General features: G+C 35.8%; 7 protein-coding genes and 1 pseudogene across 12 annotated transcripts; 4 read left to right on the forward strand and 4 right to left on the reverse strand.

Moving 5' to 3' along the window:
• The first annotated feature begins 3650 nt into the window (after positions 1 to 3650).
• LOC306886779 (glucokinase regulatory protein-like) lies at positions 3651 to 12315 on the forward strand (annotated as a pseudogene). Its single transcript has 18 exons — positions 3651 to 3665; positions 3830 to 3985; positions 4086 to 4154; positions 4508 to 4576; positions 4737 to 4810; positions 4893 to 4959; positions 5647 to 5700; positions 7108 to 7202; positions 7321 to 7427; positions 7645 to 7763; positions 8692 to 8790; positions 9146 to 9243; positions 9407 to 9483; positions 9689 to 9785; positions 9867 to 9964; positions 10161 to 10241; positions 10377 to 10526; positions 12175 to 12315. The product of its transcript is annotated as a glucokinase regulatory protein-like (transcript).
• Positions 12316 to 12587: 272 nt separating this feature from the next.
• On the forward strand, positions 12588 to 19180 carry LOC306886425 (tyrosine-protein kinase Src42A-like). Its single transcript, XM_079443516.1, has 9 exons — positions 12588 to 12939; positions 13863 to 13984; positions 14160 to 14326; positions 14419 to 14578; positions 14755 to 14910; positions 15006 to 15061; positions 17749 to 17899; positions 17979 to 18110; positions 18204 to 19180. The coding sequence occupies exons 1-9, from the start codon at positions 12644 to 12646 to the stop codon at positions 18395 to 18397; spliced, it is 1434 nt and encodes a 477-aa protein (XP_079299642.1). The 5' UTR covers positions 12588 to 12643; the 3' UTR covers positions 18398 to 19180.
• A 3979-nt stretch (positions 19181 to 23159) lies between these two features.
• Positions 23160 to 37330, reverse strand: LOC306886207 (uncharacterized protein). Its single transcript, XM_079443147.1, has 4 exons — positions 37095 to 37330; positions 32194 to 32857; positions 30999 to 31176; positions 23160 to 30719 (listed from the first exon to the last, which is right to left on the reverse strand). The coding sequence occupies exons 2-4, from the start codon at positions 32833 to 32835 to the stop codon at positions 23881 to 23883; spliced, it is 7659 nt and encodes a 2552-aa protein (XP_079299273.1). The 5' UTR covers positions 32836 to 32857; positions 37095 to 37330; the 3' UTR covers positions 23160 to 23880.
• A 12535-nt stretch (positions 37331 to 49865) lies between these two features.
• LOC306886421 (XK-related protein 6-like) lies at positions 49866 to 72113 on the forward strand (the record flags this gene model as incomplete). The annotated part of the gene is made up of 3 exons (XM_079443512.1): positions 49866 to 50479; positions 67563 to 67759; positions 71146 to 72113. The coding sequence occupies 3 exons, from the start codon at positions 49866 to 49868 to the stop codon at positions 72111 to 72113; spliced, it is 1779 nt and encodes a 592-aa protein (XP_079299638.1).
• Positions 72114 to 81296: 9183 nt separating this feature from the next.
• Positions 81297 to 84065, reverse strand: LOC306885908 (ras-related protein Rab-39B-like). The gene is made up of 2 exons (XM_079442714.1): positions 83787 to 84065; positions 81297 to 82958 (listed from the first exon to the last, which is right to left on the reverse strand). The coding sequence occupies exons 1-2, from the start codon at positions 83999 to 84001 to the stop codon at positions 82535 to 82537; spliced, it is 639 nt and encodes a 212-aa protein (XP_079298840.1). The 5' UTR covers positions 84002 to 84065; the 3' UTR covers positions 81297 to 82534.
• A 782-nt stretch (positions 84066 to 84847) lies between these two features.
• Positions 84848 to 95953, reverse strand: LOC306886603 (protein FAM167A-like). Of its 4 annotated transcripts, none has more exons than XM_079443861.1 (3): positions 95875 to 95953; positions 92541 to 93111; positions 84848 to 85838 (listed from the first exon to the last, which is right to left on the reverse strand). In XM_079443861.1, the coding sequence occupies exons 2-3, from the start codon at positions 92853 to 92855 to the stop codon at positions 85578 to 85580; spliced, it is 576 nt and encodes a 191-aa protein (XP_079299987.1). In that variant the 5' UTR covers positions 92856 to 93111; positions 95875 to 95953; the 3' UTR covers positions 84848 to 85577. The 4 variants fall into 4 exon arrangements, with proteins under 4 accessions (XP_079299987.1, XP_079299985.1, XP_079299986.1 ...); XM_079443859.1 differs by having other exon boundaries at positions 92541 to 92946; positions 95875 to 95946; XM_079443860.1 differs by lacking the exon at positions 95875 to 95953 and adding an exon at positions 93250 to 93383.
• Positions 95954 to 96388: 435 nt separating this feature from the next.
• LOC306886582 (chloride intracellular channel protein 5-like) lies at positions 96389 to 113664 on the forward strand. 2 transcript variants are annotated; one of them, XM_079443799.1, is made up of 9 exons: positions 96389 to 96518; positions 98067 to 98916; positions 99621 to 99791; positions 99938 to 100161; positions 110187 to 110296; positions 110567 to 110692; positions 110773 to 110879; positions 111103 to 111284; positions 112767 to 113664. In XM_079443799.1, exons 2-9 carry the CDS (start codon positions 98094 to 98096, stop codon positions 112929 to 112931), a joined length of 1908 nt encoding a protein of 635 aa, XP_079299925.1. In that variant the 5' UTR covers positions 96389 to 96518; positions 98067 to 98093; the 3' UTR covers positions 112932 to 113664. The 2 variants fall into 2 exon arrangements, with proteins under 2 accessions (XP_079299925.1, XP_079299924.1); XM_079443798.1 differs by lacking the exons at positions 96389 to 96518; positions 98067 to 98916; positions 99621 to 99791; positions 99938 to 100161 and adding an exon at positions 106305 to 106553.
• Positions 113665 to 125328: 11664 nt separating this feature from the next.
• On the reverse strand, positions 125329 to 142707 carry LOC306886780 (runt-related transcription factor 2-like; the record flags this gene model as incomplete). The annotated part of the gene is made up of 4 exons (XM_079444086.1): positions 125329 to 129211; positions 135865 to 136026; positions 137759 to 137935; positions 142641 to 142707. The coding sequence occupies 4 exons, from the start codon at positions 142705 to 142707 to the stop codon at positions 128715 to 128717; spliced, it is 903 nt and encodes a 300-aa protein (XP_079300212.1). The 3' UTR covers positions 125329 to 128714.
• Positions 142708 to 144179: the final 1472 nt, after the last annotated feature.

The raw sequence follows: 144179 nt of genomic DNA on the forward strand, positions 1-144179 counted from the left end.
GATTATGCAGCATTTAAGATGATTTCTTGGATTGTTTGAATACTCGAAAGAGAATATAGAAAAATATAATAATTTAATTTGTGTTTTCTGCTAGCTAAACTTCACATAAATATCTGGCTCTAAACCTCAGCTTTCTTTATTCAGAGTTGATCTAGACAAGTATATGGAAACTATTAGTTAAATCATGGCAACCACAAATTAACCATGGTATTTGTAATAATAATAATAATAGGTTGTACAAATGGTAATCTACAGTTTTACTATAATAAAAACGTGGTTAATTTTCTTAAGTGTTTTGTATCTGTGTATACTTTCTTTCTTTTTCATTGTTTTCTTTTATAACACTGCCATAATGGTTTGATGTTTTGTACTGTTTAATAAAAAAAGAAATCAGAGAAAAGATTTGCAATATGCACTCCAAAGATCCGATCTCAATCAAATGATCAAATCAAACTTAAATAGAATAGTAGGATATTGAATAGAAATCGAATAATAACATTAATAGAATAATTAGATAAAAACTATGGAAGTCCGTTCCCGCCACCTTAAGAAAAAATATATTTCTGTAAGACATAATAATGAGATACTTTCTCATAATTATGACTTATTTTCTCACAATAATGACTTTTCTCGTAATAATAACTTACTCCTAAAAAAAATATAAAAATAAATAAAATAATGACTTACTCCTAAAAAAAAAAATAAAAAATAAAATAATGACTTACTCCTAAAAAAAAAAAAAAAATCATGACTTACTCCGCGCATGCGCAATGCACGCTATGCACACTAGCGACATCTGCTGGTCAAAACCATGCAGGAACACCGCAAACATTTGTTCTGTAATCTAAAACTTCATTAAATAACGATTTCAGATAAATTATCTGCATGTAGTCTTGTTAATTTGTAGCACGTACCAGCAAGTTACTCTGCCAGATAGTTACGGCTTCAAACATTCCAGACTAATATTTCAGTTAAGAAATACAGGCATTTTATGAAGAAATGAAAGCCATTACGCATATAAACTTAATTTATAGATGTCTATTTCATTGATCTATTAGTATTATTAGCTGTCCCTTTCATGCTTCATACAGTAAGCCTTCTCATTTCAAAAGCACAAAGCATCATTGTTCGTTACCAAGGCAACCGCTTGGTCTTCAGCATCCCACACCGCTTCTTGCAGGACAAACGCTTAGCGTGAAAAATGCTTAACGTGGCTTGAAGTATAAAGACAGATTGAACCAAATTCAGTACATAACTTAATGATCATGCATACTGTATATACAGGCATTCAGGTGGACCCAAAATATGAATGTAACGCAAAACAGCAACTCTTATGCAGCATTCTCTAACGGGTTTCTATAGCAAAACGCTTAACATGCAACTTTGGGTGTTGTGTTCAAATTCTGGGTTCTATGCTTGCCTGCATGCATGATCAATAATACTGTATCCTGAATTAGTCATTGTACTTTAAGCCACATTAAGCATTTTTCACGTTCACATGTCCTGCAAGAAGCGGTGTGGGATGCTGAAGACCAAGCGGTTGCCGTGGTAACGAACAATGATGCTTTGTGCTAGCGAGAGGAGATTGGGCTATTGTATAAACATTGTGGTTTATGCATGTGATACATGAAAGTGACAGCTAATAAAAAACTAACAAATCATCGAAATGAACATCTATTCGTTAAGTTTATATGTGTAATGGCTTTCATTTCTTCATAAAATACGTGTGATTTTTGTTGGAATATATTCTTCTATATATGAAGCCATGAACTTCATTGTCTGGCAGTGTAACAAAAGACTAAAAGCAGATAATTTATCTGAAATCGTTATTTAATGATAGATTATACCGTTTTAGATTACAGAACAAATGTTTGCGGTGTTCCAGCATGGCTTTGACCAGCAGATGTCGCTAGCGTGCCGCCATTCATGCATTGCGCATGCGCGGAGTAAGTCTTTTTTTTTCTTTTTTCTTTTTTCTTTTTTTTTTTTTAGGAGTATTATGAGAAAATAAGTCATTATTATGAGAAAATAAGTCATTATTAGTCATTATTACGAGAAACAGTCATTATTACGAGAAAGTTTCTCAATATAATGAGATACTAAGTCATAATTATGAGAAAGTATCTCAATATAACGAGATACTAAGTCATAATTATGAGAAAGTATCTCATTATTATGACTTACAGAATTATATTTTTTCTTAAGGTGGTGGGAACGGGCTTCCATAAAAAACAGATGGCTATGAGAAAATAAATAAACAGTAAATAACGCTAATAGACAGTACTGAATATATCATATTTGTCATAAATCATAATAGAAATATAATCGCATTACTTCCATCTTGAGGTCTCTGCGCTGGCTACCGGTTACATTTAGAATAGTGTTTAAAATGTTAGTCTTTGTTTATAAATCTTTACATGGCTTAGCTCCAGGTTACCTTTCTCTCTTGGTACTCCCTCATAACCCAGTTAGGTCACTTAGGTCTGTGGATCTTGGATTACTCTCTGTGTGCAGGACTAAAAACATAGAGGGGACAGTACCTTTGCAAGGGTTGGCCCCAAACTATGGAACAGCTTACCAGTGTCAGTTCCAACGGTATCATCTCTTTCTATGTTTAAATCTTATTTTTTTATCCATGGTGTTTCACAACAAATTAATTTTACTGTGTGTATTTTACTTTGCTGACTGTAATTCTCTATTTTATGTATTGTTTTCTAATGTTCTGTACAGCACTTTGGTCAACCTTTAGGTTGTTTTTAAATGTGCTTTATAACGAAATAGAACAGAATTCTGCTTTGACTACACTGATCATACCAGAATAGAATTCTGATATACCATAATAGGATCAACAGAACAGAACAGAATAGAATAGAACACTGCTTGACTACTGTTCATACCATAATAGAATTAAAATAGAATAGAGTAGAATAGTATAGTGATTTGACTGCTGAGCATACATACTGCAGTAGAATACTGACATGACAGAATAGAATATAATTGAATAGAATACTGCTTTTACTACTGATTATACCATAACAGAATACTGATCTAACAGAAAAGAATAGAGTAGAATAGAACAAAATACTTATTTGACAACAGATCATATTAGCAATAGAATGCTGATATGCCAGAATAGAATAGAATAGAATAGAATACTGCTTTGACTACTGATCATAATACAATACGGATATGCCATGATAAAATAGAATATATGGCTTTCACAAATGATCATAACAGAATACTGATATACCATAATAGAATAGAAAACTGCTTTACAGTATATCACAACAGAACATAATAGAGTAGAATGGAATGGAATCATGAAATAGAACAGAACAGAATAGAATACAGGTTTACAGATTATAGAATAGAATAGAATAGAATAGAATAGAATAGAATAGAATAGAATAGAGTAGAATACTGCTTTAACGACTGATCCATATGTCCTGGCAAATATAGTTGTAATATAAGCCAAATATTCTACCGTATATCAATATCCATCTTTTTTTTTTTTGGTGAACTTTGTTCTACTCACTTTGTGCTTAGTGAGGGCTTTTTCTCTCTCAAGCAATCTCAGTGCATTGTATATTCATGCTTACTTCCCATTGCACTAATCAGAGTATTTGCTAAAACGCTGAAGTCTGATGAACATGGATCACATGAAGGTGAGTGAAAACCCAACACTGTTAACTGGCTGTGCTTTCATCTCAAATGTCCTGTAGCGGGTAATAGACCAACAAATCTTCTTCCCTAGCAAGTTAAAATGAAATTACAGGAGGTCTTGAGTGGTGCTGTTAATCTTAAGCGCTGGGATTTCTGTCTAATGTAGCAGTCGTGTTTCGAGCTCTCTCTATCCGTCACGGAGAAATGCAACCCCATCAGCAGAGATATTGATGGAGCGAACAGCAAACAGATGGTGCAAATACTGAGAAGATGTGACGCTGAGATTTTTGAGAAGAAAATAAATCATGATCCATTTCATCAGGTTTGGCCTAGTGGTTTTAAACAGGATATGTAACTATTAATTGTCATTATGCTCCCAACAAGAGTCTTCTATGCTAATGACCTGTGCATTTTGTTTATAGAGACTATATAGTTCACCAGTCATCCACACGATGGTGGATGCTGCAAAGAGGGTGGAAATGATGCTGAGGGTCAGTAATATCAACTAGAAGTCCTTTATTTTAATAACTCAGAAATAACAGTTTAAGTTTATACATATATAAAATTGTATATTTATTTTAATTTAAAGTTAATTTAATTATTTTAACTTAAATACAGCATTTAACATATCTAACTAATATATAAAACATTTAAATTATATATTTTAATTTAATATTATTTTTTAAATTACTTAACCTTTTTTTATTTTAATAATATTAATTTAAAATCTAATTTAAAATACATTTCATTCAAAGAAATTAAAGAAATTTAAAAAAGTCAAAAACAGAATACTCTGAAAATTCTAAAATGTCAAAAATTCATGATGATTGTTTTGTCTCTGCAGGACCCTGAGGAGAGTTTGATTTTATTAAGTGGCTGTGGAACATCAGGCCGTATTGCATTTCTTTTGGTGGTATAGAGTTTAAGAAAGATTTATCAATTCAAAAAATAAATAAATGGAAAATTAAATTAGAAACAACTGTATATTTACCTATCTGACATTTTTCCCACTGTGTTCTGTATGACTGTTTAATTTCTTTCTTATATTTGTCATATTATATTTTGTACCTCAGACATCCTTTAATGAGATGTTGAATGCCCAAAAACAGAAGCAGATCTGTTCGTACATCATAGCTGGAGGTGACAGGTGAATAAACAGTCTGTCTGTTTGATGCATAAGACGAGACTCCAGTGTGACACTGCAGTATTTCAGGACTCTCTTTTTAAAGGGCCCTGCTGACATCACAGGAGGCTCTAGAGGACGACCCGGTGCTGGGAGCTCGCACGCTGGACAAGGTGAACACAAGAACAAAGAGTGAAACAAGTTATGCGGCTTTACCTTAGTAATAAATCAGTTTCACCAACCTAAGCAGAGACAACAGGCTATTCTTTGACATTTTCAGAAGAACATGTGAGCAGCACCTGTGCTCAACACTTCAGTGCCAGAGAGCTCTGGGCGGTTGCCAGGTTGTTGCTATGTGATTACTAAAGTGTTTGAAATGATTTTTTAACACATGGCTATGCACTTACCTCATGCATCTCTAGATATGGCTCAGGTCCTTCCTTAATTATAAGTCTGTGGGATTTTTACCCATTTTATAATTTGAAAATCAAGTCTAATCAATTTGAAAATTAACTGAGGTGAAGAACTTGTAGAAATTTAGATATTTCATATTTAGATATTTGAGTAATGATACACTCTAAAAAATGCTGGGTTAAATACAGCTGGGTTGTTTTGACCCAGCGGTTGGGTTAAATATTTAACCCAGTCTTCTGGGTAGTAACCCAGCCACTGAGTCAAAACAACCCAGTTGCTGGGTTTGTCCATATTTTACCCAGCGCTGGGTTGTATTTAACCCAGCATTTTTTTTAGAGTGTATTAATAATTATGCTTTCTTTAACCAAAACTCTATTTAAAGAACATTCAGCTTGACAGATTTAAACAGACTTTCTCCATTTCCTGTTTTCTCTTTCCACTAACAGGTTTGTGCAGGAAAGACGCACGTCCTGTTCATTGGAATATCCCGTGGCATGTCGGTATGAATTGTCTTTTTCTCAAATCACATTATTTAATCAAGGACAAAAGTCATGACAATAGAAATTGAAATAAGCCATCTCCTCATTTGTAGAGTAATTTAATTAATTATAACTAAAAATTTAATAGTTTTGGGTTAAGTCTCTATTTTAGGGTATTTTAGACGTCCCACTTTTCCAAGAACATTCCTGGTTTTTCAATTTCACATTTCACAAAAGAATTAGGAACAACAAAGCCTTCAAAAGCAAAAAACAAAATGACATATGTAACCCTGGACCACAAAACCAGTCATAAGGGTCAATTTTTCGAAATTGAGCAGAATAAATAAGCTTTCCATTGATGTATGGTTTGTTAGGATCGGACAACATTTGGCCGAGATACAACCGTTTGAAAATCTGGAATCTGAGGGTGCAAAAATAAATCAAATATTGAGAAAATCACCTTTAAAGTTGTCCAATGAAGTTCTTAGCAATGCACGTTACTAATAAAAAATGAAGTTTTGATATATTTACAGTAGTAAATTTACAAAATATCTTCATGGAACATGATCTTTACTTAATGTAATGATTTTTGGCATAAAATAAAAATCAATAATTGTGACCTATACAATGTATTTTTGGCTATTGCTACAAATATACCCCAGTGACTTAAGACTGCTTTTGTGGTCCAGGGTCACATATATAAAAAAAAAACAAATATGAAAACAATGTAATTACTGTATGCAGCATAGTCACAGTTTGTGAAAATGAAATATTTAATACAATTAGAAAAAAAAAGATCAATTTAAAATAGATGTAAAAAAATAAATAATTAGTTTTTACAGTTTTATTTATATTAAGTTCTCACATTTATTTTGGGAATTGTTTTATAATATTATACTATTTAGATCTCTTTTCTATATGCATTGGCTACCTTTTACTATTTTTCACAGTGTGATTTTCGATTAATTGTATTAAAAACAGTTTAAACCTGCAAAGATCATAATAATTATTAATTAAATAATAATAATATATGAAACCCACAACATATAAAAACAAAAGCATTCAAAAATGTATCGTCCCCATTTTGTACTTCACAGATAATAACAAATATGATTTTAATGATATTGTTTTTGACCACTGAAAAAGGCACAAAAGCTGTCACTGATGGTACCTTTTCAACATTTTTGGTACAAATATGTACATTTAAGGTACTAAAAGGCACCTTTTTGGGGTAAATAAGGCACAAAAGGTGTACCTTTCGAAAGGTATTGCCACACTGACAGCTTTTGCACCTTTTTTGAGTGTACTGTAGGAAATGTCTGCAGGTTTTATTTTATTTCTTTCAGACGTAAGTAGGTAACAAGCTCTTATCAAAGCCGTCTGCAGGTCAGCTGTGAATGTGCTTCATGATGTTGTTCTGTGTCAAAGGCACCATTTGTTGCTGGGCAACTGGATTTTTGTCTGAAGCACTTAGACGTCTTTACTCCAGTGCTTCTGGGATTCAATCCTGTACATATGACGAGGTAGATCTACCGAGTGCAAACAATGCCTTTCTGCATATTACAAAGTCTCATATTTTGATTTTAAGAGCACAATAACAAGAGGAGATTGCATATACTAACATTCTTGCCATGCTGACAGGAGTGAACCAATGCAGGACTGTTCATTTCACTTTAAAAACGTTGCAGAGAGGATGACTGCAGAGCAGAGAAATAAGAAAGCGTTCATCCCAAAATCCTGTATTGGGGGTATGAGACACTGCATTGACATAAACATATCTGTGCACGTGCAAAACACCACCAACTGCTTTGAACACCTTAGCAACCACCCTAGTAACCACTGGCAGGCACCCAGGACACTCTAATAATGGCTGCCTGTAGAGGCATTCTATAGAAAATGTCAAAATTCTTACTGATGTTTATGGAGTGTCCACCCATCATAAGAAGCTCTGGTCTCTCCTCATAGGCTGAGGCCATCAGCGGATCGTCACGGATGAAAGGAGGCAGTGCAACTAAAATCATTCTGGAAACTATTCTTCTGGCTGGACATGAAGCTGCATTTAGAGGAAAGATAACAACACCTGAGTAAGTTTTAATTCCACTTGGTATGTTTTCTAAACTAATTTGAGGTATAGTAGTATACAGTATATGATAATATATGTACTGTTGTACTCTACCAACTAAAGATGAACTGCAATACACACACACATTTCTGTAGTATTTTGTGAATGAATGAACTGAATACTAAACCTAACTGAAAAACTGAAAGCACTCTTTATTTAATTTCTATCATTGTCCTGTTAATATCCTAATTATAAAAATAACATTGCAAATTTTCCACAAATTATGAAAAAAAAACCAACAACAACATTGCAAATTTTCAAAAAATGTATGGAAATTACCACCATAAAATCAGTTGTTTTGATCACCAATAACTAAATAAAATCAAATTTGACTGCTGATCATACCATAATAGAATACTGATTTACCATTATATAATAGAATAAAATAGAATAGAATACAACTTTGACAACAGATTATACCATAATAGAATCCTGATATACCATAAAAGAACAGAATACAGCTTTGATTACTGATCATAACAGAATACTCATATACCATAATAGAATAGAATAGAATAGAATACTGCTTTGACTGCTGATTATATAATAACAGATTGCTGATATACCATAGAAGAATAGAAGAGTAGAACAGAATACTGCATGCTTTGACTACAGATTATAGCAAAATAGAATACTAATATACCATAAAAGAAATGATGGAAATAAAATAAAAATAAAAACATTGCAAATTTTCCACAAAATTATTGAAATTACCACAACAAAATCAGTCACTTTGATCACAAAAATAAATAAATAAAATAAAAATGTATGAATTCCTGGTGGGACTGATATGTATTTATTTTATACTCTCTCTCTCTCGCATATATACAATAATATATGTAGTATAATTTCACAGTTCTCTTAAGACTATGATTAAATGTGTCATTCAGATGTATTTCTGCCCGGATCACCGTGAGTGAGATGGTTTATGAAGCTACTTACTCAAAGAGTGATGAGCTTGCAGCACTTATTCATAAAGCAGGAGAGAGGTACAACATCTCCTAATACATAAACCTGAGCTTTTCCACATGAACAAGCTGTACATGACGGTGGTGGTGGTGATGGCGCAGTGGATAAGACACATGCCTTTGGTGTGAGAGACCCGGGTTCGAATCCACTGTGAGACACCAATGTGTCCCTGAGCAAGACACTTAACCCCTAGTTGCTCCAGAGGCGTGCGACCTCTGACATATATAGCAATTGTAAGTTGCTTTGGATAAAAGCGTCAGCTAAATGAATAAATGTAAATGTACTTCTGGTGCATGTGTTCAAAACAAGCAGAAATTGCCTTGCTAATGAAGGTTTTGACACAATTATGATTTTGTTTTGTAAATCTTTCAACAGCCTTCAGAAGAAAGCACATGTGTACTATATTGGATGGCAAACTCTTGGCATTATAGGACTGACTGATGCAAGTGAATGCATCCCAACATATGGAGCAGGTGCTGTGTGCGGTGCCAAATATTATTTTATCATTTGATATGTTCCTTAAATGTGTTAATTTGACCGTTTGTTTATATGAAAAAAATGAATAACAGTGCAAGAATACATTTATAGGAAATGTTTCAACCCAAAACTACTTTTTAATTGTAATTATTTGATCAGATTTTGATGACATCAGAGGTTTCATCAACAACGGTTTCAGCAAAATGAAAAACAAAGAGGGGGATCTATCATCTTTGGTGAGCTCAAAGTTATTAATTTAACAACAGAGTGACAATTCATAATAAAATAGTACGATTTTATCATCATTTACCCTTTATCATATTATACCAAACCTCTATGTATTAAATGTTTTTGCATCTGCAGAACTATCCCTTATCCAATACCTTATATGTTTATTTGAATTTTTCTTATAACAGCTATTAATATAACAACTATTTCTAGGGGCCAGAATTTCTAATTGGCCACAAGGATTTTGTGGACACCATCTTACCTAGCCTGAGTCAAAATGACATGGTCTTGTTTCTGTTTACAGTTAATGGCGAGCAAACAAGAACCAGTTGCACAAAACGTGGTCAGTTCCTTAAATATATTTGAAATATATTTTAATGTCTCTTCTAAGATGAGCTGCATGAGGTGACAGCACTAGCTGATCAAGTGAGGCGAAGGACATCTAATTTGCATACAATTACTCATGACCTTGAGAAATTCACCGTCCCTGTGAGTAAAATGAGTAACCAGGATTTTCGCCGCTAGCAAAAACTCTCACTTCTTGATAAAATTCCCTTCCAGAACACATCTTCTAAGTGCATAATGCTGCTTATGTAATCAGATCTTTTTTGTTGTTGTTGCATGGACTTTGCAGTTTAAAAGAGAGCAAATAACTTACATTTTTTTTTACTATATATTGCTTCAGGAAAGAGTATGCATCATGTTTGAAACCATTCTGCACCTCACATGGTCTTTTTCTTCAGAGGACGTGAACTCATGTGTAATGGTAAGCCATCTGTCACATGAACTACTCCCACAATTACCAATTTAGTTAAAGTATTTATACTGTAATATCTTTATATATATACACATGCTGTAAGAATAATAAAGTAAAGGCTTCAAACAGTCTTTTATTCAACAGAGACAGCACTGGGAGCTTTCAACTAAATGGTGTCTTAATGCAATCAGCACAGGAGCTCATGTAATGAAGGGAAAAGTCTACATGAACTACATGATCGACCTCAGAGTAACTAACAGCAAGCTGTACAGGAGAGCCATCAACATTTTACAGGTATCATTATTATTATTCATATCATTATTAATTCATACTATTGGAACCAATTAAACCCCAAGTTAGATTAGAACCCAAAAATGCCAAACAATAACCTTCATGTACTGTTTTCAAACTCTTATAGGAACTATATAACAAATATGATGCCCTAGCAACTACATAGCAACCCTGCACTCTTAAAAATGAAGGTTCCATTTTTGGTTCCCCAGAGAACTTTTCGGAACTTTAAAAGGTCTTAAAAGAACCATTGTTTAAATGTTTAAATGATCTGCAATGGAAAGGCTCTATGGATGTAAAATAAAAGAACCATAGATGCCAATTAAGAATCTTTATTTTTAGGAGATTAGCATTATGGAAAGAGTTTTGCTCACATTTTATCTGGAAAATGTAAAAATGTAGTTTGAATTTGAAATGAATATTATGTCTGGCTATTTTTAACTGTCTGTTTTAAAATCTAATTGAGCTGGAACTGTAATACGAGCCCTGTGTGTGGTTTCCGTATGGTGGGTTTAATTATATACCATCACTGTCAGCGGTTCTGAAAGCGAGTGTGCAAGAGCTCTACTGAGAGCCATCTACAGTACAGATGACCTGAGTGAAGACATGACATCAGCAGATGTGTGGAAACACACAGATACGGCAAACAGACGGGATCGAGTAAGAACTCGCTTATTTATCTCGACCATCTGTGAAGCAGACGGAAGTCTTAAAGATTAAATTCAGTCAGGTTACAAAGGAATTTTTACACTAAGAAAGATAACACATTAGTTAACATTATTTAATGCATTAACTAATATTAAAGAATAGCTCACCCAAAAACAAAAATTTGCTGAAAATTTACTCACCCTTACGCCATCCAAGATGTAGATGAGTTTGTTTCTTCATCAGATTTGGAGAAATGTAGCATTGCATCACTTGCTCACCAATGGATGCTCTGCAGTGAATGGGTGCCGTCAGAATGAGAGTCCAAACAGCTGATAAAAACATAACAATAATCCACAACACTCCAGTCCATCAGTTAATATCTTTTGAAGTGAAAAGCTGCATGTTTGTAAGAAATAAATCTGTCATTAAGATGCTTTTTAATTTCAAATCATTGCTTCCTGCTAAAATGAGAGTCCATATTATTGCTTTCTCAAGTGAAATAGTCGCCTGGTCTGAATCAGGAGAGAAATACACAGATCAAGGACTGTTTAGAAGTGAAAACAGTCCAAAACAACTCTAAACAAATATGTTGGAGGATTTCAATGTGAGAGAGAGCAGCGGATGGACTTTTTCACTGGAGGAAGCGTCATTATGGACTTTTTGGCCAGAAGCAACATTTTAAAGCTGAAACATAATGATGTTCTTGCAAGTGTGCAGCTTTTCACAAGGCATTCATTGATGCACCGGAGTGGTGTGGATTATTTGTAGATTACGCTGATGTTTTAATCAGCTGTTTGGATTCTCATTCTTATGGCACTGCAGAGGATTTATTGGTGAGCAAGTGATGCAATTTCTCCAAATCTGATGAAGAAACAAACTCATCTAAATCTTGGACAGCCTAAGGGTGAGTTAATTTTCAGCCGAACTGTTATAAACTTTAACAAAAGCATTGCATTATTATAAGCACCTGATATGTTTTACCTCATATGTCCTGCACTGTCAGGTGGTCCCGACTGCACTGGTGATGATACGGTGCGGCTGCACTCTCGCTGAAGCACGGCATCATTTGGATTGTCATCCTTTGGTCCGAGATGCAGTGAGCGCCTGCTTCAATTCTTCCGAGAACAAAAGCATTGTGAACTAAACATACAACAAATAATGCATTCCCACAATGAAGGGGCATTTTTAAGAGTGTTTCAGGCTGTGTTGCTTGGCTACTAATGAGTGACTACAAATTCTCGTTATACTCTGTATGCATGCTGTGGCCTTTTGTTTTTGTTGAATTAAACCCAACTGGATGACATCAGGGGAATTCTGATCATATTTTTCACAAAAGACTTCCTTGACCTACTAACAGTAACAAGTGGGAACCTGTCTGGCTGCAGTGAGCTGGTTGTTAAGTGCGCTAGTCATGCCATTGTATCAGCATTCCGCTGGAGTGCACACGGCATGAGCAGATATGACTGGTAAACATGGGAAATTCTATGTGCACCTGTAAACGTTGCTGCCCGTGTTGCCCACCGAAGAGCGAAGAGCGGTCCCTCAGCCGTAAAAGAGTCTTCAAGTCGATCTTCGACTATCCTCAACGCACAATATGGGATCTAAATCTGAGTAAAGGAGATATTCTGGAGGTGATAGGAGAGAATGAGCACTGGTTGTATGTGAGGAGACGCACAGCTAAGGGTAATGGATCTACAGGCTTTGTGGAGGAAAAGGGATATGTGCCTAAAGACTTCATCAAACCGCTGGACAGCATAGAGGCCGAGTCGTAAGTCCTTGAGTTACTTTTGATCGATTTGAGCTCGTGCGAATGCATAATATATAGAGCAACCTCATGCTAAGTGTTTCTCTGCCCTGAATGATACTGGAATCCTGTGTTTCCAGTTTCACAAGTTCTGGTGAAGTTCCTACAGTGCTGTGTTTTTCTGTAGAAAAGACTATTGAGAATGATTAAAGAGATAGAGTTTGGATGTTATTGGGCACTAAGATATCAGGGTGAATCTGTCAAACGACAAGTATAAAGAGATCCAAAAAGGTAAATAAATAAATAGAGATACATTTTAGAAATCATTAAGTTTTTCCTAAGCTTGTTAATTAAAATTAAATTAAATACATTACTTATATAATAATTAAACCTTTTTCCTCCATATTTTGAATAGTCTAATGTAATTTTTAAAAAATAATTTAATAATTAAAATGTAATAATTTAATAATAAATAATTTAATAATTAAATTGAAACACTTCATACATACACAGATTTAATAATAAAATTAATAAATAGTATGTGTGTGTGTGTGTCTGTGCATGCAAATGAATGCACTTTTTATTTATTTATTTTGTGAAATATGACCCAAACCTTTTTTTTCCTGAGATTAACCCATTAAATAGTTTACTTTATTGTTTATAACAAAATCAGCATAAATATTACATTGAAGTACATTTATGATTATACTTTACAAATGTACACATTTTATAATAAAAAAATAATCCAAAAATAATATATGTATTATTAAATTATGTTTAATATTATGACATAAATATACTATGAGAATATATATTTTTTTCCTATGAGATTCACCGATTAAAATAGTTTACTTTATTGCCCATTTAATCTGTCAAACAACATCACCACATACACTGGACACAAATACAATTACACTTAATAAAAACTAGTGTCAACTGATTTTCAGATGGTATTTTGAGAATGTTAAAACACGTATAGAGGCCAAGAGATGTCTGCTGAGACCAGAAAACAAAGAGGGTGCGTTTCTCATCTGGAAGTGTGATGAGAATAATCAATATTACTTATCAGGTATGACAAGTGTGACTCACACACACATTATATCTCAAGCCTCTAACGCTTTCATTTAACTGCTTTATTTTGCACTTTAACCCAGTAGAAAAGAGATCAAGTAACAATAAATCAACCTTGATCTTAACTTGAAGAGTAGCTAAATAACATTTTCTACAAATTATTTTTTTTAAAGTGAGGAATGGCCTTCATACACGGCATTACAAGGTCAAGCAGGGAGAAAACGACAAGCCCTTCTTCCTTGTTCATCACACACCCTTCCAGACCTTGCGTGAGCTGATAGAGTTTTACTCTAAAAACGAGGGCGGACTCTGTGCGAAGCTTCACGAGCCCTGTGTGAAGGTCAGTGAAAACCTACAGATTAACAAAAGTACTGCAGCATACTATTGAAAAAGTTGTCCAGCACAATTCCAATCTGTCCGTTACTCTTCTAGCTGGACCAACCAGCTCCTCTGACTCTGTCATTTGAAACCAAATGGGAAGTAGACAGAAGCTCACTTACCAAAATAAAGAAGCTGGGCAGCGGGGAGTTTGCGGAGGTCTGGCAGGGGCTCTGGAACAACACCACAGAGGTGGCCATCAAAGAGTTCAGAGGTAAAACAGGTTAAATCCGTGGTTCTCAACTGGTTTTACTTCATGCCCCATGTTTTACATTTAATGCTGAGTGCAAAATAAATGTCTTACAAAATTGAGAAGTGACTTTAATTAATATTGGCATAAACATATTTTGCTATCATAAGTTGCATTTTATTTTTTTGCTTTACTTGCAGATGTCAACTATTCAAATATCAAGACGGAGATTGATATCATGAAAAATCTGCATCACGAGCGTTTGCTGAAGCTCTACGCTGTGTGTACCAATTGTGAACCCATGTGTTTAGTCACAGAGCTCATGAAAAATGGCAGTTTAAAGAAATTTCTCATCAGTAAGTGAAGTAATATTAACTCAACCTAAATATTAACTGACGCATTGCTTTGATAGAAAAAATGCCTTTTAAGAAATAAGTTTGTTTTTCTTCAGGCCACAAAGAGAAACAAGACCTGGAGTTTTCACTCATGATGGATTTTGCTGTGCAGGTAACTTGATTTCTTTGTGAGTAATTCAGTTTTCTGGAATGTGATCAAAATCATACGGCCAGTTTTCCTTAAAAACAATTAACATGAAACTCCCAATATGATGTTTTTCAACAAAATCAATGGAGGGAAACTGTAGGGCAGAATTTTTTACCATAATGATGTCTCTATATGAGCCCTTTAATTAAAAAATAAGAGTGACTGGAAAGGTATTTTCTGAAAATTTCAGAACAGGGCAATTTTTAACAGAATTTTATATTATAGTACGTTACAAATATAAATATTTTTTATTTAGAATAACATGCACTGATGAATCATTATAACCATTATATGTGAATGCATTCTCTCTAAGTAAGCAATTCATACATTGATTTCTCTGAAAAGGCTCGTTTTATTGCTCTGTTTGTGTAAGAAGCCTGACACAGCAACATTAATGTTAGGGAGACAGGTGGCGTGTTCATTATTTTTGCAATTCCATTCGGTGCTGCTGTCATGCAAGATCAGCTGCTTCTCAATATTCAAATTGATGCTTCCTCATTTCCTCGCTCCGCCGCCCTCCAGCCCGTGACCCGGAAATCGATCATCATGAAGGACATATCAATTCTCCAAATGCACTTGAGGCAGCGAGGAAAGAGGAAAGAGGAAACCCTCTTACGGGTGCATAAAACTCATTCATATCTAGCACAACAGTTACGTTTATATGCTATTTAAATAAAGCATTTTATAAACTTAAACAGTGTATCTTACATTGTTAACACTGATTTAGGGGGGAATAAAATTTCAGTTGATACTAAATCAATCTCAGAATAAATCAATTCAATCTCAGAATAACTTGATTAAGATGATCAAACTTATTTTTAATTATCGTCTATGGGCTGGATATATTTCTTTATTTAAACAACTTCAATTTGATGCAATTATAGAGGATTGCATCAAAGTCCTATTTAAGTCACGAAATACGCATCGGGATATCATGACAACATACTGCTTTGTTTCAAATACTCAATTAACTGTTGTAAACTGAGATTGGTGTCTTTAGAAGACGTATATGCTGAATTCTACATAAATAATCCACAACAATGCCGTGTTATGGGCCCAGCCGTTGATAGAGGCTGCAGCGGAAGTTCTTTTGAGCTACTATTTGAATCTTTTGCTTTTCGAACGCGGAAGTGTGATAAAGGCCTATAAAACCCCATAGAAAAATCTTGAAGGAGCCCACAGTGAATTACACTTCCTGGTTCTGACGTCATAGTTTCCCCATACTATTACGTGAAACATGTAAATGGGATGTTTTCATTTCAAAATGGCAAAATTTGACACCAAAGTCGAGTAGTTTGTATCACTTTATATTACCGTTGGTCGTTTAACATTGTTATCGTAAAACATTTGTCAAATGTTTACCATTTAGTTACTTACATCTTACCTCGCACTCTTTGACCGTTAAAAACTGAAGGGCGCTGGAATTCCAGCTTGGAACAGTAAAGCCCCGCCTCTTTGATTCGATTGGCCATCTCATTAGCTATGCTTCCAACCACCTATTTGTATGTGCATTTTGGAATATTGCATAAAAAAAACGGCGGATTAAACACCAAGGTGCCCATAAATTCTAAAATGTGCATAAAAAACTTATGCACACAATTGATAGTTTTCACGTGACGTCACATCCTGACGAACACCCACCTGGCGGGAAAAACGAAGCTTTGCTTCACTGACCGCCAGCTATTTTTACGCAGATTGCATCAAGTAATAATGCAGTAAAACGCAGATATTAAAAGGCGAGATTCAGTGGACACTTTATTGATGATATATATTTTGTACAGGCAAGGGTATAAACACAATGTGCAAAGTTTCACATTAAATGGCTTCCCGTAGAAAACCTTTAGAAGGACTGTTAAGCATTAGAAATACTGTTCTGAAGGACTGTTCAGAAATACCTTTGTTTTATTCTTTTGAGAGGCGATCTAAATATTTGCGGCTGTGAAACAGATGAAAAATTGACACGCTTGTGCAGCAGTTCTATGGACGTTTTGCCCTCTTCGAGCTGGTCACGTGACTGAAAACTATCAATTGAGTAGGATAACCTTTTTATCTGGCAAGAAAAATGCACTTGAACTACAATGTAAACACATTTATCGAATAAATTCCACCATGTGCATCAAAAACAGTCATGTGACTTTGCATGATGGGATTTGACTAACTTGACTAACCAGCGGACCGATTGCACAGCATCTGAAATGTTGTTTCGGTCTTTCTGAAATGCCTGAGCAAAGTCTGTCATCAAAGTAAGCTATTTCTGAATAATTAAAAGTTCCCAAACAGCCTCCAAACGCAATGATCGCATTTATTGTGTTTCGTCTGCTCACTCTGAGGCACAAGTCATTTATAATGTATGAAAAATGTTATATTCAGTGGCTTCTCCTACTTTTCTCAGTGATATTTAGTGCCAGTTTATCAGGAAGTGATCATTTTGTTCTCTTTGACTCGTTGGATGGAAATGGTGCTTGATTTGCAAATGTTTTTTTGCGATATTCCAGTTTTGCACACAAGTTAAATTTGCATCTTTGGATGGAAACATAGCTATTGACGAGCTCTGTTAGACCGCTGAGGCAGAAATGCCTAAAAATACATTTTCCACTCTAGTAGTTATTTGCTAAACTAAGTCTCGTACTGGATCTCTTTTTTTTTTTTAGATTACAGAAGGAATGATGTACATTGAAAATAAAATAGTTCACCGCGATTTGAGAGCCGAGAACATTCTGCTTACCGACATGCAATGCTGCAAAATAGCTGATTTTGGACTCGCTGAAATTAATCTGGCTGGAAGCCACAGAATTTCATCAGGTGAGATAGGCTCTTTGAAATGTTCATGCAAACATATAAGACACACAAAGTGTATTTGACAGTTCTCATCTATCTGCAGAAATAAAGGTCCCAGTGAAATGGATGGCCCCTGAGATATTTGACAACAAGGCTTACACAAGCAAGAGCGACGTCTGGTCTTTTGGCATCCTTTTAACTGAAATCGTGACGTATGGCGATGACCCATACCCTGGTAAATACATTTCACCACTCTAAACATGACACATGTGGGTGCAGGATTGCATCTCACCCAACTCTGGTGCATTTCTTTCTTCCACAATCTCAGGTATGGACAAAATGACATGTGCTCGGTCCATTCAGAAAGGAGAGTGGATGCAGAGACCGGCTGGCTGTCCCAAAGCGCTCTACGACATTATGTTGCTGTGCTGGAGGTCAAACCCTGAGGAGAGACCAACATTTACGGAGCTACGGGAGAAGCTGATGGCTCTCATAAATGAGCCTGATTCTGAACTGGAGTAGATACTGTAGAAATGAGAGAACTGGGACACTTTTGAGCTTAGATTATACGTATCCAACACTATATCACTTATAGTTTACAGAGGTAACAGGACATATCTACTGAAATTAAAGCAACATGGGTGATTCTCATGAAAATGCAAAAAAGAAAAAAAAAATATTGCAGTACTATGCCTTTTTAAAATTCAAAACGGCATACATTTTCTAAAATTATATAATGCAATAATAAGAATTTGAAGCTAAAATGCTTAATTATCATGGGGGGGAAAGTAAAATGGCCTTAAAAAGAGGCTTCATTTTCTTTAGGCAAAATTTTTAAATCAAAAATACATTTTTGGCATTACATGCGACTCAGACGTGTTCTTGACAGGTTTCATGAGATTCATCCATGTGTAAACTGTGACATAAATCTCTCAAACATATGATTATGAAGGACTATTACTAGTATTGTTAATCAGTATTACCAAAGGTGATTATGAAATGTCTTAGTTTCCAAGCAAGTAACTAAGAAAAGCTGAATCCAAAAACCTGTTTAATATTCCCCGGTAAACAGGAAATATTCCATTGTTGACTGACATTTTTGTGATCAAAGCTGCTGAACTTAAAAATGCTGGATGCCTGGACGCCAATGTAGAAACACCATGTCATGTGAACTTTCAACATTTGGTGATAGCAGAGTCTTTGCAAATGAATGTTCAATTTTTAACCTTTTATGTGAACTGTTGTAGGAGCATGTATCTTTTGTGACCTGATAAAGAACATAGTTATGTAATTATGTAAATCTGGATTGCTGCTACTACCGTAAGTGCGCTTTTTAAGACTGGTTTCCTTCTTCCTTCTGAAAACATTTCAGAGAACTTTTACATTACTAAAATAACAGCCCTAAATACTTGTCTTGGAAAAAACAAACTCAAATTTTTTACATTATCTTTACAGTAATTGTAAATTTTTTACTGTATTTTTTATTTTTTAAGTTTTTGAATAATTAGAATTCTTTAATATTTTTTAAAGAACTCTCTTATGCTCACCATGGCTTCATTTAGTAGATTAAAAATACAGTAAAAACAGTAAATATTTTCAAAATATTGATCAAAAAATGAAAACTTTTTTTTTAATTTTTTTTTTTTTTTTAACTATTTAAAATATTCTCTATTTTAATATATTTTCAAATGTAATTTATTCCTGTGATTCTGGGGTGGTGATGGCGCAGTGGATAAGACACATGCCTTTGGTGTGAGAGACCCGGGTTCGAATCCACTGTGAGACACCAATGTGTCCCTGAGCAAGACACTTAACCCCTAGTTGCTCCAGAGGCGTGCGACCTCTGACATATATAGCAATTGTAAGTCGCTTTGGATAAAAGCGTCAGCTAAATGAATAAATGTAAATGTAAAAATGTGATGCAAAGCTGAAGTTTCAGCATCAGTGTCATATGATCCTCCAGAAATCATCCTAATATGCTGAAAATTCAGCTTCCCCATGCATCACAGGAATAAATTACATTTTAAAATTTATTAAAATAGAGAATATTTTAAATAGTAAAAAAAAAAAAAAAAAGTTTTCATTTTTGATCAAATAAATACAGCCTCGGTGAGCATAAGAAACTAATTATAAAAAAATTTAAGAAATCTGAATTATTTCAAACTTTTGTTAGATAGTAAACTGTAAGAATGACACTTTAATGGATGTCAACCCTTCTCTGGCTCGTGGTTTCAAAAGCACAGCACAAGCGGGGAGCTATATTGGAAGTAAAAGGGATAAACACATCATTTTATTCAAACTAGCATAGGCTATGTGAGATTAATGGTTTTCAGTACATATGCTGTAAAGTCCAGGCTTGTGTGACCATCTATACACCCTGCTGAACTACATGTACACACCATTGACTAATAGCTGTACTAGATTAATAACTGATGCAAGTCAACCTCAATCCTCTCACCCTGCTAAAGATACTGCCAATGCAAAGGCAATGAGATTAGAATGACGCAAGAACTATTCAAACTGCTGGACTCAAACTCTGCTGCAATTATTCATGCTTAAGTGTGTTCTTGACTATATCACTGAATACATGAAGGACAAATAACAAAAAATATGTTTAACAAAGAGCACTATAATATGTAAGAAAGAAAAAAGTTAGTGGTGTTTACCTGTGCAAAGTGCACTTGTAAATTATCTGAAAGTCTGATTTGTGGAAACATACTGCACACAAATACATAGATGCAAACAATTTTAGCCACACAAAGCACTGCATTCAAAAACATGCCACAACTCTTTCAGGTTTAAAATGCCAAGGCAGAGCAGCGATAAAGAGAAACTTCCTGAACAAGTCACTGTTATTGTTGACATGTATATAGTCAGATAACAGGGGCCTGATGAACAAATTCAGAGTTACAGAGTTAGTTTCGAGTTGACAAAACCAAACCATTCCAATCCGGCTTTGTTGGTACCATGATGCTGATCATCAACTTTCTTTTGTCAACTCAGGCTTTGATCCTGAGTTTGTGGAGCACGTGCACATGAATGTGTGACATCACTGGCGAACAGCCAATCACGAGCCTTGGTTAAAGGTTAAGAGATTAAAGAATATGATGAATTTGAATGCATTTACACTGAAAAAAGTACTTGTTCATGAAAGAGGACAAATAAAAGAAATTATCTTGCTTTTCAGTGCAGTCACAAGTGAAACTTAAGTTAGTTCATATAGTTGGAAATACACAGACTCAAACATGTAAGGTCACATAGTCATTTTTAAAGTGTTAGCTATTGATTCTACATCTTATTCAGATTATAAATTATCTGTATATATTAACATTAATTTAAAATAAATGATTTCAAATAACTGTTTAACTAAAATTGCTTGTGTGTAATGGATTAATAATAATATAAATCATATAATTATATACAGGTGCATCTCAAAAAATTAGAAAATCGTGAAAAATTTTTGGTAATTTATTTCAAAAAGTGAAACTTTCATATATATTTTACATTCATAAGACATTTCAAAAGTTTTTTTGTTTTAATTTTGATGATTAGAGCTTACAGCTCATGAAAGTCAAAATACAGTATCTCAAAATATTAGAATATTTACATTTGAGTTTCAATTAATGACCATCCCTACAGTATAAATTCAGTGTATCTCTTGTTCTTTGAAACCACAATAATGGAGAAGACTGCTGACTTGGCAATGATCCAGAAGACAGACATTGACGCCCTCCACAAAGAGGGTAAGTCACAGAGGGTCATTACTGAAAGCTGTGGCTGTTTACAGAGTGCTGTATCAAAGCATATTAAATGCAAAGTTGACTGGAAGGAAGAAATTGGGTAGGAAAAGGTGCACAAGCAACAGGGATGACCACAAGCTTGAGAATACTGCTAAGCAAAGCTGATTCAAACACTTGGGAGAGCTTCACAAAGAGTGGACTGAAGCTGGAGTCAGTGCATCAAGAGTCTCCACGCTCAGACGTCTCCAGGAAAAGGGCTACCAAGCCACTTCTGAACCAGAGACAACGTCAGAAGCGTCTTACCTGGGCTGTGGAGAAAAACAACTGGACTGTTACTCAGTGGTCCAAAGTCCTCTTTTCAGATAAATTTTAATTTTGCATTTAATTTGGAAATCAATGTCTGGAGTCTGGATGAAGAGTGGAGAGGCACAGAATCAAAGCTGCTTGAAGTCCAGTTTGAAGTTTCCACAGTCAGTGATGATTTGGGGTGTCGTGACATCTGCTGGTGTTGGTCCACTGTGTTTTATCAAGTTCAAAGTCAATGCAGCCGTCTACCAGGTGATTTTGGAGCACTTTATGCTTCCATCTGCTGACAAGCTTTATGGAGATGCTGATTTGCTTTTCCAGCAGAACTAGCACCTGCCCACTGTGCCAAACCCATTTCCAAGTGATTTGCTGACCATGATATTACTGTGCTTGATTGGCCAGCCAACATCCCTGACCTGAACCCCATATGGAATCTATGGTATATTTTCAAGAGAAAGATGAGAAACAGTGGCTCTAACAATACAGACGAGCTGAAGGCTCAATAGTGCCTCAGCAGAGCCACAGGCTGATCGCTTCCATGCCATTCCTCACTGATGCTGGAGTTTGTGCTAAAGGAGCCCCGACCAAGTATTGAGTGCAGAAATTAACATACTTTAAAGAACTTGAACTTTTCTTCTTTGCAAATCCTTTTTTGATTGATCTTAGGAAATATTCTAATATTTTGAGATACTGGATTTTGACTTTCATGAGCTGTAAGCTCTAATCATCAAAATTAAAACAAAAAAACTTTTGAAATGTCTTAATTTACATGCAATGAATCTAACATATATATGAAAGTTTCACTTTTTGAAACAAGTTTAAACAAAAAAGTTTTCACGATATTCTGATTTTTTTTAGATGCACCTGTAAATCATATAAAATATTTGTTTTTATTAGTTGTAGTGACCTTTAATTTGGAGCAAGAGAAACTGGGGGAGTGACTTTTTTGTGTCAGACACTTTGCTCACATCTGATTGGTCCAATTTCAGTTTGAGATCTCTAACTCAGAACATAACCTGCCCCAGAGCAGGTTAGCTGTGGAGTGTACGTTACTAAGGCAATGAACGCAGCTGAAAGCCAAGCCACTTTCATGGTACCTAAAACCCAGGATTGGTGCAAACTAAACTGAAACCTGGCTAGCCAGCTAATCCGGCTTCATGGTACAGGCCCCTGAAACAACAATCTTCTAATGCTAAATATGTGCTAACCTGTTATGAAAACAACAAGTGACACTGTCAGAGTTGAGCATTTATTACTGTAAATGTTACAGTACAATAGCAACATGCAACAAACCCGAATCAGGGATGGTTTAAATACCACACATGGGGAGATTTTTTATGATGTAAAATGTGGGATCAAGCACCACTTAGCAGCATCAGAAAATCTTGCAACTTCAGAAATAAAAACATAGTTAAGGGAGTCATTCTTAAATACTGTATACAGTCATGGCAAAAAGTTTCTGCTAAACTGAGCATTTGAGCAATACCTCTTTCTTACATCATATCTGCAATTATATATTTAGAAATATAATTGTACCATTTAGCATATAAACTAGAAGTAATGCAATGCTAATCTTGGTTTGGTTTAGTTTTGGGCAAACAGTATATTATAATACTTGTAACATTCAGAACCCTGAGAATTCAGTGTTTATCGCTAAAATGTACACAAGTGCGTGACTGAGTATATACAGTATTTCACCAAGTATAGGAATTCATGAGTAAAATATTTGTTGATTAAAGTTTTAACAGACTCAAAATAATACCTTGACTACATGGAAATATACAGAATTGTACAATATATAGGTTTTGAAATCTTAAAATGTTTCTATTTAGCTCTTTAGATGTCGTTGAAGTGAGATTAATGATCTCACATTATCAATATCCAAGTCCCATCTAAAGTAACATTCGTAATAAAGTGCTTTATATGAGAGAATATCAAATTATTCAATTCACCATAACATCATTGTCCTTTCTTTTGTTTACTGGCCCTGCTGTTTATTTTAGGAGACACTTGCCATTCAGTCAAGCCATTGCACATGTCTTTTTGGTTTCCATGTAGATCTTTGTACAGTGGTTGTTTAGTAATCACAACCATGCCATCTCCTTGACTTTCAACACTCTCCATGAAACTCTGAAGATCCTTCAGTTTAGCTGTCTGATTCATGCAGTTCTCCACAGATCCTGGTTGACACTCCACTGACGTTCTCGTTACCTGTTTCGCTAGTGTGCTCTCATAGTCATCAACAACAGTTTCATCAGATTTTTCTTTCTCAAAATCTTCCTCAACAGAGCTACATTTGTTCATTTCATTTTCTTTGTCTCCTTTGACCTCCGCCTCGATATTTGCCTTAGAGTTTTCTTCAGGCCAGTCCTCATCCTGTCCTTTGTCTGATGTCCCATCTTCATTGGCATCATCCTCTGCAGATCCATCTTGGTTTCCATCAGTATTCTTCTCACTGGTGGACTCGTCATTTGGAGTTTCATCTGACTTTTCACCTTCAGTAGGTGTATCGTCTTTGTTTGACATAGATTCACCATCTTCCACAGACTTGTCTTCAGTACTTTCTTTCCCAGTCTCAGTTTCTGTTTCCCTGTCATCCGATTTGATTTTCTCACCAGTTTCTGTCATCTCATCCTCTTTCTCCTCCTCCACAGCTGTATTGCTATTTTCTGCACTTGCTGCAACTCCCTTGGGACAGTCTTTCTTCTCACAGGCCTCTTCTGTATCTTTTTCAGTCTCATCCTCAACAATCTCTACTTCCTCTTCCTCCTCAGCATCCGTCTTACCATTTACCACCATTTCTTCTTTTGCATCCTCACCTTCTTCATTCTCCACTTGTTCTTCACCAGAACCTCTTTTGTCATTTGCTTCCTGTTCATTTAGATCTCCTGTCTCAGGGTCTACAGACACATCTTTGATGTTTTCTGCATTTTCGCCTTCATCTACTGTATTGACAACACTGTCTGGCTCTTGATCTGCCATCTTATATTTATGGTCTCTAGTATTGTCATTTGCTTCCTCTACCTCTTCACGAACCACTTCTAAGTTGTTCTCTTCTTTCTCAAACGCACAAGTCAAGTTGGTTGAATGTTGTTCTTCCGCCTTTGGTTCTGTAGGTTGGGCTGGATCCTTTTTCATTTGCAAAATTTTCCGCAGATCAAATTCCATCATTACTGGAGCCAAACTCAAAGCCTGAGCTCGCTGGACTGCTCTGGATGCCGCCATCTTTTTCATGCATGCATCACATGGGCAGTACTCATCGTCACTGCGCTGGTCGTTGTATTCCATTCCTGACGCAGTGTAATTTTCGTCACTCCTTGACAAGATGGACCGATTGCGCATGACTTGAAGACGCTTGCGTCGCTGCTCAGTCTGGACCGTAGACTCTCTCGATAGAGTATTTCCTGGAGGTCTCGGACCCCTGCCAGCCCGGCTTTGGATTTTTTGCAGTTCTTGGTTAATAATTGATTTAATCCGTTTGTGTACTTCCTCTTTCAGCTCACTTATCATCTTATCGAGCATCTCATTGTCATCCAAATCCCACCTCACTTTGAACTCCGCCATGGCATCTGCATAATGTAACATAAACTGCTTTTCTAGCTTTGTTAATAAGCTCAGCACCCAAACGGGATCTGGGTCTTGGGAAACTCTTTTAGTAAGCGGAGCTCTCTGAACAGACGGTGGAGTTCCCGAGCTTGTATTTTCTTGAGATTTTATTGTATTACTCTCATTTCCAGAGCTCTTATAAGAGGTTGTTTGTGGCGTTTGATCTGATTCATTCTTATTCTCAATGCTTTCAACGTCATCTTCTTGCAATCCACCATTTTCTTGGTCATCATCCAGTTGCGTATTTACTGGACTCCCCTGGACTCGGTCTGCAATGTCTGGAGTTATTAGATCTGAGGGGATTTTGGATGGATCTAAAGATTCGCATGCTTGAGCTGTAGACATTACCTGATCTTCTTCATCTTTATCTTGCAGTGAGCCCTCTCGTTCGGCAATTGGTGGTATTGTGCCTTGTACGGCCCCTATTTTTTCTAATACGCCATTCATGCTACCTTTAACAGAGCCGGTGAAGCCGTTGCTAACATCAACCCCAAATGAAGACTGTGGGTTAAATTCATCTTCAGCAGAGGGGTGTTCCTTTATGTTCTGGCTTTTCTGCTCATCCACAGAGGGCTTTTGGAGCCAGAGCGACTGTAGGATCATCATGACTTCATTATATTTATGGTGCTTTTCATTTTTAGAGTCTGAGTCAATCAATCGTAAGTTTGCAAGGCAGTCCAATAGCCCTTGAGCAGACTGGCTTAATTTTCTGCCATATACAGGGGAGACCTCAGGTAAACTACTGGATCTGTCTAGTTTTGGGCCAAGTAAAACCTTCATGATCTGAACCGAAGAATGATGGTGCTTTTGCAAACTGTCCTGTTTCATTAATGCTTTGGGGTTGGGATCTATTGTGCTTCCTTCCATTTGTGCTCTTTCGTTGCAGAACTCCGTCTCAACACAAATGTCATTGGTCTCCTGCTGAATAGGATTCTCACCTGCTTGATCATCGTGAGGTTTCTCAACCTCCATTATGTTTTCTGGTGCCTCAACTTTGTCTCTTTGAGAAGTGTCCTCACCAATTTCAGTCAAGGTCATATCTTCAGTGAGTTCAATATCCATTTCATAAACATGGCCATCAACAGGAATGTTCCTAAGCCAGTCATTAACAACTTCTGTAGGGGAAGCGTTTGGTAAGAATGACGGCATCAGCTCCTTGTTGTTGCACTCCGATGAGATGCTGACTTTGCGGTGTTTGCTCCCGCTGCTCTTTTGACTTTTATTTTCTACCTTGTCGACATTTTTGATGGAGGCAACTGACTTTGATCCTCTGCTGACTGGTCTTGCATTGCCGACAATCTCTTTTAACAGATCTGCTGCTGAAAGTGCCCGAGATAAAACACTGTCGTTTGAGGAACCAGGATGCTTGAATGATGTTTTATTCTTGTTTGGCATCTCTTGTGGTAGATTTATACAATTTTGGGACATTTCAGACATCCCTGCTGAATTTGGCCTGGATGCATCATTTTTCATAGATCTTCTGTCTGATGCGAATGACTTAATCGTGGCACCATAATTGTCTCCATTATATTTTATATTCAGGCCATTTATTTCCAAACACTGGGATGGACATCTAGATCTTTTACATTTAGATCCATCGCTCTCTTTAGTACGGTGTCCATTTTTGGACTTCACCGAATGCTCAGATGTTTTTGAAAAGTTTAAATGGTCACTTTCTGGCATAGCTTTTCCAGTGGTTCTTTCACTTTGGTCATGTTTTGAAGATGTTTCATTAACTTCTGCATGATTGGTGTTGTTGACAGCTTCACAATCTCTGTCTTTCATAGCTGTATTTTTAGCACTTCCCTGTGAAACTCTTGAGGGTGACTTACTTCGTGAAGATGACAGTGACAAAGTGGAGGGCACTCTGATTTTGTTTTCATTTAACTGGCTTCCCGACTTGCTTTTCTTGGGTTCTGCCGACATGATGCTCTCAGCTGAGACAGGTGAGAGAGCTTGAACAGTAGTCTTACAGTTCTTGTGAAGGGCCCTTTTGGATTTGTCTGAAATTGCAGAGTTCATAGACATTTCTGTCCTTGGCCTTTCCTCTGCATCCACTCCATTTACGGTCTCTAACTTGTGTCCAGCTTCCTCTGTGGTGGCTGACATGCCACTGGTTGATCGTTCATCAAAGTCATCACCCTTGTGCTCTTCTCCAAGTCCAAGAGAAACGGATGCTGTTGATGTAGGACTTAGAGGTTCATCAAACTGGTTGCCTGCAGACTTAATGTTATTTATAAGAGATTTAGTTGACAGTTTTGATTTTCCTGACAAGCTCTCAGATTCATCTTTGGCATCCTCTTTTAGCATCTCAGTCTTTGTCTCTCTCAAATTACCACTTGAGGAGTTGAGACAATGACATTTCCTGGATCTTTGGGATTGTGAGGATACATTGGAGCTTACTGACATCCCACTTGGAGCTCTGCTCTTGGTTTTCTTAATTTCAGTGTTGTGGGTTGATCTAGGAGATGGAGACCTCTTTGACCTAGGAGATGGGGACCTCTTTGACCTAGGCAATGGGAAGGTCACAGTTAAGGCATTCTGTGTCATGTCTTTGCCATTTTCCACTTCCTGAGATACAAGGCTCTTTGTCGTGGATTTGACAGATCTTTCAGAGCAGGCATTAGACTTTTCTGAGGTCTGAGACATTGCCCTGATCACTCTATTTGACTCACTTTCTGGAGTTGAACATTCATTAGGTGTTGTATCATTTGGTTCTGAGGTAACTGTGGTTTCTGGAACATTGTGATTTGATTTGCGGCACCTACAAGATCCTTTAGATGCGTTTGTTTTAACAGACATTGCACTAGGAACTCTGTCCTTAGATTTAGATTCTGCTTGTGAATTCTTTGAGGATGCATGTGACTTCATGGATATTTTGGAGCAGTTGGACAGTGGACTGCATAGTCTTTCTTCAGTGATTACCTCAGTTTCCGGCTCACACTGAACATCAGGACCGCTGGCATTTTGAGTGGCCTTTTCTTGTAAGTCGCAACAAGATTTGACAGACTTAGTTGTTTGCTCTGATGCATGTGACGGATGTTCAGAAGATCGGTTTGATTTATTAGACATGGCACTAGCTGATCTCACTTCTTGAGGAAACTCTATGTCTTGTCCACAATGATTATCTGTTGTAGTATGACTCACAGTAGCAGCACTTTCTGATATATCACCCTGAGAATTAAACACGTTTGATGGCACTTCCTCTAAATCATGTGGACTACAAGATCTAGGCGTTTTAGCATTCTCTGAATGTTGAGACTTTGATTTGTGGGATGTCCTCGATGCAGCTGATAAATTTGAACGGGCTGACATTGGGCTGACAGCTCTTTCTTGGCTTTTTTCTTCAGCTTTATCCATTTCCAAGGCTGGTGTGGGCTCTCTCTCTGAAATCTTGTAGTCTGACCCGACTGACCTTGCTGGTGTGGCACTTTTGGTTCTTTTTTCGACACTTTCTGCTTCATTATGTTCAGATGTGGATGATTTACCAACAGAACACATTTCATGTGCAGAGCAGTTGGATTTCGTTGAGATTTTTGAAGTAGAAGAGGCATTTGAATTTTTAGACAGTGCAGACTCAGAGCATTCCCGAATGGCTTCCCCTTCTGAGATATTTTTAACTGGTTCGCAGTTTTCATGAGCATTTGAAGTGGATGCAGCAGATTTGTTTGACTTTGACACTATGAAATCAGCTTTCTCTGCTTCGCTCCCCTCTGGATTCCCATTGAATCTTTTATGTTCACCACAGCATGAACATATACCAGACTTGCCAGTTCGTTTCGACACACCTGATGTGGAACTTAAAGATCTGTTTGCAGCATCTTCGTCACATATCTCCAGAGCATCGGAGGCATTGGATCCAGGGGTGTTTGCTTGGCCTCTAGATTTACAAGATGCTTTGCTATGTCTGGAATTTGTACTACATGCTCCTCCCTCAGGCCTGTGCTGCCTACCAGATGCAACTGAACTTGGGGTTATGGCTCCAGACTGACAAGGATGTGATCTGAAGAACACTTTTGAAATCGGAGATGTCGTACTCAGCCCATCTAGCTCTGCTGGTGCTGCAAAAGTGGTTTTATACTTTTTGAGCTTAAGTGAGTGAACAGCACTGCTTGATTCTTTACTTGGAGGTCTGGGGGACAAATAAGATGTTGGTGAAGACTGGTAGCCACAACAATGAACACATTTGGATTGAGCATCACTCTCAAGATGGTCACTCTGAGACCAGTGTGATGCTCGAGAGATGCTTGGAGGCAGATCTTCATAATCATCATCCTGATCTTCCTTCAAAGACTCGAGCACTTTGGACGAGTTGCTGACTGCAGACACCGGACGCTCTTCCATAACCTTAGTGACCTCACAATGTGGAGTAGTAGAGATTTTAGGTTCCATATGAGAATATTTAGTTTTAGCATGACTCTCACAGTCGTCCTCACAAGATCTCTTGCTCTTTGACATGACACCAACAGATGATACTTCACTTCGATTGCAGCAACGACTTATTGCACAGCATTCTACTCTAGCGTCTCCTTCCACCATTGTCTGCTGAAAGCACAAGGCCTTTTCCACCACATGCTCAGTGTACTCGCCACTGGATCTAGAAATTGTGTGTGTACTATCCACCGATGACTTTTTCTGTACAACTTTGTGAGACGATGCACTGGAACTAGGTGATTTACAGTGCCCCGGTTCTTTGTGCATGGGGTTTTTCCAGATGTCGTACTCATGGCAGTGATTGCAACAGTTTTGACAAAGCGTTTCCTCGATATGCTTCTGATGCAGCTTTGTTGCAAAGGCTTCATCAGTCTCTGATGCAGATATGGAGTCTGGGTCTGAAAACTCAGCTTTAGCTTGAAGATAATCTGCATCTTTCACAGAGTCGTACACTTTCACTGATGACTTCTTGATCTCGGTGGACCACTGAAGAGTCTCATCGTTAAACAGCCGAAAGCGAACCTTCATCTCCACAGAAAGGCTGCCGTCTTTGTTAACAAGCACTCTTTTCTCAATGTCATCGTTCACTGCAACTTCTTTAACATAAGGACAGTTGCTGACGCAACCGGACTGTCCTGGTGTCATGCATAATCCATTTTGATAGGACTTTTCTGAAGAAAGAGAGAATCTTGTAGATCTATTACTGGAGTCTGATCGTGGATGGATGATGCTTTTCTTTGTCTCCAGGCCAAAGTTAACTGTAAAAACAAAATCATAAAAATTAGATATATAATTACATCAAGGATAATAACACATTTTCAACATCCAAACAACAAATCTAAAAGAGGTTCACCAACCCCTAGAATAAATTAAATGCATTTGAGTTGGTGGTAAACGGTTGTTTCATCTTCAGTCTATTATTAGAGACACGTGGGTTGGGTAGATGGTTAGTTAATCACTATGATGACTCACCTAAACCAAATGAATGTAAACGGTAGTTAACTTGAAGTGTGTACACAATAAAACAAAATATTTACCATTCTTTTTGCTTTCGTGGCCTTCACTGCAGATACTGGAGTGAGACCTTGTGCCCATTCCTGGAAGCTTTTCGTCCGAGAGCGTCTTCAAGCTTTCCATAAGCAGCGGCCTGAAGGGCTCTCGACCCACACAGACCAGCACACTAGGACACTGCATCAGACTCTGAATATTGTCAATCTATGGAGAGCAGTGAATAAACATAAGACAAAAGTCAAATAACATGTCAAAACCACTCAAAGATAAATACTTACTATCACTGGGTACACAGACAGCTAACTTTGAACAAAAACATCCTGACTAAAATGTAACTTCATAATTGACTGTTTTAATATGGTTAACGCAGTTGCAATCATTTTAGCATTGAGAAGCCAAAAATAATCAAAATGAAAAAATAATGGTTTGCTGCAATAACATAAGCAGGATTTATGCAGGGCAAATTCAGGTAAATTGGGCCACCTTTTACCATTGAGATAACAGAATATAAATACCCCAATGATCCTGAATTAACCTTAAATGTGTAAATCAACAAATTAAGCACTAAATACAGAATTTACATAGTATTTTAAGAAATAGTTAACTCCGCATCTTGATATTTTCTTCAAATGACTTACATGGAAAGCAATGCATGCCGTCAAATTCCAAAATGAACAAAAATTACATAATATTTGTTATAAAAATGTGTTATTGTTATAAAAATGTGTTATTTGGGTCACTTATTCACCCAAAATCTTGCCCAATAGTGATCAAATAGTGCATGCACAGATTCAAACATTTGGTTATGAGATACGCAAGAATCATTGGAAATTGGTGTTGTTGTTCACAAAACCTGAAAATTGACATGCAAGAAGGAGATTTTAGAGCAATGGGGCAAGGCAAGTATATAAATAAGTTTACTCGGTTCCTCAGAACACTAACATACAAATCATATGGATTATTTTTATTGTGCTTTTTGGTCCATATTTTATTTTCTCCTTTTGTGTTTTACAGAAGGAAAATCATATGTGTTGGGAATAATATGAGGGTGAATTAAGGTTTTATTGTGGGGGTGAACCATCCCTTTAAGATACATATTAGATTAGTAGCTACTGTAGCACAACTATTTTCCCAGGGCCTTCAGCTCTGTCCTGAACTGACACCTGAAATACTTGACCCAGCTAATTAAAGAATGGTTGAAGAAATGAAATCCTCCCTGACCTTACGTCCCTCCAGAGTGTAGAGTTTCTTGACATGACACTGCATGAGTTCTGAAATCTCATCCATGAAGACGCGAAGACTCCGAGCGGTTCGTCTGCTCAGAATGATGGACTGCCAAACAGTAGGGTCATTGTTTTTTAGCAGAACAATCCTTTTGGGGTGCCGATGGTGGTGCTGATGTGCCGAGGCGGGCTCCTCGGGTCGGGAGGGCTTGCGGCGAGGGTTATGCGGGTGACTGTGATGGTGCCAGACCGCTGGCCTCTTCTCTGCAGCTTCCATGTTGATTGGCTTAACGTAGCGGCGGTCAGAGCACAGGTAACAGCCTCCATCCTCTAACTGCTCTAAATGTTTAATGCTGTGGGTCCCCCTGGGGGTCATGATGGTACGCACACCAAAAGGTAGAGGAACCTTTTGGGAAAGGTCATCCAATAAGGCATCAAAGCATCTGAAGCTGCGCTTATGGATGGCCATCTTGACGCCTTTGAACTGAGTGTCGCCACTCTTGTAGAAGATAATTCTCTTGGTTGGGTTGGCCGCAGTCACGCTGGAGCCAAAGGACGATGTTGGAGGAAGAGGAAACTGATAAGGTTCATTCTGAAAATGGGTACTGGCATCGAAGGAGCCTTGGGTCGTCCTCTGCATCTCTCCTCCACATCAATTCAAGCTGCGGAGGGAAATTTGGAAATATGAATGACACTGAAACTCACAATCAACACAGATTTCAAATTCAAACCCATCTTCATAAAATATGAATTTATAAAGACATTACACTAAATGGAGACTAATGAGTGCTGTAGTTTAGTTGCCCTCAGATCTGCCAAACCACAGTCTGTATTGTAATCAGAATACTATAATCAAAACTCATCAGACTCTCCTAAGATCAAATCATCTGCCATCCATATTCATTTCACAGTTGTCATTTTGTCTGGCCAGAGGAGAATGACACCATTTCGACAAACTATTTCCCCGTCTAAATACTGTAAAGCTGATATAAAGCCACCCAGCTTTCTATCAAGCCGATGTAAAGCTGCTTTGATAATAATTTGCATTGTTAAAAGCGCTATACAAATAATATTGACTTGATTCTATATTTATTTCTGCTAATTCTGACAAAGTGAATGAATGAAACATAATTGAGATCTCCAAGCCTCTTGTGTTATGAACGAGCAATCCTGAAAAATATTCTCAAGCTCCAAGTCAGGTCCTAAATCTTCAAACTCTCAATCAAGATATAGTTGCTAAAATATCACTATTTGATAATTTAATTAGATTTAACCAGAGGTGGAAAAACATAGATACAACATTTACTGTATGTTATGAATGTCTCTGAAGTTCATCCTTACTGATGGGAGTACCATGGTACTGTATGATTGGCATATTCATACAGTTACTCCAAAGTATTTCAAAGAACACCATGGTATTACAGAAAACACAGATATTGTGATCATACCAACTTTTCAGTGTACTTGTATTATACTACATAACATGCCATTTAAAAGCGTAAGCAACTACGAAACTACTGTACATTTCATGACATGAATAAAATGACAGTGTATCTTGTTCTAATTCTATTTGTATAAAATGTAAATAAACAATCCATATTTGACCTCAAAAGCTATGATATACTGTATCAAGCATGTCTTCACTGAACAATTCGCTTTATGAATAATAAAACAATTTTGGCTTTACAATTACAATAGCATTATTTCAGCAGTATCTCAGCTCAATATAAAAACAACAGTATGTCAAATATATATAATATAAACAACATACTTACATTTACAGAACACATTATCATATCTGATGCTAAAAAAACAAAAATCTGACTATACAGAGCAATGTTCCAGGCAGCATCCAAGCACACAAATGCTACGCAAGTTCACAAGCCTTCCCACAAACGATCTGGCCACTAATCAGGGCCTTTGGCGGCTAAGGATAGAACGAAAAGCTTCTTTAATCATCTTGAGATTTTACTGAACTCTATGGGAGCGTTAGACACATGACAGCAACACCAGGATTGCATAAATAGAGCTGCGCAGAGCTACGAGACGTCTGCTTTCTGACCCCTGATGACAGGCTGGTTTGTGTATATTCTACAAACATGTCATTGAAACAATGATGCACCAAACACACAGATTGAAAATACACTTGCTGTCAAACTCACTCCAGTTCTCTAATGCTTATATCTGCTATGATATGACACAAAATGCTGCGGGTCCTCATATAGTATATGTAGTATATCCATTATTTTTTTTGCATACATAGAGTTTACTCATGCAAAGCAATGTATAAATAAATACTATACAGCAAAGTCACTTAGCTCTTTATATAAAGTTAGATATATCATATGTCTTTATCTTTATATAACTTTTTCCACATACATACACTATAGTCATGTAAAGCAATATATAAACACTGTATAGCAAATCTCAACCGCTTGACTGTTTATATCTTTGCAAAATGTAACACCCAGCTCAGCTAAATGTGACTAAGATATTTGAAACATTATCATAATGCTTTGGAATTATGTATTGTGAAAAGCACTACACAAATAAATTTGACATGACCTTAGATGGATGAATATCATGAAAACATGTCCAGGTCACAAAATATTATTATTATATATATTGAAGAAAAAAAAAATGTGATGTAATTTAATAATTATAAAACAATTACATAACCATATTATAACAAATATTATATTTTCCATTATTTTGGGGGGTGAAATATAATTCTGATATGTTTTCATGCCATGCTCTTTGAAATTCAACTCAGATATGACATACATGTCATAACTTAAATATAGTATTATTATTAGAAGACTTGGACTATTCATAGAAAATTTGATTTAATAGTGAATATTTTCTGTGAACCTTCCCTTTGTGAATATCTGCCTGGTACTTCATTCGTATTGATTTATATGCAGTTTCTAAGGGCACCTTGAGATGAAAGTGAACACGAATAGAGCCTTCAGCGAATGGCTGCTAATTCTCTCTGAATCCTGCAGTGCCATACTGTTACCTTAGAGTACTTTTCAATCGAAACAAGTATTTCATGCATTTTTTGATTTGTACACTGAAAACAATTTCTTTTAGTAATAGCTAGCAAATTTTACAAATAATTATGATAACACTGACTGTTGCTCGCTCTAGCACTGCCAAAGCACAGGCTTACTGTAATCTCAGGAAAAGACGGCACATCCTCTGTACTCTTAACTGACCCACTATTAACTACTAGCTGAAGGAACATTAATACGGATGCTTGTAGGTTCTATGTTTAATTCCGAGTCTTTTAATGGCACACCAAGCACAAACCACATTTAATTAGAGCTAATTAGTTACTAAACACCTCTGAGAGGTGTACATATATTTGACACTAATTATGAATCTCTAAAGGCTGAATTAACAGTTGAAAGTGCTACACATGATTTCCACAATTAGTAACTGAGAACTTGGCAGCCCACTGGGAGAACCCTGCAACACAACACTGTCAGATCACTGAGACCGAGGGAAGATCGTTTGAGACTCATGGGATACGTGTGAGAAGAGGTAGGAGACTCGCAACAGCTTTACCAGCTCTGAAATACAAATATACATCTGTTCAGTATGGAAGCCTGTGTCAGCCACAGAATACAAAAAATAAAAATAATAGGTAATTGCGACTTTTTCGCTAATAATTTTTCAACTTTATATCTCAGAACTATGAGATATAACTCAAAAATGGGGGATAAAGTCGCAATAAACTCAGAATTGTGAAATATAAAGTTGCAATTCTAAGAAAGAAGTAAATAATGAAATAAACTCATAATTGCATGAATTGTGAGATATAAAATTGGAGTTGCGAAATATAAACTCAGAATTGTGAGGAATATACTCGCAATTCTAAGAAAATAGTCTCAATTGTGACAAACTCAGAATTTTGAGATATAAAGTTGCTATTTTAAGAAAAAACTGAATTGTGAGATATAAACTCAAATTCGAAGAAAAAGTCTGAAATGCGAGATATATTGAGAATTGTGAGACAAAGTTGCCATTTCAAGAAAAAAAGTCTGATTTGAGATATAAAATTAGAATGGCTCGTGATTCTGAGAAAAAAGAATTGTGATAAACTCAGAATTGTGACAAACTCAAAGTAAGAATTGCGAGATAAAGTCGAAATTCTAAGAAAAAAGTCTGAATTGAGAAAAGAACTGCAAAATATAAACTCGGAATTGTGAGATAAACTTGAAGAAAAAAAGTCTGATTTGAAAGATAAAAAAATATTGCAATTACCTTTATTATTATTATTATTATTATGATCATCCCAGGTAGAAACAAGCCTCCATAGTTCAACACAGTTTAAAAAAAATAATAAAAAATTAGCAAAGCACTTAACAGTGTAAAATGATTTCCATAATGCTGCCAATAATAACCAATATCATTAATGCTTACTCACTTAACTCCACTCATATTAGTCAGAGCAGCTATTACTCACTTTCAAACAGAAAAAAACAAGTCCTTGAAAATGTTCTGCCTGTTTTTCAAGTGAGGCGTGAAAGTCTGAAATGGGAACTAAAATATGAAAACATAATAAAATGCTAGAGACAAATACAACACTCACATGATTTGTAACCACTGCTAAGTTTGACATTCAAAGCAATTTATTAGTTCATCTGCCAATACTCAACATCATTATAGAAACCAATAACCATTTCATAAAGAAAACAGTTGCATTGACAGCTCTCACACAAATAAGTACTTTAGTCTGTAATCTATATTCACTTTCGTTCATTTTAGCTTTGATCTCTTACTTCACCAATGCACAGACTGCATATTCCACTAGAAACAACATTGAGAAACAGGGCTTTTTATTCGCCAAACAGAACCATCTTGATGCTCTGTCCTAATTCCACACCGGCTTACCCTGCAGGCACAGATTCATTCTCCTCGGCTGCCAAATCCTCCAAACTTTGACAATATTTCTGATGTAATCCAGTTAGAGAATCCAACAGGTTTTCTCACAATAAGCAGCGCTGCTTCCTCCGGACGAAACAGGCACAGCGTTTGAAATCATGGCGGTGCCTCCTGTGAGGAATGTCACTTTCCACCTACGACGATGAGCCACAGCTGCATATTGTCCATCCGCACTCATTCATTCCATTAGGCTAATTATCACAGACAGACCTTCATCCAGAGAGGAGGAGGAGGAGGAGAAGTGGGACTGCTCTAAAAGAGGATTATACTGCGTGACCATCTGTGCCAGACCGAATTAACTCTTAGAGCTCCAAAAAACAACCTGTTGTACTTGATTTAGGCATAAAAAACACAAAAAGAAAACTATTTGTCAGTTCTCACCAACAAAAAGTTATACTGCGTATGTCAGTCATTTTTCTTAATATTATGAAACCAGATCTAATATTATCAAACAATTATTATGGGGGAAAATATAGCATGCAATTTACGCAAATCTTCATATTATAATCAAACCAAATATTGTTCTTAGCATAATATCAAATAATATTATGATTAATTACAATTCAATTCAACAATAATTAGTATTCATAATTATGATTATATATAATACAAATGAATAAAATAGTGTTGGAAATATAATAAATATTTATCAAAATATTTTTTTTATTTTACTAAATTTTATTTAACATTTTATTTATTAAAATCAAATAACATTATTATTATTTTTATCATTAATTTAAATGATAGAGACACTTTTATACTATATTTATACAGATAAAGTAATATTAAGCACAATAACATCCTTAATATTATGCAATTTTCAGATATAACATATTTTGTTAAAATATATAAATATACAGGGATATAAAATGTCAGTTTAATTTCAGTGAAATATATTCATATGTTAAATTATATATATATTATACCCAACAACAGCATAATGTATGTATACAATATTATGTATTTATATTATTACAATATAATCATTAATAGCATAACATAATATATAAACAATAAGAACAATAATATCCTTAAATATTACGCAATTTTAAGATATAACTTTCATAATATATTTGATTAATATCAGTAAATATATATAAGGATATAAAATATAACATTTCCATTTTATTTTCTATGAAATATATTCATATATATTAAGGAAATTTTAAATTATGAATATTATATTATACCTAATAAGAGTATTAGTATAATATGTATTGTATGTACATTTTATAATACAATATTAATATCATAATATTGACAAATATTGTAGTTTTACAAAACCATAGAATTAATAATACAAAATGAACTTTAATGTCTCAGTACTGCAAAAGCAAATATTGGGTCAAAGGTGTAGTATTACGAAACCATATATTATGGAATTAATATTAATATTATAACATTGTTATGCATAAAGTTAACACCAGATATAAGTTGATGTAAAACATGCATTAGAAACACTGTGCAGTATCAAGTCCTCTGGGTTTCCCTGGCAACAAACACAGCAGCAGTCTCGTGATGGCCTCCACACACACATTACATGAGGATGAAGGTAAACCGCATTCTCACTCAAATAAACACCGATGTCTCTCACCTGCACACGCACTTGTTGATAGAAGCGTGAAGCACGCAGCAGACTCTGCGACACAGTAACGTCAGGTCCATCATTAGCTGTGAGGACGCTTTAAGGCGCATTAACACGCCGCACCTGTTGTCTAGAGGCTCTTGTGATATGTGTTGTTTCAGAGAGATGAAGGCATCGAGCGTCTGTTTCGACTGGACGGAGTTTGACGGTGATGAGAAACGCCAGTATTTACATCAGGAGTTTGTGTATGAGAATGAGGACTGTCGTGGTCAGCGGTGGGACAGGTGGCACACATCTCCTGCCCAAACTCAAAGGTGGGTCATCTCAGCGAAGTCGGCTGTAATGTGTTTCTGAGGATGACCTACTAATACTTATTTATCACGTGATCACAGAGACGCCCAGAATTTTATATTTAGTATATATAGCTATAAAAAATATTAAATATTTATATATTTTTTAGTTATTTTATCTTTTGTTGTTCATACCAAAATAAATATCACGCAAACTACTTTTATTATCACTAAAATGTCTAATTCATTATCGAATTCAGATTAGTATATATCTTTGTTGCAGTTACTGTAAATCTGTGTGCTCAGTTTGATGATGTCACACATCTGACCCTTTATATACCAATCAGAAATTTGTATCGTTATTGATACCAAATATTACAATTATTTTAAAATTTATTTATACACAAAAACATGCCACTTTTGGCAGTTTTTCTGTTTGCCAGTTTTTATACACAATAACATACTTCGGTGATCGTACTGTAATTCATAGATTTAGTTTTTAGATAGATAGATAGATAGATAGATAGATAGATAGATAGATAGATAGATAGATAGATAGATAGATAGATAGATAGATAAATGTACTCTTAAGAAGATCTGTTTAATGTCTTTTGGAGTCTAATAACTGAGATAATCTCTGCTTTTAATATTCATGTTAGGTTTGAAGACATCAGAGGTCATTTGCCTGGTCAAGGATAATTTATCACAGATAGAGCCTCGTCTCTCCACTGCCCATCATGCGGTTCTCCTGGACTATATTGTGAAAACAAACGGTGAGACGGGTGTTAAACACATCAGATGCGATCTTGAGATTGAAGGCCCCCCTCACCCGGCCCCTCAGTGAGGGAACAGACGCTGTGGAGTGGGAACATCAGCGGGATCTCAAAGAGCTGAGTTCGGCTCAGTCCAGAAAAGAAGCTGAAATCAAGGAACTCAAAGAGACGGCTGAAGCTCAGATGATGGCAACACTGCAGACCAGTTTAAACAAGACTTCCATATGAAGGCCAGATGAGCAGACAGGTACAAAATACCAGTTATTTACAGTATCCACCTTTTTTTGCAACATGGAAGCTGTTGAGCCAGAAAGATATTTTCTGTGAAAGATACTGACACCGGAAGCCTCATACACTGAAGTCGCACCCACTCTTATGTTAAAAATAAGGTGGATAAAGACTCAAATTTGCTTGGATGCTCTGGGTGATTACTAGGTGGTTTCTATGGAAGCTGATTTCCACCACAGGTTGTTTTTGTTGTGTTTTTTTTTTGCCACGGAATAAAAATAAAAAAAGTAATTAAAATAAAAAGTAATTGCAACTTTTTTCTCACAATTCTGACTTTTTCTAAAAAGAACTTTGACATTAGAATTGTGAGATATAAAGTCAGAATTGTGAGCTAAATTGCAATTATTTAAGATAAATCAGAATTATGAGATAAAAAAGTTCCAATTACCTTTTTATTTTTTATTCTGTGGCAGAAGAAACAGAATTGTGAGATGTAACTTAAAATTGTGAGATATAAACTTAGAATTATGAGATATAAACTCGGAATTGTGAGGAAAAAAGTCAAAATTGCGAGATATAAAGTAGAATTGTGAGATGTAATCTTGAAACTGTGAGAGATTTTTTTATAATTGTGAGATGTAAACCTAAAATTGCAAAATATAAACTCAGAAATTACTTGGAATTACAAGAAAAAAGTCATAATTTCAAAATATAAACTGAAAAATGTGAGAATTCCTCAGAATTGTGAGAAACATAGTTGCAATTAACTTTTTTATTCCATGTCAGAAACAGGCTATTATGGGTTTCTTATATATATATATATATATATTTATTTATATATATAAAAAAAAAGAAGAAAAAAAAAGATTGCTTTGATGCTTTGAAAAGTAAATGGTAATGGTGATGCTTGTCTTACTAAACACTGCACACTGATGATTTATACTAAGAATATACATTTGCATTGTAATTTATCAACATTTAATTGACATGTTTATTAAAAGGAAGAAATGTAAGTGGGTGGATTGTTTGGACAGCAACCTGAAATGTAGCTTCCTGCTCAGTGCTGATATAAAACAGGATTGTGATCCTAAGCTGCCCTGTAGCTGTTGGCACACTGTTACTTTTCAAAAACCATCAAAGTTAATCTGCAAGCTATTGGCGAGCGGCTCTGATGCGTAACCGCCACCAGCACTGACCTAAAAACTGTATTTTGCAGACTTTGCCATTTTGTAGCACAGTGTGAAATGTGAAGGCTGTAATAATTAGGATTATTTCTGTTGTGTATTGTTTTACGGTTATCACCCTCATACTGAAGACATTCACAGCTCGACCACTTCTTACTTAATATCTTAAGGAGATGCAGGCTGTCAACAGTTACCAGATAAGATGGATTAAAGGAACACACAGCACAACAGCCACAGACACTTTTTCAGTAGCTTTGGTTCCAGAAGTATTTGTCCTAGTTGAAATAACACTTGGACTAAGACTTGTGGTCTTTACAGAAGCATATATCATCGCTTAACAGCCTCAGAGCTCGTGGTAGGTCTGCCTCCAAAGGTTTATACGCTATCGCCGAAAATCAATTTCTCTGTGGAGAAAATAAATGGGATTTTTACTTCAGAGCCCCAGCAGTTTTCTCTCTATTCTCTCACTGGAAAACAATGCAAATATTTGTCTGATGGGAAACAAGCTAAAGCAAACAAATGGGTTTTATTGTGACTAATTATACCAATGTTTCATTAAGTTCTTTTTGGTGCTTTAAGAGACTCATTGGGAATAAAATGAACAATAGGATATTTTTTGTCTCATGTTCTCTACTGTAGGAGGTTGAGGAATTGCTGCACAGTTTTCTAAAGTCGCATGGAGTCTCTGATGAAGGAAGTCTGTCTTACAGAGGATCTGTTGAGCCAGAAGTCTCAACTAGTACAAAGACACCTTACAAATCAACCGCTTTTACCTGGAAAGAACTGTGTGGCGACCCCCACAAGATCAAAGAAGAAGAGAAATTGAATTACAGTTTTATAATATGTCTATTTTGAGATATTTGTGAAAATTAAAGATCGATGGCTGCTTTATGTATATGTATGTGTTGGAGTGATAATTCACACCCACATCCAAAAAAGTTCCTAAAAATTTGCAGAGGCCACAGAAAACCAGCAGCAGCTCTGGTTTTATTGACTGCATTTCATTAAGCATATGAACATTTTGGCAGTGATGTTTCACTACTTTTAAAATTGTTTGTGCAATTTCATCTGGCTAAAATCAAGCCAATGTTGTTTTATACAACCTAAAATGATAGTTTGTGGTACATGTTAATTTGATTAATGTTCTTCAGAATATAGACCAATATATTCTATAACTATAATTTTCAACCAATCTACAGTTTCATGTACATACAAAATTTTTGGAGAAGAATAGCGACTAAATTGTCACACCACAAGTGACTAGAACAAGTAAACATTTGTTTAATTAAATGCCAAAAATAAAAATGTAAAAAATTTAAAATGTAAAATAATAACATTAAGATTTTAAAACAGGCATATAAATATTTTATTATATATATTAAATATGAAATATTTATTTAAATACACATATATTAATATATATTTAAATCCAAAATCCAGATCAGTTTATATTTATGAACTCATACATATATTTTCAATAAATAAAGGTACATTAAGTCAACATTTACAATTAAGTGCCAGTGGCAGGGTTCGTGGAAAAAACGAACACACGGTTCGGCACGCGCTAGGACCGCGGTTCAACTTCAATCTGACAACGCATGTGTAATATGGTTTGTTATAAATAACACGTAAAACAAACAGGGTTCGGCTAATGTATGTTTCTGTTAATGGATGTATATTCTGGCTTCCCAGTACATTACAAAAAAAAAAAAAAAAGTGGACAAACCATTCACTCTTGTTCAGTCTGAGAGCCTATGCTGGAATACGAGCATTTATTCCGTCATCACCCGGGTGCTGATAGCGTGCACAGGTGAGACCTGAACAGCACACGTTGATATCTGTGTTTAAACTAAACTCATGTAAGCTTTTCCAGTTTAAACATTTAAGAGCCAGAGGACGTGAGTTCACTTTCATCAGAAGCGCGCAAATATTAAGTTCTCTCTGAAGTATACTGTGTTTGAATGGACAAATTCACACAACAAGTCTGTCAAAGTATCCTACAGCAGACACATAGCCGGCTGAATGTACAGTATCAGTGCATTCTCTTAAAGTGACAGCACTTTCTTAATATTAATCAAACAGCAACAACAAAAAAAATCACTCACTGCTCTTGATTGAATCGCTTTTGTAACTTTAATAAAGATTAATCTTTAACTTATACAGTCAAATATGCAATGCTGGTTTACATTTCATTACTTTATTCAATTTCTGTACCTAAAAATGAATGCTATAGAGTAGACCTACCTAAAAAAAAATTTTATTCTTATTTTCTTTATTGTTATTTGACAGTATAGTGTTTCCCTAAACATACCGAACCGTACCGAAACCATGACTCTGTGATAAAACCGTGATAATGTTGAACGTTCCACCCCTAATATATATATATATATATATACACATATACACACAGTATTTATATATAAATTAAAATACTGAAAGAGGTATATTGTTGTATTATTTATTTTTGTAATTTTATTTGATTATATATTTTATTTAAATATTCACATTTACAGAGACCTATATTAGTAAATATTCTAAAAATAAAATATAGATCAATATATATTATACTGTAAGTGGATATACTGACACTCACCGCTTTGGTAAACATGAGCTGGAGGTTTCCTGATATCAGACACAATAACATTATATTTTCCAAACTGCTTCCTGTATGAAAAGGGAAATATACAAGATTTTTTCTGGAATGTCATGCATAAAAATTCCTTACAGCCTGACAGATATTACTGTGACAACCAGTCAGCAAACAAAGAGTCGCTGCACTTTTTTAGCCAATCAGAAACAGCCCCTGCCTGTCTGCCTTTCACATGGTGACACCTGGTTGGTTAAAATGTCAGGGGGCGGGGCATTCAATGTGAAAGACCTAAAATAATCTGAAAGCTCTTCAGTCTCACCTGAGCAGTTTGGCGAGCCCTACTCCCAGCTGACCCAGACCTCCTGAAATAAAAACAGACAGAAAATATGATTAAATCTCATCATCAGTGATGTGTTGCCATGGAGACTAAGTTTCATGCTTCAGAATGTGGTAACCAGGGAAACATGGCATCTAAAGGTTTATATAACATCCATTTAGGCCTCAAAGCATCATAAAAAGACAATCTTTAAAAATAGGATTACACAATAAACGGTGCATCACAAAAGCAATCACTTGTCTCCTGCTCTCATACCGGTAATGAGAACTCTGGGATGATCAGTTTCAGAGAAGGACACCGAGTGAAAACTGGCATCTGATGCGACTTGGAGCGGAGAGAAACTGACACCGCGAGAGGCTGAAAGCCTGCCAGACCTCTCCCAGCTCTCAGGACATCTTCTACAACTGTCAACACAAAGAGATGAATAAAGAACATCATTATCCACCTTATTTTTAACCTAAGAGCGGCGCTGCCATTTCTAAGCTTCCGGGTTCATTCACTTCCAGTTACAATAACAGTCCATTACGCTGCTTGATACTGCAAACCGGTGGGTTTTATAATGACTTTAATTCATTATCATAATCATAAACTTTGCACTTTGTTATTCCTCTATATTAGCAGCTAATGCATCTGGAGTCTCGGACATGCAGAAAATAGCAAACTTCTGCAAAATAAGGCAGATACACAGAAAGTAGGCTAATGATCTAGGACCATTTATTATGTTTTTGTGTATTTGTTAATGAGAGATTTGTGGACACATTCTTATTTTTTGATTGAGAAGTCAAAATTATAATTTTCATTTTGAAGTGAAAATATTAAGTTAGAAGGCCTTGATTGCCGTTTTACTATTTTTAAATGTACTTATTTAAATTAATGCAGCTATAATTCAATATTTTAATGAATTAGATGTACGTCATCTTCACTTTTCATTAAAGCCACAATTTAGTGAAATCAATCAGTTTGAATTCATAGTGTTGACTTAAATTAAAACATGAACATTTAACTAAATATTCATATGCCTGTAAAATCATAGAATAAATGTACCTTTCAAGTGAATTCTGCTTTGTCTGTAATCAGTTATTCAACTAAATTGTCAAAATACTATTTAAATAGAAGAGCTGATTCCGTATTTTGCTATCATGATACTTTAATGCAACTAAATATTAATAAGAATTTAATAAAAATAATTTATACATTCTGTAAAATTTTAAGTAATGGGTAAGATGGCCTCTTTGAACAAGTTTACATTTCGTCTCATGACAAATAAATTGCTAAATGTTTCTGTTTATTTCTTCTAGTAGCGCAGTGACTGATGCATCATCATCCTACACATGCAAAACTTAGATCTTACTTCTAAAACAAGATTTAATGCGGCCTCCACATAAGACAAAGAGCTCAAATCTGTTAGTTTGACCACAAATCAAGCCCTGGGGCATTAAAGTGCCTTCTCTGAAGAAACACCCCGCTGCTGCCACCTGCTGTTCAAGGCTATAACACTTTAATACAAACCAAAAGACCAAGGTACCACCACCACACGTAGTTTAAACGTAACATTCTCAGCACTTATAAAGTCACATTACTAACTTTCTAGTCAGATCTGAATCTGAAATAGCTTGTTTTAAAGATACATTAAATTGAATTTGTTAATAATATCGTTAATAATCTGGCAATGGACTTGACCTATATATATATAAACTTTGGTACTTGAATAATGAACACAAAAAATCTTCTTTATGAATGACTGAAGATAGTATTTTAGCCTCTCCTCAGACAGAAGACTCAGAAGTGCTCAGAGCATTTATTTAGTCTAAGTGAATCAATTCCATGTCTTCCACAAGGAGCCAGTGGAAATTTCCTGTCTTGTAATTAGCTAGCAAGAGTACTACAGAATCTGGACATCTATTCTCATTAAGGGGTTTATTTATATAAAGTGTTGAACTCAGTGAACCCTTGAACATGAACTGTGTGTCACCGTGACTTGCTGGAAGACTCGTAGGGCTTGTTTCCAAGGGACTTTTCCAACACCTACATGACATTTAGCACCCAGACAGGCTTGTGGGAATTTTCATTCCTCATTCTATCCCCACTCACTTGCAAAAGAGTAATATGCTTAAAACAAAAACCATACCAAATATGATTATTGGAAAATATATTTATAATAAAATTATATTAAATAAGAGAAAATGCATATTAATGATCATTACTTCATGAATTTTCAAAGTGAAAATAATGCTATTTTAATTAAAAAAAAATAAAAAAAAAAAAAATCTAAAAAAAAAAAAAAAAAATCCGAAAAAAGTATTTGTAATAAAAATATTACATTATTAAACAATATATTTAAAATATATCTTAATATGAAATTAGAAAACATATGTGTGTGTATATATATGATCATTTCTAATTCATTTTAAAAGTGACCTTTAAATACGAATTATGTTAATAAAACAATTTGTAATAAAATAGTCAATTCTGAAATATATTTAACAAAATTATATTTTAATATATACTCATTTTAAATGCGGGGGAAAATGCAAATTACCACATATATACACTATTGTTACGACAATGTTAAGGGACCAACATAAGAAAGCCATTCTAAAACAACAAATACCACAGTGGCCAGGACAAAAAGTTGAGGTTTTATTACAGGGAAAATAACATAAAAAAAGAGAAAACAACAAGAAATGTATTTAAACATAAATAAATCATAAAGACGGACTGGTGAGCTAACTAATTTAAATTGCAACGTACTCAAGAATAAAGAAAACCTCCTATCTCCCAAGGCAGCAAACGTCTTTGGGGTCAACTCACTTACCTATGCTTTCTATGCACTCGGTAACTAAACAAGCAATCACTCACCATCCTAAACAAAAGAGAATAAGGAAAAACAAACCCAAAAACAGAGCTCCCAGGGCAAGTGCCACCAGCAGCTCTTAAATAAGCAGGTGTTTGTAATAGTCTCCATGCACCCCATCCAATTAGCAGCTGCACTCAGGAAAGAAAGAGCAGGGGCTCGTAACACTCATAATATGTACACTGTGTGAATATTTTAATTATTATTTCAAGAATCAGTGATTGCAGTCTTCCTATATGTCTTGTGCATACTGAATCAACAGCATGTCTTTCATGGCATGAGCATTTGTGTGCAGCAGTCATGCAGGAAATATACATTTATTGTCTGCTTTAATAGCAGCACATGAAAGCAGCCCAGAACTCAAGGGATCTGCAGGCAATTATCTCACTTGTAGTATTCACTGCCCCTACAGTCACAACATTAGCGTTCATAAAAATTTCATGCCCTTGTGCTTTTGCTTTTAGTAGCTGTTCTGGTTCAAACGCGCTGCAGAGAACAGTCTCTCTTCTGAACAGGGAAGCATATGTGCTTTTCAAATCAGATTTTGTGTAAATGGGGTTTGCCTTTGCAGTCAGGAAGACTGATGCTGGACACTCTCTGATCTGTCATTCCTTCTCTACCTATTTTTGGTTTTACATTTACATTTATTCTTTTATGCAAAACATTTGTAATAACAGCCGAGTTCACAGTGTCCACTACAGCAACGATGCAATGCTTTTGACTTGATCTTACATTTGCAAAGTGACGAATGAACTGGAACTAATTACAGGTGCACATTTTAATCTCTTTTTAAATACAAATTTAATTGGAATGGAATTCTTGTTAAGAAATTTTACTCTAAATATATTTAAAGCAACTGTATGTTTTTTTTACCTGGAGGTAATGCTAGGCTATACTGGTGGCTATACTAAGGGTGGTGATGGCGCAGTGGATAAGACACATGCCTTTGGTGTGAGAGACCCGGGTTCGAATCCACTGTGAGACACCAATGTGTCCCTGAGCAAGACACTTAACCCCTAGTTGCTCCAGAGGCGTGCGACCTCTGACATATATAGCAATTGTAAGTCGCTTTGGATAAAAGCGTCAGCTAAATGAATAAATGTAAATGTAATGTACTGACTTGTAATGGAGCGAAAGGTATATTTACGGCGGTGAAATCCACTCACTTAACTGCAGGGGGCTTCAAAGTCGCAAAAATACACTACATACAGTTGCTTTAACAAAATAGTTTTTATTAAATAAATAAAAACCTGCAACAAATGAAAAAAGAAGATTCTTTGTTGATTTTAAACAGGCTACTAAATAAATAAGGTAGGTTATTTTGTTTCTTCTTTTGTGGTTTAATAATGCATGCATCACAGGGTTAAACAGTCAGGCTTCAACATGGACTCTTTTGGGCATTTTTTCCCTGTTACTGAAAATGAGGTTTCCACTACTCCTCTGGTTTATCATGACAGTTTAATTAGCTCAGAGCGGTTAAGCCGCCCAGTATCTCTGTCAGATGAGGCACAGTGTCTGTTTGAAGATTTGGACTCTCTCCACTGGGACGGAACTAAAGATGGGGGCTTTTGTCATATTCCTGTGGCAGAGGGTTTTGCTTGTGCTCTGCTAATCTAGGAAATTCCCCTTGTGCTGAAAGCAACTGCAGTGGATTTTATGGAGCTCACATTGTGTTCAAGCAGCCACCCCAGTGTTTTGCATTTAACATAATAACTGGTTTACATATGAATTGAGCAATAATACAGTGCATTTTAAATAGAACGGTAATAGTAATGCACAGGAACTCTAAAATGTGCTGACACAAAATATGTATGCCTGCATCTGTCTTCAAATAAATATAGTGTTCCATGAATGTTTTGCTGTTTAAATTCTGCATAAACTCAATAACAGTGGCAGGTTTCCAATGCCATAAAAAGTCAACGTGTTAAACTGTGTTTTTTTCCTGGACAATAATGGTGGAGATATTTATAATTTATTTTTAAAAATATAAATACGCATATAATTATATATAAATAAATGTTACATTAATAAAGTCATTATTATTAAACATTTTATAATGGTGGAATTTATTTATGTATTAGTCAAAAAGTTTGCGTACAGAAATTAACTTTCATAAAGCCACCTTGAGAAATATGAATTTCTCATGAAAGTATGATTTTTCCTGCATGGACAATAATGGTGGAAACATATGTACACACATTCATACAGATATACATTCATTCATTCATTCGTTTGTTTGTTTATTTATTTATTTAAAACCTTTAAACATGTGCACAGAAAATTTACTTTAAAAAAACCTTGTGAAATATTCAATGTTTATAAAATGTGGCAAAAAAAGTGTAAGGTTTTTCCTCAATAATAATAGTGATATATTGATTTATTTGTTTGTTTGCCTGTCCATTTAACTATTTGTTTGGTTGTTCAGTTCAAAAACGTTTTGTGTGTGTGTGTACAGAAATAATAAGCATATATCAAATCAAAACTGATCAGAGTGAGAAATATTCAGAAAATTCATAAAAAATATTTTATTTATTAATTTATATTGTCTTAAATATATAAAGTATACACACACACACACACATACTTTTTATAATATACAATATACAAAATATACTTAGTATAGTACACGGTCTATTTTTTTTGTATTTTTGTCATTGCATGATATTTCCAACTATTATTGTGAAATGTAAAAAACTGTCACAATACAGGACGTGTCCAGACTTTTAACTGGTAAATTATTCATGAGCCCCACAAACAATTTTAAGTAGCATCATCGTCTCACACACACACACACACCCTCCAGTACAGGTATCGCGGAAGTGACGTCACGGAGCGCGGAAGGAGGGTTGGGGGGGTGGCGAAGCGTTCCAGAGAGCAAGATGGCAGCAAAATCCGATGGCGTGGGGGTCCTTACCGGTTTCGCCCAGCTGCACAATCTGGACGAGGCGGTCGGCGACGATGATGCGCTAGACAGCGCGGCTATACACATCTGCCACTGCTGCAACACGTCGTCGTGCTACTGGGGATGCAGGAGCGCGTGTCTGCAGTCGCTGCTGGGAGACAGGGCTGCTGCTGCTGCTGCTGCTGGAGGAGGAGGAGGAGGCAGGCGGCCGCAGCATCAGCAGCATCAGCACCAGCCGGAGGAGCGCCTGTGGCTGGACTGCCTTTGGATTGTTTTCGCGTTGTTCGTCTTCTTCTGGGACGTCGGCACGGACTTGTGGCTGGCCTTGGACTACTACTCCAAACGGGACTATCTGTGGTTTGGGCTCACGCTGTTCTTCGTGCTAGTGCCGTCGGTGCTGGTCCAGATCCTGAGCTTCAGGTGGTTCGTCCAGGATTACGCCGGCGGCGGGCTCGGGGCCGTGGAGGGGCTCAGCAGAAAAGCCACGGCGGATCTGAGCTCGCGCATCTACGGCAGGGACAGGTGCTGTGTGATCTCCATTTGGATCTGGCATGCTTGCGTGCACATCCTTCAGATGGGACAAGTGTGGAGGTAAGAGGCTGGACGTCACATGCACTGATCAGATGCACATGATGTGCTTGTTTTGACTCCAGAGATCATGCACACATAAACTGAGCGATTGCACGCACATGCATCATATGTGACCCTGGAGCACAAAATCAGTAGCAACTGGCATATTTGTAGCAATAGCCAAAAATATGGGTCAAAATTATTGATTTTTCTTTTATGCCAAAGATCATGTTCCATGAAGACATTTTGTAAATTTCCTACCTAAATTTTAATTTTGGATTAGTAATATGCATTGCTAAGAACTTAATTTGGATAACTTTAAAGGCGATTTTCGATATTTAGATTTTTTTTTTTTATTTGCACCCTCAGATTGCATATATTCAAATAGTTGTATCTCAGCCAAATATTGTCCTATCCTACCAAACCATACATCAATGGAAAGGTTATTTAATTTCAAAACATTGACTCTTATGACTGGTTTTGTGGTCCAGGGTCACATGTAGTGCCTTATATATCCAGCAAGTCATGCAGTCTAGCTCAGTTGAAACACAATGTTTTCTTTCTCTTGCTTTACGGCTCGTTCAGTGTCCTCTAACCATCTGTGTAACGATGCCAAACAGTTCATTTCAGCAGAATGACGGGCTCACTTCAGGGTGGAGAGTGTGAAATCGATAGAGCTTGTAATTAATTTACTTGGATGACCTCTGCAAGAGGAAAACAAACCTCGGTCTGGTTGGGTTGGTTTTGCTGCATCCAGCTTGGGCTTGATTTTGTAGGATGTTGCTTGCACTTTCAGTCTTGACTTCAGGATGTTGTCAATATTTTAGTCGTTCCAAGGTCATATTTCATGTTGATTGAGAAGCGTGTCTGTTCTGGTGAGGGGTTGCATTGGTCTGATGTGCTCTGTTATGCTGTGGAGTTGAATAGGACTAAATTATGAGCACATAAGCATAAAACAAAGCTTTGCATCACCAGCATTAGCATTCAGATTTTTTTAACCAAGTGCAGAATCACAAACATGTCATCAAGACACAGCATGAGGACGAACGGGTGAATACTGAATTTTTTTTTTTTTTTTGTAAATTGTAGTTGAGTAAATCTCACAAAAAAATATAGCATAAAAAAAAACTTGTTTTGCTCCCAAATTTTAATGACTATTATTCAGATTATTATTATTCACTCAATTATGTTTATTTTTTCTTACTCCAATATGATATTTTTTAATTACAGATATAAAATAAATAAATAAAATAAACCATTGTCTAAATATTTTAGTAATGTATTCTAGTTTTTTTGTATTCAAATATTGAGAATGACATTATTGTTGTGATTTTGGGGAGGTAAATTTGCTTAATTGATGTGAAATGAATGTCAGGATGTGAAAAATAGTAATAATAATAATAGTAGAAAAATTTTAAATGTTATAAATTGTTGTTTTTTTCTGCATGACATTTAATGCTAATTAAATCGTTGTGAGGATTCTCTGGGTAAAATGTGCGTAATTGTCACTAAAGTATTAATAATAATATTTTTTTCCCCATTTTTCTGGAATGCAGCATAAACATGTTGACTGATTTTGTGCAATCCATCTAATTTCCTTTTGCTTTAGTTTAGTCTGTTGGTGAAATGGTACAGAATAACTTGAACCGGTCATATAAAGTGGAACATTGCTATTAAATAGCATTTTCATAGTAATTATCAGATTAGAGAAGTATTCTAGGCTGCATGATTTTTCAGTCAATCCACTTATCAGATAACAGCATTTCCAAGTAATAAATCATAATTTTTGTGCTCTGTTCTGTTCAGTATATATAATCGCCTGTGATTAGCTCCACACACGGCGTAACCTGTTTCCTGAGAGCGTCCAGTGATATGTAAGAATAGCTTGTTGTTGATGTTTGGCTTCATCAGCGGGACGACAGGAGATGTAGTCAGTGTCTGCAGGCCTGAATAAGACAATTAGTTGACTGTCACGCCGGTTAAGATCATCTGTCGGGGCTCAGGGGTGACCAGAAGCTGGCGGGCGCAGGCAGAGAATTTGTTCCCCGTCGGCGGCGCTCTCAATCTCTGGATGCACATATGCTTCCCTTGGCAGAGATCTAACACTGATGAGGGCTGATTGCGGTGTTCAGAGTGTAAGACCCCAGCTTGACTCTGAGCTCTCACAGCGTGACAATCCATTCAGCCCTTCCAAGCATTTACTTTACACATGCAGATCATGTCCAGTTGTTGTTCTGTGACATTTGGGTTTGCAGGATTGAGAAAATGATGATCTGAATGTTACCAAGAGGACTTTTGGACCCTAATGTTAACATATGAGTAGAATTAATCAACAAAGAAATTATTGTTCTTGTTAGTTCGTCTCTGGTCTCTGTCTACCATTTAAAAAATGTTATATTCCATGTTGGTCTTAATTGTATTTGGTTTTGTGCACACGTTATTTTTTGCTGCATATCTTGGCCTGGACACGTCTGTAAAAGAGATTTCAAAAAGAACTCAAAAAGGGTTTTTTTTTTCCTTCCTGGTTTAATAATAATAATACATTTTGGTGTTTTCATAGAGGATTTAATTTGTGTTGTTTTGCACTAGAAATGTCAAAGATTTAGTTTTTTTGTTTGTTTTTTAGGTAGAAAAACTGAAATAGTATTTTCTTGCAAAATATCTGTATTTACAAATAAAAAAAAATATGTATATATTTTTTACAGTATATTTGAAGTGAATTGAACAAACACTTAACCCTAAATAATGAACTGAAATTTTTTTTTATTTAATTTGCTCTTCCTGTACAAATATCTAAACAATCTTAAATCAAGATGCATTTACTTGTATATAAGTATAAAATAATTTAAGCCATCAAGTCTTGTTTTCTAAAAAAATAATCAAAAGTGAGTGAGTTTATGCTTAAAAAGAGGAATATGGCATCAGAAAAATAAACTTAATTCAACGAAAATCAAGCATTTTATTACCTTATTGGCAGATATTTTAAGAAAGAAAAAACTTAATTTTGATAAATGTTTCAAAAAAACAAGTCATCTTGCTTCTCAAGTAAATTAAAATGTTCATACTGAAAAACTGAAAAATTTTTGCATTGTGCAATTTTGACATGAATAGTTCCTGGAATAATTTGGATAGTTCTGGAGAAGTGTTAAAATCAAAATGAATGAAATCCACTAGAAGAAGGGAAACCTTATTCAGTGGGTCCGTATTTAGAGACAAGAATATCACAAAGAGCATGAACTCTTTAGGACCACTAAGAAACCAAGGCAAGGCAAGGCAAGGCAAGTTTATTTATATAGCACATTTCATACACAGTGGTAATTCAAAGTGCTTTACATAAAAGAAAGTGAAATAGACATTAAAATCAATAAAAACATGGAAATAAGAATAATAAAAACAAGGAATTTTAAAATGATATAGAAAATGATTTAAAATAAATTTAAAGAAAATGATTATACATAAAATTCATTGCAGTCAGTTCGGACATATAGCACAGTGCTCATTCAAATGCACAGTTAAACAGATGAGTTTTGAGTCTTGATTTAAATGTGGCTAATGTTTTAGCACATCTGATCTCTTCTGGAAGCTGGTTCCAGCTGCGGGCCGCATAATAGCTAAACGCAGACTCCCCTTGTTTTGTGTGAACTCTTGGTATTTCTAACTGACTCGATCCTAATGATCTGAGTGGTCTGTTTGGTTTATATTCAGTGAGCATATCAGCAATATATTTAGGTCCTAGGCCATTGATTGACTTATAAACGAGTAAAAGTACTTTAAAATCAATCCTAAATGTAACTGGAAGCCAGTGTAAGGACCTGAGGGCTGGTGTGATATGCTCAGATTTTCTGGTTCTAGTCAGAATTCTGGCAGCAGCGTTCTGGATGAGCTGCAGTTGTCTAATGGTCTTCTTGGGAAGGCCGGTGAGGAGACCATTACAGTAATCCACCCTGCTGGTGATAAAGGCATGAACAAGTTTCTCCAAGTCTTGATTGGAGACAAAACATCTAATTCTTGCAATATTTTTGAGATGATAGTATGCTGATTTAGTTATTGCTTTGACATGACTACTGAAACTAAGGTCTGTCTCCAGAATCACCCCAAGATTTCTGACTTGATTTTTCGTTGTTTGACCCCTAGAGTCAAGATATGCATTCACCTTGAGAACTTCATCTTTGTTTCCAAATGCAATGATTTCAGTTTTCTCCTTGTTTAACTGAAGAAAGTTCTGGCACATCCAACTGTTAATTTCATCAATGCATTGGCAGAGGGAGTCAATGGGGCTGTAGTCATTTGGAGATAAGGCTAGGTAAATCTGGGTATCATCAGCATAGCTGTGATAGGCAATTTGGTTCTTCCTCATTATCTGACTTAGTGGGAGCATATACAGGTTAAACAAGAGCGGTGCAAGAATTGAGCCTTGTGGGACTCCACATGTCATGGCCGTCCACTTAGACTTATGCTCTCCTATACTCACATAATAACCTCTCCCTTCTAAGTATGACCTGAACCATTTGAGTGCCATCCCAGAAAGCCCGACCCAGTTTTCCAGTCTCTCTAAAAGTATGTTATGATCGACAGTGTCAAACGCAGCACTAAGATCTAGTAGTACCAGCACTGATATTTTGCCAGAATCAGAATTGACGCGAATATCATTTATTATCTTAATGAGTGCTGTCTCTGTGCTGTGATGTGCTCGGAAACCAGATTGAAAATTGTCCAGGTATCCATTTGACTTTAAGTAGTTGTTCAGCTGATTAAAAACTACCTTTTCAATAATCTTACCTATGAAAGGAAGATTTGATATGGGTCTATAGTTGCTCAACATGGTGTTATCAAGATTGCGCTTTTTCAGAAGGGGCTTAACAACTGCAGTTTTAAGGGAGTTTGGAAAAGTCCCAGAAAGAAGTGAGGCGTTCACCACTTCTAAGAGATCAGCTTCTAAACAGTTAAGCACATTTTTGAAAAAGGATGTGGGAAGTGTGTCAAGATAGCAGGTTGAAGATTTAAGGTGCTGTACTATTTCTTCCAAAATTTTGTTATCAATTTCTTTAAAAACACACATAGTCACTTCTTTTTGAAATTGCGGTTGAATCTGTGTGACCTCTGCATAACTTGAGGATGTGCCAATCTCCTTTCTGATATTATTGATCTTCTCAGAAAAGAAGGAAGCAAACTCATTGCATTTGCTGTCGGAGAGCATTTCACTGGGAATCTGACTTGGGGGGTTTGTCAGTCTCTCAACAGTCGCAAAAAGAGTGCGGGTGTTGTTTAAGTTACTGTTTATAAGGTTTGAAAAGAAAGTCTGTCTAGCTGTGGCTAGTTCCACATTGAAAGCATGAAGGCTGTCTTTATAGATGCTATAGTGAATTTCGAGTTTCGTCTTCCGCCACATCCGCTCAGCTTTTCTGCATTGTCTTTTCATGCTCTGAACTGCTGTTGATTTTCTCCAAATTGATTTCTGTTTCCCCGTCTTCTTGCTGACCTTTATCGGGGCAATATCATCAATAACATTCTTAATTTTTGAGTTAAATGACTCCAGGAGAAGATCAACAGAGTCTGCAGAAATGCTTGGTGTTAATGATATTGCCTCCATAAATAGCGCACTAGTGTTCTCGTTAATGCATCTCTTTCTGATAGAGACAGATCTAGATTCAGTGGTGACCGAGATCAATATATCAAAGAAAATACAGAAGTGATCAGATAGTGCTACATCCTTGATTACAATGGATGAGATGTTTAGACCTCTACTGATGAGTAGATCTAGGGTGTGTCCACGATTGTGTGTGGGTCCGTGCACATGCTGACTCAGGTCAAAAGTGTTTAAAACAGTTATAATTTCTTTTGTAGTTTTGATTTCTGCATTATCTATGTGAATATTAAAATCCCCTGCAATAGCAAAACAGTCAAACTCTGAGGAAATCATTGATAACAGTTCAGTGAAATCATCAACAAAGGCTGGAGAATATTTTGGAGGCCTGTAAATAATGATAAACAGGGTGCGTGGAGCACCTTTCAGCACAATACCTAGGTATTCAAAAGATGAATACTGACCAAATGACATTTGCTTGCACTGATAAACATCTTTAAACAGAGCAGCTACACCTCCACCTCTCCTAACAGTCCTGCAGACACTTATAAAATTAAAGTTAGGAGGGGCTGTTTCATGAAGGACTGTTGCACTGCAGCTGTCTTCTAACCATGTTTCATTTAAAAACATAAAATCCAGGTTGTTTGTGGTTATTAAATCGTTGATCAGAAATGATTTATTTTTAAGTGAGCGAATGTTTAAAAATGCTAACTTGATGGAATTACATTTTGTCTCTACAGCAATCTTAGATTGATGCATTATAGGCCGCAGGTTAGATGGGTCAGCCGTACGGCTTGAGAAGGCCTTAGACTTTCTATTGCTTAATAAAACAGAAATAGAGGAGGCTACAGGCACACTGGGTTCCCGCTTGTTCTGTAAACATTTGTGAATGTTGCTGCTAATATAGCGGGGACCCGACACATATCACTGAGAGCTGTTATCAGTTGTTTTTGGTTCACCTACACCAGATGGAGAGGGGTTTGGGCCCTGACGTTGTGGCAGCGGCCGGAGAGCTCTCGCAGGAGGAGGAGGGTGAGCTGGGCCTGCAGTCTTTGGTGGTTGTGGGGCCCGCCGTTTTTTAGTTGATATCTGGGGGCTTGAAGCGAAAGAGTGGGAGAGTTTGGTCCCAGCATACACCAGTTCCTCCATTTTCTGTGAGAAGCTTAGAAGTGGAGATTCTGGGGAGAGTGATAGTGTATCTGGTGAGCAGGGCTCTGGCTCTGGTGTTTCCGCTGGCTGTGAGATGTCGTTCTGGCTTCCCTGGCTGTTTTCCAGAAGGTCATCCTTGGGTGCTGAGTCTTGGAGCTGTTGTAGTACGTCACAGTCTGCATGTGATGAGCTCTGTGGGCAGGGCTCAGCTGGGATGTCCATGAGCAGTGCTTGTTGTGGCTGCGTGGTGTTATCAGTATCCTTGTGGGATGTGTCAACCACATGTTGACTCAAAAGCTGACATGAAGTCCTGTGGTCACTCATATTCTGTCCAGGTGTGTGTGTGCCATTCAGGCCGAGTAGATTGGCACACACCGCTGAAGGATGACGGAGGGAGAAATAGATATTGTCCTTAAGCACTCTTGCACCGAGTCTGTTTGGGTGGAGGCCATCTAGTTTAAACAGTTGTCTGTGGCCCCAGAAAAGGTTGAAGTTGTCGATGAAGTTGACTCCTTTTATACTGCAGGTTCTTTGTAGCCATGTATTCAGCCCAAGCAACCGTGAGAACATGTTAGTTCCCCTTGCTGGGAGTGGTCCACTGATGAACGACTGAACTTCAAGACTTTGAAGCGTTTCAAAGAGTTCACTGAAATCCTTCTTAAGGAGTTCTGACTGCTCCTTCCGAATGTCATTCTTCCCCACATGGATGATGACTCGATTTGCAGTCTTGTGCTTCATCAGAATGTTCCGAAGTTCTTTGTTCACATCAGAGACATTTGCTTGAGGAAGGCAGTAGGTAGTTGTAGTCCTGCTACTGATGTTTCTGATAATAGCATCACCCACTATCAGAGTCCTGGGCTCGACTGCGCTCTGAGCTGAAAGCCGCTGTCTGCTCGACCTTGAGCGCCTGTTAGTAGCGATGTTAGCTGCTGGCTGATTCGATCCGTGTTTAGTCACATTTGCAGATTTCTCACCCACATTCATTAATGCTTCAAATCTGTTCTCAAGATGTATAGGGGGTGGTAGAATGCCAGTGTTTACAAGTCTTGTCATAGCCGTATCTGGGGTAGAGGATGCTACAGCAGCAATACGAGATACTCGTGATAATCTGATGTCTCGATTGCCTTTGGGTCTCGCTCCCTGTTTGTGCCATCGATTTGTCTGTCGATCTGTTTCGGCTTTTTCCTCTACACTTTGTATAAACTTTTGAGATTCAGAGGACTCACCAGCTGTATGCTGAGGGGGTCCGTGATGACCGTCTGCTGTGTGTTCCGCCTGTTTTGGAAGTCCAGTAAGCAACTTTGTTTCAAGAACCGCAATCCTTTGTAGAAGTTTGGGGCAGTTCATGCAGCAAGTAGATTCCACGAGAGGCATTTTCTCTAGTCTGTTTAAATGTAGACAGCTGTGTTTTTCCGTCTCTGGAATGTAAACTGCTGGGAGAAAGTCTTAAGTTTCCCCCAAAAAAATGTGTTGTCTGAGCACTGTGCTGATCTGCTGAAGTTAAAGTTAAAATCTTGGAGAGATATGAGAAAAATGCAAAAATAGGGAGCAAAGCGGAGAGCAATAAGCAAGAGCGTCCGAACAGTAGCAAAGCCGGAAGTAAGCCACCTTACAAAACCACCTACTGTTATTCCTGGCAAGGAAACACAAGAATCTAATTAGCATTCTTGCATCTGTTATTAACCCTCTGGGCAGCATCCTGATGAAACGGGTGAGCTCCGGGTCCACGCCGTCCTGTTACGCAGGAGTGATCTGTAGTCCAGCAGCTGGCATTGACACACTGACCTGAATTCTGTTCTGTTCTTTATCTGTTCAGTGCACTTTCGCTCACCCCGAGCCCCAGAGCTCACACCTTTCACCGGCCCGTTACTGGCCTTTTACTGCCTCCACTTAACCGCAGCACGAGCAGCTCCTGGGACGAGACACACTTCACTGCTACACGGATGCCTCTCACAAGCTGCTGCTTTCATGTTTTCTTGTCCACCCACTCATGCAACCTTTACCTTGTTTAATGTTCAGCACTTGTACATTGTTTATGTATTTCGAACGCGCTCTGTCTCTAGAATGACATGAGAAATACAACAGAAGTTCTCCAGTACCAGTTGCTCATCCCATTCCAGTTATGCATTTTATCCAAAGCAGTTTAGAATAGAAACATAAGTGAAGTGACATGTGGCCAAGTATGGTGACCCATACTCAGAATTTGTGCTCTGCATTTAACATCCAAGTGCACACACACAGTAGTGAACACACACACATCCGGAGCAGTGGGCAGCCAATGCTGCGGCGCCCGGGGAGCAGTTGGGGGTTCGGTGCCTTGCTCAAGGGTCTCACCTCAGTCGTGGTATTGAAGGTGGAAGAGAGCGCTGGTTATTCACCCACTGACAGTCCCTGCCGGACCTGAGACTCGAACCCATGACCTTCAGGTTACAAGTCCGACTCTCTAACCATTAAAGCAACCCGTCACAGAGCCAAACAATATTTTCATAGTGCATAATGCCAGAAAGCTAGACTAAGAAACCATGAAGAATGAGGCATTTCTCATTTTATTTAGTTTTTGATAAAAAAAAAAAACTATTTAGATTTATAAAAAAAAAGAAAGAAACTATTATTTTAAATAACAAACAACAAAATAACTAAAATATTTACTAAAATTAATATGAAAAATAAACTACAGTATGACACTATAATAAATCTAGTATAATAATAATAATTATTATTATTTTTATTTATATAGCGCCTTTCCAGAACCCAAGGTCACGTTACAAGTCATGCTTAAGGAACAGAAACAAATAAACATCAATACCAGAAGACAGAACATACAAGAGCTAAGAGTAATGTACAGAGATCAATGACAAGATTAGATTAGAGATACATGGAGAGTGTAGATAAATGTCCATAACAGGGTACAATTCACAAACTATGAAGAGAAATACTCAGAGAAAAAATGTGTTTTTAAGGAGAGAAGAGAGGATGCTTGATGGATGTTTTGGGGAAGAGCAACAACACTGAAAGCCCTAGCTCCCATAGTCACCAGACGAAACTTAGGGGTGACTAGCAATCCCTCATAGAAGATCTTAAGGAGCGGACAGGTACATATGGCTGAAGTAAATCAGATAGATATGTAGGGCCAAGGTTATGGAGAGCTTTATAAGTGAAAATTAGTATCTTGTAGTTTATATGCAAAGAAACCGGGAGCCAATGAAGGTGGTAGAGGATAGGGGTAATGTGATCATTCTTTCTTGTGTGGGTTATCAAGCGAGCAGCAGAGTTTTGAACATATTGTAGTCGTTTGATATTATTAGCTGACAGGCCATAAAGAAGTGAATTACAGTAATCTAATTGAGACGTAACAAAGGCATGTGTAGCAGTTTCAACATCCTGCTGGCTGAGAGAGGATCGAATACGAGCGATATTACGTGGAGAAAAAAGCAGTCTTTACCACTTTACCAATATGATCGTTGAATGAAAGAGTGGAATCAATGAGAACACCAAGATTGCAAACTTTGGCGGAGGGCATAATCAGATCGCCATCCAGATCCATCAGTTGACCAGTATGCATGCAGAAATGAATTCACTTTGAAACGGTCAATATGCACAGGGATATTTCTGATTTAATAATGTGTTTAGCTTCTAAAACCTTTCAGATAACTGTGAGCCTTAACTTTTGTTTCTTTTTATTGGGGAATTAGATTCACTGGACTTTCAGAGAAGATTGCAGCTATAGTTTCAGCCTTTGTTCCTAAGGATTATGATTGTTTAATTCATTCTGCCGCTGGGACTAAAACTATCATACAGAACAGAATACAGAAAATTTAAACTGAGCTTTGCTAGATCGCAAATAACTTTCAGGGGTTAGAAGTCATATCATGCATTTCATTGATTTATTTTAATAATTAGATTTTTTTGTGTGCAAAGTGGTGGAAATTCAGAAAGAGAGACATTTTTATTGTGATCTAAAAACTACAGAATGTTTTCACAGTGCATCAGAATTTGCCTGACCTTTAGATGTTTTCACGATCGTGCATGCCCCTTTAATATCTGCTCTGAAACATGTCTTCGTAGCTGAAAAAGAGGTCTAAAAGTCTGTTTCCTGAGATTGTATTGCTAACTGCTCAACAGTCTGTTCAGCTGCAAAGCTTTTATGAACTAAACCCAGACTGATTCCTTATAAAAGATTCTGCTGTGAGAACATGAGTTGCACACAAACCTCAGTGTTAAAGCTGTGTTCAATTATTGATTGCAGGCACAATCTGTGAAATTTTCAGGGTAAAAGCATAAAGCCTGTGAACTGAATCTATCCTCCCTGCGGGAGTTTCAGTAACAGCTCTCCAGAAGAGAAAGAGACAGAGTTTACAGTGTCTCAGCAGGTTCTTTCTCTTAGTCATGATGCACTCGCTTGAAATAGCACCTGAATACTTCATCTAGGGGTCAAATGAAAGAGCAAACGTGAATTTTTCCTGTTTCACAAAAATCCAGACAATTTACTGCAGACATGCATATCTAAAAGGAATAGTTCACCCAAAAATGAAAATGTGCCATCCAAGCCATCCAAGATGTAGATGAGTTTGTTTCTTCATCAGATTTGGAGAAATGTAGCATTACATCACTTGATCCCCAATGGATCCTCTGCAGTGAATGGGTGCCGTCAGAATGAGAGTCCAAATAGCTGATAAAAACATCACAATAATCCACAAGTAATCCACACCACTCCTCTCAGTCAATTAACACACAATTAACACTTTAATGATGGATTTGTTTCTTAGAAACATGCAGTTTTTCATTATACAAGATGTTAACTGATGGACTGGAGTGGTGTGGATTATTGTGATGTTTTTATCAGCTGTTTGGACTCTCATTCTGACGGCACCCATTCACTGTAGAGGATCCATTGGGGATCAAGTGATGGAATGCTACATTTCTCCAAATCTGATGAAGAAACAAACTCATCTACATCTTGGATGTCCTGAGGGTGAGTATATTTTCAGCAAATATTTATTTTAAAGGAATATGCTCTAGGTTCAAAATAGGATCCAGGTGTAATGTTTTCAGTGTTAATATAATGTTTTGCATGTATCACGATTGAATGTGTCACGAGTCAAACTGTAAGCTTAGGAAAAAGGAGCATGAAGGTTGTATTATTTCCTGATATTTAGAAACACTTGTGTCTACATGTGGAAAACTCTCTGGTGCATGCCGGTTTACATAATTTAAATTTTATTCACAACTTTTCACATTTTATCCTTATTTTTACTGTGACATACAGTTTCAGAGCTAAACAAACAAAATTATCTTTAAATAATGTATAACATATCATAACAGAATAAATGCTCTCCTGGAATACATTTGAAACCATTTGCAGATCCTTGTGTTGAATTATGCAGGTCTCTGCTGAAATCTGTCACCATGCATTTGAATGTTTTTGCGGTTGTCACAGTGTTTTTTAGAGTGTTATTCAGTGCTTTTCTAGCTGATATTTTATGCAATATATGTAGGCCTAGAAAATAATACACTTGCTGGAGCATTTTTCTGTATCCAGGGCAGTTTTGTTACTTTCAGTGGCATTTTAGCTTCAACCAAGTACCCATGATTTCTGACCATCCTCACAGTGTTTGCTTTAGCTCTTTTTCATGGTCATATTATCATGTGGTATGATTTCATATTGTGTTGTTGATAAATGTGTGAGGGATAATGTACAGTCATATCTTTATATCACCCTGAAGGGGGTTGTTTTGTGATTTAATGACAGACTGTAATTTTTGTGTAACTAGAATAGAGTTCATTTTAAATTTATGGGGTATTTTTCCAACCCAGGCTCATTAGAAAAACTTGCTTGTGGCGTCATTTCATGCTTTTTGCACATTGCACAACACTTTTAAAGTGAAATGTCCAGTGAATGAATGACGCTAAAAGCGGGTTTAGTTTTATTCCGAAACATGATGAACCTGAAACGGTGTTTCATAACATTGGTTGTTGGTGAAAATATAACACGTAACACTAAACATTATTCTAAAGCTCACCGATAGTGTTAACAAAAACAAACATGTATTTACTGAAGCAACTATGCCATTTTAGTTTGCTTCTACTATTTTTAGCTCTTTTATCGTAACTGGTGTTTCATGGGACCTGTACCCAAGTGTTTTACATTGCAAGTGCAATGCTGTACCAGGTGAGCTTACAAGCAAGCTTACTTCAGAAAAGCCATACATACGGAGCTGGTTATGTGATGCAAACTTGCAAAAGTGTTTTTAGGTCATAACCTACTATTGTGCATGAAAATGAGCCTTTATTAATTGACAATCTGTACCGTAATATTTTCTGATCCTGCTCATGTTATGTATTTTTATTTTTCAATTTCGATTTTTCTCTCAGAAGTGGCAAAAAAAATTATGAGATGAAAAGTTGCAGAAAGTCTTTTTAGATTTTTATTCTTTGGCAAAAAAAACAGAATTGCAGGATGCAAAGTCAGAGCTCACTGCAAGGAAAAAGTCAGTTGCAATTCTATGTTTATATCTTGCAGTTCTGACTTATATTGCGAGATACAAACACAGATTTGCTTGATATACGTGAAAAAATGTCTGTTGCCTTTTTTTGGCATATACAGTTTTGCATACTGTAGCCATGTTATCATCTTATCAAACTTCATATTTTATTTTTGTTAATTATATGCATATGTATGCATATATTTACCTTCACATGTGCAATATGTAGAATTTCTTTAGTTATTGAAAAGGAACAGTATTCAGGTTCAGAATTCTCTTCTCTTTCTAAATAGCACGTCCATCCCTCTGCTTTACAAGATTCTAATTCATGCCTTGTTTGGAGTCATTTTACCCATTTTCATTTGATGTCTGCTCGATCCCATAATTCTGTTGCAGTTTGGTTGTTGTGTGTTCTCCCTCACCCATTCTCATTTCATGACTCCATTATGTTCTGTTTGTTTTGCTTTAGTTTCCCTGATGGACTGATGATCTAGACAGAAGCAGTTTGGTTTGGGACAGGGAGGTTTACTCGCTCACAGACAGACAGAAAGAAAGAAAGAAAGAGGCTTCTGGAACAAAGCGAGATGAGTGTAAGTCTACCTCTCTGTCTCTTTATTTTCCCCCCTTTCTTAGTATTCGTTTCTGTATTATTAATACAAAAACATCTTTCACACTTCACCACCTCTAACAACTAGTTTTACTTTTAAAATTGACTTTGCGCTCTGGAAAGTGAGACGGAAAGAGAAGAAATTTGGCGTATCACACACATGCATAATGTTCCCAATCATTTTCCCATTGTTTCTCTCCATATGTTTGTTGGATGATATGAAACAGCAGAAATCCTTCTTTTCATAGTATTCCCCTGGAAGGATTTAGCCGGAAAACCCCAGGATTTCACAGGCGTGCGAATCTTTCATCCGAGGTGTCACACTTCTAGATAGAAAGCAAAGTAATTCTGTTTGTCTCTGGAAAAGATCATTGCTTTATATGGATCTATGTGTCGACACGTTTATTTTCATTCATAGTTTTGCCGGTTTGATGGAGACTGGGGAGATGGGAGATCGATAGGCTGCATTAATACGACACATCTGTATTATCTCCTTTCTAGAGCTCTTACTGTTTTATTAGTGTTTCTTTATTATAATGACTTCATCTTACGTTCTTAATCTTATTTTTTTGGTCTTTCTGAAAGAAATTAATGCTTTTATTCTGCAAGCATGCATTAAATTGATCAAAAAGTGACCGTAAATAAATGTATAATGTTAGAAAACATTAAAATATTTCTATTAAAAAAAAAAAAAAATCGTCAAAGATCACTGTCTCCATACTTTTATTCAGCAAAGATGTATTAAATTTATAAAAAATGACAGCCGGTACAATTATAATGTTCGAAACTATTTAAATATTTCTACTTCATATAAATTCTTTTCAAAAATGTTAGTTTTCAATATTGATAATAATCAGAAATGTTTCTTGAGCAGCAAATCAGCATATTAGAATGATTTCTGAAGATCATGTGACACTGAAGACTGGAGTAATGATGCTGAAAATACAGCTTTTCATCACAGAAATAAATTATATTTAAAAATATATTCAGATAGAAAGCAGATATTTGTATTTGTAAAACATTTCACAAAATTACTGTAATTTTTATCAAATAAATGCAGCCTTGGTGTGCATAAGAGACTTCTTTTAAAAAATGTTGCTACTAAAACAGTTAACTGTATGTCACGGTACATCCTATGAATTAGTGGCTAAATTGATCAGCTTTCATACAGAGTGATTTTAGTACATGCTCTCCATGCTTTTAAGGCGGTATTGAGTAACACAGGAAACAGCTTGAATGACATAAAACCCAACATTACTGTAACCTGCCCCCATTCCCATCCCATCCGGGTCGATATCAGTGGCACAGATGCGTACGGTGACTCATTCAACTGGAAACGTAAAGCAAATAAAGGCCGTTCACTGAGTGACTTCCTGTGGTACTATTAGAGAGATTTGAGATATAACTCTTTCTGTCTGGCGTTAGACTCATGCCTGAAGCCTGCTGGGTGGCAGAGGCTTTAATATCCCAGTTCAGGCAGTGCAGTATCCACTGGCTATATATCAACACAAAGAGGTTGTCTGTTTGTTTGCATACAGTCAATATTGGCCATTAATCATTATAGTGCACAAATGTCCCACAGTGACTGTAAATAAATGCAGTGTTAATATGTAAACTGTGAAGCCACTGAGATGCATATGCGATATATACTGTGATATCTCACTCCGTATGTCTGTTTTCACAGCTTTAGACTCCAGACTAGAGTACTATGTGAGCAGTGCAGGGTTATTATATAAAATAAAACCATAAAAAACATTTCTGACTTGAAATAAAATAAATGTTAACTGAAATAAAATATAAAAACGTATACTTATTTCAGCTAATTGTCAAAGCAACATTTTTTTTCATTTAGTTTGTTGGAATAAAATTTCTATATAGACATAATAAAAAAAAAAAAATACAACAAAACAAATTCAAAAAATCAGTGGAGCGGTGATGCCTTCTTGTCACCTGTATATTGTCACAATGTGAATACTGCCCTCATTTTATTGACATCAATAATTCACACTCATGTCCAGAGTCGCTGTGCCTCAAACATCCTGTAAAAATGATGGGCACATGCGAACGATTCGTTGCACATCTCTTCTAAAGGAATGGTTATATAAATTATTTATTTATTTATTTATTTTCCAAATATTTTTGAGGACCCTCAATGCTTTGTAACTGTGTCCATCTCTGGTAAAATGCATTGCTGGGAAGTCAGATGGTGATGCCAAGTGAACACTTGGACACATAGATGCTCAATTGCAAGTTCTTGGATGCAGCACCACATATAATGTAGATTTATTGTACCTTAACCTGCATTAAATGCTAACCTGCAAATGTACATTAAGGTGACTAGATTTCTTAAAAACCAGAGATTTTCTAGTTCAGTGGTCAAAATATCATTTAAATCGCACTTGTTATTCTATATTAATTAAAAACGGGGTAAAAAGTATTTTTGCATGATTTTTTTTTTTATATTGATATTATGAATAATAATTATGATGTTTGCTGGTCTAATGGTCCCTAACTGGTTTTAATGCAATTCACCAAAAATCAGAAAACAAAAAAAAGTGGTAAATAGCCAACAGATCAAAACAGTATTATAACATAATTAACAAAATACAGTACAAATACAAGTACATAAGATAAATAAAACTGTATTTCACAAATATTTTCAATTTTCTAATTGCATGCATTATTTTCGTTTTCATATTGTGACTATTTTAATTACAACTTTTCAAATTTTACTTTGTGCTTTTGGAAATGGATCTTTACGGCCTCTAAAATTAGGCTGATTATTTTACATCTTAGGCTCATTTTGAGCACAAAAGTATGTGTTTTCTGCAAATATAATCGCAAGTGTATTATTTACGTGTTTTAAAAAAAATTATTCATACATATGAATAATTATGTGTCTGGGAATTTCTGCATTGTGACAGCAGAACATTTGGGAATGTTTAAAATTGTGAGCAAATTCTGCTATTTATAGATTTCAGATTGTTTTGTGCATTACGCTGTGTTTCTCTGGTTTCTGTGTAACACGGGATCACAAAATTAAAATAAAAAATACCACTGCATACATTTTTCGTATGCAAAAAAATGATTCTGTTTACAAGAACGTTGCTTATTTTGTCCAGAGATGTGTATGTTTATTAGATATGCGTCTCATTGATAAGGGTCATTGGAACATGATAAGATATGAAATCACTGAGCAGTTAATGGTGTTGGGTTTTTTGTAGCTTCTGGTAATTGCAGACAAAGTGTGTTCTTGTAGTAATGTTTTGATCTTCCGAACAGGTATATCCGCACGATGTACCTGGGCATCCAGAGTCGACGGCAGAAGGAACACAGGCGGCGCTTCTACTGGGCGATGATGTACGAGTATGCTGACGTCAACATGCTCCGGCTGCTGGAGACCTTTCTAGAGAGTGCCCCCCAACTGGTGCTACAACTCTGTATAATGATCCAGAAGAACCGGGCCGAGACGCTGCAGTGTGAGTGTGAACCTTACGTTAGTGGAGTTAGTTCAGTCAACTAAAGCTTAGTGCTTGCCATTGTAAACTTTCAGAATGCATGATAAATGCTAGCTTAACAGATCCCCCTACATCAGCTGGATGTCTGTAGAGTGCTGTAGGCCAGGATTGAGTCCTGAAACCCAGAAAAGAGTTGGCATTTTTGTACTTCTGCTTCCATCATCCTGTAATCAGGAATGAACAACAACATTTAACTACACACCGGAAGTTGTGAGCTGCTGAAAATGATGCATTCTAGCACCTTTTACAGTGCGTTCCATTGTAAGTACTGCAAGTCTATCCCTCACTAGGGATGTAGCGATGCACACTGAGCCAGTTGAAAATCAATACAAATATGACAATTCAAATTGTGTAGAGATGTTTAGCGAATCGCAATACAATTGGAGGTAGGAGTTTACATGTATGGATCTCTGAGGGGAATTTACTGTCTTCAGAAACGTTTAGATGCTATTTTCTTTTCATCTTGCCTCAATATAATACATATTAAAGTAGTATTTATAAGCGCAGCGCTACTTTGTTTATAGCGACAAATCTAATTTAGATTAAAAACTGCTCATGCTGCATTAGGGCTGCACGATATTGGAAAAAACTCGCATTGCGTTATTTTGTATTTCTGCGATATATATTGCAATATGAAAAAAAACAACACCAGATGACTTGAAAAGCTCTATTTGGGGGAAAAAAAAAATTATTATTGGGGTGATTTTGTAGGTGTGTAAATCAGCATAGAAAAATAAACAAATTACAAACATAGATAAATATAATAGAACAAAGATATAAAATAAATAAACAGTGCTGTATATTTTTCCGGTAAGTCTGGTTTAATAATCAAATGTAAAATAACACTGCATAGTCTTCACTGTATAAATTAAATCTAATAAATCTGTGTTAAAGCTATAAAAGCCATTTTTCTCTGTTTTATTGTTTGATTAACATTCATGACACAGAAACCTTCACCTAACCCATAAGCAACTGTCTTTACAAGGATACTTGCAGAGACATGCATTTTGACAGTTTCGCGCGTATATATCAGGCACAAATAGATGCAGAAGTGAAAGAAATTCAGTGTTCACATGCATCTGTATGGCTCTCACCTGACGCGAGCGGCGCAGTGCGACAAAATACTATAGAACCCATCATAATCAGTGATGCTGGCTACAATGGATGCGGCACGACACGCAAGTAAATCCCTCTTTCTTTTTATGTCGTACTGACACAAAGTTCATAGGATTTGCAATGGTCACTTTGTCGCATCCAGTGTAGACAGCGACGTGACAGCTTTCGCGAAAATGATCAGTAGGCCTAATCTAAAAATCGCACATCCTACGATGTGACCATTGCAGATGTGCACATCACGATATCATTGCTGAAACGATACATCATGCAGCCCTATGCTGCATCTTTTTTGGGATTGTGATTAAATTACAGTGGTTGCCTCTAATTTTGAATGGAAAGAGCACAGATAAAGCCTTTATATAAAGAGATTTCTTTTATTTGTGTTATTCATGGTCACAAACGTATATGGTTTAAAAGCAAGTGATTTTAAGTTGTTGAAACGCAATCATCAGCAAAGTATTGAACAGAGTTATTTTTGCCGCTTTATAGGTCTTGAGCGGTTAAATACGCACACTTGTATGTGTCAAAAGGCCAATTTTGCAAGTATCCTCATAAATCCACAGTAATTTAGGTCTTAGGTGAAAGCAAACAGCAAGTGACAGCCGTCTAAAATTCCTGCTGTCTATCATTCATGTTAATCAATAGGGATGTAACGATGAACCGCGAGCCGGTTGAAAATCGATTCATATATGTGATGATCCAAATCGGTTGATGCTAAACAAATCGCGATTCAATTAGGGGTAGAAGTTTATATGAATGTATGTCTGAGGGGAACTCACTGTCTTCATTTCATCTTGCCTCTGTATAAAGCATATTAAAGTTCATAAGTGCACCGCTGATTCGTTTACAGCGGAAACCAAGGAAATGCTTAAAGCTCCACCTGCTGGCAGAGAGTGAATCTGCTGGTTCTGTTTCATGCAGATATTTTTATGTATAGTTTCACAAAACTGAAGTCAGACCATTCTGTTTTTGCTTCAAATATAGAAATTATACAATCTAATTTAGATTAAAAACTGCTCATGTTGCATGTATGCAGCATTTTTGTTTGGATCATGATTAAAATGCAGTGGTTGCCTCTAATTTTAAATGGAAAGAGCACAGAATAAGCCTTAGTTTGTTTATATGAAGAGATTTCTTTTATTTGTATTACTTATTTATTTGATTTGGGGCTTGTTTTAAAATTTCAGTTAGTTTTGTTTTTACATTTATATTTACATTTTGTTATTTAGCAGACACTTTTATCAAAAACGACTTCCAAATGAGGACAATAGAAGCAATCAAAACCAACAAAAGAGCAATAATATGCAAGTGCTATATTAGTATATTATTATAGTGTTATATTTCAATTTCACAAAAAAAGTGCTGATTTTGTCCAAGCAATAATAAAAGGACGCTTTTAATTTATAATTTGTATTAATTCTCATTTTGTTATAAAAAAAATTGTGAATCGAATCGTGAGTTGAGTGAATCGTTACATCCCTATTAATCAAACTCTTGACTGAATCTTGTAACTTTAGTAAGAAGAAATATATATTTAATTTACACAGTGAAGAATATGCAGAGTTTTTATACATTTGATCATTTTATACATTGCATTTCTTATTTATTTCTTCTACTGTAGTTTTTTTTGTCCTTGCATGTTATTAGTTTCTTGTTCTTTTTTTAATTGCTGACTGATTACCGGTCTTCAGTGAGCTTGAGTTGTTTTTTTTTTTTTTTTTTTATTTTTTATTTAGGCTAGTATTTTTTTGTGATATTGATACTGGTGACAGGAATTTAGAAATTTCGAAAATTATGGTATCCTAAAAACCTTATTTAAAGCAAAAATAACTATATTGTGATTATATATCGTTACAGTGAAATAAAATTTCTCGTATCGTTATACAAGATTTTGGTCATATCGGCCACTCCTTCCTCACAGCCTCGTTTTTTTATATCCGCATTAAATTAAAGATGTTGTCTAACCTGACTAAAGTCTGTGCCTTCATTCTATTGTATTTGTGTGCCACATTCAGCGCTTCCGTGAAAGTGATGTAAAGTGTGACGAAACAAGAGGGGAGGTCTAGACGAAATTCGAACACAAATGGTAACAGGATAAACATTTAAAACCAGGTGCAAACGGTCATGTGTCTCGGCTGATCAGATCACTGAAAACATATCTTAATATCAGGTGGAAACAGGGCCTCTGATTAGTATACTGAAGACTGTCTCTCATCACGAATGCCTCACAGGTGTCTCCTCCGTTGCCTCCCTACTCTCCCTGGCCTGGGTCCTGGCTTCGTACCACAAGCTCCTGCGCGACTCCAGAGATGACAAAAAGAGCATGAGCTACAGAGGCGCGCTGATCCACATCTTCTGGAGGCTTTTCACCATCTCCTCACGGGTGCTCTCCTTCGCTCTCTTCGCTTCCATCTTCCACATCTACTTCGGCATCTTCGTGGTCGTGCACTGGTGTGCCATGGCGTTCTGGATCGTGCACGGCGGCACAGATTTTTGCATGTCCAAATGGGAAGAGGTGCTCTTCAACATGGTGGTGGGCATCGTCTACATCTTCTGCTGGTTCAATGTGAAAGAGGGCCGAACCCGGTACCGCATGGTGATCTACTACTTCGTGGTGCTTGCCGAGAATACGGTGCTTACTTGCCTGTGGTACGCCTACCGAGACCCAGTCACCACCGACTCCTATGCAGTGCTGGTGCTCTGCGGGGTTTACCTGACCTTCGCCTCAGGGGTGGTTTTCATGGGCATCTACTACGGGTTCCTTCATCCGATGGGACCTAAAATAAGGGTGCTAGCCAGCTCCTGTTGTGCCGAGCTTCTTTGGGGACTTCCGTTACCCCCGGAGGCCGAGCCCATGGCGCCCACCCCTGGACCGCGAGCGTCCCAACCCACTCCCACCCGGGCTTCCATGGGGGCCTTTGGCCAGCAGGACGATGCCTCTGCGGACACCTGCCTTCCCGTGTTTCAGGTGCGCTCGCCCGAGCCCACCGCTCCCTTGGGCCGCTACCGGCCAGAGGGTCCTCTGATCAAGATCGACATGCCCAGGAAACGCTACCCAGCCTGGGACGCGCACTTCGTGGACAGGCGCTTGCGAAGGACGATAAACATCCTGCAGTTCATAACGCCCGCCACCGCCGGGATCAGGTACAGGGACGGACCGCTGCTGTACGAGCTCCTGCAGTACGAGTCGTCCCTGTGACGTCTGCCACGTTTTGCGAAATGCATGCCATTTTGGTTTCCGTATAAATGCGTACTTGTGTGTAAAAGAGTGTAAGCATCAAGCATTGCACATTTTTCTTTGATGTGAAAAGCCTCCAGAAGATGTGTATATATTTTGTATGTATATACTGTCTCTTTTTTACAATATCCGTTTAGAAGTGTCCCCGTGAAGGGGTATGTATGCGTCATGGTGTTTACAGCCTGCGGAAACCATTACATTGGAAAAATGGAGATTGGTTGACCACATCAACACCGCCTTGTGTGTGTGTTTTTTTTTTTTTTTAACAGCTTTTATTAATCTATATGAGCTGATCTGAGATTTGCGTTGATCGATATGCTCAAGTGGTGGTTTATATACAAAAAGCACCTGCTTGAACCTAGATTTTCCACTTGTGATTTGCATTGATGATGCAATCAAAAGTCACTTATTTTTGGTAAGAGTTGTCAGTTTTTGAGAAGGACGTTCTACTAGCAAATTTCAGTAGAGGGATTTTGGCTCTAGTGAATTCATCGCTGTACGCGCCCCTTTACACTGACCTCTGCAGGTGTGAGGCAAAATCCAAGTGGCATTCATTGTCTGTTTGCCTTAAAATCTGTATTTAGTTTGTTAAAGTGATTGTTGTATTCTTTGGTTATTAAAGAAATACCTCATTGACTCTGTATAGCACAGTTCAAATCCATTAAATCCTTTGCACAATAAGTATGGTTAATATTGCACTGAGAATCAGGTTAGATCTGTTTAGTGGGAATTTATATTAAGAATTAAATAATAAAAGCACATAGCTCTTGGGCGGATTTGAAGGAACAGTTTTGTTCTGAGTATAGCACATTGAATTGATGATTTTTAAATAATTTTCCCTTAATTATTATTGGGATGTTTTTGTTTCCCGGCTTTGTTCACACCGCAAGCCAAAATCCCTCATTCTAATTTTCAGCTCCTTAAATGATATGTATTATTTATTGTTCTAACTTAATATTATTGTTTATAATTCATTTTATTTTATTGCATTTCTAGAAATGTTACATTTTATTAGAATTTACCAGGTTTAGCATCATTCCACTGACCAAGTGTGAAAGTGTGCAATTATGACGCACGTCGAGCTCGATTGGTTGAGTGGAAAACACATCAGATTCAGCTGCGGTGTGAATTTAGCGCGTGTTTTATCTCATCAGAAATAAGCATAGAAAACCCTCAACAAGGTGGCGTTGTATGACTGGTCCTCTCCATTATTTCAACCTCTTTTCAAGCATTTAGACTGCATAGTGTGTATACGGTTACTACTCTCATCTGTTTGTCTGGTCTCATCATCCAAAATTCCAAGTAATAAACTTGTGAGGTGCAGAAATGTGGCTGCGGTTCTCTGAGGAACCCTGGCCCACATATTTTTCCTATGTGCAATGATGTAATTGTCAGTTTTTTAACTTTTGTTTTATTCTAAGGTGCAACAAGATGCTAAGCTAATGGCATTTGAAGTTATCTTTGCCTGAATATACCTGAGTGTATTTACACAAGTAACCTTGGCAGAGTCTCACAAGGAGGATTTTGCGATCGTTTGAGAAGAGGATGATAATTGCCTCAACACACAGGGCTCGCTGCCGCCCGCAGCGTGAAACAAAGCCAAATCACATCCTCTACTGTAACAGTCTCTCTCTGCTATTGGTGCATCCAGCCGCCTGTCAAAGTCGTCCTCCTTGCTGATTGGTGCTTATAGTGAAGCATTTGTTTCTTGCTATCTAAGCATTCAGTTTGTTTTTTTGATGCTACTCTGATTATTTTGTCATGTGAAAACTGTGGGATTATTAAAAGTGCACCAAGTATTATTAATTTTTTATTTTTACTGTAAATAATTTTACCCCTAAAGAAATAACTGCTCTTTTGAAAAGTGTTTAAAATGGTGCACATAAAAAGTGCTTAAAAAAATGTTTTGGGAGCAATTTTCACAGAGAAATTTGCTAGTAAATTTCCCCAAAAATGGCAGTAACGCATTGAAATTTTGAAAACATGAAATTTTGAAGTAGAAATATTTAAATATTATTTTCTTGTAAAATGTACTCCAGTAATTTACAGCTTCAAAAAAAAAAAAAACCTTATTAATATCATAGCTCTCCCAAACGCTGGGTAAAATAGTCAACTTTTAGTCAGACTGAGCAATTTTAAACAATTTTTTTTATATATAAAAATAAATGTTAAGTCAACATTTGCCATCTTTAGTGCATTGCAGTACGTTATTGGTTGAGATACATATAGTTCTGCCTTTTGAATTTGGCCAAAAAGAAGTTATTAGAAAGCAGCATGATTTGTTTTTTTAAACATAGCCTTGTATCTCATGCAATATTTAGTTATTTCATATTTCAGTGCAATATTTAAATGACAACGAAACATTGAATCGGCACCAGTTTTTTTTTGCTGCATTGGTCAGTGAAACATGAACAAAAATAACTTGGTGCACCTTTAACTAGGTATTGTCTCCAGCATCATGGCCTTTGCTTTTCACATGAATTCATTGCCATTTTGAGTTTCCAAATCAGAGCGAACCTGAAGCAGCGCTGGCTTGGTGCACCACATAGAGGAGATCACATATGTCCTTGACTCCATTGTGCCTGCTTTGATCCCAACAACCAGATGCCATACAGGTGCATCCAGCAGGTGAAAAGGGGTCTTGCCAGGTTGGAAAAAGAGCTTGAGATCAATCTCCAATTGGCATGTTTCCCCTAAAATTGCTCTTTAACACTGGGTCTCTTGACTCCGCTTCCTCCCTGGTTGCTGCTAGCCCTTCCCTCACATTAACATGTGGCTCAGGTGTATTCTGGTGCAGATTATTCATGTTTTAGATTTCCCTGCAAATATAAATCTATAGTAATAGGTCATCCTGAGGACGGTCCTCCTCCAGCGTTCATTTCAAGGCTGTGTGTGTGTGTGATTTCTGTGCATGTTTCGCTTCTATTTCACTCATCCACTGCATTCTGGATCACTGTTGTTTGCTGGAGAAACCTGCATCTTTTCATGCTGTCATTTTGAGTTTTGTCAAAGTGTGTTTTTTATGTTTTTGATGGCTGCCAGATGTGCCGTACTACATCCATCGGTGCATCTTCACTTGTGCACATCTGTGCTGTAAATATTAGACACCGATTGGCCTCGTCTGGGCACTAATACACTGTGATTAGTTCTCCTTCTAACCAAGCAGTGAGCATTCAGATGCATTCAGCTTGTCGAGTCCAAGGTCTAGAAACAAGCTTCCGCTGCTGAGGACTGTATTATGAAATATAACCGCGCTGAAAACACCTCAAACATTACTGTTGTCCTGTTAGACAGTACTTGCAATGATGAAGTCAAAATATTTTTTTTGTTTACTCAGGCATTTTATTTTCCTCTGACAAACTTGAATATGTCAAACTGAAATATTCATCAGCTACTGTCAGAGAATGCAAGGGCTTCCTTGATATGGACAGTATTAGACAATATTGCAGCATTCAGTTCATAATGTTGGTGTATTTTATAATGATGCCTTTATTATTATACATTGTTTTATGAGAAATATAATATATAATAATGAAGCATTCAGTTATTTATTGGTTCCATAAAGAACCTTTAACACCCATGGAACCTTTCCAGGTTCTTTATAGTGGAATATTAAAATGTTTTCACACTTAGGAAAAAAAAAAAGGTTCTTTTGTGAACTGTTCAGTGGAAGATTTTTTGAGGAACCCAAAATGGTTCTTCTGAGCGAGGAAAGAAAAGCCTTATGGAAGCTTTATTTTTAAGACTGTACTTGATTTTCGCAGACATCTTAAAGATGCCATCGGTTTTGATGTCATCATTAGGATGTGATGTCGATAGGAATTTTCATTTGCCATTATTCCATTTTTTCACCCATTTATTTTACCCCGTGGTGCCTTATAATGTCGGTGCTTCTAACCGCCAAGGCAACCAGTTCAGCAAACAACAATGCCAGTATATTTCTATTTAGTTTTCTTTCAAACGTGCCAATGCAGTAAATGGAACTGTACATAAACACATGTAACATAGCAGCACGACAGAACGATGATGTAAACATTCCAGCGTTGGCATGGTTATGTGACTGCATTGGAATAGACGCTCCACAGATGGCGGTGAAGCAGTACTAGACATCAGCCTTATCACAAACGACAGAATAAACGTATTTCTAGCCCGTTATGAGAGGCAAACGTTAGGGCTAAAGTTGATTTCTGGATGTGATGTCCAGTACTGCTTCACCAGTGATGAGAACAATCTTCAAGGTGCTAAAACTGAACCATATTTTGTATATTCAGTTTTAAATGTATAGATTTGTTCTTGTAAAGCCTTACCTTGTACTGATCGCCGTATCAGACTGTTCATCCAAAAAAATTACAGAACAGAAATGTCTTGTATATAATGTACAGTAGAAGTATGTTTCTGTTGTTATGTACAGACGGAAAACGTTTTGATCTATATTGTTTAGTTTTTGTGATTCGGTGGGAACTGCTTGATGAATATGATATAGACATTACAGTGTTGCTTATGTATAGAATGTTTCTGGTAACCCTGTAATGCTACATTAGCAGTTAGGATAGGCTTTGATTTCTTTTAGTTTTGAGCTCTCCTTGGCACTGAAATATTAGAGGATGAGCTATTTTTTTCTGGTTAAAAACAAATGAGCTTTTCACCTCATTGTGAGAGCATTTTTATTGAAATGGTTGTATTTGACTTTTTGTTGTGAATTTGAAAGTGTTTCATGTATTGCTAAAATAGTATACAATGTGTTAATACTGTAAGTGACTTTATGTTCAAGCAGGATTGTGAAAAGAACAGGTTCAGCTCAAATACGACAGTAAATGAATACACATTCAACAATCAAACTGCAGTTCCTCAATTCCAGACTATGCAATGTCAAAAAATATTTTAAGTTGGATTTTATGTTGAGTTACTTCTCTGTTGTTCTTTTCAGTCAAGGCATGAAAAATTGCTTTGCAGGTGATTTTAAATGTGTTGTATCTTTAAGTTTGGAGTATTTCTGGTTTATGTTCTTTATTTTGTTTAAAATATGTTGGACAATTATGCCAAGTGCATTTGAATCATTTATGTTTAAGGGTTTATGAGCACGACCGGTGGAAAAGTAACAGTTTAGAAGAACGCAAAAACTCAAACACAAAAGCTAAAGTTTTATTAGATTAGTAAAGCTTTATATTTACATGCAAACTAACATATGATGTTTTCCTTATTACCCTAGTCGTATTCTTTACATTGAAACTCAGTGTAAAATGCAAGCCAAGCTGTTTCAGTTTGAACATTACTCCAGATATGAAACTCCTCCTGTAGTGTTATAAATCCCAGCTGTGGATCCTAATGGCAAACCAAAGTTGTTTCAGAAATACCCTTTCAGATTATAAATATTACCTTTGTCGTAATATTACTGCTGATCATGTCAAACACAAGAGCGTATTCTTTGGTATCCAAACAGTGCAAATAGTGAAGTTGCTTTTAGAAGGAATGTTGCTTTCATTTTTATCCCACATATGATTTATTCATATAAAAATAGAAACTTGTTATACATTATAATATAAATGCTATATATATATGTGGTACATATATATGCTCAAAAGCACAGTGCAATATATTTTACCAATACTGATGGTCTAAAGGAACGTTTCTTATTTGTATGTCCAGAATATTTCATTTATGCTAAACTTTTTTTATGTTTACTCATGTCTCAAAGGTAGCTTTGAGAGTATAATGGAAACTGAATTTTTTGTTTGTCATAAAACCGATAGAATTGAATGAGAATTATTTGACGGGACAAAAAGAACAGCACAATAAGCGATTAGATTTGGAAATACAAATATAGTTAATTCCCATAAATTCATGTTGTGATTCCTGGATTGTGTTGAAAGTCCTCTTGATGAATGAATATTTATTTATTTATTTTTTTAATGGTTGATTGCCCTCGACAAACAGGAGTGTGATATACTGTAGTGCATGAACATTGCGACTTCATGGTAGCCTTTAAATTATATTGGGATTTGCATAAAGAATAAGTTGTATCTGTAAAATCTGAATAACGTCAAGCAGAAGTTATGTTTGAATATTAAATATAAAGTGTTTTAGCTCTCTTATGGCCTCAAATGGTTATTCAGGTTCTTTGGTGAGACGTGGATTGTCATTTTTCACGTTGTCACTGAGTAAAATCTCAACATACATCATAATGTAATATAGAAGAGGTTTATGTCATGCAACATGTGTAACTCGCACAATGTATTCGTTCCAAGCAGGAGTCTGAATTGTCTGAGGTCAAAGTGTGTGCTGTGTAAAAGACATCTCTGTTGTATGTATTAATGATTTTGCTATATGCATCCTTGTGGAATGTGAAATTGAATGTTTTGTGTGTTTATGTATCAGTCTGTACTGAAAGTGAAGCACATCTGGACTCTAAACCGGCTGGTTGAACATGCAGGGAATGTTACTTGATAAAATTGTGTTTATTTTTTGTTGCATTTGACTTTTAAATGCTTTTGTGTCAATAAATTGTTTAAAGAAATATTTCACCCAATAAATAAATGTGCTGACAATTTACTCCCCCACTCAGGCCATCCAAGATGTAGATGAGTTTGTTTCTTCATCAGATTTAGAGAAATGTAGCATTATATCACTTGCTCAGCAATGGATGCTCTGCAGTGAATGGGTGCCGTCAGAATGAGAGTCCAAACAGCTGATAAAAACATCACATCACACCACTCCAGTCCATCAGTTAACATCTTGTGAAGTGAAAAGCTGTGTTTGTAAGAAACAAATCCATCATTAAGATGTTTAAATATTAAACCATTGTTTCCATAATCACCCCCTCCAGTTAAAAAGCCATTCTCCTGTTCTTTCTCACATCAAAATCCACCAACATATTTGTTTAGAGCTGTTGTGGACTGGTTTCACTTATAAACGGTTCTTAATTTGTGCATATTTCTCTTCTGATTCAGACAGGACGACTTTTTCACTGGAGAATGCAGTATTGCAGATAGAGGAATTGTTTCTTACAAACAACGTTTTTCACTTTAGGTGTTAACTGATGGACTGGTATGGATTATTGTGATGTTTTTATCAGCTGTTTGGACTCTCATTCTGACGGCACCCATTCACTGCAGAGCATCCATTGCTGAGCAAGTGATGGAAAGCTGTTCCCATGAAGAAACAAACTACATTTTGGACGACCTGGGCTAAGTAAGTTTTTAGCAAATCTTCATTTTTGGATGAACTATTCAATTAAGTTAAGTATGTTGAGAGAAATCACTCAAAACTAGTTAAACTGTATGGACAGGATGCGTGGCATGTTGTCAATAACCACAGAAAATGATTTAATCTCATCTCTCAGTTTGTAAAAACAATAGTACAGTTTAAAAGCTGTGTGCAACATGTATTTTTATTGCACCAATAAGCTGTAAAATCTTAGTCATCATAATGAATGTAGTTGATACTGGGTAAACATGGTCAGAAGATGAAATGTTAATTATAACTTTATCAGTGTGTGTAATTAGTTTATTCCAGTGCAATGCCTCATCTCAAATACTTCCACTGTAACGTTTTGAGAACATTATTAAAGACCAGATACATTTGAATGAACGTTCTATTAACATTAATGTTACATTGAGAGAACCTTTCCAGAGCATTCCGAGAACGTTCCCTGTTAGCTGGGCACTTGCTGTGAGTTCAAATCATTTTCTAATGAATTTTCTGATGCTGTCAGTAGAACTTGTTTTGATCGTGGATCATGGACATTTAATGCTTGTGATTTTTGTTCAGAATTTCCAGTTTCTCACCACTGAAATGATAAATACCTACAAAGGACAAAACCATATATCACTTTTTTGAGACCAAATTCAACTTGCAACAGACCTTTTATTCATTTATTCATTATCAAAGCTGTGCAGGGCGACCCCAAGTTAAAGTACCTACATAGAGAAGACATTTGGTTTCTCAGTAAGGGGGGGATTGTATTTACCCATAAATGTGTTTTAAGGATGTTCTCTTACTTGAAAGGTAGTTTAGCAATTAGTTGTCTGGTCAGGGTTTATATTCTAAAGTATGTGTTTGAAAAGTTTGGTAGAGGTTGTTTTTTTACTTGTCAGACTGATTATAGTTTATTTTTGACTGGATCAGTGGATTGTATTAATGTTACTGCGTTTATCCGAATGTTCAAATGGATTCAAGGTATACATTTATTTTTTTATTTTGTGTGACGTGTTGTCTAAACCTGTATGGAATCAGAAAATGTATATTATTCTTTAGATATCTGACTGTTTTGATTTGGCTGTATCTTTGATATGAAAAATCGTCTGTGTTTCAGTAGCTTTTACGATTTTATATTTAAAAAAAAAGAGAGAAGCCCAAAAAATGATATTAGATAAACAAAAATTGTGTAATATTGCATGGGTGTGCCATAGTTGATGATTTAACAGCATAAACCGTATTCTGAAAATGTGTATATTTTTTTATTTTAGTGATTTCTGTTCTTATTTTGTCTGATGTCTTTGTAATTCAGAGGATTTATTGTTTTATGATGTCAGATTTGAATGGTTTTCTGTGGTCTCGACTCCTTTTCGTCTCATAAAATGATTTCATGAGGCTGCTCTTCAATAATCACCAGCAAAAAAAATCAACCTAATTTCTTTGTTTATTTAATGTTTTCAATTTGACGCAGGTCTTATATGATTCAGAACTAGAAATTGAGTTGAAAGAAAACTGTTTTTGTTTTGTTTTGCAATATTGCAACATCTCAGTCTTAACCTCAAACTGTATTTTAATGGACTAACATCAGCCGGCCGCTACACAGCGTGTGTACGGGGCAGATCAGGGTAAATAGCAGCAGAGTTCATGTATTTTATTTTGTAACTCGCATAAAGATACAAATACAGTTGTCTCCAAAGGCAAATGTGAGACGTACAGTTATTTTATTAATTTTATGCACCGTGTTTAAGGTTTTAGGGAATGTGCCAGATTTTCAAGCATTTTTGTTTGATTTTAGATACATGCCATTATGAGTTCAAATATCTTTGTCTGTTCTGTTGTTTGAAATTTTATGCAACATCTAAAGTTTTGTTATGAAAATGATACTAAGCTTATGTATTGTACAGATTCCACAGATGAACAAGATACAAATGTACACATGGACAAATGCTTAAATTTTGTATCTTTGTCATTTTAATACAATAAAATGTGATTGAAATGAAACAGTTAATTTTCCAGCATTCTTCTTCATCTTGCTGAGCAATAAAGTTTATTACCTGAACAGTCTGAAATCTCAGCTAAAATAGACATTAGCAATGCAGTTTCAATGCAAGATTAGTGAAAGCATCATTCAATGGCCATTTAGTCATAATTACATCAGTTTCATTATCACCAAATGTAGACTTAATGCAAAAAACTGCAATATCCACCTTATTTTGATAGCAGAAGCAAGCTATTTTCTGTGGATGTGCGAGCCTTCCCATTCATTAGCCTTAAATATCTTAAAGAATAAAGTATAGAAAACTTAATAAATGAAAATAATATGGTAAGAAATAGCGGTTTGCAGTATCAAGCAGCATAACGAGTTGTTTTAGGGATGAAACCGGAAGTCTCGCACATTCAGGTTTCAAAATCAAGTTAAAAGTAAGATGGAAAAGGGTGAAAGTGCTCAATAGTGCTGATAAAATACGAAAAGCTTGTTCAAAGAAATTCATTATGTTAATGCGCTTAATATCATGCGTTTTATTGGATTTTGTGCATAAAATAAATAGTTCAAAATGAAACTTACCATTGGAAGTTGTTTATCAAGGCCTCTAGATGGAGCTGTAGCTATTATTTGAGACCAAGATTTGTAAAAGGCCATCGTTATTAAACAAAATAATCATTAACATAGGTATTTTTACAACTGTGCTGGTTTTTCTTAACATAAATGACAGCTGTAAACAGTTTTGACAGTTAGTCAGCAAAACCAAAATACTATAAAAATCTGTCAGAAGTTAGTTTTAGTTCCTCTGAGTCTGAATTGCCATTTCCTCTTTCTGTCACAAACTGAATAACAGACAGGCATACAGAGAGAACAGATATGTTACAGATATGCACAAAAGCTCATTTAAAATAGTTTAGTTTTTTTTTTTTTTTGGATATGCACAAAAATGATTTATCAATTTATTATTCCCTATTATTATATTTCATTGCGCCATCGTTTTAGTTTAGTTTTTCATTTTTCTGTCCTTCAAATTACATTTAGTCTAAGTCTTTATTGTAAACACCATTTTTGCATTCCTCTTTAACTACATACAGTGCTGTTTTAGTAGGCCTATGCATGTAAAATACTGTAGTAAACATCATTTTCAATACAATACTTTGTGCAGGAAGGTTCGGTTGAGTCTGAATCACACAGTACAGTACATTTATCCGCAGTTGCAGCAGGCAGACTTTTTGATCACAGATGACCCTTTTTTAATGGTGGCCCCAACCGTTAGCCCCTGCCAGTCATCTCGGGTGGGTATTTTACCTTGCTGGAAGAGGGTATATATGCCTCTGGTCAAGGTCTCAAACGCCTCGCTGACGTTAATGTTCTCTTTTGTAGACACCTCAAGATAAGCCAGCATGTTGAGTTTTTTAGCCAGAGCTTCTCCTTCACTTTTCCTGACCTGACGGCCCACGGCCAGATCACATTTGTGACCCACGAGCACGAAGAACATCGGGTTCGGTTTCACATAGTCCAGGACTTCCTGATGCCAGCTGGCCACGCGGTCAAACGTCTGTCGCTGAGACACGTCAAACATCAGGATGCAGCCCACAGAGTTCCTCATGTAAGACTTACATATGGACCTGCAGGACAAAAAGGTCAAAGTCACGCATGTTGCAACTCTTAACTCCACTGAATATTTTAAGGTGGGTTTATTTCAAATTAAATTAAATAACATTTATTTATTTTTATTTTTTAGTTCTTTATTGACACTGATTTATAAAGAACACCCTTTTTGTTTGAAATATGAAATATGACGTAAATGTCCCACAACATACTTTTATGACTTTGTTTTTTCTTTTATGGCTAATTTGAAACAATAAAATAAATAATAATAATAAATTAAAATAGTGATAATGTTTTTACTCTAGTGAAATATGTAAAAAATTGTAATTCCTAAAATGATAAAAATAAAATAAAAACAAATTTATATTATTATTAAAATAGTGAAATATATATTTAAAATAGTCAAATATATTATATAATATTTAAAACATTAAAAAATTTAACACAAAATCATCAGACCAATTTTGGCCAATAGAAAAGTTAAAGTGACAACGTTTAAAACGTGTGACAACTTGCCCCGACCTGCCATTTATGAGAAATACTCTTATCCAGAGAGCAGTTCAACCTTTAATTTCAAATCTGCTTTTATTATATTAAAACGAGTCTTGTCTTATCTGTGTATTTTATTGTGTGCCGTAAAATGCTGACACTGAAATTGATCAAATTCACAAAACTCATCCTAATTTAAGACAGTTTTGAATTTAAAAAATTGGTCCTGGCCCTGGCCTCCCTTACAATTATATTATAATCTGGAGTCTGTTGTGCCACTTCTATAATTTATAATGTGTAGGTCAATAAGCATAGAGTCAACTCGTGTGTATTAGGTTTCCTTGACACACACTCACCTAAATCTCTCCTGTCCTGCCGTGTCCCACAGAAGCAGTTTGATCACAACATCAGTGTCAAAGTTCATGTTATGCACCTTGAAATCGATTCCCAGTGGAGACTGATGGGATTCATCAAACGTTCCTTCAGTGAAGCGATGCAGAAGAGACGATTTCCCTACGGCCGAGTCTCCGAGAATGACGATCCCGAATCTGAAGTTCCACGGCACCTGCATCACGAGCGGCTTGTGTCAGTGTCTCAAAGCTCAGAGCAAGCCTTTGCTGTAGGCCTTACCCTCTGGTGACTGAACAAACAGGTTAAAAATGACAGAGGGAGAGGTTTGCAGAGTAATGATGCATACACACCTATTTCATAACAATAGCAGCCTGTGAAAACGTGGCATTGTGAAGAACAGAAATCTTTTACTGTTGCACAATGAGAAACAGCATATCTGTGAGAGGACCTGATATGTGCTGCATACTGTTATGAAATATGATATGCAACGCTGTTGTCAAAGCATTTACTGTATGTCTGTAACACGTTTAATTAGTTTAAATCTAAGTAGTGTTTGATCACAACACTAACATTAAATATGATCAGTAATAGTGATGCTTATCTTAGCAAACATCACTTTAATAAACACCAGTATTTTAATTAAGTATAATATTTGTGGCTGTTCCTGACCTTCTGTAAACTTTCCCCTCAGGCTCTGAGATCTCAAACAGAAGAACTTGCAGAAGAAAACACTAGTGTTCGTCTTTGGGAGAACCGGTTTGAACTGTTGGCAGGATTTTGTTAAAAATAGTTATGGTGTTTTTGCTCTGATAAAATATCAGAATGAGCTTTATTGCCAGGTATGTTTGCACATACGAGGAATTTGTTTTAGTGACAGTAGCTTCACAGAGCGACAGAATGACAGGGACAGGACACAGATAATAATAATAATTAAACAAAATAAAAATAATAATGTACAAATATACAAAATGGACAATATGCAAAATAGACAATTCAGTATGTACAGGTATGTTAGGTGCAAATTTGAAATGTAATAAGTATGTGTGTTAAATAAAAAATAACAAGTATGATAGTGTTGTGTTTATTGTTAAGAGTTCAAATATTCATGAGATGACAACAGACAAGTTAGAAAGGTTTTCATTATGCTAATACTTGATGGCAATTACAGAAGGTTTTTAAAAAAATTAATAAAAATAAAATAATATCCTATATACCCCAAAATGTGATTCGTCTTTAATAGTTCACCAAAAAAAATAAAAATTCTGGTACAATATAATGCAGCAGGCTTTTTATGTCACATAAAAAAAAAAAGTTATTTTCATGTGTTTCCACATTGAAAAGTAAATCAAATTAAATTAAAATAAATAAAAATTGAAAAAAGGAAAATTTTAATATTTGCTCAGTAATTGTTTTCAAAAATGTTTTTATTTATTGTTTGTTGTTGTTTTATTGACTCAAGTTCAGTTGTATGAAACAAATATTCAGCTCTAATGAGATAAGATACACAGATGGAAATAAAAACAGCTGATAAGAGGCCTCTTAGGTAAGGATTCAGAAAATAAAATTAAAGAAATAAATGAAAAAGCAGTTTTTTGGACATTTAAAATTGTAACCCCATGTCATATCAAACACAATTTACACTGTACAGATGATTGTTAAGATGAACTCTTAGCTTCTATGTTGACTTTAAGGCAATGAAAGCACAACATCAGAAACACTTTGAAAATACCTTTATCCTATAATATTTGATCATCTATAAAAGCACTCATTCATGTAAGATAAAACTGAGTGCTGTGTTAGCACAGGGAGAACCGGCGAGAGTTGATGTTCATCTTGGTGACCCCGATGACCTTGAGTGGCTCTGAGAGGCCTAATCCAGGAGACATGGGGACGTCACACAGGTCAGACATATCGTCCCGCTCCTCCAGCTCAAACGTGGCGTCGTTCAGCATCTCGCGGTGTTGGTTACACGTCTGTATGATTCTCAGGCTGTTGATGTCACTGCGCAGACGCATTAGCTGACGCGCGAGCTGCTGGTCCTGCACACGCATCTCTGCCTGCGACAGAAGAGTAAAAACACAGTTAAAACCTTAAAAACAGAATCTGCCTTCAAATATATAATAAAAATAATAATTTATAGAAATTGGCCATTTTTAACATTCAGATACAGTAAACAAATTGTGTCACAATGTAAAAGGCCACCGAAATAAATCTGGGGGGAAATTATGAATCATAATATAGATAGATAGATAGATAGATAGATAGATAGATAGATAGATAGATAGATAGATAGATAGATAGATAGATAGATAGATAGATAGATAGATAGATAGATAGATAGATAGATAGAACGACAGATAGATAGATAGATAGAACGACAGATAGATAGATAGAACGACAGATAGATAGATAGAACGACAGATAGATAGATAGAACGACAGATAGATAGATAGATAGATAGATAGATAGATAGATAGATAGATAGATAGATAGATAGATAGATAGATAGAACGACAGATAGATAGATAGAACGACAGATAGATAGATAGATAGATAGATAGATAGATAGATAGATAGATAGATAGATAGATAGAACGACAGATAGATAGAACGACAGATAGATAGAACGACAGATAGATAGAACGACAGATAGATAGATAGATAGACAGATAGATAGATAGATAGATAGAACGACAGATAGATAGAACGACAGATAGATAGATAGATAGATAGATAGATAGATAGATAGATAGATAGATAGATAGATAGAACGACAGATAGATAGATAGATAGATAGATAGATAGATAGATAGATAGATAGATAGATAGATAGATAGATAGATAGATAGATAGATAGATAGATAGATAGATAGATAGAACGACAGATAGATAGATAGATAGATAGAACGACAGATAGATAGATAGATAGATAGATAGATAGATAGATAGAACGACAGATAGATAGATAGAACGACAGATAGATAGATAGAACGACAGATAGATAGATAGATAGATAGATAGATAGATAGATAGATAGATAGATAGAACGACAGATAGATAGATAGAACGACAGATAGATAGATAGATAGATAGATAGATAGATAGATAGAACGACAGATAGATAGATAGATAGATAGATAGAACGACAGATAGATAGAACGACAGATAGATAGAACGACAGATAGATAGATAGATAGATAGATAGATAGATAGATAGATAGATAGATAGATAGATAGATAGATAGATAGATAGATAGATAGATAGATAGATAGATAGATAGATAGAACGACAGATAGATAGATAGATAGAACGACAGATAGATAGATAGAACGACAGATAGATAGATAGAACGACAGATAGATAGATAGAACGACAGATAGATAGATAGATAGATAGATAGATAGATAGATAGATAGATAGATAGATAGATAGATAGATAGATAGATAGATAGAACGACAGATAGATAGATAGAACGACAGATAGATAGATAGATAGATAGATAGATAGATAGATAGATAGATAGATAGATAGAACGACAGATAGATAGAACGACAGATAGATAGAACGACAGATAGATAGAACGACAGATAGATAGATAGATAGACAGATAGATAGATAGATAGATAGAACGACAGATAGATAGAACGACAGATAGATAGATAGATAGATAGATAGATAGATAGATAGATAGATAGATAGAACGACAGATAGATAGATAGATAGATAGATAGATAGATAGATAGATAGATAGATAGATAGATAGATAGATAGATAGATAGATAGATAGATAGATAGATAGAACGACAGATAGATAGATAGATAGATAGAACGACAGATAGATAGATAGATAGATAGATAGATAGATAGATAGAACGACAGATAGATAGATAGAACGACAGATAGATAGATAGAACGACAGATAGATAGATAGATAGATAGATAGATAGATAGATAGATAGATAGATAGAACGACAGATAGATAGATAGAACGACAGATAGATAGATAGATAGATAGATAGATAGATAGATAGATAGAACGACAGATAGATAGATAGATAGATAGATAGAACGACAGATAGATAGAACGACAGATAGATAGAACGACAGATAGATAGATAGATAGATAGATAGATAGATAGATAGATAGATAGATAGATAGATAGATAGATAGATAGATAGATAGATAGATAGAACGACAGATAGATAGATAGAACGACAGATAGATAGATAGAACGACAGATAGATAGATAGATAGATAGATAGATAGATAGATAGATAGATAGATAGATAGATAGATAGATAGATAGATAGATAGATAGAACGACAGATAGATAGATAGAACGACAGATAGATAGATAGATAGATAGATAGATAGATAGATAGATAGATAGATAGATAGAACGACAGATAGATAGAACGACAGATAGATAGAACGACAGATAGATAGAACGACAGATAGATAGATAGATAGATAGACAGATAGATAGATAGATAGATAGATAGATAGATAGATAGATAGATAGATAGATAGATAGATAGATAGATAGATAGAACGACAGATAGATAGAACGACAGATAGATAGATAGATAGATAGATAGACAGATAGATAGATAGATAGATAGATAGATAGAACGACAGATAGATAGATAGATAGATAGATAGATAGATAGATAGATAGATAGATAGATAGATAGATAGAACGACAGATAGATAGATAGAACGACAGATAGATAGATAGATAGATAGATAGATAGATAGATAGAACGACAGATAGATAGATAGATAGATAGATAGATAGATAGATAGATAGATAGATAGATAGATAGATAGATAGATAGATAGAACGACAGATAGATAGAACGACAGATAGATAGATAGATAGATAGATAGATAGATAGATAGATAGATAGATAGATAGATAGATAGATAGATAGAACGACAGATAGATAGATAGAACGACAGATAGATAGATAGATAGATAGATAGATAGATAGATAGAACGACAGATAGATAGAACGACAGATAGATAGATAGATAGATAGATAGATAGATAGATAGATAGATAGATAGAACGACAGATAGATAGATAGATAGATAGATAGATAGATAGATAGATAGATAGATAGATAGATAGATAGATAGATAGATAGATAGATAGATAGATAGATAGAACGACAGATAGATAGATAGAACGACAGATAGATAGATAGATAGATAGATAGATAGATAGATAGATAGATAGATAGATAGATAGATAGATAGATAGATAGATAGAACGACAGATAGATAGATAGATAGATAGATAGATAGATAGATAGATAGATAGATAGATAGATAGATAGATAGAACGACAGATAGATAGATAGAACGACAGATAGATAGATAGATAGATAGAACGACAGATAGATAGATAGATAGATAGATAGATAGAACGACAGATAGATAGATAGAACGACAGATAGATAGATAGAACGACAGATAGATAGATAGATAGATAGATAGATAGATAGATAGAACGACAGATAGATAGATAGAACGATAGATAGAACGATAGATAGATAGATAGATAGATAGATAGATAGATAGATAGATAGATAGATAGATAGATAGATAGATAGATAGATAGAACGACAGATAGATAGATAGATAGATAGATCGACAGATAGATAGAACGACAGATAGATAGAACGACAGATAGATAGATAGATAGATAGATAGATAGATAGATAGATAGATAGATAGATAGATAGATAGATAGATAGATAGATAGAACGACAGATAGATAGATAGATAGATAGATAGATAGATAGAACGACAGATAGATAGAACGACAGATAGATAGATAGATAGATAGATAGATAGATAGATAGATAGATAGAACGACAGATAGATAGATAGATAGATAGATAGATAGATAGATAGATAGATAGATAGAACGACAGATAGATAGATAGAACGACAGATAGATAGATAGATAGATAGATAGATAGATAGATAGATAGATAGATAGATAGATAGATAGATAGATAGAACGACAGATAGATAGAACGACAGATAGATAGATAGATAGATAGATAGATAGATAGAACGACAGATAGATAGATAGATAGATAGATAGATAGATAGATAGATAGATAGATAGATAGATAGATAGATAGATAGAACGACAGATAGATAGATAGATAGATAGATAGATAGATAGATAGATAGATAGATAGATAGATAGATAGATAGATAGATAGATAGATAGATAGATAGATAGAACGACAGATAGATAGATAGATAGATAGATAGATAGAACGACAGATAGATAGAACGACAGATAGATAGATAGATAGATAGATAGATAGATAGATAGATAGATAGATAGATAGAACGACAGATAGATAGAACGACAGATAGATAGATAGATAGATAGATAGATAGATAGATAGATAGATAGATAGATAGATAGATAGATAGATAGATAGATAGATAGATAGATAGATAGATAGATAGATAGATAGAACGACAGATAGATAGATAGATAGATAGATAGATAGAACGACAGATAGATAGATAGATAGATAGAACGACAGATAGATAGATAGAACGACAGATAGATAGATAGATAGATAGATAGATAGATAGATAGATAGATAGATAGATAGATAGAACGACAGATAGATAGATAGAACGACAGATAGATAGATAGATAGATAGATAGATAGATAGATAGATAGATAGATAGATAGATAGATAGATAGAACGACAGATAGATAGATAGAACGACAGATAGATAGATAGATAGATAGATACATAGATAGATAGAACGACAGATAGATAGATAGATAGATAGATAGATAGATAGATAGATAGAACGACAGATAGATAGATAGAACGACAGATAGATAGATAGATAGATAGATAGATAGATAGATAGATAGATAGATAGATAGATAGATAGAACGACAGATAGATAGAACGACAGATAGATAGATAGATAGATAGATAGAACGACAGATAGATAGATAGATAGATAGATAGATAGATAGATAGATAGATAGATAGATAGATAGATAGATAGAACGACAGATAGATAGATAGATAGAACAACAGATAGATAGATAGATAGAACGACAGATAGATAGATAGATAGATAGATAGATAGATAGATAGATAGATAGATAGAACGACAGATAGATAGATAGAACGACAGATAGATAGATAGATAGATAGATAGATAGATAGAACGACAGATAGATAGATAGATAGAACGACAGATAGATAGATAGATAGATAGATAGATAGATAGATAGATAGATAGATAGATAGATAGATAGATAGATAGAACGACAGATAGATAGATAGATAGATAGATAGATAGATAGATAGATAGATAGAACGACAGATAGATAGAACGACAGATAGATAGAACGACAGATAGATAGAACGACAGATAGATAGATAGATAGATAGATAGATAGATAGATAGATAGATAGATAGATAGATAGATAGAACGACAGATAGATAGAACGACAGATAGATAGAACGACAGATAGATAGATCGACAGATAGATAGAACGACAGATAGATAGATCGACAGATAGATAGATAGATAGATAGATAGACAGATAGATAGATAGATAGATAGAACGACAGATAGATAGAACGACAGATAGATAGAACGACAGATAGATAGATAGATAGATAGATAGATAGATAGATAGATAGATAGATAGATAGATAGATAGATAGAACGACAGATAGATAGAACGACAGATAGATAGAACGACAGATAGATAGAACGACAGATAGATAGACAGATAGATAGACAGATAGATAGATAGATAGATAGATAGATAGAACGACAGATAGATAGAACGACAGATAGATAGAACGACAGATAGATAGAACGACAGATAGATAGATCGACAGATAGATAGATAGATAGATAGATAGATATAGATAGATAGATAGATAGATAGATAGAACGACAGATAGATAGATAGATAGATAGATAGATAGATAGATAGATAGATAGATAGATAGATAGATAGATAGATAGATAGATAGATAGATAGATAGATAGATAGATAGATATAGATAGATAGATAGATAGATAGATAGAACGACAGATAGATAGATAGATAGATAGATAGATAGATAGATAGATAGATAGATAGATAGATAGATAGATAGATAGATAGATATAGATAGATAGATACATAGAGAACATTAAATTAAATGAAATTTAAAAATGTCCTTTTATCATTATTGTTATAGTTTATTAAACTACAATAATAACAATAACAGGATTTTTTTACATTTATACAAATTTATTATAATTCAATTTGTTTTTCACTTTTGTTTCTGTATCAATAAATGAAACAATAAACAAATCTTATTTGTTGTCATTGTGGGTAAATGCATATTATATATATAGATTTTAAAAATAAAAAATGTAAACAATGAAACAAAATGTATATATATATATATATATATATATATATATATATATATATATATATAAGATCATTTATACATTTTAAGTATTATACATAATTTTATTTTATGTTATATATTGTTTGCTATGCATTTTACCCACAAATGAGTATTTTATATATCTATTTTATAACATATAAACCAAAATGTATATATAAAACAATGTTGTATTTTTTGTTATATATTGTTTGCTATGCATTTTACCCACAAATGACACCAAAGCAGATTTATTTATTTGTTAATTTATTAGAAACCAAGTTGAAAAACTCACCAGCTCTTTCCTGAGCCATTCCAGCGCTTGGTCTATGCTTCCAAATCCCAGCGTGTTTCCTAAAGACTGCGGCGGCTTCGTCCACTTCAGAGGGCCTGATGTTCTCAGTTTCTCTGTGTCATCGGGGGCCGCTGGCGGCTCTGGGTCTCTGTGGCTCTGGGTGAGCATCGCCTCCAGCTGCGCTCTCCAGTCCAGGTAAGACGGCTTTCTGGTCTCCAGCTTCAGCTTCTCAGTCAAAGCCTTCAGACTGGAGAGGTGGTCGACCTGCGACGCAGCAAGGCTTTCTGGGGTCTTAGATGCATGGGACATTTCCATTGGCTTTTCGCAGTGTTGCTTGCAGGAAAACTAAAAAGCGTTCCGTGGGATAAGTTGGCAGACCAACATCACTGGATATAGTTTAAGTAACCTGGATCCATGGATGCAAAAATACAAATATCTTTTGCTTTAGAGAACTTTTTATATCACACACATTAGCTATGATTCATTACTGAAGATGCAGTTTTTCATTTCTTTGCTCTCAGTGTCATTGAACTTCTTTTGCAGACTTGCAGACAGTGTTTCACTTCTGAGACTGTTGAAATAATGAGGCATCAGAAACACAAATAACATCAAACCATGCAAATATTGCAATCTACTGTATGTTTTAATGTGCTAAACTCTCTTAAAATATAAAATGTACAAATCTTCTTGTAAAAGAAGCATAGCCTACCTGTGCAGTTCTGTAATGATGACAGTTTATATCAACAGTAGTGCACTAACACGTTTTACTAGCTAGTCTTCTTTTATAATAACTACTTCCTTATAACTTTGTTCTTGACTCATCTTTGACTTTTGTGAAATGACAAGCACTAATCCTTGAGCATAATATATAAGAGAAAACAAACTGACACCAAGAAAATGGGTCAAACTTACAGTCTTACAAATAAATATGCAAAGTGTTGCAGTTGCACTGGACACAGTGTTCATGTACTATCATTAATTAATATATAGTTTTAGTTCATATTTTGAATTAGATTTTATTTGTATATTTCCTGTTTTCAGTTTAATTGTAGTTACATTTTTAGTAAAGAAAGAAAAAGAAAGAGTGTTTTGACATTTTTATTATTTATTTTTACAATACGTCTAGACTTATTAGGATTTAGTTTTTTAGTTTGTTATTTTAATACTTCAACAAACTAAATGAAAAGAGAAATGTTTATATATGTCTGTGTTTTTCACCTTTATTTCTGTGTAAATAAATAACTAAATAAATCTGCTTTGTTCTATTTTTATTTTATATTTTAGTCATTTACACAGACCAATTTTGTTGTGTTTTTTGTCATTTTTATTGTTATTTTAAAAAAAATGTCTTTATAGTTTTATTTTTAGTTTAAGTACTTTAACTTAAACTCGTAAAAATGAGAAATGTTGCCTTGGCAGTCAGCTGAAATAAAATAAGTTTACGTTTTTATATTTTTATCTTATTTGGTGTAATGTTTATTTTATTTCAAGTAATGAATGAGTTGACATGTCCATACATAATGCATGAGTGAACAGAAGCTTTTGTATTAATGGATGCATTGTAAACTGAACACAGTATTTATTGTGGTCACAATTTGTGTGCTTTTTACACGGCAGGAGATTCGTGATATCATGCAATCAATTCATTACAGTCAGGAGATTCCCATATACCTCTATCATGACAGTATCACTTAATTTCGAAATGGTTCCAAATGATGACACAAGTTCTAATAACATTCTTTTAGGAATTTTGACAAGCAGCACTGTTACAAAGTCATATATAGAAGCAGATTGTTTACATGTGATATTGGTGACAGTCTGCTGGACTCATATGACTGTGGTGGAGGTTGAGCAGTGAACTAGGACACAGCAGCTGCCTGCTATACTGGGAACCCCTTGAGTCCAGCGTCTCTGAGTGATTCTAGTTCTCATCAACCAGAGCAGACCAGACAAACTCCTAATGTGACCAGTAAGCTTTTATCATGTCAAATCATATGATATTTTATCATGTCTCATCATAGCATCACATTATGCAAGTTTTGTAACTGGTCCTTAACAGAAAATTTCACCCAAAAATGAACATTTGCTGAAAATGTGCTCCCCCTCAGACCATGCAAAATCTAGATGAGTTTGTTTCTTCATCAGATTTGGAGAAATGTAGCATTGCATCACTTGCTCAGCAATGTATCCTCTGCAGTGAATGGGTGCCGTCAGAATGAGAGTCCAAACATCACAATAATCCATCCATCACTAACATCTAGTGAAGCATTAATATGTTTCTGGCCAAAATACATGTTCATAATCCATAATAATGCTTCCATCATGATGAACAAGTTTAGTACTGTAAATAGTGCTTGATCTGTGCAGATTTCTCTCCTGATTCAGACGAGATGACTTTTTCATTAGAGAAAGCAATATTATATTATGGACTCATACTTTAGCTAAAAACAACAGTTCGAAGTAAAAAAAATAAAATAATGATGGATTTTTTTCTCACTAATGCACAGCTTTTAAATTCACAAGACAAACCACATCCTGGATGGCCTGAGGGTGAGCCAACTATTTCTTTAAAAAGTGACAGACTTTCCACAAGACTTTCATTATATTAGAAATTCAAGAAAAATGCTTGGAGGACCAACTACAGAAAAAGTTGGCTAACTAAACAGAGTCCACTGTGGAAAATATAATGGATGAAGTGGCTACAAAAACTGAGCAACAGGACGCTGTCCCTCAAAAAGAATGAATATAATGAGAACATGCTGAGTGTGTGTTGACCTTTGCCATGAGATCTAACCTCAGAAGAGGGAATCTGGCAAAAACATGTCTAGTTCACAATTCATCCCAAATCAAAAAGTAATTAAAATATTTAAAAGTGTGTACTTTATATATATATATATATATAATAAATTAAAACATTTAATATTTAAGATACAAAAAAAAAAGTTTATTAATATTATTTATTTATTATTTATATTATTTAATTAAAATAATATTTATCATTCAAAACATGCATAAATACAGAGTTTATATTACCGTGTGGCACTTTGATCCTAAGTGTATAGAACAACTAACCTGCAATTGACCTGTTTGCGTAATTTATTAATGTTAAGCACATTTCATAAAAGATAATTTAGGTCTAATAACAGCCTTAATTAATACACAGATCTCTCTAAAAACTAATTCTCGTATTTTCTTAGAAGGTGCAAAAAGCTCGAAATCACAGAGGAAATATTACAGACGACACGCTGAGAAAACTGCATTTCAGTGACAGATGATCCCTCTATGCTACTGTTATAGAGATATGAGGAATAAAAATATTTAAATAACAACCTACCTTCACCAAACCGCATTAAACACGGAGTCAAACCCAGCTGCTGCGAATGAACGCGTCCGTGCCGCGCCGCGTAAAGGAGGTAGTTCATTGGTCGATTGGGTACTGGTGAAGACGCGTCATTATAATACGAGCACTCTGATTGGTCGACATCGCTTGCAATGTACGCGTCCTTCCGTAGCGGGGCTAGTTGTCACATTTGTCACTCAGATGCTAGATTTATTTTTTAATGTAAAATGTTGAATAGACACGAACCTTTAAGATGTCAGTGTGGTTTTATTGTTTATTCAACACAACAGCATATGATATTGGAATTTCGGAAGAGAAAAATTTATATAAATTATTCTAATTTAAAATCGGATTATTTTTTACATTAGTTGTGCTTAATTCAAACAAATGTCGTATATGCAAAAAATAAAAATAATAATGTTTACTGTAGATCAGTGTAGAGCACCTGCAGTGGGACGTACCTCGCTTCTATTGGCTGCTGGAGCTGTCAATCATGCGATGACGTCATGCTGGTATTGTGTTCGAGGAAGCGCGAGGAACCCAGAAGATATGTGACTTTATAACTCATATCGACACCACCTAAGAGTTTAATGCGACTGCAGTTAAAATATACGGTTTCCAACGTCCCGAGCAAAAAGGTATGCTAATATTTCGTCTTTTTTGAGTTACTTAATGGCTAAGTTTGGCCAAGTGTCATTGATTATTTATATCATAATCAATGCATCATCTTTGATTATTTATATCATAATCAATGCATCATCTTTGGTCATTTATATCATAATCAATGCATCATCAGTAATAATGTGATCAGAGTTCTAGACTGTCAAGTTTTTCCTTTTAAGTTGCAGTTTTCGTAGTTTGTTGAAACCATTTAGTCTTTTATATAGAATATATTTGTATTATAAGTGAGTTTTGATCAGGCCTGTATTGATTATTGATCAGCTCCAGTGAATGTGATGCTTTGCAGCTGTTCACTATCATTACTGGGTTCAGAACCACGTTTTGTTCTCAGGTGCTTCCTGTATCACTTCCTTGTTACAAAAAAACACATAATTTACACAAAAGTTCTATTAATTATAAATATTGATATTAATAATTAAAAAATTTTTTTTCTCTAAGTGAAAGTAAGGGAAAGTGGACATTTATTAGGTGAAACTTCCTCTGGACTGTCCAGTATTGACTAACAGGTGAAGTTCCTGGACATGGGTTCAGAGCTGCAATAAGTCTATAAATAAATATATATATATATATATGTGTGATTCTGCACTTTACAGCAGCTTCTAAGTCCCTTAGTCTTTGTTATAGATCATGGTTTGAAAATACTTAGACTTTAACAGCAGTATGCTAGCTGTCAACTTTGAATGCATAAAAATAAATAGACTTTGACTTTTTTTTAACTAAATATTTGGTACAAAATTTGTCATTATTAATTAGGGCTCAATTAATCAGTGAATCAGATGAAAATAAATAAATTAATTAATTTGAATCCATCATTTACAGTACTATCCTTTATGAAACATTATGTACAGTTATCCTGATTATCAATTATTATATATTTAATCTTTTAGTTGTTTCAGTCTTATTACGAATAACCCTAAGTCTCTCCCTAACATTATGACCGTAGTTAAAATATTCATAATTGTCTTAAAATAATAAGAAAACTACTAATGAAAATAGTTTTTGTGCAAAATAGTGTGTATAACATATATTATAGTTGTGAAAAAAGTTGCCTTGACAACTAGCTAAATAAAGTAAGTTAAAGTTTTAGTCATTTTATTGTGTTTTTGTCTCTTTTTTTAATGTGTCTATATATTAGTTTATTTGGTTTTAGTTATTTTAGTATTTCAACTTAAAATAAATGAAAATGAGAAATGTTGCCAGCTATCTGAAATAAGTAAGAATAAGTTAAAGAATAGTCATTTTGTTGTGTGTTTTTGTCATTTTATTCATCTTTTTGGCAACTGGTTGAAATGAAGTACGTTTTAAATGAAGTTTGAGTTGTGATGCGGTCAGTAAAGTTCAGGGTGGGTTAGTAATGATCTTTAACAGGCACAAGTTAGGTAGTCTGCTGAAAAGAGTGTGTGTTAATGAGGAAATTGATGACTTGTGGGCAAAAATCCATTTCATTATGGGACTTTAACATGAACAAGCGGTGTCTGTTATAAATTGGTTTTGTGTATTGACAGTGAAGAAAGTGACAGCCGCAGCACAGGATGCAGGTCAGCGGTTATCTGTGTGCTCTCATCGCCTGTAGTGCATTAACCCTGTCCCTGGAGTCTGGAAACGACGCGCCGCCGCTCCTCCTGGTGTCGTTTGATGGTTTTCGTGCAGACTACCTAAAGAAATACTCATTTCCCAATCTTGAGAAGTTCTTCTCCGAGGGCGTGCTTGTCCACGAGCTGACCAATGTGTTCACGACGAAAACCTTTCCCAATCATTACAGTCTCGTCACAGGGCTGTACGCAGAGAGCCACGGGATACTGGCCAGTATTATGTACGACCCAGTGTCGAAAAAGACATTCTCTCTTCAGAATGACAGTGATCCTTTCTGGTGGAACGAAGCCACGCCGATTTGGGTGTCTGTGGAGGAGTCTGGATATAAGGCAGCGGCTGCTATGTGGCCAGGAACGGATGTCAGTATTCAAAACCACACATTAACATACCGATTCGAATACGACCCCAAGGTGACTTTCCAAGAAAGGCTGGGAAACCTCACACAATGGATGACCAAAGACAAAACTGTGAAGTTTGGCACTCTGTATTGGGAAGAGCCCGACCGGAGCGGACACCTATACGGCCCGGACAACACCACTGAGATGACCAGGGTTTTAAAGGAAGTGGATGATCATATAGGCATCCTGATGGAGCAGCTCAACAAAACGGGATTATGGGGGAAAATTAACGTCATCATCACTAGTGATCACGGCATGGCCCAGTGTTCTCAAGAGCGTCTTATTAAACTGGATGACTGCATCAGTCCGAGCAGCTACAGGGTGGTGGATCTCACTCCTGTGGCTGCTATAATCCCACTGGAAGGTCATTATTTATACTCTATTTAATTAATGTTTAAATTAAAAAGCTTGTCTTCCCCACAGTGATCTGTGATTATTTTTTTTTTTTTTCTTCTTCTGCTTTTAAAATTGCCACCAGTGTGTGTGTGTGTGTGTATATATATATATATATATATATATATATATATATATTAGGACAATTTTGACATTTGGCTCAAAAATAAAAAATAAATCAAATAACACTGCAGCTTTTTTAACAACAGTTCATGTAGGACTAAGAAATGTTTAACGATTTACAGCATTTTAAATAACGACAATATTAATTATATTCATTTTTATCCTGTGGGACAGTGAAAATGCCACGTCAACAACCCATACATGCATATATAGGTACTTAAATATATAGTTTAAGTAATATTTAATAAATAATATATAATTTGAATAATATTTCATTTAAATGTGCTTTTATTGTACACACAATACTTAAGAAATTTACTAAAATATTTGTTGCATTCATGCATTATCCACAAAAGATTTAGGCTATAGATATTGGTCTACGGGGCTGGTTAATAACTAGTAATTTGATGCATTTTACTTTGTTTATTTATTTGTTTATTCCTTAAAATCCCACCGTTTTTCTTTCCAAAGTCCACAGATTTGATCTGGGTCTGCTAATATGGATGTTTCCTCATAATTACTTGTTTTTTATTTTCTTTATTTAATTGACAGATAATTCGACTGTGTACAAAAACCTGTCCAGCTGTCACGATCACATGAAGGCGTACCTGAAGGACAATGTTCCTGATAGGCTGCACTATAAAAACAATGTAAGGATCCAGCCAATCCTTTTGGTGGCGGATGAAGGCTGGACGATTGTCAAAAATGGCAAACTCCCACGCAGTAAGTGTTCCTTGAAAGCAATTTTTGAGTTTGAATTTGCATTGAATTAATGAATTCAAATTAATTCACAAATGGTATTTAAAAAATGCATATCTTGGCAATTGTGATTTGTGCATTGTTTTTCATGAGTTTCTTGTCTTTCGCAGTGGGCGATCATGGCTATGACAATACACTACCCAGCATGCATCCCTTCCTGGCCGCCCACGGGCCTGCGTTCCGCAAAGGCTACAAGATGTCGAGCTTTAATAGTGTGGATCTCTACCCGCTCATGTGTCACCTCGTGGGCGTCCTTCCGAGGCCTAACAATGGCAGCTTCGCTCACGTGCGCTGTGCGCTAGTTAACGAGCAGTGCGGAGAGCTAGCGCTAGCGGTGGGCCTCGTCATCGGGGTTCTGATCATCCTGACCACCTTCACCTGTCTATTCAAGCTGATGAAGAACAGAGATGCCTCGTCTCCACGTCCGTTCGCCCGCTTGGAGTTAGAGGACGACGCTGATGACGAGCCGCTGCTTGAATGAAGCGTGTCAGTAGAAGCAGGTACTGTGTTGGATGGAGGGATTTGACTCGATACAGACACATGCAGCATACAATAAAGAAACAGTTTAACGACTGCATTTCTAATTTCAGGTGAACTGTTCCTTTAAATGCTGAAATGGTGCAGAGATGACAATCATACTGAAACTGTAAGGGAGAAATTGAGCCGTTGAAGCCAGTAACATACACTGAAGGCACAATAATGATGAGTGATCGTTAGTACCAAACAACATGACAAAACATGTCCTTGACATCAGCAGCTGTTGAGATAGAATTACCTTATAGGCATTTAGTTTTAAAATTGTTCTTAAAGGGATAGTTCACCCAAAAATGAAAATTCTGACAAGCTTCATGTTGTTCCCATCCTGTATGAATTGCTTTCTTCCGTTGAGCACAAGATATTTTGAAGAATGTGGGTAATCAAACATTTGCCAGTCACCCATTAACTTCCATAGTATGGAAAAAATACTTTGGAAGTCAATGGTTACCAGCAACTGTTTGGCAACCATTCAAAATATCTTCTTTTATGTTTAACAGAAGAAAGAAAGGCTTGGAACCGGTTTGGAACACTTTGAGGGCGAGTAAATGAGCACAGAAGTTCTGTCCCTGTATGAGTTCCCTGGTAGGGAATTTCTACTGCAGAATAAAAAATAAAAAAGGTAACTGTGACTCAGAATTGTGAGATATAAACTCAGAATTGGAACATATAAACTTGCAATTCTGAAGGAAAATGTCAAGCATCTATTTCTTGTCCCCGATTCTGACTTTATATGTTGCCAATCTTATTAATTTACCCAGAACTGCAAGATATACTAAAATTGCAAGTTATAAACTTATATTTATAAGGAAAAAGTCTAGCCATGGAATTAAAAAAAAAGTCTATATCTCACAATTGTTTTTTTTCACCTCAGAATTTACCGATACAAACTCAAAAAACTCAAAATTCCGAGGAAAAAGTTCATTTGTTTTTGCCACGGAATAAAATAATAACGATCACTTTGACTTATATCTTGTAATTCTCTCAATAAACTTGAACTAATTTTGAGGAAAAAAGGTCAGAATTGCAGGTTATAAACTTGAAATTGCGAGGAAAAGTCAAGCTTGTCATGGAATAAAAAAGGGTAAATGCGATTTATCTCACAATTCTCACGATTGTTTTTTCCCCTCAGAACAGTGAGATAAAAACTCGTAAATTCTGAGGAAAAACCCAAGCTTGTTTTTGCCAAGGAATAAAAATAAAGGTAATCTCGTGACTTTATATCTTGTAATTCTCATTTTTTTCCTTAATATCGCAAGATATAAACTCAGAATTGTGAGAAATAAACTCATTTTGAGAAAAAAGTCAGAATTGCAAGTTCTAAACTTGTAATTGTGATAAAGTCAAGCTTGTTTCTGTCATGAAATAAAAAAGGTTAATTGTGACTATTTATCTCACAATTCAGAATTACAAGTTTATGTTTTACAATTCTGACTTTTTTCTCAGAATAGAAACAAAAATTGTAAGACGTTAATTAATTTCTTTTTCTTTGTGGCGGAAATAAGTTTTCATACCCTGTACAACAACATGTACAAAAAAAGCAAAAAATATTTAGATTGCGTGTTAGATAATTTCCTGAATAATCTCACATGCACAAGCATGCTCTGTTCATGTTTAACAGATTTCAGAATGATTAAATCATGCTACTTCCATTTAATGCTTTTTAGCGTTATCATATGCATATAAAAAATATTGCTTTATGTCTATGCATACTGTATGTTAGCTGTCAAGTTACTGAGGTACACCACGCTTCATGCTCAGAATATATATATAGAATAGATATAGTCTCAGAATGCATTGAAACAATGATTTCTACTTAGGTTTGCAATGCTTTTGAGAAATGCAGGGAAAAAAAGTGCAGAACATTAGCAATAATAGTTGTTACTAGCTTGTTTTCAGTGAATAAACACGATACTGAGGTTACTTGAAAATGCCCGTACTGAGCATTTGCTTGTAGTGAAAGTTTATTTATTAAGTCACGTTTTATCTGTTCTCACCGCCGGGGAGATACACAACCAGTTATCTGAATATTTATTTATTTTTCTAGAAGTTGCTTTGTTTCTTTGCAGAAAAGGCATATTTAATCAAATGCAACTAAACTAATGCTAAATCTCACGTTTCTTCTTGAATCCCTACTGAGGAATATTTCTGTAGGGTTTATGAGGGCTTTTTACCTGAATGTTATGATTCTGAGTGTTGAATGTTTCTCAGAGATTGTTGTATGTGTAAATACACTGTAAAGCTTGTGTTTTTGCTTATTGCACTGTGGTCTGTAGGTTCAGGTTCGGGGAAGGGAACATGTTGCTGCTTTTAAAATGAGGAATTTTTATTCATGCTTTAAAAATGTTTGTATAACAGGGATGTTACTTTTCTATTTAATTACTAGCATTTGTTCTTTTTTTTTTAAATGGCATTGCTCGTGTTTTGGACTTGTAATGCTGGTTTTTGACTCTTGACTTGAAATGACATTTAAGAGCTGTGCAATGTTTTTTTTCATTTTGACTTTTTATCCATGGTTTGTCATTTTCTAAATATTTCTTGCCGTTTTGTCTGAACATTTAGCAGCGGTCAATATTATTTGACATCAGTCTTTAGTTACTGAAACAGGAAATCACCCTGGCTTGTGCAGTATTTGGCTATCAAATGTTTGTGGCCATATTTTCACAGCTTTGTAAATCTTCATGAAACTATGCAAAGCAAAAACTAAATGGAACCTTTTGTGACTGAAAAACATGAAAATCAAATAAAATATATATTTCAGCTATTTAAAGAGTGTATTTTTATGAAGTACAGGTAGATTTTTGTAGATGATGTCAAGCAGCCACTAGAGGTCTCACTTTGTTATTGTCCAACTTCCAGGTAAACTACAGGTTACTGTATATATCATGACACTGCTGTGAGGACAATCAGTTGTGACTTATTCAGTCAAGAGAAATGATGTGTAAAAGTTGTTTTTATGTACAGAATTGATGCTAATATAGAAGCAATATGTCTGGCTCTTGGCTTATATACAGTATCTCAAAGAAGTGAGTACACCCCTCACATTTTAGTAAATATTTTATTATATCTTTTCATGTGACAACACTGAAGAAATGACACTTTGCTCCAATGTAAAGTAGTGAGTGTACAGCTTGTATAACAGTGTAAATTTGCTGTCCCCTCAAAATAACTCAACACACAGCAATTAATGTCTAAACTGCTGTAAAAAAAGTGAGCACACCCCTAAGTGAAAATGTCCAAATTGGGCCCAAAGTGTCAATATTTTGTGTGGCCATTATTTTCCAGCACTGCCTTAACCCCCTTGGGCATGGCGTTCACCAGAGCTTCACAGGTTGCCACTGGAGTCCTCTTCCACTCCTCCATGATGACATCACAGAGCTGGTGGATGTTAGAGACCTTGCGCTCCTCCACCTTCCGTTTGAGGATGCCCCACAGATGGTCAATAGGGTTTAGGTCTGGAGACATGCTTGGCCAGTCCATCACCTTTACCCTCAGCTTCTTTAGCAAGGCAGTGGTCGTCTTGGAGGTGTATTTGGGGTCGTTATCATGTTGGAATACTGCCCTGCGGCCCAGTCTCTGCTTCAGTATGTCACAGTACATGTTGGTATTCATGGTTCCCTCAATGAACTGTAGATCCCCAGTGCCGGCAGCACTCATGCAGCCCCAGACCATGACACTCCCACCACCATGCTTGACTGTCGGCAAGACACACTTGTCTTTGTACTCCTCACCTGGTTGCCGCCACACACGCTTGACACCATCTGAACCAAATAAGTTTATCTTGGTCTCATCAGACCACAGGACATGGTTCCAGTAATCCATGTCCTTAGTCTGCTTGTCTTCAGCAAACTGTTTGCGGGCTTTCTTGTGCATCATCTTTAGAAGCCATGCAGATCAATTTGATGCAGTGTGCACTGGTCTGAGCACTGACAGGCTGACCCCCCACCCCTTCAACCCCTGCAGCAATGCTGACAGCTCTCATACGTCTATTTCCCAAACACAAACTCTGGATATGACGCTGAGCACGTGCACTCGACTTCTTTGGTCAACCATGGCGAGGCCTGTTCTGAGTGGAACCTGTCCTGTTAAACCGCTGTATTGTCTTGGCCACCGTGCTGCAGCTCAGTTTCAGGGTCTTGGCAATCTTCTTATAGACTATGCCAACTTTATGTAGAGCAATAATTCTTTTTTTCAGATCCTCAGAGAGTTCTTTGCCATGAGGTGCCATGTTGAACTTCCAGTGACCAGTATGAGAGAGTGAGAGCGATATCACCAAATTTAACACACCTGCTCCCCATTCACACCTGAGACCTTGTAAAACTAACGAGTCACATGACACCGGGGAGAGAAAATGGCTAATTGGGCCCAATTTGGACATTTTCCCTTAGGGGTGTACTCACTTTTGTGGCCAGCGGTTTAGACATTAATGGCTGTGTGTTGAGTTATTTTGAGGGGACAGCAAATTTACACTGTTATACAAGCTGTACACTCACTACTTTACATTGGAGCAAAGTGTTATTTCTTCAGTGTTGTCACATGAAAAGATACAATAAAAATATTTACAAAAATGTGAGGGGTGTACTCACTTCTGGGGGGGAGGGGGTGTACACACCGCACAAAACGGTGCCATTCAAAATTTGGGGTTGATAAGATTTGTTATTGTTTTTGAATCTCTTCAGCTCACCAAGGCTGCATTTATTTGATTAAATATATAGAAAAAAAACAGTAATATTGTGAAATATTATTACAATTTAAAATAACTGTTTTCTATTTTGATATATGTTAAATAGTAATTTATTGTTGTGAATCAAAGCTGAATTTTCAGCATCATTACTCCAGTCTTTAGTGTCACATGATCCTTCAGAAATCATTCTAATATACTGATTTGGTTATTATCAATTCTTAAATATGATAATTTCTCATTATTATCAATGTTGAATACAGCTGGGGCACATAACATTTTTGATGAAAGGTTTTTATTGAATATAAAGCAATACCAAAAAAAACTGCATTAATTTCAAATAGAATTTCCAAAAAGTCTTTACTGTCAATTTTGATAAATTCTAAATTCAGTTTGCTAAATAAAAGCATTCATTTCTTTAAAAAAATACATTTAATAGACCTATGGTCATATGTATAGTTGTATTAAATTATCTGACATAATTAAAAAAATTTATTTACTATCACTTTTGATCAATTTAATGTATTCTTGCTGAAAAAAGTGTTAATTTCTTAAATAATACATTTAATGACCCAAAACTTTTAAATGGTGATGTATATATAACATTTATTAGAACATTTCACTGTGCCAAATCTAATATGACGTACCACAAATACTTATCTGCTTAGTTGGTGTTCAAAAGAGAGCATCAGTTTAGTGTGTGACTGTTACTGTACAGTCCTGAGGTCAGTAATCATGTGTAAATGAGTGTTCAGGGAGGCTACGGCTCTATATTTAGAGAGAACTTACTGGAATGGTTTACTCATAACCGTCCCAAACTGAACCACCAGCTGATTATGAAGCCCGACCGGGAGGAACTGGGGCCTGAGAGACAGTGACCCAATTAAAAATGCTACTTATTTATTTAGTCATTTAGCAGACGCTTTTATCCAAAACGACTTACAAATGAGTACTTACTGTACGCCACATCTGCCATTCCACTAAAAATCACTTAAACACCAGCTGATTCGAAGATAATGAGCAAAAAGGGTGATGTTAGTAAGGAAAATAAAAATTTTGTACGACTACTAAACCCAGTTGGGATTTTCGCACCAGCGCTGTGAGAGGTCAGTGTTTCGTGACTCAGGTTTTGACAGGAAGGAGTGAAATATGATTCATCATATTTCTATAAAGGACCCGAGCGACACTGAGCTGGTGTAGGTGACACTGAACTCCTCCCTAGTGCTCCTGCGCCGCGTGGAGGCTATTTTTGGCCCTCCTGTGACAGTCAGAGCGGCTCTCACTGACAGCTGACCGCAGGGGCCAAATCAAAACAAGCACCGCACCTCCACCGACCTGTTACAGCGCCGAGACCATCACAACACCCCGCCGGACACTTAACAGACTCCCACATCCAAGGAAAAGAGATTACATATTCATAATTCTCAATCAGCCTCTGAATTGGAGTGAGCTTCAGCGATATGACCTCAAATGAGGAGGACAAAGATCCTGATATTGAGCTTTTCGTGAAGGTAAGCATGAACATAAGCTTTAATGAGCTGTGGGTCTAAGCTCTCTGGCTGTGTTTGTGTGCTGCATACTTAATCAATAATCAGGAATCGATGCTGGCATTACTTTTAAGAGCTTTCTGACAGTTTTAGCAGTTTTGGTTGAGGTTAAGGTGGGCGTTTGGCCCGGGACAGTAACATTTCAAAGGTTGCTGTTGAATTATTTCTTCCTTTCTATCAACAGCTCACGCTCTACTTCCTTTGTGTTCAAGTGTCTCCTTTCTTCTGCTGCCTTCTGTGGTTTATTTTTGCATTGGGATTTTTAAATGTGATGATGTTTAGAGAATGTTAACAGCTGAAAGAATGAGGGTGAAATGTTGATAAAGACATTATAAAAGCTTTATAAATCAAAGAACCGTCATAGTCGCAGAAGGTCAGATGCTGTGTTTCTTACAAGTGGCGTCAAAGTTATTAATAGAGCTAATATTGACAGCAAATGCAAAGGGGTTGGAAAACTTTGTGTTTACTGCTTGCTGACTATTGATTTATGAACTTAGTGATGTTTGTGAAGTTGCTTAAAATTAGGGTTAGTAATTTGACAGCCCCTAACTTTTAGTATTAAACTCTCACATACTGTGTTATAGACATGAATGATTCATTTGCTCACCCTCCACTTGTTTCAAACTTGTATGAGTTTCTTTCTTCTGTTGAACACAAAAGAAGATATTTTAAAGAATGTGTTGTAACCAAACAGTTGCCGGTAGTCATTCAGTTTTTTGTCATACTATGGAAGTCAATGGCTACCGTCAACTGTTTGGTTACCAGCATTCTTAAAAATATCATTTTTAGTCCTCTATACAGAATAAATAGAATTATAATTTTGGGGTAAACTATCCACCTACACTTTAAAAAATAAATGTTCCAAAAGCAAATGCCATAGAATAACTCCGAATAACATTTCTTAAAAGAACTGAGTTTATATCTCACAAGAACCAAGTGTAAAAAAACATTTGAATAATCTAAAATCACCTTTTTCCATATTTAACCTTTTGTGCAATGGAAAGATTCTATGCATGTTAAAGGTTCTTCATGAAACCAAAGATTCCAATAGATTTTTCAAGAGTTTTGCATGGACAATCCAAAGAGAGTCATAAAACACTATGCATATCTGTTTGACCAAAATAACAAATTTAAATAACATTATATTTAGTATATTTAGGGAAGGTGGATTGAGTGATGTCAGATTGAAAGATCTTGCATATCACATACTTTAAACATCTCTGCGTGTGATCTCTACCTCATGTGTAACATCAGCAATAACTCTGAGCCAATCAAGCGTTGACCATTTGAAAACTAACCTCTATGCATTTTATCCCAGCATAGCTAAGTGCTAAACACATTCATTTTAGGTGGCGAGGGTGACGTCTAACTCATAGTTGTGTTGACAGGTACAGTATGACCCCAAACCCTGCTGTGGGCTAATGGGGCAGGTAATGGAATTTCCATGCATAATTCAGCTCAAGCGCGGATCTGATGTCCGGCTCAGGTTACTGGCCCAGTTTAAGGACACTATTGGATAGCTTGATCGCCTAATTTCAGATATGGAAATTTGGCACAGAATCCCCATTGGTACTATTGTAGTGAAGATTATAAATCATGCACTGAATGGCGAATGACTTTCAGGGGTTTAATCATTTCACATTTTCCCTAATGACACTAACATGCATGTCTTGGTGAAAATGCATGTTTTCTATTTTAATATACTTTAAAATATAATTTATTCCTGTGGTGCAAAGCTGAATTTTCAGTATAATTACTCCAGTCTTCAGTGTCACATGATCCTTCAGAAATCATTCTAATATGCCGATTTATTATCAGTGTTGGAAACAGTTTTTGCTGCTTGATATTTTTGGGAACCTGTGATATTAACATTTTCTAAAATTTAATGACTGTAATAAGTTGAATAATTGTAAAATTATTTTACAATTATTCAATTTATTACAATTATTCAACAGTATTTTGTATATATACAGTTTTTTTGATCCCCTGCTGATTTTGTACGTTTGTCCACTGATAAAGCAATGATCAGTCTATAATTTAAATGGTTGGTTTATTTCAACAGTGAGAGACAGAATAACAACAAAAATATCCAGAAAAACACATTTCAAAGAAGTTATAAATTGACTTGCATTTTAATGAGTCAAATAAGTACTTGACCCCTTCGCAAAACATGACTTCGTACTTGGTAGCAAAACCCTTGTTGGCAATCACAGAGGTCAGATGTTTCTTGTAGTTGGCCACCAGGTTTGCACACATCTCCGGAGGGATTTTGTCCCACTCCTCTTTGCAGATCCTCTCCAAGTCATTAAGGTTTTGAGGCTGACGTTTGGCAACTTGAACCTTCAGCTCCCTCCACAGATTTTCTATGGGATTAAGGTCTGGAGACTGGCTAGGCCACTCCAGGACCTCAATGTGCTTCTTCTTGAGCCACTCCTTTGTTGCCTTGGCCGTGTGTTTTGGGTCATTGTCATTCTGGAATACCCATCCACGACTCATTTTCAGTGCCCTGGTTGGCTTCAATGCCCTGGCCCTGATGGTACATGGCTCCGTCCATCGTCCCTTTGATGCTGTGCAGTTGTCATGTCCCCTTAGCAAAAAAACACCCCAAAGCATAATGTTTCCACCTCCATGTTTGACGGTGGTGATGGTGTTCTTGGGGTCATAGGCAGCATTCCTCCTCCTCCAAACACGGCGAGTTGAGTTGATGCCAAAGAGCTGGATTTTGGTCTCATCTGACTACAACCACTTTCACCCAGTTCTCCTCTGAATCATTGGCAAACTTCAGACGGGACTGTACATGTTCTTTCTTGAGCAGGGGGACCTTGCAGGCGCTGCAGGATTTCAGTCCTTCACAGTGTTACCAATTGTTTTCTTGGTGACTATGGTCCCAGCTGCCTTGAGATCATTGACAAGATCCTCCTGTGTAGTTCTGTGCTGATTCCTCACTGTTCTCATGATCATTGAAACTCCACGAGGTGAGATTTTGCATGGAGCCCCAGACTGGGGGAGATTCACAGTTATTTTGTGTTTCTTCCATTTGTGAATAATCACACCAGCTGTTGTCACCTTCTCACCAAGCTACAGGTAACTAACTGAGATTAGGAGCTGTCCCTTTAAGAGAGTGCTCCAAATCTCAGCTCCTTACCTGTATAAAAGACACCTGGGAGCCAGAAATCTTGCTGATTCATAGGGGATCAAATACTTATTTGACTCATTAAAATGCAAATCAATTTATAACTTTTTTGAAATGCGTTTTTCTGGATTTTGTTGTTATTCTGTCTCTCACTGTTCAAATAAACCTACCATTAAAATCTTTGTCAGTGGGCAAATGTACAAAATCATCAGGGGATCAAATAATCCCCCCCCCCCCCCCACTGTATACACACACTCTCACATAAATTTTATATAAGTTTCTTGAAATTAAATAAGTTGAACTATGTTGAATATACGTGAATGATCTTATATAATATTTAATTTATTGATAATATTTTCAAGACCTTGCCTACACTAAAAATAATACTGTGGTGGTACTATGGTATTATACTTATATGATGTGATGTATTGAGTTGATACTGATTTATCGGTTTTGTTCCTCAGGCTGGCAGTGATGGAGAAAGTATCGGAAACTGTCCTTTCTCTCAAAGGCTTTTTATGATCCTGTGGCTGAAGGGAGTCGTGTTCAACGTCACCACAGTCGACCTGAAAAGGTAACAAATTGTACTTAAAAGTATGCTTCTGGTATTGGAGTGGCGGTTAGAAACCACATGGATCAAAATTTTGTGGCTTTTATTTAAAGTCTGTTAGCTTTAGATAGATGTCCCACCCAAATGTCCTGTTTCAACCAGAAATACATTAACAAAGCTAAGTAACCCGTGCTTATCAAGCATTTTCATTGGCTTTAATTGGCTGTGTATGTAATGATCAAACTTGGATGTGAATGTGCATTAAAAATCTAAAGTTTTCCATTTTTCTTCAAGGAAACCAGCAGATCTTCATAATCTCGCACCTGGTACTCCTCCACCATTCCTTACATTCAATGGCGAGGTGCGAACAGACGTCAACAAAATCGAAGAATTCTTGGAAGAGATGCTAGCGCCTCCCAAGTAGGTTGCCGTGATGTTCACAGATGGATTGATTGTTTATGTATAAGGTGAACAGCATTATTTTTTGTTCACATCCAAAGGTTTCCAAAACTGGCTGCGAAGAATAAGGAGTCCAACTCGGCGGGAAATGACATCTTCGCGAAGTTCTCAGCCTACATCAAGAACACAAATCCAGGAGCCAACGCAAGTGAGTTTAACGTCTGTTCTATGACTTATTAGACAGGTTCAAGGAATATCTACAGCTCTTTATGAATGCTCCGCTGTCAACGGTGAAATATGTAACCACATGTTATCCAGAGCTCATTCGCATTCCGTTAGGCCTTTACACGGATTGTCTTGACTTAAAGCCGCTGTATTTCTTCAGATAAAAACATTCAGCACAAGCACATATCAAAATTTTGGCTGTGCAGGTCTGGAGAAGGGGCTACTGAAAGCTCTGAAGAAACTGGACAACTTCCTGAACTCCCCTCTGCCGGACGAGATTGATGTCGATAGTACGGGGGAGGAGAAGAGCTCCAAACGCAAGTACTTGGACGGCAATGAATTAACGCTCGCAGACTGCAACCTCCTCCCCAAACTGCACGTAGTGAAGGTAATGTACCACTGAGAGATCTGCTGTAATTGATCATTTAGTGCAAGATAAAATAGTGGCGATTCTTTTTTTTTTTTTTTTTTTTTTTTTTCCCGGCCTGTCAGTAACACAGATAACACATGACAGTATGTATGTGTAGCTATGCTATCATCATTCACAGCCTTTTTTTTTTTTTTTTTTTTTTTTTTTTTTTTTTAATATATTTATTTTTTTATTTTATTTTTTTAATTAATTAATTAATTAAATTTTATATACCCTTTTATTTAACCATACTATGACCGACAAGACCAGGGGACAGAGAAAACAAGAGAGAGAAAGAAAAAAAAAAAAAAAAAAAAATAATAATAATAATAATAAAAAAAAAAATAATAATAATAATTATAATGATAATAATAAAAATAATAATAATAAAAAAAAAAAGGAATTAGAAAACAAAACAAACAAAAAAAAAAAGTTGTGGATAAAGTCAACAGAGAAGGGGGAGAGAAAGAGAGAAAAAAAAGGAGAATGGGGGATAGAGAGAGAGAGAAAAAAAAAAAAAAAAAAACAGACAATTTGCTTCGATACCAGTCCCTTTAATCGCATTTAATCATTCTCAGGGTAGGTTTACATTTTAAAGTCAATTTGTGCACAGAAAAAAAACAGCGGGGCATGTTGTCACATTTTGTATGGGGTAAGTTATCAGGATCCTGCAGTTTTTTGACACTAAATTGAGAAGAAAACCTTTTCTGAAATGTGAAATATTACCTAAATTAAAATAAAAAGTCATCTTCCATATCATACCTGCATTTAAAATGTATTACCGGCAAATTAATGGATAAATTAAAACAAATAAAACAGCAAATTGCAATAAATCCTTGCATGTTGCATTTACGTTTTTGCTTTTTGACAAATTGCAATTTGCAGTTAATAAATTGCATAAAAATACAACATATAAAAGACATGTGATAACTTGCCCCAACCTAACATTTATTAAAATACTATTAGGATGATTTGTTTAGATTATAAATGAGCAGTTGTTTCATTTCTTCATTATTTTTCATCCCACATACAGGTGGTTTGTAATTGCATCATTTCAGCACAGACACACACCTTTTGAACATTCCTACCAGTATTGCCTAGGAAAAACATATATCGTGGCATTTCATAACACTATGTATTAAATATGGGTCAAGTTGTCACATAGGGACCCTATTGACACTGATTTGTGAAGATTGCCTTTTCTCTAATATAAATTTCCACCTAAACTATAAGAAAAAGTCATCTTCCACATCCTATCTGCATTTAAAATGTAATATAGCCTAATTAATGGCTAAATTAAAACTGTAAAACAATTTGCATAAAATTAAAAACATATAAGCCACATGTAACAACTTGCCCCGACTTGATATTTATTACAATCCTTATAGTATGAATAGTTTGGACATAAAGTAGCAGTTGGTTTAGATCATAAACTAGCATCATGTTTCTTTCCACATTCAGGTGGTTTCTAAGAAGTACCGTAACTTTGAGATCCCATCAGAGTTCAGTGGAGTTTGGAGGTACCTGCAGAACGCCTACGCCCGGGATGAATTCACCAATACCTGTGCGGCGGACAGAGAGGTTGAACTGGCCTATCAGGACGTGGCCAAGCGGCTGGGCAAATGAACACGCACTAATCAGTGACTCTAATGCAAAACTGCTAAAGTGGTGACCTTTCTCTTGGTGTCAATGTCTCATTTGTCTAATTTGCCTTCAGGACATTGACTCGGTCCTGTAATATCATGCTTGTGTGTACTTCCCATACTATTGCCATTATGTTTACTGTCTGCAAGTGACATAAACTCCTCTATTAGTGTCGCTATGTATGACAGTCTAGAAGAAAAACACTGTGCCACTGTTTCTCTGCAACTTTTCAGGGCTGGATGATGATTTTCCTCATTTAAAGTCCAATTCTTCCAGCATAAACCTTTCAAATTTTATGTTGTATACATTATTTTTGCTAGCTTGTGAAACAGTAATATAATTTTGTGCTTTATCTAAGAGTAGGACTTTTAATCCTAGTATTTATAATAGTTAATGTGTGTAAATCTCCACAGGAGAAAAAAAAGGCGAGCGTTAAGAATGTAATTTCTTTAGAATTGGCTTGAGAACAATTCTATTTAAGCACACAGCCACAAACTAGTGGAGAAATTAATTAAAATTAGCCTCATTCTGCAGTTGATAAGATAGACATACTGGTGCGAAATTTATGCAGAATATTTTAAAATAATTATTGTTTCTAAGCCATCACAAAAAAATAGGCATGTTTAGGTCTCAGGTAGGCTATCGCTGGAATTTTCATATATTTGAAATGAACAACAATATTGTCTCTTATTAATAAAATATATTTTTTCATATATGATTCGTTGGTGTTTAATCGTGTCATACTGCAAGACGAATATCTCGTCGATTAGCACAGATAATTGACTCATCCCTCAGCAAAGCTCCGATGAGATTAAGGGGAGAAAATTGCATTTTTTGTTTAAGCATATTAATTCTTCCATACAAAATTTGTATTATGAAAAGTTGTGGAAATCATGACTGTAGCTGCGGAACTAGTTTTCTGGGCGGATACTCGCGTTAAATGACGCTCCTTCCACGTTAATCGTCTTTATACAGGATAGTAAACGATTTTAACACTCCACTCTCATGTTTACACGTGCGGTTTTAATTGTTGTAGCTCTACCTTCAATATGGGTTTGTTTTTGTTCTTGTCTAGACTGTGGATACCACCTTATTTTTCCCGTTACAGCGGGATCGGCCATTTGTAAATTGAATGTGTCCAGCTTCCGGTGTCATCTGCTTCCAGCTAGTTTTAGTTGGTTTCTGTCAACATGGTTTACTTTGATGGTTTTTGAGGTGTTTTAGGCACTTCTCAGCTGGCCAGGCTTGGAGCACCAGCCTACCATATTAAATTGGTTTAATCGTTTGTTTCAGCAGAATATAGATTAAAATTAATTTTAAGCACATGACCTTGAATGATGCTGCAATTGGTAACATATTCCTTTGACTTGGTGTGGTTACAGCCAAACATCTGCTGAGCTGCTGCACCATCAGCTGGATACAATATGAGACACTTAAGATGATATTTCACAAAAACCAAATGGTCACCGTCTATCAAACTGTCAAGTACGTGTGAAAAAAGCTGTCGTTCCATCTGATTTCCAGCACATGCGACGTCTGTATGTCAGGTTTAGCTGGCAGCTGAATAATATTGCTTTATACGAGCACGGATTGGAACACAGGCCGAAACAAGAGAGGTTTTCCTCTGGTAGCTCAGGGCCGCTTGGCCTCATGGGTTTTAATTACCCTACTTCCTGTTGAGGAAGCCCTTTCACCATCTCTGAGCCGTCCAACACATTTCTTTCACTGCAAATTCAAACCATCTGCATTTATGTCTGCAGTCTTTATGTGGACAGTGGGGCAAAGGACCGGTCAAACATGCACTTGGCTCCTTCCTTGATTATTTCAGCAAGTCTTGCACCATTTTGGATGAAATGTCCTGCAGCCTCAAGCGCATGGAAGGCCTGATCGACTCACTCACACCCCACACATCAACACACCAAACACACAATCATCTGTCTTCAGATGGAAATCCTTCTCCAGCACGCTTTTCTTTTTCCTCCAGAACACTTGTCTCTGTGAGGAATCTCCAGTTACACAACATGCAAGCACGATTTATTGAAAAATCTGTGTTGTTTTCCCACTGTGCATTGAAGGAGTGATCAGATTATGGGTTTATTTTCACTTATTCACTTCATGTAACCTAACTGATCAGATTCCATTCAACGAGGCATCCTATACCATCTACTTGGCTATATACAGATAGAAAAATGTACTTCCATGATGATGCTAATCATTGTGCCTGATGAAGATAATGCTGTAATGTATAAATGTTGGAGTTTTGCAGTTGCTTCATCCATATATTCCATTCATAATTGCTCACTCATGTAGATTACGGGGCTTCCAAACCTCTGCATTTTAATGTATTTCTGTTTAAGCGGTGTAAGTTTTACATACGGGGCCTAAAGATTTAATCTTGGCTGAATTGCATCTTGTATAGTATCTCAAATGCACCTTGAAGAGCATTTACACTTGGTCCAAGTCTAGAAAGATGCTCAATTTGTAAAAACGTTTGAATTGTACATGTAAATACCTCCATAGAGACTCTAAGGTGGTCTTTTTTTGCCTTGGGCCAGTATGAAGCCACATAGCAAAGTGCTGAAAACCACTCAAAACACTGCATTACAAAGCCCTGGCAGATGCTTTAGCATCATAGAGGTAAGCGTTTCACTCACATTTTCTTCAGGAAATGTAAAATTATTTTTTTTAATTACTTTTAAAGTATTTGCAATAACTGGAGTATCTCTTATTTTGACAGAAACTGTGGTAACTGTGTTTGCATGGAAGAAAGCAAGAACGATACTAGCACAGGACTGGAAAACGAACATTATATGTACTGGAACCGGCAATTACATGTGAGAAAATAAGTCTTTTCCTGAATGCTTCTACCTTTCTTGAAGGGTGTCAAAGCAGCGGTAGCTGCTGACTTCACTACTCACTTCCCACCTGATTTAACTTATGCTGAAGTGGCAGTTGTATTTTCATAGCTCAAAACCCAAAGGTAATCTAAAGCAGAGCCCACTCCATGGACACTGCCAACGCACCACGCAAAAACCATGCGATTCCTCCACAACTCAGCTCGGATCACCAACATCAGAGGATTTCAGGGCAGTAAAGGCAAGCCAACCTGTAGTTCACTCTGACCGTTTTATCAAAACATGCATTTGCTTGAGTCTTATAATTATAGGTTAACACACAGAGTTGGATGCGCAGTAATATCCTTTGAGATCTTGATGGATTTGTGACTGTGGATCGGTTGTGCATCAGTGACATCGCCTGGGCTCTAAATGATACCAAATGTTGAAGTTTGCCCCTGTTTCAAACAGCAGGGTAATTGTGGGTATGCATCAGTCAGATCTTGATTTAGACTTCAGTGCTGTCTGTCTGCACCTCATGAAGAGATCCAAGAGGTTTCACATTTTATGGTGGAAAATTAAAAGTCTTCATGCTGAGAGTGTATGAAATGGCATTTGGTATTGTTTGCTTTGGTAGGAATATTTTATTTTGTCCATCGCCAACTTGCCTTTTGGGATTTCGGGATACACTCTTTTATCTACTTAAAGTTTCCATCTCGCTGTATATGTTCATTATGCTTTCATGTGTTCCCCATCTGTCCATCTTAGCGTTTAGATCTGCATCACAATATAATGTAGTTTTATTTTTTTTAGTGAAAAGCCTAAAGGGATAGTTCACCCCAGCATAAAAAAATTACTCATGAACATTGACTCACCCTCATGTCGGGCCAAACATATGACTTTCTAGGAAGGCAAAATGATATATTTTCTGTATCAGGGTTATTGTTAAACTATAAAATTATGTTAAGTAAATGTTAAATGAAATAAAATATAACAACATATGCCATTGGCAGCATTAAACTAAAATAACAAACTAAAACTGAAATAAAAATGTATAAACTGTATTTAAAAATAAATAAAAACATATATAGTGAAGAAAATATATAGTCTGGGCTATCAAACTTCAGGAAGGCCAAAATAAGTTTATACAATAGTATATACAATTTGTGTGCGATATTTCAACTTATTCAACAGTTTTGCATGAGGAACAGACTGAAATATAAGGTAAATGCGCTCGTAAGGAATCAAAGACTGGAAATAAAGTGTAAAAAAAAAATTTTCATGTCCTTTTTGGAGCAACTTCTAGTCACTCTATGCTTTCATCATTTATGGAAAAGCAGCAAAAAAATGGGTTTGGATAAACTTGTGTGAGTAATGTGATGACAGTATTCATTTATGGGTGAACTATTTATCTAATTTGATATGTAAAACCAAACGTTTTATCAAAAAGTTTGTGATGTCATCTTAACACCTCGACATCATCTTTTGAATTAAAACCTCAAAAGAACCGCGAGAAGAAACCCTCAGTCAGTGTAAACAGCTGCTAGCTACCGGCAGTAAGTCACCGTATCGCTCTGCAGAGCGTGGAATGACCCTTCTGCGGTTATAATATGAGCCGTCCTGCTCTGTGAGCGCGGTTCCAGCGATGTCAGGCCCTGCTGCATGCTGGGAAGATAGAGAGGGTGAGAGTGATGGGGTGGAACAGTGTCACTCTCACACACGTGTGTTTGTTTAGGCTTTGGCACTTGGCGGCTTCCAGCGAGGTGTCAGAACGGAGCCTCACTTCTGTTTCACACGTCCTTTTTCTGAAACTAGAGCGCATGTCATGCAGAGCTCGAAAACTATGATTAAAGCGTTGCTGCATGTTCTTACGTTTAGTGTGGTCGTGATATCAGACTTTTATCAAAACCAATACCAGTAAAATTTCATAATTCTAACTAAACAATAATCAAATGACCACCATGTTTTATTAAAAAAAATACAAAAATTAACCTAAATCAATATATATATAATGTGCAGTTTGTTGAATGTGAAGCATCTAAACAGCCAATTGGGGCAAAAATATTAATATCTTAATTACTTCTCTGAAAAAGTCAGCAACAGGCAGCAACATAAAGCAACAGGTCAAATGATTAATCGCGATTAATACAAAATAAAAGTGTTTATGTAATATATGTGTGTGTACTGTGTATATTTATTATGTATATATAAATACACACACATACAGTATATATTTGGAAAATATAAATAATTTTTATTATACATAAATATATTTAATATACAAATATAACATAATTTTCCTAAATATATACATGCATGTGCGTGTATTTATATATGCATAATAATATGTATATATATATATATATTGAATGCGATGAATCACGATTAATCGTTTGACAGCACTAATATATATACTTATGATAGAAAATGTAATAATTTTGTCATAAACCTGTTGCTTTACGTTGCTGACTTTTTCAGAGAAGTAATTAATATATTAAATCTAATATTATTAAATCTGTTTAGATGCTTCACATTCAACAAATTACACATTATAGGAAAAATTGACTTCATTCTCCAAATTACTGACTTCGAAACCACCATAGAGACTGTGATTAGAGACATCCATAATCAGACTCAGATTAAGATTTCTGCTTGTGCATCAGAAAACTGCTTTTTCATGGTTTCTAAGGGCTGCCTTCCACCGTCTCTGACTCATAACTGTATTTATGGAGACCGAATGACTGATCTTTGGCTCCTTGCTCGTATATCTCCTCCTCACCTCCTCTATCCATCCTCGCCTGTCCTTAGCTTGAGGGAATCAAGTTTACCAGGCGTAACCATAGTTTCCATCAAAATACCATATTTACTGCAGGATGGCCAACATGAAGACACCCTTGCAACTGTTTAGCAGTATTGTGTTTTTTCAAGCATCCATACTGTTGTGCACAAGCGTGTGTTAGTTAAATATTTTTAGCTTGTAATTATAATGCTGCAACATGCTGTGAAACGGATGGGGAGAAGCGTTTTAATTTTGTATTCATTAATGTTTATTTTGTGTTTTTGTTGCAGCTCCAGCTTGGGTTTAATGAAGTAGTTGCAAAGACTTCTAAACACCCACAGGAGGGCAGTGTTTCTTAAAATTTGCCCAGGGTTCGGCACAGACATGACCTTGAAGCAAGACTGGGAGTGAGCTGATGATGCATTTGAGCTCTTACATTCATTCACAGACAGTTATGCACTGTTCTCTGGTTTTTAAATTTCTGCATATATAAATCACTGTAAGAAAAAAGACTGACAGAAACTGTCCCCGAGGCAGGACCCTTTCAAAAGGTACTAATATGTACATTTAAAATCTCCAACAGACTTTAATTTCTTTTAAAACAAGAATTGATCAGGTGGTTTTGGTTTTTATGCAGTAAGTTTGATAAGATTTTACCAGAAAATGTTTTAGAATTTTTTATCACATTAATATCTTGTGTATCTTTTTGTTTGGTTTTCATTGTTTTTGTATTAAACAAACATAACAAATGTATCTTTTAAGGTACTATAATACATCCATGTGGGGTAAATATTTAAATAAATGTGTACCATTTCAAAGTACATTCAATATAATATTTTTATATTTTATATTTTTATAACATTGAAATATTTGGGCAATGAAAGATAAAAAATTAAAGAAATTAATACTTTTATAAAACAAGGATGCATTACGTTGATCAAAAGTGACAGTATTCTAGATTTCTATTTTTAAATCAATTTAGTTTTTTTGGAATTTCATTCAGACTTTAATATTTTATATTAATCAAAGAAAAAAACATTCCACAAAAATATTATATTTTTATTTATAATTTTAAAATATATATTAAAATAGAAAAAAATATTTTAAATTGTAATAATACCAACAATATTACTGTTTTTACTGTAATTTGGTGAGCAAACGAGACTTCTTTCAAAAACATTAGAAAATCGTAGTTATTCCAAACCTTTGACTGGAAGCGTCTGTAAATATTTCTTATTATTGCACTCCATCACGTATCATTTAATTTTTCTTCTCTGATGACATCATTTTGGGTTAGGGTTATATGGCTAACATTGTTTGACAGGATTGTTGATCAAGGACAAACGGCGCTGATCCAGGAACAAGGTTTTTAGCAGAGGATGAATCGTGAGCTTACAGATGCGATCAGCTTTAGATAACACCACTGTGCATTACTTCCAGCCCCCTCTTGCAAAGTGTCCCGCCCCGCTGCCTCTGTGCTCCCGTGAGCTTCACACTTCATTTGTACGGAAACCTCTCAGCGGCAGCAAATACTTCACAAGCACTGCCAGCATAAATCATCAGGCCCGACAAGCCCGTCTGCAACCTTCAGACAGCCGTGGGACACTAAGGGTCTCTATTTTCAGTTGTCCCGCAGGTTTCACCCTGTTAAAGACATCGGGGCATTGTCCTTGGCACACCTCCAGCCAAACTGGGACAGCGCTATGCAGATTTGATTGCTTGTGAAGTGATTTGGAGCAACCAGGGGCTTAACTGTATGAGAAATGACTGACCCTCACAACACGCTGTGAAACCAGAAGCGTCCTATTTCACCCGGAGAGAACGATAGGAAATGATGCGTAAATCAGTCTTGCTTAAAGAAAGACAGTGAGGTGTTCGGGGAAAAGACTTCTGTTCAGTTCTTGCACTCAAAAAAAGAAAAACGTTCAATAAAATGACTAACTTCCTAGCAATTAAATTAAGGATTTTCAAAAGAAAAAATGGATTTGAACAGATTTGTTATAGTCTTGAGTGAACAAAAGTAAACATTTAAATAATCTGCCTACCTAATGCAATGAAATTAAAACACATACATTTTTATTTTATTTATTATTTTACCAAAGACTGACATTTATTTTATCTGGCATACAACAATAAAAAAAAAGTACAATAATAAAAAAAATAACCATTTTATTTATTTATTCATTTTTATTTTAAATAAAGTAAAATTATGTAAACTGTTTAAGTACATGATCTGAATTAAATATTTTTTTTTTAATTCATGCAATAAATTATGACTTAAAATAGAAATCTAATATATAAATAAATATAAGAAATAACTCCTCACCTTTTGGTGAAAACGCACCTTTTTGAGATCAAAATAGGTCACCTATGAGGTTTGTGTAGATCCAATGAGAAAGTGTTTTTGGTGGTGGTGGTGGTGGTGGGGGGGTCTTTTTACAGTACCATTAGTACCAATTCATATCTGTACCCGCTTGCAGTCAACCACTTTTAAACAAAAGCCAATCACAGGCATCTCTGTTGAAAGCAGTGGCCAGTCAGAGGTGTTTTCTGTAGGTTAATTAGAAGAATCCCCTCTGAACTCTGAGTTTGCAGAGTTCTACACGCCTGCAGATCTACTTAATATAATCAGAGAGAGACAAAACGTATACACACGGTGTAAATAAGAGATTGATTGTGTAGTTAGTCATTGATTTATCAGCAGTTTTCACGTGAGTAAGCTTGGTCAGTTGTGCTATAATATATGTTTCTCTAGAATCTCTACATAATCCATTGACAAGTTTGTTTGTCTAAGAGGACCGAACGTCCACATATACTGTTTCAAGAGTGACAAACGCAAGTGTAAAAAATTACTTGAGTGAATCCACTAAATTGTTCCATCCGTCACTGCTATGATTGACAGTGATAACTATCTATCTGACAAACCGGTCAAAAATAGACCTGTGCATTAAGTGATGCAGAGCAACAAAACTACAACAGCAACAAGTCTGTGTTGGCTGAATATATTTAGTAGCTTCTACACTTAAAACACTCTTTTTGATGTGTCCTTTTTAAGGCAATGTTTAAAAAAAATGTAGTTTTTAAAATAAATCTTAAAATATTTAATGCATTATTATTTAATTATGCTTGCTATACCACTTCCGTACAGTACTAAGATTTGTTAAAATCACCATTTTTTAATAAATTCAAAATCAAGACCTGAAAACTAGGGAGTGGAAATGGCAACTGAGCTATTGAGGGATCCTCTGCTGCCATCTACTGGATATAATGGTCATTTCATGCAATTGTCCTCTCAAAAGTATGCTTTTGGCACATTTTTTCGTCATCTCCATGAATGAAAAGTGAATTTTTAAAGTGAATTTTACTGAACAACTGTAAAGTTAAGAAATAATAATGCTTTTAAATATTGTATAAGTGTTTAAAAAAACACTGTGTGTGTGTGTGTGTGTGTGTGTGTGTGTGGGGGGGGGGGGGTGTTGCGCGACTTTGTCACCTTTTTCACCCATGATGCGTTTGCATCCCTGTATATATATATATATATATATATGTGTGTGTGTGTGTGTGTGTGTGTATTTTGAATTCATATAGATTCATATGGATTCAGTAAACATTTTACAAATCAAAACCGACTTTAAGCAATTAAATTACAGTATGTTGTGACAAAATTCAAGAATTTAATTCGATTTAACAAGTCAAATGGTTTCGTCCCTCCAAAATAATGAGGCAGTATGGCTTTTTTGTGAGGTAATCTCACAATTACCCGTTTTAGTTTTTTACTCTGTGACAGAAAAACAATCATTAATTTATTTTATTTATATAGAAATCATAAGATCCATTTATCAGCAGCCGCTCTGAGTTTTGTCTTAAAAAGGCCAGAGATGATGTTCCTAATTCTTAGATCGTCTCAGTGTTGTTTGATACGGAAAGACCATCAGTAGTTCTTGCTCTCTCTTCGTACTTGTTTATTTTCACTTATAACCATCAGGCAACGTGCCGACCCACGAATGAAAACAGAATCTGAGAACTTCTATCAATTAGGCCTGATAAAGATGATAGAGCATTGAGCAAAATGTTCATTTTCAAAAGGAAACACACGTGTTTTGTCTTAAAACAATGTAATAGTGTCGAACTCTCTCTAAGTAGCACTAAATAAGCCCATTGAGTCGTTTCCTGGCTGAGGTGATCCAAACCAAACATTGATCCAAGCTGAACTTATGGATGTTTGCGTTCATTGATAGGGCCGTTTAAAGACCCTCAGTGTAGGTTTAGACAAACAGCTGGCAATGTGTTTGAACAGCTCACAGCATTAACCGATCCGTTTCATCTGACACATTAACGGGCATTAATCATCACGCGCTGCATAATGGAGCATTTGTCTGTCTTGAAGTGTATGTTATGAAAGTCTGCGGTGGAAATTCAGAATAGAGTCAGGAAAAGTGACAGGAAATCATATAAAATCTCATGGAGATTTGGACCTACATATTCTGGCAAGATATGCACAGATAAGGCCCGTTCAACAAACTGACTCGAAGACGTTTAAACATCGCTGTGCTCTTCAAGTTAAAGTAGCGTTGCACAGAGCCGAAAATCTCAGATTTTCATCAGAGCTGTTCAGAAAGCCCTATTTATTTTCAGCCTGTATGACGGGGAAGTGTAATGTAAAATGCAGACCAGAATGAAATATCTTTCAGTCTTTGGAAAGATTAAGAAGTGCAAACTCATAAAACCCACAGGAGGCCGACAGACAGCGGCAGTACAACTTTAGTTCTGTTCAGTTTAATTCAGTTTAGATCAATTTAGTTCAACAGAGCTGCTGGCAAATGTCATTTCTACAGTAAAAATAGCAGATGTTTCATGTTTTCATTTCCAGTCAGTTCAGCTGTGTTAAGTTCAATTTGGTTCTGCTCAGTTAAATTCACTTCAGTTCAGCAAAGCTGAGATCAGTTTTAGTGCCAACTCACTACCGATGACCTTGTTCAGTTCAGTTAAATTCAGTTCTGTTTACTTCAGTTCAGTGAGTTCGGTTCAGTTTAGTGTCAATTCAGTAAACTCATGGCTAAATGTCATTTCTAAATGTTCTCTTTTTATATTTAGTTCAGTTCAGTTCGATTCAGTTTGGTATTTCCCTTACTGAATTCAGTCCAAGATGGTTCAGTTCAGTTTTATGAAGTTCAACAAAACTGTTGGCAAATGTCATTTCTAAATGTAGCAGATGTTTCTTGTTTTCATTTGCAGTCAGTTCAATTTTTTTCTGTTCAGTTGCATTCAATTCAGTTCACTTCATTTCAGCTCAGTTCACTTCAATTTTAGTGTCAATTCAATTCTGTTTTGACTTCAGTTTGGCTTAGTTAAATGAAGTTTGGTTCAGTTTTGTGTCGATTCAGTTCAGTAAACTATTGATGGCTGAATGCCATTTCTAAATTTTCCTCTGTTTTTATTTCTATTTAGTTCAGGTCAGCTAAATTCAGTTTGGTTCAGTTTATATTAATTCAGCTAAGTTCAATTACATTTTGAACAGTTCAGTTCAGCTCAGCCAATATTATTTCCTTTAAATTGTTCAGTTTATTTCATTTAAGATCAGTTTAGTTAAGTTCAACAAAAGCAGATGTTTAGTCTGTTCAGCTGTTAAGTTAAATTGTGTTCAGTTCAATTCTGTTCACTTCATTTAGATTGTGTTCAGATTCATTTCCGTCTAATCAGTAAAGCTGTCGTTAGCAATTTCATTTGTAAAATAATTTTTTGTTTTTGTGTATAATAAATTAATTTCAGTTAAATTTGATTCAACTTGAAGTTCAGTTAAAAGTTCAGCTGTCTTCAGCTTAGTTTAATTAAGTCTCTTCTGTTCAATATGGTTGAGTTAAGTTTGGTGTAAATTCTATTCAACGAAACTGCTGATGGCTAAATGTCTTTTTTTAATGTAGCAGAATTTTTCCATTTTTATTTCCGTTCTGTTTAATTTAAGCTATGTTCATTTCAGTTTCATTCGATTCATTGTAGTTCAGCTAAGTTTAGTTGTCTCAAACTGAATTTAGCTTAGCTCAGTCTCCTCTGTTCAGTTCAGTAAGGTTGCTCTCAGTTGAGTTGAGTTCAGCTCACTTCAGCTTATTTATTAGCTGCTGAACAGCATTTCTAAATGTAACAGATTGTGGACGTGTTTAAGTAACCATGACTCAAATACAGACATTTAATGAAGTACTTCCTTGATGATTAGCTCTCTTTGTTGGTCGTGGGAGTTTTCCAGTGCAGCCATATATATAATACAGACTGTCAAACCAGCAGCGCCTGAGGTTGTTATTTAACTAGAGCTCAGTGAAACAGCAGTGAAAGTAGTTTTTCTTGCTCCCCTTGGTGCTTCCAACACGAGTTCATGTTTTCTAGGAAGCACCTGCTCTTGAGGTGTTGAGTCAATCACGATCGCAAGACTTTTTATTTTTGAAAATGGGTTGAAAGTAAATTTACAGTTATTTGTTTTATATGCTTGTTTACTATTTGGTTTATATCATTAACTGTTTTGTGCATAGTGCCATTAGAAAAGGACAAATTCATGTGTTGGTGATAAATATGCAATTTTTAAAACATTTTTTTTTTTTTTTTTACAAAATCATTGAAAACTAATTTGATCTGTTCTTTCCTTAAGCGGTTGATTCATGCATTAAGTTTCTTTACCAGATTGCACATTTGTGTTTATCAAACTGCTTATTTCAACAGTACTACATATGGTCAATGTAATCATCATATTTCCCCAATTACTGAAAAACAGTGAGTTATAACAAAAAGCCATTTTTATTCTCAAAGACAAATGATACAATCATCAGAAATGCTCAAAAATCTCACAATTTTTTTTACTGGATTGTTAGTCCCATACAAACAGGTTAAAGTTTCACAAACTCTATGGATGAAACATTGTCGAAAACAAATGAGATAATGCGTTCTCCCGTTGTTTACAAACCAAGGATTGTGTTCAATCAAAATAATGCATATTTCGATAGCAGGATTTCCAGGGTTTCAAATACGAAACACTGTAGTTAACAGTACAGAAATGACAATAATGGAGCGCAAAAGACGTCGCGGAAGCAAATGTGTTAATTTGACCTTGCATACTTGCAAATAAGGAGAAGCCCAAAACTCTCTGTATGTCTGTGATAATGACTGAAATCTCAATGCTTTTTTTTTATGTATAGAATGAATATAAATAGTCTCATGGAAGGAATCTCTGCTATTGACCCATAAAACCGACTCTTGCAAGGGTACTACATATAACAGGGTCAATGAAAAACATAGTCCATAGCCCAAAAGCATATAAATATTTGGCCCTGTGACATGTTTGATTAAGACAGACCAATGTTGTTCTTGTATTATCAGGCATATTGAAGCAATTAAACATGGATTCATACAAAGTTAACAGTGCAGAGGTTCTTTACATTTGCAGTTACCTGCTTGCAGCTTTTTGTAAACATTCTGTAAACATAAACGCTCTCCTCACTACCAGAAGACACCACGGTAAAAGAAAAGGCTAAATCAAACAGTGGGGCAGTTAAGAACAGCAGTGTAAGTGTTGTTATTGTTACCGAACTCAAAGAAATGGAGTTTAATACTGTACAGAAGAAATGACCAGGGTGGTACACACACACACAGGCTTGTTTTAAGCTCATATGAGTTGTTTCTGCCATGACCTTTGATTTCAAATGGAGATGCAATTCATTTTGGGTGATTTTCTCAAAACTGATCGCAAAAAACAAAGGAAAAAATAATCATCAGATTATATTTTGCATGAAGTTTAGGACCACGTTTGGTATTTGTTCAGGATTTGTGGCATTTTTTATAATTATTATTTACTGTAAGATGAATAAAATGCATATTTAGTAAACTAAATTTAATTAATTTAATTTATTGGACCAAAATTAAAGATTATCCTTACAATGCGTTTCAATATAATTTGGACAACAATTTTTCACATTAAAGTAGTTTTTCTGAATTAAAAAAAAAAAATGTAATTTTGAAAACCAGATTTATTTTATTCACGCTAAATGTAACTTCTTAAGTAAAATATAACCCGGACATTCATTTGTGTTTTTGATTTTGCCATTTAGGCTTCATTTGTTTTACATCCCTTTAAAAGGAGAAGTGCTTTGTTTTAAACACAAATAGAAATAAAAAGACAAGGGCGCTGCCAGCAGCCTATTAACTTACATTTGGACAAACATTCTATCAAGTACCACTTGGTGTTGAATCCAAAAACATACACATTATTCTTCAAAGACGCCAACTACAAAGTGTAAAGAAAATTGCATTATTACAAACATCATTGGTAACATATTTGCAGGAGTTCTCATGTCAGTGATAATTTCATCCCAACTCATCATGGATTGCTGACCAATAAATAAATTCTAGAAATGGAGATGATAAACTCTTCCGGTAAACATCCATTGTGTAATTTAGGCTACTGAATTTGATTGTCCGTTCAGTAAAATGTCTTGCAGCCCAAAGATTCTGTTGTCTAACATGCCAGTAATATCAAAGTACTTGATTATATTGTACCTCAAGAACATTAGCACACAGCAAAGAGACATTTCTGAGTTTGATTGTTGTAGTACAGTTTGCATAGTATTTAACTAACCTACAAAGTGCAGTTAACCATCCAGTTATAGAACAGAAGGCTGACGATTGTATTGGTTTCATATCTGCACAAGAGACGGAATCTGCTCGTTTTAGGATTGCAAGTGCATGCGTGAGATTTGATCATGTCTGTATCTGAAGATGCAAAGGTTTAGGCCACTGCTGCAAGAGTTTGGTCGTTCTTGTAGTCACCGAAAACATTAAATAAAACATAAATCTAAAATAAATTAACTAGATAAACATTGGATACCAAAATCAAACAAGTGGAGAGTGCAGCACGTCAACTCTCGTAACATATCTTTGTACATTTATTGATCGTTTGTGTTATAGATGTTACTTGCTCAGATGTACTCAGTCTATTGATGTTTTAATGCTTAATATGAATCATTTCTGACTGAGAAAAATAAGAAAAATCCACAAACGTTTAAGTGTGGATATAGTCTTACAATGAAATGTCCTTCCTTCATTGCTTACGTATCATTGGATTTTCTTTTTGGTTGCTTTGCAATAACAATAATAATAATAACAAATCATTTAAATTACAAAACGAGTAAATATTTCATTAAGTTATTAATAGATGTCCCAAAAATAATATTCAAACATCTTAAATTTTGTCCCTCTAAACACATTGCATAATTTAAAGTTTATATGGCTTATATTGCTTCTCGAATCAGTACCGTTTGCTACCATTTCATACATAAATTAAAATAATCAGAGGGAGTTTCAAATAGCTGACTTCTAGCACGCATAAATAATAAAAAAAACAATTGCTTTCAGTGTTAAGAAATGCTAAATTATACCGAGTTAGTATAAAAATATTCTGCGCCAATAGTGTGGATGCATTCCTATTGCAATGAAAGTTTACTCGAGGACAGAAAAAGGGATAGTTCATCCAAAAACGTTCTGGCATCGTTTACTCTTAAACATACGTAGGTCTGTTCTTTGCACAAAGCTATTGAATGAGCTCACAAGTCATATGGACCACTTTGTTGGTGCTTTTTGGAGTTTAAAAGCCCTAAACACCAGGATTTCGGAGCATGACAGTGACGGTACGCTTGTGTTGTATCTAAATGTGCAGCATCAGCATTGTGCTAAACACCTCCTTTTGTGTTCTGCAGAAGAAAGAAAGTCATGCGGGTTTGGAACGACACGAAGGTGAATGTTTTTTCATTTTTGGCTGAACTATTCCTTTAAATTCAGTGACTTGCATGTGTTGCATCACTGATGAAGTGGAATGTCAGATGAATTAGACTAAAGGTGCGTTCACATTTACCATTGCTTTGCGAAATTTCGCTTAAATATTGCTAATATGATCGTACCTTAATGCCGTAAATCATTCCCTGTAAGGGTCATCTGTTTTATAGAATTAAAAACATCAGTGTAGTCATAAAAATACACTGCAACCATTCAATATTGTACCAGTGAGTACCAATGAGTTTGTGCTTCAAATCCGATGATTCTTTCATGCATTTATCTCTCGCTCTCTGTCTTTAAGGCTAACAGTGCTGCTTTGAGGTCTCCTTCGACCAGACCGTCTCAATATGGTCTCCAAACGGACTCGTCCATCCTGCCGCTGGAGTTGAGAACGGTTGGCGAGCTGCTGTGGCTGCCGTCCGCCTCGCCTCCGTCCGTCTGATTGGGCAGGTTGGGGTTGATGAGGCTGCTGCCGGTGGACGCGCTAGTGCAAGGCGGCAGCATCCTGGAGGGGGATCGATCTCCACCCGGCACCATTGAGAACTGGTACGACCCAGACGAGGGGCCGTAGTAGAGGTACGGCGTGCTGCTGGTCTGGAAGGGCCCGCTTTGGTTCTGGGTGGATCCGGGGTACGGCGGAGGCAGGTAGGTGTGGTAGTGGGTGGTGGTGGACATGCCCAGAGACATGCCCGAGGTGACCGGCGTAGGGGTGTACGTGAAGGTCGCAGGATAGTGCATTCTGGGACTGGGGAAACGGGAATCTGTGAGTGAGGACAGACCGGGAAATTGACGTTCAAACTGTCGCGGGTCGGCCGAGAACGGACTGAGATCCGATGTACCTGGTGGAGAGAAAAGAGCAGTTTTTTTAGTGATATTTAAATCAAGAAAATATTTTAAGCATGTCTTTTTTTTGTAGTGTGGTCCAAAAGTCTAGGTGCACTATAGTGAAAATGCCTTTTTTGTGCATTTTTATATTTTTTTATACTTTTCAGTACAATTTCTGTTATATAATTTATTTATATAATCAGAGCATTTATATTGTATTACAAAATCAGTAAAATTTGGTTAAAAAGGTACAACATAATGATTGTTACAGTACAACATAATGTTAATTTTACTCATTGTTTTTGTATCCGATAAATGCTCTGATTATATAAATCAATGATATAATCTGATATTTATAGATTTGTAAAGCTTTCATTGTGCAAATGAACAATTGTGCAGTTTAACTTTGTTTTACTCATCTGTCACGTTGAAAAAGTGCAAAATCTGACATTTTCATTTTGCATTTTCTTTGTATCTATTTTTTTAATCCTAAAAAAAGTTACATAATATATTACATCATTTATTGCCAGACTTTTGGGCCCCATTGCGTATAACATTCAGATCAGTTCATGAAAATAAATTAGTTTCAAAATTGATTCATTAGTATATTTCAGTCTATGTGGGTTATTTATACTGTCATATTTTTTGTTAAATATTTATTTGTGCTAATTGCTATTTTCAACTCAGTTTTATTTATTTATTAGCTCGCCTGTGACACCCTACATTGTTTTTCTACTAGATGCATGCTCTGAATATAAAAATAATGACTGTGAATACTTTAAATTATGAGTAGCTTGAGTTTCAAAGTAGCTTCGTCCACATCATTTGAGACTGAAATGAATAAAGGAACACTGTTAAATCAGACAGAAGAGGGCGCTGTCAAATTAATTTGCATACAGCTCAACCTAACTAGCCTGTCAACACAAAACTTCCCTTTATAAACTGAAAAGAAGCTTGTGAAGAATGAAGTGCATGCAACTTTATCTGCATTTATCTTCCAAATAACGAATGTGAAAAATAACGGAAGTAAATATGAAGAGGCTCCCCCAAACAATTTGATTAGAGTGAAAACAAGCCACGAAATGACAGTTCAAAGTGCAAGAAAAAAGTTCATATTGTTGCTCGTTGATCCAGAAGTGTCTGTTTGTGACTCCACATGAACAGATTCTCTTTACAAGCTCAGTCTGAGGAATTTTAATCAAGGAAATTGCAATAAATATTAACCGACCGACAAGAGAAACTGGCTCATCTCGCATGTCAGCGGTTTAATTACATAAACTTGAATTAAATGTTTATTTGCAACCTGAATTACACAATACTTGGGTTGATTCTAGGTCTAGATGAAGACTAACGCTGCAAAAATGTCACCGGGCCATAAAAGATCAATATGCAAACAAACTGACAAAAGGCGCTGACGTGCTGCTGAGAGATTGTGAGTTTCGCTTCTGGCTGTTTGTTTCTTCAGCGCCGTTTGCTGAAGGTTGTCTGGAGGTTTGTATGCGAACGTGCAAAAACATGCATCCTCACATTTATATGAATATCAAAGAGAAATGTGGGAATAAACTGGGAGCGCACATGGAAACGCTTAGAGGGAAAAACAGTTTCCACAGGATGCATAATGAGCAGTCTCAGATGTGGTGGCATGTCTGCGATTAGCCAAAGAGAAGGGCCGATCCTCTCTCTTAGAACCACAAGATGTTTTTAAATTATAAACCACTAATGGACTGTGACTCCCAGAACCCCAGGAGAGAGAATCCCAGAGGAACATCTTATCACTCTGTATTCATCATGATCTGCTTTTCAAATGGAGCCGCCTGCTAAATTAAAGGCTATAAACAAACAATCCCAAACTCCTCTCCTCTTTTCCTTTCCTTTCCATTCCATTTCCCCTTTCTTTTCCTTTTCTGTCTCTCAAACAAATCCAAACTCTTTTCTCTTCCTTTCTATTTCCCCTTCTGTGACCTTTCCCATTTCAGTTACATATTTTATTTCCTTTACTTCACACAAAGTAAAATCTTTTCTTTCCTCTCTATTGCCTTTTTCCCCATTCTCACTTTTCTTTACTTCATACAAACCCAAAATCTTTTCCTTTCCTCTTTCTTTTGCTATTATGTTACTTCAGTGAAACCATTTCTGTTTCCGTTTTCTGGTCCAATTTCCATTTTCTTCAAACCAACCAAAATTATTCTCCATTTCCCTTTTATCTAAAACTCTTTTACCTTTCCTGATCATTTCCCTTTTTCTTTCCTTTACTTCAGACAAACTAAAACTCCTTTTCCTTTCCATTTCCCCTTTCCTAACCTTTCCCAGGTTATTTTACCCTTTTCTTTCCTTTACTTCAAACAAACTGAAGTCTTTTCCTTCCCATTTCTTACCATATAATTTCCACTTCTCTTCCCTTTTCCATTTTCCTTTTCTTTCCTTCACTTCAAACAAAGGCTCTGATCTAATCACATCTCATTCTTCCTCTCACCCTGTTGCTGAGGTAAAGTATTTATTTTATGCCGATAAATCCAGCGGCGTTTTTCCCGTCAGCTGGTTGAGGAGCGGTCGCGTGTCGTCCATGAGCGCCGCTTTATGAGCGACAGTTCGGCAAACTTTACAGAACATGTGTGGCCAATTATGAGCAGATTGTCTCTCCACATTATCAACTCTTGACATTTCAAACCAAACAAAAAAGACACTTCAGGGAGACAGTGCAGAAGAGAGGAGACCCAAGTCACATTTCCAAAACAATGACAGAAATTCACATATACAACCTTCAATCACCATTAAACATCGCTCCTCGCTGCAGACATTCAGGAGAACGAACCCATTATGCTATCAGCTCTTGCCAGACCCTTTTTGGCTAAACTTAATATAACATCAATCACTTTGTATTACAGGGATGATGTGGTCTAGTAGCAGAAGCTCAAGGCTAGAAACCAAGAGGAGCATGATGGCTCAAGCTGTGACCTATCATCAGTGTGATCTTGCGACCTTTGACCTCAGGTTGCTTCAGAGTTGCCTGCTACAAGACCGCCTGCTTACTTTAAGAGCACCTTAAGAGGTAGGGAAGCCAAGATGTATCATGGTGTTTTGGGGTCAGTCATTTTTTTTAAAGAAATTAATACTTTTATTCACCAAGGATGCATTAAACTGATCAAAACAATAACAGTAAAGACATTTATAGTGTTACAAAATATTTCTATTTTGGTTCTTTTTAACTTTGTTCATCAACATATCACAGTTTCTCAAAAATATGAAGCAGCACAACTGTTTTCAACATTGATGATAATCAGAAATGTTTCTTGAGCAGCAAATCAGTATATTAAATTGATTTCTGAAGGATCACATGACACTGAAGACTGGAGTAATGATGCTGAAAATTCAGCATTGCATCATATAGAACAATTATTTTAAATTGTAATAATATTTCACAATATTACTGTGTTTTACTGTATTTTTGATCAAATAAATGAAGCCTTGATGAACAGAAGAGACTTCATTCAAAATCATGGTACTGCTAAAGTAGTTATTTGTAAAGGTAATCGTTTGGTACCATTATATATTTCAAAATGCCATGGTTTTATGGACATACAACATGGTATTTTTTTAAATACCATAACACATTACGGTATATATCAAAGTGCCATGTTTTGTGGATATGTACCTTGATATCTTTAGATTTACATTTACTCATTTGGCAGATGTCTTTATCCAAAACCACTTTATATCAGGGTATACATTTGATCTGTATATGCAATCTGTGTTATTGCATATATCAAATTACTGAGATATTCAGACTTGATACCATCAGTGAGTCCACCAAACATGCTTTTAAACCAGCCTCCTTAAACAGACTTTCACAAACAGGAAAATCACAGTTCTTGATGGTCCTCAAGTGTCGTGTGATCCCGCTCAGATAATTCATCGCTCTCTGTGTAATATTATGCATGCCTACATTTGCCTCGTTATCAGTCGCCAGGTCTCTGACTGAAAGGTGTAACACGAGCCCACGCTTGAGAAGAATAGCCACGCAAGCAGCTGCAGAGGGTGCGATGCGTTCGGGACGTGTCTTCTCGAGACCGAGCCATTCAGCGGCGCTCCGAGGAAGAATAGGGGGCGTTAGGACCAAGAGGTGCGTGTGTCTCTTTGAGGAAAGAACAAAGGCTGAAATCTCCAAGATGAAAGCCGGGTGAAATCTAAACTAATCAAACCCAACGAGGCAGCTGGCCGGGGTTCAAAAAGCAGCCACACCAAGAAGTCATTTAAACTTTCACATTCGTTCCAGGCTCAAAGAAAACAGTTAGGGTGGGGAGCCAAGAGAAAGAAAAAAAAAAGTTCAAAAACCAACCTGGCGGAGAGTCAAACAGGTGTATTAAAGAAAACATCCATGCTGTGTGTTTGTTTCATAACGAACCCCAAAGGGCGGGTGGACCGCAATCTGGTGCCTATTTCATTAATAAAGACACGGTCACAGCCAGCTCTTCCAAGGGTTTGGACTCGAGAGCTTTTGGGTAGTTGACGAGAATTGCTTTTGGAAGGCCCATCTAAAACTATTTTAAACAACATTCTTTTGTAATTATTGTTCATGCAACCGTTATGAACTCATGTGAATTTAAATGCTATGTGGTCACACTACAGGTCATTTAAAATGATCTAGTATTAATATTCTCTTAATATTAAATTATGCATGAAATATATAATAAATTATTGTGCACGCATAATATAATATGTGTGTGTGTGTGTGTGTGTGTGTGTGTATGTATGTATGTGTATATATATATATATATATATATTAAACTTGTGCATGCATCTGTTGTTTATTTGAATTTGTGAAATTGTTATAAATTCAGTAACTGATCATTATTTCTTTATCTCTTTAATATATTTTTATATATATTTTATTTATACTATTTTCACTATTATACTTGTTTTCACTCAATAATTTTAAATGCAATATTTGCGCATTTTAAAAATGCATTTGTTTTATTTATATATATATATATATATATATATATATATATATATAATATTGAGTGTGTGTGTATATATATATATATATATATATATATATGAAATTAATATAAATGAAAATAAAGTAGTATAAATTAAAAAAAATATTTAATGTTTTTTAAATGATATTTTTATAATATATATTATTTTATATAAATGCTCAATATTGAGCTCATATAAAGTGAAATACTATTTGCAATATTTTAGAAATGTGTTACAATGCATGATCATTTAAAATAAATACGAAAATAAAATTGTATAAATAAAATAACATAAAAGAGATAAAGAAATGGTGATCAGTTGCAGAAGTTATGACATAAAATTTCCTGCATTCAAATCAATTCTATTAGAAAATCCAATGGACATGTTATGTACCGACTCCCCGTTTACCTTTTGAGGTTTGTGAGTCAGAAACTCTAGTCTGTTTTATTGTTCCTTTTCAAGGCATTTCAAAAGAGAGTTGAGTTCAAAGACTCCATCGGAGAGGACGGGGGTTAGGGGAGATATTCTTTCAAATGCTCTCTATTTTAAAAGGTGCTATTGCTTGGAAGACATTTGCCCACGGGCGACACAACAAATGCTTACAAAGCAGAAAGTTAACGCTGGAAAAATGCTTTGATTCGACTTCAGCAGGGAAAGAAGTGAATGAGTGTTTGAACAAATGTTCACAGCTAACCCGATCAGCTAAGAAAGTAAATACAGGCACGTTGAGACACTCCATTTCCCACATTTCTGAAATGAGTGGTTGGCAGAGAAAGCAATATGGGCCAGAGGAGAATTTTATTGCTCAGAGGTTGCTCTTTTATAGCTCAGTTGTGATTCATGTGGAGTCAACAAGTAAAAAACTCACTTTACTTCTGTAATCCCACATCTGTCTGAGTGAAACAGGATGCTCAATGTATAAAAAGTAGGGCGGTTCATCTGTAATTGTTTGGGTAAAAAAAATGAGTCTCTATATGACAGATGATTGCTGAACAGCCTGAAAAATGTGATTTCAACTTGAATTTAGATATTAATTTTGATTCAAAAATTCATGAAATACCTAAAAAGAAACTTTAGGAAATATAGGAAAATTATACAAAAAATTTAGGAAAAAAAAAAAAATACTTGGAAAAATAGAAATAGATAACATGTTTTTGAAAGAGGTCTCTTATGCTCACCAAGACTGCATTTATTTGATCAAGAATACAGTAAAAACAGTAATAAGTTTGGGGTAAGATAAAAAAAAAAAACATTTATAATGTTACAAAAGATTTATCTTTCAAATAAATGCTGTTATTGATCAAATAATCGTGAACAAAATATAATGAGCTGTTTTCAGCATTGGTAATAAGAACCATTTTTAATAATTGAGTTGTAATAATTGATAATAAGTGAGTAGCAAATCATCATATTACAATGATTTCTGAAGGATCATGTGACACAAGAATAAGTTTCATTTTTTTTTTTTTTATAAAAAACGGTTAACATTTTTTTTATATATATAATTTTTTCCCAAACGTTTGGCCAGTAGTGCATAAAATGAATGTGGATTTGATCATGGGAGAACTTGTTGAGAGTTTGAGTTTATATTGATGCAAATCTGAGCACAGTTTGAGACATTGTCTGAAGCATTTGAGATAATAGAGCTCTTGTCTGTGATTTGTCTTTCTGTAAGGTGTTGGTTTACCTGAGAGGCGTCTTGGCACGTCGCTGATGGTGGGTAGGCCCGTGGCGCGGGTGGAGGACAGCGGGGTGGTGGAGTGGATGGAGGGAGATGTCATTTGGCTCAGGTAAGGAGTATAGGGCTGCTCGTAGGACCAGGGCGGGGAGGACTGCGCCTGCCGCGGATCTGTGAGGATGATAAATGAGACGACCCCAGTCAACATCTGCACAACAGCATCCTCAAAGATGTGTTTGGGTGTGAGTGTAGCCTCTTCTCTCAGGACCACAGCAGTGCTTTTAAAGCTCAGTGATGTTTACAACAGTGACCTCAAATATGAACGGTATCACATACCACCACTTTTTTGTGAAAGCTGTCAGGAACATGTTGGGTTATGTTTCGCTCTAAAAGCAAAAGAAAAAATGTTGTGTTTTGCAGATTTAGTTTTTTTGTTTAGCAAATTAAAAGAAAATTAATTATATTTTTATATCCATTAAGATGTTTTGAATTATGATATCTTTGACATATATACACAATTGAAAAAAAAAAAAAAAATATATATATATATATATATATATACAATTGAAGTAAATTTATTAAAGTAAATTTTAAAAATAAATAAATAAATAAATACGATGCATTACAGGGAGAGGGTTGTGTTTAATTGTCATGAAAATAATGAAGCAAAATAAATAAAAGTTATGTTTTGCAGAATTTTTATGTTTTGCAAATTAAAAGAAAATTAATTCTGTTTTTAAGACCCTTAAGATGTTTTGCATTATGATATCTTTGACATTGTTTAATTGTCATGAAAATAATGTGACAATTAAAAAAAATTGTCTTTATGCACAACATAAAATTGCTTTTGAGATTCACCCTCAGAAGAGTCCTTCCTGGTAATCCATATTTTAAGACTCGTTGTGCACACAAAGTGGGTGACCTTTCTTTTTATAACAATATGGAGACCGAGACAGAGCAGACTAGTATAAAAGGCCGTGGTATGTAAATATCGTAATCACATTCAGAGCCAAGAACGGTTTCCTGTTTGCTTTCTACAGTATTCTAGTAAACACAGCGTCCGCTCTGACAGGAGAGGGACTGGAGACGCTCCAAGAGAATGGCAAACATTATGCAAACTTTAAAGCTGAGCACATATGAGACTAAAAAAAAGCCCATGCTCCAATATGCCAAAAGTGAAGCAGGAACTAATGAAAATATTTGGTCAAATGTAATGGAATTAAAGCAATAGTTCACCCAGAAATGAAAATCTGTCATTATTTACTCGTTCCAAACCCGTAAGCTGTTATTTTTTCCGTGGAACAAAAAAGGAGGAATCTTCATCAGTCTTCACCAGAACCTGGTCTGCACCAAGTTGAATGAGATTTGACGATATTTAGGTCTGTTCTTCACTTGACCTTCATATGATTTCTGAAGACTTGAATATAGTGAATGGACTGATGTGTTTCTGTCCTTCACAGACATGGTTTGAAGATGAGGAGAAGCACAAAGATTCGTCAAAACCTCTTTTGTGTTCCATTAAATATACTTAGGTATGGATTGAAATGAGGGTGAGTAAACAATGAGTTTACATTTTTGGGTGAACTATCCCTTTAAGGTGTTGTAAGCAGCCAGACCCAAACAAAGATAATGCCTCATTCCCGTAAAAGCAGACAAAAGGATTTGGCACATCCATCAGTATCTCCTGTTTAAATCTGATCGACGTGACACCATTTCTATTTCTTGCATCATATTTCTATTTCTTGCTTCAATAAATCAGGCCTCTTACATAAACCTACCTGTTCTTCAAATACTGATGTTTGTACAGTACATAAACCACAGCGATTCTCCATTAAAGGTCATGGCTGACAGCCAGAGAGGCTGAAATAGTTGCGTTGAAGGGAAAATGCCTGGGACGGTTTACCTGAGATCTGAGTTTGCCCCTGCGGATTGAAGGAGTTCGGCGTGGCGTTGAGAGACGGCCGGGGACTCTGGGTTTGCACGGCAACTCTCATGGTGGTCTGGCGTAAACGCTCTAACTCGCTCAGGCGCTCGGAGAACAGCGGCGGTTTAGGGGGGTCTTCCAGTTTCTGTCTGTGTCCTACCGAACAATATTAGACAGAAATTGCAGTTAATACACCTACTGCTCGATTCTGACCAACTTTAAAGGGATAGTTCTCTCAAAAATGAACATTCTGGCATCATTTACACACCCTCATCTTTTTTCTGAGAAAGAGATATTATGCAAAATGTTCAAGCTGCACTTTCTATAGTGAATGGGAAAGAAATAAAGAATTCTCTGTTTTATAATGTCATATGATTGTTTTGTGTGACGAATAGATGCAAATGAGCCATATAGATTAATAACACCTTTAATTTTGGACACAGATCTATTGCATGGTCTCAGAACGCTTGCAAATAAAGGACTATTTTTATGGCAATTTGTGGTGTTTTTATCACTTTTGGTCAGTGTTTACTATCACTGCATGCAAAAGATTAGTTTCTAGATTCCCGAAAGTTCTTAAAATGACATTAGAGGGAATACATTTTGACAGAACTGTCATTTTTGGGCACATTTCACACTTTGAGGTTTTTTGCAAAATGTTCTAGCTGCTCTTTCTATACAATGAAAGTGAATGGGAAAGTAGCACTAAAAACACTATAAAACAACCAAAAAGCAACTTAAAATTCAGGCACAAATCTATTGTATGGTTTCAGATCACTTGCAATAAAGCACAAAAGTCATATGGAGCATTTTCACGGTACTTTTATGGCGTTTGTTTGTGACTGTATAGAAAAGATCAGTTTGTGGATTCTCCAAAATATCCTGAGATGACATTAGGGGGAATAACTTAAGACAGAAGTGTCATTTTTGGGTGAATTCGCTCTCGTTGTTGTTTCACACCTGTTTGATTTTTCTTTTTCTGGGTAATACAACAAATGTTCATGCTGTTCTTTTTAATTCAATGAAAGTGATATGATGAACGATGCCAAGCTCCAAAAAGACAATTTTTATCCTATACTTATTCTTCTTTTATCAAGTCTTTTGAAGTCATATGACAGCTTTGCGTGATGAAGAGATAACAATGAGGTTTCAGAGCTCAAATAACAACCAGTGTTGGGGAAAGTTCAGGGGCGTAGCCATCATTTCAAAAGTGGGGGGGACGGAATGTCTAGTGTTATACCTGTTTTTTTTGTTGTTGTTGTTTTTTTTTTTTTTTTTATTAACCCTTGTCTAATTGACAGGTTTTATTTTTAATCATACCTTTTTGCTTAATATGCTTTATGATTATATTATTATATATGATTATAAAACAGAAGGAAAGAAAGAGAGAAAAAAGAAAGAAAGAAAGAAATACAACAGCTTGTCACTGGGACAGTACGCTTAAAAGCACATCTTTGTACCTTATTTACCCCAAAAATTTTCATAGTTGTACATTACGGTACATATTGGTACCTTTTTGAGTATAAGTTACAAAGATGTTCTTATGAGGGTACTATTGTTTACATATTTCAGATTGTATTTTATGTGTGTTGTATGTAGAGTACATGGCACACAGTAATGGATACTTGCACATTCACATTCTTCTTTATTCTGTTCTGTTCTATTATACATTAGTCTGATTAGTCTATGTTTTTTTTTTTTTTTTCTCTGACGCTTTTATCCAAAGCGACTTACAATTGCTATATATGTCAGAGGTCGCACGCCTCTGGAGCAACTAGGGGTTAAGTGTCTTGCTCAGGGACACATTGGTGTCTCACAGATCTCTCACACCAAAGGCATGTGTCTTATCCACTGCGCCATCACCACCAATGTTAAAAGAAATATCTTATCATAGACAATGCTGTAAATAATCTTTACCTCTGAAGCGTCACTGAAACTTTCTGCCTCATTCCCTCTCAACTCTGAATTCACTTCTGCCTCTGTCTATAGCAAATAAAGTAGTGTTTGAAACATCTACATACAGGGAATAGTGACATACAGAAGAAAATAACACATTAAGTACACTGCTGGACAATAACCAATAATTTGTATCCTAAATTATTTTTAACACTTTAGAATGATAAACACATATTCACTATTAACTATGACTTTTGCCTCAATAAACTCTTCATTTACTGCTTATTAATAGCTTGTAAGGTAGTTGTTGTAGTTAAGTTTAGGATTATGGGATGCAGAATATGGTCATGAAGAATACAGAATTAATATGTTCTTAAGTGCTAATAAACAACCAATATGCAAGCTAATAATTACCTACTGTAGTTAAAAATGAGAGCTGATAAGTTGTTCATCATACTAATGTTATTTTTTATTTTTCTATATTTGACTAATTATGTGTTTTCTATGATTGGTCCATATATAATCCTACAAACGCTTGCGTATTAATATATTTTATACCATGTAAAACCAGCCAGGTGTTAAAAGCCACTCTATCAGTTCTTCTCACCTGTGAAGTGTGTTTTTCTTGCGTGTCGTCCTGATTCTGCCCTAACAAACCTAGGCTGACTGTTTCTTGTTCATTCTTGACAACACATAAAAAAGTAAAATTAGTGCAATAATGACAGAGCAGCCCTAAATGAAGATCGGTCCTGTATCAGATCAGTGCTTGCATACTTGATTGAAATACATCATGTAGAATTGGCAGAGTGTCACAATGCTGCAAACGCTGTAAAATCTCAGTTCAACATTATCTTTATTCTTATTTGAAGGGTTCTAATAATATACATACGTGTTAAAATAAAAGACGTTACAAAAGAGTTACGGAAAAATACACTGAAAATAAATAAGTGCATGTTTGTCCAGGCAGCTTTTTTTTCATATAATGAACATCAAAACTTGCTAATTATTTAACAAGATCAATAGGCAGAGTCACTCAACATTGTGCAACACTATTCGGATACCACATGACAACTTACGCTGCTTGACTTTTTCGTAAAAAAGGAGTGAAGAGTTTCTTGCCGCTTTGAACTCATCGCGACCTCTAATGAATGATGCATACAGCGCGAGCCTGGGCATGTCGTGACGTCACAAACTGAGTGACTGATTGCCATGGAAACGTAAACGTCATGTATATCTTGTCTCTTTGAATTTTAAATCATTCTGCATTTATATACATTGCTCCATTAAAACCTCAACATATCGAGAACACAACTGTCCAATGAAAAATTGCGGGGGACGAATTTACTTTTTATAAAAAGTGGGGGGGACACGTCCCCCGCGTCCCCCGCGTAATCTACGCCCCTGGGAAAGTTACTATTAAAAGTAATGCATTACAATATTGCGTTATTCCCTAAAAAAGTAACTAATTACGTTACTTAGCTACTTTTTATGGAAAGTAATGAGCAGGGCTTGATTGTTTTTAATACAAGAAGTTATAGCAAATGTAAAAGCCCTTTCACACCAAAAAGTGTAATGAATAAACCTCAGACTGAAGGAAAAGTAAATGCACGTCTGTAAAGTAGAACGCAGGAGAAGAAGGTTCACTCTTCAGCAATAAAAAACAATGAAGCACAAATGTTAGTTTATCTAAAGTCATTTTTGCTCATTAGTATGATTGAACTGGATCATCAAAGGTCAGCAGAGACATCGGTTAATAAACTGGGATTAGATACATTTGTGTTGTTTAACATATTTAATTATTGCAGGTTTGCGTCATATTCTGAGTTTACATTTCACTGTTTTAATTCATTTTGATGAATACTATATCTGTTTTTTGCGAGTGGGATGAATTAATGCACATTCACATTTAGTCTCGAACTACAGTAACAGCATGCTCACACAGCGCACTGTCAGTCAATAAATGGGAAAAAAAGTAACTCAGATATTTTCTTGTAAATTAAAAAGTAATGCGTTACTTTACTAGTTACTTGAAAAAAGTAATATCATTACGTAACTCGCGTTACTTGTAATGCGTTACCCCCAACACTAATAACAACTTATATTTGAACACAAACCAATCGTATGGCTTCATAACAAGTAATATTGATTATATTCATGACACTTTCATGGTGGTTTTGTTACTTTTGGTCAGTTTCACCGTATGGAAAAGATCAGTTTGTAGATTCCCCAAAATATTCTACAATGACATTTTAATGATGACAGAAGTGTCATTTCTTTGGGTGAACTACACTCTTAAAGGGACAATTCAGCAAATAATGAATATTCAGGCATCCTCTACACACCCTCACCTTGGTTGAAACCTGATTCAAATAGTCATTACTCATTGAAGTGTAATGAGATTTGAGATCTACAGCTGAAGGCAAGATTCAAATTATAGTCTGTTTCACCCAAAAAGCTAATGCATGACTTCAGGAGACATGAAATATAGCACACAGGTTGTATAAAATACTTTTATGATACCATTATCATAAATATTACGGTAAATGCACAGAAAACATGTTTCAAACAACACGATGACTGAAGTTTCATATATGGGCGAACTGTCCCTTTAATGGCCAACCAAACAATTAAACCTCGTTATTTACCAAACAGCACAGCAAAACAAATGAGCAGACCAGTATGTGGGTCAGATGCATCAGCGATCTCTGGGTCTCTAATCGCAGAGATCTCAGTTTTCACAATAGCGACTGGCGCACAAAAGGAGGGGAAGTAAATCGACTTTCTACCTGCCCGTGCATGCCGTTGTTTTACACCGTGGCGCGGATCCAAAAGAATTCACAGTCAAATTACACAACTGCTTTATTTCCCTATTATTCCTATCATGCTTGAAACTATGTCTGTGAGTCATGACAAAAGCATGACCCGCCAATGTTTATTCATTCATTTCCCATAAAAGAGGACAGACTCAGTCCTCTATCCTGCAATAAAGAGTACGAGTCACGCCATGCCCCCGCGTCCACCCCCTTCCCCATCACGTGAACCACTCTTTCCAGTCCATACGTAGCTCAGCATCTCCACTAAAGAACCTGATTTCATTGGAACCGCACTGTTGTGTCAATACTCGAGAAGAATATGTTAAAGAGGGACTTTGTGAGTCTTTTTTCCGTGCTTGTCTGTCTCGCCCCGGTCGGTTGCTCTGAATGGCTGTAAAGTAAATATCACACAGAAGAAAAGAGAAACTCCTGCAAAAGCTTGGCCGCTCTCCAGTCGATTCGAGCCAGAGCTACCTCCAATCTTGCAAAACCTGATTGTGCTCTGGAGTTCGCTTGAGCAAACACTCATTCACAGACGAATGTCGAGCACTTTGCGTTGAGAGCGTGAGTAATTCCCTGAAAGTGTTCCCTCTCCCTGTACGGTATTAAAGAAGCACAATCAATACTGCAGCTGTTGAAAAAGGGAACCGGTTTCATTTTGTTTAAGATGAATACGGCCCCTGTGTGAGTGTGCATGAAGGTGAGCTGCTCACAAATTATCTGCCGCATTACAAGTGATGTGAGACAGAATCTGCCGACATTTTCACCAAATTTAAGTGGTTGAATAATATATACTGCCATGGGATAAAAAAAAAAAAACAATGACTTTTTATCTCACGATCTGCCTTTTTTTCCCCCACAATTCTGAAAAAAAAGCCAGAATTGCAGGATACAAATTCGAAATTGCAAAAAAAAAAAAAAAAATTGCAATAACCGAGATGCGAGATGAAAACTAGATTATAGAGGGAAAAAAGTCAGAACTCTGAGATTTTAATTCGTAATTCTCAGATTTGTGAGTTTAAATATTACAGTTCTGACTTGCATAAATTCGGAATTGCAAGATGTTAACTCATAATTCTGTCTTTTTTCTCACAATTCTGAAAAAAAAACCCTGAAAATTTTGGAAATTTGGAAGTGCAAAGAAAAAATAAAAGAATAGTCCCAATAACCAAGATGCGAGATGAAAACTAGAATATAGAGAAAAAAGTCAGAAATGTGAGATTTAAACTCGTAATTCTGACTTTTTTTAATCAGAATTGTGTTTAAATCTTACAGACATTAACCCGTAATTGCAAAAAAAGAAAAGAAAGAAAACAAAAGAAAAGAAGAATAGGGAATTTAAGGAAAAAAGTCAGAATTCTCAGTTTATGTTAGGGATGTACGATATTGGATTTTTGCCAATTTCCGATATGCCGATATTTTTCAACTGATTTTAGCCTGATGCCGATATATTTCCTTTTGTTTGGAAACAACACCAAGTCTCTCCTGTGCAGAAATTATAAGCAAAATATTTTTAATTTTGGTTAGTTTTTAACAAGAACTTATTTGTTAGAATTAAATAAACAATAATGAAGGTTTTTTGACAGTACATTGAAGCTTTGAAACTAACTATAAATAAACTATATATCAATCGCTGTATTTTTTCCCCCAGAAAGATGCAGTGTTAACCCTAACATTTTATTTTAAGATTT

Source organism: Barbus barbus, assembly GCF_936440315.1.
Source record: "Barbus barbus genome assembly, chromosome: 20".
Taxonomy (NCBI): domain Eukaryota; kingdom Metazoa; phylum Chordata; class Actinopteri; order Cypriniformes; family Cyprinidae; genus Barbus; species Barbus barbus.

Coding starts and splice junctions, on each gene's coding strand:
- LOC306886425 (XM_079443516.1), top strand. CDS start 12,644: ATGGGAAATTCTATGTGCACCTGTAAACGTTGCTGCCCGTGTTGCCCA. Junction 14,911..15,005: donor TTTAAAGAAATTTCTCATCA/GTAAGTGAAGTA, acceptor GTTTTTCTTCAG/GCCACAAAGAGAAACAAGAC. Junction 17,900..17,978: donor AAGCCACAGAATTTCATCAG/GTGAGATAGGCT, acceptor ATCTATCTGCAG/AAATAAAGGTCCCAGTGAAA.
- LOC306886207 (XM_079443147.1), bottom strand. CDS start 32,835: ATGCAGAGGACGACCCAAGGCTCCTTCGATGCCAGTACCCATTTTCAG. Junction 31,177..32,193: donor ACACTCTGGAGGGACGTAAG/GTCAGGGAGGAT, acceptor TGCTCTCCATAG/ATTGACAATATTCAGAGTCT. Junction 30,720..30,998: donor CCACGAAAGCAAAAAGAATG/GTAAATATTTTG, acceptor TTGTTTTTACAG/TTAACTTTGGCCTGGAGACA.
- LOC306885908 (XM_079442714.1), bottom strand. CDS start 84,001: ATGCAGGTGCCGTGGAACTTCAGATTCGGGATCGTCATTCTCGGAGAC. Junction 82,959..83,786: donor GCAGGACAGGAGAGATTTAG/GTGAGTGTGTGT, acceptor TTTGTCCTGCAG/GTCCATATGTAAGTCTTACA.
- LOC306886603 (XM_079443861.1), bottom strand. CDS start 92,855: ATGGAAATGTCCCATGCATCTAAGACCCCAGAAAGCCTTGCTGCGTCG. Junction 85,839..92,540: donor AATGGCTCAGGAAAGAGCTG/GTGAGTTTTTCA, acceptor CTTCTGTCGCAG/GCAGAGATGCGTGTGCAGGA.
- LOC306886582 (XM_079443799.1), top strand. CDS start 98,094: ATGCAGGTCAGCGGTTATCTGTGTGCTCTCATCGCCTGTAGTGCATTA. Junction 110,297..110,566: donor ACCACAGTCGACCTGAAAAG/GTAACAAATTGT, acceptor TTTTTCTTCAAG/GAAACCAGCAGATCTTCATA. Junction 111,285..112,766: donor CCAAACTGCACGTAGTGAAG/GTAATGTACCAC, acceptor TTCCACATTCAG/GTGGTTTCTAAGAAGTACCG.